The sequence below is a fragment of the Lepidochelys kempii genome, chromosome 5, assembly GCF_965140265.1.
Source record: "Lepidochelys kempii isolate rLepKem1 chromosome 5, rLepKem1.hap2, whole genome shotgun sequence".
NCBI lineage: Eukaryota > Metazoa > Chordata > Testudines > Cheloniidae > Lepidochelys > Lepidochelys kempii.
The window spans coordinates 65,568,779-65,712,957 of NC_133260.1; the positions used below are offsets into that span (position 1 = coordinate 65,568,779).

Consider the following 144,179-nt stretch of genomic DNA (forward strand, 5'->3'; position numbering starts at 1 on the left):
ACATGATTTCATAGTTACTATGAGTGATTTTTAATGCAAAGGTTGGAAGTAACAATGATGGGTTGGATAAAATTATAGGAAAGTGTGGCATGGGTTTGAACATGTAACAATATGGTGAATGATTAGTAGAAATGTACAATGTGCACAAATTAGTGACGGGTGGAACAATATTTACTCATAAAGTCCACAAAGCAACATGGAATTCCCCAGATGGTATTTTTTAAAAACAAAAACAGATCACTTCTCCATTTTAAGCAGGTTTCGCAACTCATTGGCAGATGTACATGCATACAGAGGAGAAGGTGTGGTCAGCGACCATAACTTGTGCATCACTAAACTGATGATCAAGAGAATAAAGAGGTTAAAAGCCCATGCATCAACAGCACAAAACTGAAAGACCCAAACACAAAAAGTGAACCTGTCCTTGTGTTCAAGCTGAAAACTAGTGTTCTAATGGAGTCAATTGAAGAAAACCAAGAAACTGATACTCTGTGGAAAAATGGAGGTACTATCTAGAAAGTACAATGCAGTTCTAATAAAAAAAATCTAAAAGGGAACAATGAATTAGTGATGCTACTTGGGCAGTAGTGGAAAAGAAGTGTAAAGCAAACAACTCCTGAATGCTAAGACATGAAGAGGCAAGCAAGTGGCAAGAAGAATACAGAGCTCTAGATAGAGAGAAGCAGGAGTGTTTAAAAAAAAAGATAAAGGGCATATATTCATGGAAAAATCTCAAGAGGCTGAAGGTGATAGTCAAACAGGTAATCTTACGACCTTGAGTAAGACAACCAAACAGCTAACAGGAAGAGTTAGCAGTACTGGAGGCTGTATTAGAAAAGCAGCAAAACAAAAGAAGAGATGTGCAGAATATTGGCAGGCTGTCTTAAATAGACCAAGCCCAACCAAATGGCTAGAAATATGTGAGGATGAACAACAAGAGCTTGATATTGATTTAAAGATATTACAATGGAAGAAGTTAGAAAAACACAGCAGTAAACTCAAAAATGGGAAAGCAGCTGGACAGGATATTACTGGAGAGATGCTTAAAGCAAGTGATGAAACAGCCCTTAAGACTTATGTTTTTGGATAGAATATGTAATGAACAAAAGAACCCAGCCCAGTGAAAGAGATGTTTTATAGTAAAATTGCCAAAGAAGGGTGACCTTGCCAACTGTAATAAGATTTCACAGATTCTTTGACCAGAAGGGATTGTAGTGATCATCTAATCTGACTTCTGTCTAACATAGGCCAGGACCTTCCCCCAAAAATAATTCTTTTAAATCAAGATTGAATGTTTTTCTAAAATGGTTAGTGATGGAGAATCTGCCACAACATCTGAAAATTTTCTCAATGATTGATTACCCACTGTCCAAAATTTACCTCATTTCCAGTCTGGAAGTTGAAGCCAGACAAATTCAGTCATCGATTCATGTTATAGCTTTCTCAGCTAGACGAAAGAGCCCAGCATTAAATACCTATTCAACATGTAGGGACTTACAGCCTGTACTCAAGTCGCCATGTAACATTATCTTAGTTAAGCTCAATAGATTCAAGGAGCTCAATCACTATAAGGCACATTTTCTAATCCCTTAATCATTCTCATGGCACTTCTCTGGACCCTCTCCAATTTATCAATATCCTTCTTGAATTATAGACATCAGGACTGCACACAGTAGTCCAGCAGCAGTCACACCAGTCCCAAATATAAATAACTTCTCTATTCCTACGCAAAAGTCCCCTGTTTGTGCATCCCAGGACCACATTAGTCCTTTAGGCCACAACATTCCACTGGGAACTCATGTTCAACTGATTATCCACCAGGGCCCCCAAATCATTTTCAGGGTCATTGTTTCCCAGCATAGGCTCCCCCATCTTGTAAATATGGCCTATATTCTTTGTTCCTAGATGAATACATTTATATTTACCCATATTGAAATACATATTGTTTGCTCTCTCCCAGCTTACGAAGTCATCCAAATTGCTCTGTATCAATGACTTGACTTTTCATTATTTACCACTCTAATTTGTGTCATTTGCACACTTAATCAGTGATGAAGTTATGTTTTCTTCATAAATTAATGTCATTAATAAAAATATTTATTAGCATAGGGCCAAGAATAATCCCCAATATCCCCACTAGGAAAAAAAACCGACTCCATAATGATGCCCCATTTACAATTACATTTTGAGACCTATCAGTTAGCCAGGGTTTACTCCATTTAAATGTGCCATAGTAATTTTATATCTTTAGTGTTTTAATCAAAGTGTCATACAGTACCAAGTCAAATACCCTACAAATGTCTTATTGATGTACTAATCATATTTTGTATTTTTGTTTTACAGTTCCCATTAACTTTGGCCCAGAAAGTTAGGTCCAGTAGTTTCATTTGTAGTCCAAACGGGCATTTCACTAGAAGCTATACGGAGCACATATAGGTGGTGTAATTAATACAGCACACTCCATTCATAGTGCCTGGGCTAGTATTCCATCTAATTTTGTAAGTTATGATTTTGATGTTGACTCAAAAGCTTGGCAGTCATAGTCAACAGCTGGTCTGATTAAGGCTCTGTATAGCATTTGGCAATCTCTCTTCCCCCACCCAATTAGTCCAGAAAGACTTTTAAGCAGGTGAATCTTTCCTGTACATTTATTTTTAACATAATTCGTATGATCTTTCCAAAGTAATTTAGTATCAAATATTACCCCTGGGAAATTAGCCTTTTACCTGTACGTAGTTGTTTTCCATATGGATACAGTTTACCTTCCTTTGTAAGTTTCCTTTTTGTAAATATTAATCCTTTGTTTTTAGCAATGGAGAACTTGAAACCCCATGCATTTCCCCAGTCAGAGATTTCTTGTAATGCTTTGATTCTCTTTTCTGCCACCCCAATAGTCCTGCACCTAACCCACAGAGTACAATCACACGTGAATAGAATGACAACCAATGCTGGTGCTTATTTGTTTTGGGAGACTGTTTAATATTAAATAAGGCTGGGCTGATAAAAAAAAAGGGTATACCACAAGGAATTTTTAATATTGTATATAGTAGCATAACTTTCCCAACTCTGACCTGCATGGTCCTTTACTCAAAAATTCCCTAATCCAGTCAGACAGTCTTCCCCTTATCCCTAGTGCACCTGCTTTGTACAACAAGCCTTCCCTTGATAGCATGTCTTACACCTTTTCAATATCTAGAAAGCCAGCTGTCATGAAACCCTTGTGCCTCATACTTCTTTGTATTTGTTTCTAATTTAACAATGTGACCAATGGTGCAACTTCCTCTCCAAGAACCACTCTGCACCTTATCTATAATGTCATTATTTTCCAAGGAGGCAACCAATCTTTCATTTACCATTCTCTCCATAATTTTATCCAGACAGGACGTCTATTGGTTTATAGGCTTCCACTTTTGTGAATAATTTGCCTGGTTTTCATATTGGAATTACTATTTCAGTTTCTATTCTACTGGTATTGCTCCTCCTCCCCGTGTTACATAATTCCAAGATAATCCTCAAACTACTTTCAGAGAGATATTTAAATATTGTTACATATATCCTCTTTACCTTGGAAAGTATTTGTGTTGATATCAATAGCATCTTCATGTTTACCTCAACTACATAATAGATCATGACTCTCTTCAACAAATTGTCTTTTAATCTGGTGGAAAACTGCACTTTGATTTTCATCATTCACCCCTCAAAAGTTTCTGCTAAAACTTCTGCTTTCTTGTTATCAGAACTTCTAACCATGTTGCCAGTCCTAATAAGACCTAGAATGTGGCTACTCTTAGTCTGAATTTCATTTGTTTGTTTAATGTGCCTGCATATTTCTGATATTTGTATCTTTATTTACCCCGACAGTACTTCCTCCAACTTTGATTTTTAAAAAAATTTGTGCTATTGTCTTTCTTCTTTTATACTTCATTAGATCTTCACTATTCACTGTATTTTTTGCTCTTTTATAGGCTTGGTTCCTTTCTTTAACTGCCACTTTTCACTCCTCATTCCACCATGGAAGTGAGATTTTAGTTCTGAAGTACTTCAGTAACCTTAGGATACAACTACAGTAGCTGCTGCTATTAATAGCTTTATCACATTCTCTGTCATCACTCACACAATGAGTAATCACAAACACATTTTCTTGTAAATAACTCCCACTTAGGTTTCTTAAAATTCCAGGTGGGCATAGCAGGCTTTGCTCAGGGGCAGGCAGACCATAGCCAAACACTCTCCTCAAACCCTGAGGTGGCTCTTTGAGCAGCCCAGGGGCCTGGAAGGCAAGCCACAGTTCATTCCCCCGTTTGGCTCTCAGGAGGCTGGAGAAGAGGGAACAGATAGTGAGACCTCAGCTCTCGCTCTCCACTAGCTCCTGCCCCAGGGTTCAAGGGGAGAAAAGTGAGAGGTAGTTCATTCACTACTGGATACCACTTGAGATCAGACTCCCCTGGGCCACTTCCTATCTTCCCTGTTTCCCCTTCAGTTTGGGACATGGTCCCAGCCCTCTGTTTACATGATCTCAATAGTTCAGGGCTTCAGCTAAAGGTGTGGGGAGGTTTCCCAACTCACCTCAGAGTTTCCTTGTCCCTCTTTAGTCAGAGGGCTTCCAGCCAAGCCTTATTCATAGTCCTAGTCTTTTCCCTATAGATTGCTCTGCCTCCGCAGCTGAAGCCTGTCTGCTTTCTTGCAGCTAGTCTCTCCTACCAGAGCTTACTTTTAAGTAGGTGCTCCATGGGGAGCATGTCCAGTAGCTGCTAAGGGGTGGTGGTCTTCTTGTCCAAATAGTGTTTCTCTACTTCTTTTACCTTACTGAAGAGTCTGTAAACCCCATCACAGCAAGCAATTTTCCATTGCCTTAAAATAAGTTGCTAGCTACCAAAGGATTTGACTGAACTGATGGGCTTAATATATGGAGTGCTCTTAGAATTGACCCATGATGAGATAACCCAAAGCATAGGAGAAGCTAAAGTGTTAGCACATAGCAATTAATCAGCAGTGCTGTTGAAGGCTTGCTTTCTCTCCTCATTTACTAATTAAAGTTAAGGGAGGGACTCGACCTGAGAAAGTAACACTAGGGTTTCAGATATTCAAAACCAAGCCATATATCCTCTTCCCCTAAGGTGTAAAGTGCCAACGCTATGGGCACATAACAACTGGGTTTTTTTCTGTTTGATTTTTTTTTTTTTTTTTTGGCAAATAATTAAAATGTAAGAATTTCCCCCCATGCTGTAGATATTGCAACCATTTAAAATTCCTGATGGTGGTGCCCTATCCCACAAATTGAACAAGAGACTTTACAAATACTTCCAAATTTATTTCTCAGTTTTATTGTCCCTTCAAGTGTAACTTTGGATGCCAAACGAACACCATAAAAATGGAACATATTATTGTGGACACCAGCTGGATATTTTTTTAAATATTAAGTAATTTCAACAGGTACCAAGTTGCATTTTTGCAATACATTAAGTTCTATCTATTGTACAAAACAGTTTAGATTGGCTTTTGCAAGACTGAAAGGGTTTTTTTAAGTGATAAGGAGCCATAACAGGTAAAATCTCCACTGATTTTAATGAGGTTTTTCTTGAGCTAAGAGTGCAGAATTGTATGCTGTGAAGTACGAATTTATTTTCTGCTTTAGGGAAAGGAAGAACATTCTTTGTCCAAGACAGTGCTTACTTCACCAGAAAATACTATATGCCCCAAGAACTATTTCAAATGGTCTGTGCAGAATTTTAAGGTATCAGTTCGGAGAAATTATAGCCACAGATTTAAGCAAATTTTGGACAATTTTTGAGAGCCCCTAAAAACATATCTACAGATAGTATAGATTTTTATTTCATTAAGAAATCTTATGTCAAGAACCCATATATCAAAAATTACGGGACTTTGAAGTTCCAGATACCAAAAAAAAGTAGTTGTTTTTGGCAGATTTCACCTTTCTCAGGGAACAAAGCAGTTTAACAAAAAGCACGATACATCAAGCAGCTTTTACAAGCCACACAACTGTGTCAATTGTCATATGGTATGATTAGGGAGTTCTGGCTGTACCACTTCTAAATTGTGGATGATTTGATGAAATTGAATAATGAAATTACTGTCATGGAAAGCATATATGTATGTAGATCCACCATGCATTTGCAGGGTTGTCCTATTTCTGCCAGGCCATTGACAAGGGTGAGTGAACAGTACTTGTCAATCCTCTCTCCATTCAAAGTAAAACACCTGAGGACAATGGGTTCACTCTAGATGGGAGAAGACACTTCCTCCTCTTGTCTGAAGGAGATGGGAGGAGTAATGCGAAGTTACCTAGAGCAGAAGAAAAGAAGCAGGTGACCACAGCAGACTCTATAAAGAGACTCATAGGGAGGAACTGGGGAAGAGTGCCCTTTGCACCAGATTATGTAAGGGTAGTAGCAGGGTAGGAAAGGGGGTGGAGGACTTTACTTACCTGGCTGATGGAACACAGAGGGTTCCCCCAAGGACTCACAAGTGAAGGGTGAGTTAATGAGGAACTTTATGCTTAGGATGTTTTGTATAGCTTTGTGTGATCTGTAATTTCCTGTGCTTTACATGATTAAAACAACAGAGCATTAAGATGTTAGATGGGAAAAGTGCATGGGTGTTGATTGCTTCAGAACTACTGCATGCCTCAGAGAGCTAAACTGTAAACCAGAAGCCTCACACTTCTGGGATAGTGTTCTGGGAGAGGGATGTGTTTGTAGGGAATCTGAAGGGAGTGCTGAAGGGTCAGCACTGCGCCAAGTGGGGCTATGCAGTTTGACAACAAGCTCCAACACTCAGAGGGTGGGGATGCCAGAAAAAAGGTCTGTGCCATGAGTGTGTGCCGAGGGTCCCTGAGATTAGGAGCTTGAAATACCCTGGGGTCCAGAGCACAGCGGTTTGTGTTCCCTTCATAACAATCCTAGTGGGTTACCAGGAGGGGATGCTTACTAAGATCTGTGACATGTTAAAAAATGAAATTTCATGTTACATTTATCTAAAATGTTTGCTAGGTGACTTGTAGCACAGATAGCAAGAGTTAAGGTATTCCAAAGAGTTTACTATCTACATTTAGATACAACAAATGGGGAGACGGCAGATGGGAGTTACAGCAAGATATAAAAGAATGAATCAGCTCAAACAATGGATCATCCTTCCCCCCCCCCCCTCTCAAAAACACACAGAAAAGGAGGTCTTAGCAGGAAAGCTCCACTGCTTTTGGAGTGGTAACTTTACAGTCACCTCGAGAAGTGTGGAGCTGTAACTATGGAAGTGGGTCAGTGTAGAGAGGGCCTGGCCAAAGAAGCCAAGGTCAAAAGGAAAAGGACAGCTAAACCCGGGGGATCTCATGGAGTTTGGGTCTCCATGCTACTTCAGGCACTACTGCAGAACTGGAGGGCTGCTACTCATTCATCCTCTGTAGTGCATATGCACTGTCTCTGGCTGATCACATGACGTACTGGGAACTTACTGCAGTGCAACTGATGATTAAATATTCAACAAGCTATACACTTTTGAGAAGAAAGAGTCTTTGTGCATCTGCAGTACAACTCCTTCCTTCTCTGCCTGGGCAACTCATCCCATGGCAACTGAAGGTGCAGGTAGCTTCCTCAGAAGAGGAACATAAGGTGTGATCCACTTTCTCCTCTATGCTTCATAGAATCATAGACATGTAGACCTGGAAGGGACCTTGATAAGTTTATCTAGTGCAGCCACCTGCACTTTTATCCTTTAGTTATTGTTAATTCCTTGTATTGCCATGTCCCCAATGTGCTAAGCAGTATGCACATCCATAGTAAGCATCAGCTCATGCCCCAAAAGAGCTCACAGTTTAAATAAACAAGACAAACAGGAGGGAGAGAGGTAGCATTATCCCTATTTTACTGATGAGGAACTGAGGCACATTCAGTGACTTTCCCAAGTTCACACAGGCAGTCCATAGCCAAGCTGGGAATTGAACTTGAGTCGCAGCCCACAGCCTTAACCACAAGCACATCCCTGCCTCTCCCTTTTCTGCTCAGAATTGGTTTTGCTCCTTCACACACTATGTGCAAGGGAACATAGGGACCATATGGGATCACACTGATAATTATGCAAATCAAAAAGTTATGTAAACATTATCCTGTGGGCAAGTATTAGACCAAAAACACTCTCATCCCCCCAACAAAGACATTGGATGCTTGTGGCTAATAAATGGGGTGGAAGGTATCTTCTCCACATCCTGGTTGACAGGTTTCAGAGTGTAGCCGTGTTAGTCTGTACCAGCAAAAACTATGAGGAGTCCTTGTGGCACCTTAGAGACTAACAAATTTATTTGGGCATAAGCTTTCGTGGGCTAGAACCTACTTCATCAGATGTGTAGAGTGGAAAATACAGGAGCACATATAAGTACATGAAAAGGTGAGGTCAGTCTAACGAGACAATTCAATTGACAGCAGGATACCAAGGGAGGAAAAATAATATTTGAAGTGGTAATGAGAATGGCCCTTTTCAGACAGTTGACAAGAAGGTGTGAGTAACAGTAGGGGGAAATTAGTATTGGGGAAATTAGGTTTAGGTTTTGTAATGACCCAACCACTCCCAGTCTTCATACCTAATCTGATGGGGTCCAGTTTGCAAATTAATTCCAGTTCTGCAGTTTCACACTGGAGTCTGTTTTTGAAGGTTTTTTTTGTTGAAGAATTGCCACTTTTAGGTCTGTTATTGAGTGACCAGAGATCAAAGTGTTCTCCTACTGGTTTTTGAATGTTATGATTCCTGTCAGATTTGTGTCCATTTAGTCTTTCACATAGAGTCCCATTTGGCCAATGTACATGGCAGAGGGGCATTGCTGGCACATGATGGCATATATCACATTCCTGATTGCTGTGTTTATTTTATGTTAATAGAATAGTCCAACAGAAAACAGAGGGTCTCATGGTGGATCTTCTATCTTAGATTCCATTTCTGTGTCTTTAAGAGTTAGTCTAAAGCAAAGAATTACACTTTCCAGCTCTCTGAGCTACAGTCCTTAGTTGTGGATGCCTGGCTAGTCCCAGGTTACATGGTTACTCAGTGGCAGGTTAATAGGATCCATCTGCCAAACAAACCCTCTTATTTACCAACTAGTAGTGGTCTTTGATAAAGGCCCATAAGAAAGGGTAAGTGGGTTTCTTTCCCCAGGATCCAGCGCAGGGTGGCAGGGGCTGTTGACACAAAAGTGTTCCTCCTCTGAATCCCAAAGGGTCAGTGTACCCATCATAGTACCAAGACACAGAAAGTACACAAACGCACATAGTTTAGGTAGAAGGAGGAGATGTAATTCATTATTGGTACTTCAAAGTTAAGCAGCAGCTTTGAAGCCAGCAAATAACATCTCATATGCATTTACAAAAAAAAACAGCATTATATACCAGATTTAAAAATAGATTTATTTCACAGCAGTTAAACAATATTTAAATAGAATAATTTGCATGTAAAAATTTAACACTAAAAAATTGTTGTTTACTAAGACATGTACACCTTATTTTAAGTTTTCTACAGATACACATCCTATTATTTTAAAGGTTTATTCAAGGTTGCAAGGCCTCGGCTGGATGTACTTTCTTCTATCAATGTGTTTGTATAGTCTTTCGTTGTGCATTTGTATTCAACAAAAATAATTAAATCCCTTTTTTGGAAAATAATTAGTGCAGAAGCACTTAGGAGTAACCTCAAAATAATGAGCTAGCACACATCTAACAAGTAAAACATTTTAAGAAAACAGATTTCATTTTCAAAATTTCCAGAGTGTATATTATGAGAGATGAATCTTTCTAAAAAAATGTAACAAGAATATTTTGACATCATCCTTTTGGATATAGTCTGAATTCAAATACTAAGGCACCCAGTTGAACAAATGTTTATTAATTACAAGTTTGTTAGTTTTCCTATAATGAAAACTATTCTTAAATATATTTGTAGGAAAAAAGTAAAGATTACAAATTTAATCACAATCACAATTTAAACTTTTAACCTAACTTGTACAAAATAGATTTAGAAAACAGAAGTGCCTGTTTTTTTTATTTCTTCCTACTCAAGAAACTACAGTATAAATTTACATCAATCAAACCTTAAATGTTGTTTAGTAGCCCAAAACATTGGCGCATATTATTCCTACCATTTTAAAGTAAACATTGACAGCTCCCTTTAACACACCCATTTACTATTTTGTTGTCCTAAAGTCTGTCTTCTTAGGGTGTACCGTTGCCTTTATAGGCAGTAACAATTATTCACCTTTTTTTGGTATTCCAGTTCGGCTTTTTATGTCCTCTTTCTTGTGTTCTACTGATAATATTGCAATTTGCTTAACTCAATGAATTGTAAGACATTTCCTCTATTTACAGTAGTTTTGATTGGGATACATTGTTGAAATATAAAATTTCCTCAGTTTGAATTAATGTTACACAAAATATCCACCAATATTTAAAATCATTTAAAGCTGTTTAAGATCTAAATCAAGTTCAGATAATGCTGCACTTGCAAATGAAGCTCTCTGACAGCTTATCTTTCAGTAGCTGTGTATATTCTTGGTTTCTTTTAAAGTTCCTGGTTTTCTCATAACAGTTTTACATGTGCACAGCAGACGCCATTTCAGTATCCTTTTGCAAAGTCGCAGAGCTGTCTGGTGGCGGTTTATATAAGCAGAATGCAATGACAGTAAAAAGGATAGTGATGACTTTACAAGCTGCACCTTTATGTGAAGAAAAGTGAAATTGTTTATTGTTGAAGATCAATTTTCAATAAATGTAGTTAATGTTATTTGACAGCGCTTATGAAAGCTTTACATTCAACTTGATGGCATCTCTGTCTCTTATGCCATAACTTTTGAACATCTCATTTGATCAATTTCAAAATTAGCTAGATATCAATGACTACAAAACTATTGACTTGGGGGGGAAAATCAGACAACCAAAAGGTGGGGGACATCTGGAGATCCTGTCATCTGTTCAGCACAGCCCAAGCTTCAAGCACCTCTGCAACTGTCTACAGATCAAACACCTGGCCCACAGCACCCATTAATTCCTATAACAATACCTGTCTCATCACTGTTCATCCTCCCAATAGAATTTAATATGTTGAGACTTGAATGACTTATCTCCCAAACAAATAATAATGGGCGGTGAGGGAGCATACAGAGCCTCAGACACAGAGGAATGTAAGGGGAAATGCAGGGATGTAATGATCTCCTGATGAGTGCAATGAATTTGGCCTATGGAAGCTATAAATGTGTGACTCCATAGTTCATAAGAGTGCCACAAAGGTATAAAGCAAAGAACTAAACATATTTACTTCTAAGTTAAGTCTTATGTAAACTTGGCTCCATACTATGGTACCCTTGATGGCAGAAAGCATGCTAACCCACATAGCTAATCGAAAGACCCTTAAAAACAGCAGGAGTCTTTCCATTGACTTCCAGGAGCTTTGGATCAGGTCCCTCATCTGCCCTCTGGTCCTCGCTTGCTGTGAGAACTTTAATACTCATTGGAATTCTGTTCTCCTCCTCCACTCCAGATTGTTCAAGACAATAAAATCTTCCCTTCTTGCTTTAACTACAGTGCCCCAGATTATGTCCATTCATTGGTTTCCTGTCACCTGTTGCACTGTACTGAAACTCATTCTCATTTAAGATGTTCTGAATAATCTTCCTGAATACACATCCTCCTCTCAAGTACACTCTTCACAGGTCTTTTGACTTCCTGCTCACCATGTTTTCCAATTCTTAGCTTCATGTCCTCATTCATCAAGTGTCCTCTATTTCCTCCCTCAGTTCCCTCCTTAAAGGTGATGTGCAAAGGGAAAACTATTGCGTCAATGCTTTTTCTTTCCTCACTCCTCTTGATGTACAATGTAATCCAGATCGCAATCCAAATCATGAAGCAGAGAGCTTCAAATATTAGAACAATGGGGCACACAAAGTTGGCCAGCTATTCAGGAGAGAAAGTTGTCTAACTTATTTAGAGATCAAAACTAACTTTAACTGGCCCACTCTCCCATGATACCAGTACTGTCAAGTCAGGCTTTGTTTCTCAGCTTTATGTATAAAACAGGTTTTCTAAAAAGTGAACTTTAGAAGCAATGGCATCTGGTCAATTAGGAAAATAAGATTAATTTATATTAATCTTTGCAGACAATTTTTCTAAGAAAAAAAGTCCATATTTGACACACTGGGGGGGGGGGGGGGGGGAAGCACCTGAACAGGGAAATTATCCCAGAGGAATGAGGTTTGATCTGGAAAAGAGGACCAGCAACCTGAGTCTGTAGCAAAATAAAAGAAAATTTCTTGAAGATACTGTTTCAATGGTACCTCACACCACTCAGGTTAAAAAATATAGACAGACTGAATAGGGATAAATGTCGAAGAAATTGTGGTGAAAGAGGAGATTTTATGCATCTATGGAGGGCATGTCCATTCATTAGAGAGTCCTGGGATATAATCCGTAATCAAATATTAAATGTTGGATATTTATTACCAAATGATCTGTTAGTACTCCTCCTGCAGCTCTCTAGTGGGAATGGTCACACTAGAAGAAATGAAAAATTATTCTGTCATCTGTTGGTAGCTGGTTGGCTATTAGTACCATCTCATTGGAAAAGAAAAAAGGCCAAACCATAGAGGAATGGTTTTTAAAAATGGGAGGTGGAAGTCACTGAGACACACAGATTAACACACTAATCATATTCCCAGCAAAATAGACAGAGAACTGATAGATATTTAGATATTTGGTTACTTTTTATTCAATACTCAAAATTTATTCACCTGCCAAAAAAAACCACATACTTTTTTTTACTTAACATTTGATAGATATGCCTGATCTAAATGTCATAATGATGGTAATACCTTGTTAAATAGGAAGATCTGATGTTTAAAGAGACATTGTATAGACAAGACTTAGCTGATGTAATGATGGTTTTGTTTCTGTCATTTATAGGGCAAGGATTTGTAAACTTGATAAAACTTCCTAAATAAAATCAATAGCTTAAAAAGAAAATGCTTGAAAGGTATTAAGGTTGGTGGGGAGGGTTTGGTTTTTTGTTTTTGTTTCTTTAATTTTCAAATATTGGTAGTTAAACTTAAACACCTAAATAGGTAGCCTCATTGCCAAAGGGGATGGTCACCTGCAGCTATCATTGAAGTCAAAAGGTATCTGAGTACCTTTAAAAAAATCAGATGAAAAGCTTTTAATTGAGAGGTGAAATGACTTTTAGTCAGAATCTTCAAAGGTCTATTTTTGTTCTTCTTTGGAACTCTCATTCAACTGCAATGCCAAACTAATACTGGGGAGAAAATATATGTATTTGTTAAAAGTTTAATTATAACTACAGGGTGAGAAAATGCCAATATTTATCTGATGCCTCTAAAAATCTTCCAGCTAAACTAGGGAAGTCAGCAAGAGGAAACCCCCTCCTGCCCCAAAAAAATGGGGGAAGGTGGAGGGCAACCACACAAATCCTACTATATTTCAGGCTCTTGTTCATCCATAAGGAAGCTATAAAGGGCACAAACCACCTAAGAAAAAAACTCCATTTCAGGTTACCTTTAAAAACCTAACTCTTCAAACAATCCCTCCTCATTTATTTTAATTGTCAAGAATCCCCACGAACTTCCTACCAAATTGTTGTCCTGTGTCTTGCCTGGTTTTTGACTGTCATGTCTTATGTAAATAGTAGTTCCTTCAGAAAATGAAACTTGTCTTATCTATTTGCAAAGTGCTGAGTACTATGTAAACTTATTACATAGTCTTATTAGACTAATTTTCTTACTCAGTTGTCACCTGGCAGTGAAATTCAAAATAGCTATGCCTTTTGCTATTAAAGATTTTAACACTCATTTGTGTAATGTACATATCAAATATGCAGTCACTTACTTATACCAATCAGCATGTAGGCCATTTTTGAGTTGTCATAGACCCAGCAGGCTCCTTTAATGTCACATTTATTAACATCCCACAGAGTGCAACTACTGTCTATTGCCACACCAAACAAAATTGGTCCAGGAATAGTGCCTAGAAGAGATAAGTGTACAAAGAGTCTTAACTGAATCAGCAGAATTCATAGAGTAAGATGGTGGGTCAAGTTGATAATTGAAGCATCAAGTGTGGTGTAGCTAAATTATAGAACCAGACATTCAAATCTCATCAGCTTGTTTTAGCCCTTTGGTCTTCTGAGATAGAGGACCATGCAACTTGCTGTACATTCTTGCAAAGAACACCTTAAAAACTAAGGTGCCATCTGCTCCGTGTGACTGCTAAAGATACTACAGTACTTTTTATAAGAACTGGAGTTTGTCCTAGTGTCCTTGATCAATATTTACTCTTTCCCATTGCAATATTGTGTGCTCATTTGTTGTCCCCTCCCACCCAAGAGGCGGCTATACGTTAGGGATCCAATATGTACAGATTTTAAGCCCTTTGAGGTATTTCATTCATTATGTAAATTAGTATTTTAATTAAACAATCAATCCTGACAGTGCTCATGTAGAAACATAAGCTATCCCCTTTCACATGATAGACGTGGACAGGGTTTTTGGAAACAGATTTTCCTAAGTGACAACAAACAGTACAATATATAACGGAACACTGTATCACACATGTACTCTCAATCACTCCAGTTCCAAATGATCTGGTGTATTGATCTTAAGAAATGTAGCTCAGTAAACAGTTACCTGGTGGGGGGGGAGGGAACCCCAATTCCTTGATGCTATTTTTACTAGCCATCTCCATTCTATCACATCTTTTCACTCCCCTATTCTCTGAGAATCACAGGGTTTTTGTTTTTGTTTTTTTTTTGGGGGGGGGGGGAATTCCTTGGCAACAGTCTATTAGAAGTTATTAAAGATAATAACTGTCTGTTGGGGGCGGGGAGAAAAGTTAGCTGAGCTTGGCTGGAGCAGTTGTTGTGTCGGTTAAATTCTTATTTCATCTTATTCTAGGTAGCATTTCACATTTAGCTAGAGCTGGTAGCAGGAGCAATGTTATTTGGGAGGTGTTTTGGGAGGGGCTGGTCTAGTCAGGACATCTTTTTGGGATCAGAATGATGAAGGACCTGGATCCTAGGAGACATTGGGGGTGGCAGCCAGATGATGAAGCTTGCTCGAGTAGCCAATTTTTCTCCCCAAAATCTTTTTTTTTTTTTTTAGGACTCAAAAAGGAGTTGTGGATGGAACAGCCTATTCCCTCATTATTTTATCCATCAATTAGAACTAGTTTCCAACACACCAGTTTTGGTTCATTAACTCCCACTCCCACACTGTCTTATTTACCAGACATGATTTTAACACAGTCCTTGAATTATATTAGGTCTTTTTGTTTGCATTAATTTAGTTTTTCCATCTCCCTTTTGCAACTTTTCCCATCAACATTAATTTGAAAGGCTGTGACACTTTATGAACTTTCACTTACTTTTTACAGCTGAGTTTATAATTAAAGTAAATTTGTAGACTCAGTTATTACAACAGTCCCTGAGTACAACATCACATGGAAAGAGGCTATGCCTCCATGTCTCATGCCGGGTAGAGCGCCCCTCATCTTATCTCTCCTACCTCCAGTGTTGATGAGGTAAATGGGTTGGGACATTGACTTCCTGCCAGGGTCCTCATGCAAGCCTGGAGTATAGGGGAGCAATGCGCTCATACCCACCCTCAGGTTTGTAGAACTTGCTAGTACTTGGAGAGGTTCTTTGCTGTGTAATAGTTTGTAAAAGTTGCGTCTTCCACATTTAACCATACTCTGGCATGTCTCACTGTTTCTGCATTGACATCAATTACCCCCAAAAAATAATTTAATAAAGAAAATAGAAAGTCAGCAAAGACTATTTAAAAGGGGTTTGTAAATGAATGACTAAATTATGCAAATTATCTATCTGCCAGACTTCTAAAACATACATACATGCCCTTTAGAAATAAGGACACAAAACACTGCAGCAGGTTTCATATATTCTTTACCGTTTTACTTGTAACTTCTAAGGTGCTGCCATTTTCATCAGTGTTAAATTATGTAACAAACATGGCTAAAGGAACTCAATATCATCAAGTTAAGTGTTACAGAGTCACCAAATTTTTGACTGGTGGAGTCTTAAAATCCCTGAAAATTTTCAAAGAATGGAGTTGCATTTTTTTGGGGAGGAGTGGGGTTGCTTTTGTTAACAGGATGCAAGTTTAAATACTCTTCTTCTGCAGCTGGGATTCATTTCCTTTGGCATACCCGTTTAGCCTCTTTGCACAACTATTTATAGAGAAGACAGCATTAATGCTAAAAATGAGTAAAGTACCACATTTGAATTCCTATGATGAATTCTAAGCTATTTTGAGATTGAGTTTGGCCTGATCTTTCAGACAGAGAGACTGCAACAAATTCATTCATACATATGTTCTTTAAAATTAGTCAATCTGAGTATTTGAAAAGGAAGTCTCCCAATTAGACATTTTATGCTGGGACAGGTATTTAAGCAACAGATAATAGTCATACCTACTAATCGTAGAAACACTGACTGCACTCCCAGAGCAAATGAACGCTGTTTGTCTGGCACACACCTGCAAACAAAATTGCAGTTTAAGGGCTTTATCAAACATAAATTTACCTTAAACTGATGTTTTTCATCTTGGGGTTTTTTTTTTTTTTTTTTTTTTTTGGTAAGTTACACTTGGACTTTTGAAAAAGTCAGTCATTGACATTATCTATTAATACTTTTGGTCTATATCTGGACTCTAAACAACCTAAAAACTTTAAATAGAATTTACTTGACAGAAGAGACAAAAATCAACTTGCATAATATATCATTATGCATTATATACTATACTAGTTTTCTGCAATAAAGTACAGAGAGCTTTGGCAGGAGAAATCATCATAGTCCTTTTCTCAATGTGTTTACACAAGATAATCAAAGCAAGGGGTTCAGCTCAAGATCACACACATTACTTTTGTCCTGGTTAACCATTATGAAGTGGAGATGCGGCAGGGGACTATGCTTAAGTACATAGTATAGGGCAGCGTTTCCCAAACTTGGGATGCCGCTTGTTCAGGGAAAGCCCCTGGCTCGCCGGGCCGGTTTGTTTACCTGCCATGGCCACAGGTTCAGCCAATTGCGGCTCCCACTGGCTGCGGTTCGCTGCTCCAGGCCAATGGGGGCGGTGGGAATCGGCAGCTGGTACATCCCTTGGCCCGTGCTGCTTCCCACAGCCCCCATTGACCTGGAGCGGCAAACCGCGGCCAGTGGGAGCCACGATCGGCTGAACCTGCAGACGCGGCAGGTAAACAAACTGGCCCACCCCACCAGGGGCTTTCCCTGAACGAGCGGTGTCCCAAGTTTGGGAAACACTGGTATAGGGTTTTTTTTTAATGCTTAAATGTATAATCAGTAGATATTGCACTTATTTGTAGATTTTTGTCTTGCATCAGCATATTGCATTACATAAGGTAACACAAAAAGCAGCAGCAAGCATAATAAATAAACCATTTTAATTGAACCTTACTGCTAACAGTCCAGCATCCCAGTAAAATCTATATCACTGACGACTGAAAGGGACAGGCTTTGAGCAATCTCAAGTAATTTTTGAGAAGTATGATGCTACAAACACCAAATATTGCTTTCCCCTTATTCTCCCCAATCCAAACACAGCTGCCCTTTCTCTGCCTCCAGACTAACACAATCAAATTGTCAATGCAACTTCCATGTGGACTCACACTGGAGCATCAAGAACAGATGGTCAATGCAATGAAGCATGATAATACAGTGCAGTGTGTTTAAACCACTATCTCAGCTTTACAATAGTACTTTTTCTGGTATAAAAAGTTATTCTATAAGTAGGTGTGCTTTTAAAGTAACTTGTGAGCTTTAAATAGTAAAAATGTGAATGCACTGTTTCTAAATTTGGGCATGAGGCTTTAAAAGTTGTATAACGGGGATGCAATTATCATGCTCTGAATGTTATGACTTTTAGTAACATCCATATTGTAGCTCTGCATGGGTGAACAGCTGCTTTAACGAGATATTAATGAAGTCTCATTTCAATGGGAAGGTAAGCCCCACACATTTATAGGACTACATATTAATTTGGAATCTAGTGGGTCTCTAGCACAGTGTGTTCAGGATCAAAGACCATCTGAGTTTCAGAGACTGGCAAGACAACCGAGTTGTGGTTAACATGCACGTACCTGTCTTAGAATTTTATACTGCCACTCATCATCACAGAATTAGAGCACCTTCCACATAAAAATCAATAGCAACACAAAGTCCTCAGAGGATTTCTAGGAGTCTTTAGCATATCTCCCTTTATGGGATCAGGAGTCTGTTTGGGGTAGGGTAGGAAGACTGTGTGTATGGCAGGGATTTGGGAACAAGAAGGATGTTCAAATTCTGAGTGTCACTTATGGTGGAAGACTTTCTCAAAAGAGGAAGTCTTTGAAATGTGGGCCCAGTTTAGTTCAGAATCATACACTCCATCACCTTGTAGCTGGTGCTCAAGAGGGAAATTGGCCTATAACTAGAAGGGTCATCCACAGATTTTCCAGGCTTTAGGAGTGTTTCTCTCCACAAGCAGCGAATTTTACCAGTCTCCAGGATGTTGGTGAAATTTTGCATCAGTCAATTCCATGCCACTGAACCCAGCTTACATAGGAACTTGTGGTAGATGTCCTCTTTTTCCCACTGCTTTTCCCAGTTTCATGGCTGCAATGGCTGGATCAATCTCCTTCTTGTGAATAATCCAGACCACTGGGACAATGAAGCACATGTGAACACCTGCTAGAGTTGATGCCGGACTTGTCTGTAATACTGTTTATCCACTGGCTGTTCTGATGTCCACAAAAGTTTAGCAGCAATGGCATTGACTTTCAACTGCGACCTAGTGGCATGTGTGGGATTTGCAGCCCCCAGATGTCTCAACAGATTCCAGGCATGTTTGTTTGAGCCACAGTTTCCGTCTTGCTACATCCAGTGATACCAGGAGAGATTTTACAATTTCTGGGTCCCTACACACGTCATATTTTCAGAAGAGATCTTGGATCTCTAAAGTCCAGAAAGGAGTGTACAAAAGTGATTCTCAACCTTTTTGATACCAGGGAACAGCTTGCTAAACTATATCAGGGTGATCTCAGGGACCAGCACCAGTCCATGGACCAGTTGCTGAGAAACACCGGTGTACAATGAGTTGTCCATGGGAGTTGTTCTTCTTTGCAGGGGTGATTAGGTGCACAGTAAAATGGTCAAAAGTCTTCAGCATTGTGGGAATGTATCCTCTTTAGAAATGAACATCAGGTCAGGGCAGTATCCTCTGCCCCATCTTGCAGAGTGGAAAGTGACATACCGTTTCGCATCAAAAAGGTGGAGCATATCATTTGCCAATGCCCAGTGTGTCAGTTCTTCGTCTGCAACATTTTCTGCATAGATCCTATGCAGTTGGCAGAGCTGATGTATATATGTTAAGAACAGTAAGCTTGTCAATGTACACAGAGATTCCAGTTGTTTCATTGTACTCTGTAGGAGGTAGGACCAAATATTAATTGATCTCTTGCTTTATGTAGATTGCCAGCCCATATTTTGGGTGGTAATTGCTGGCTATAAGTTTATAGCTCTTGATGTTATAGCAATGGTCTTTTTCTTCATTTGCAATATGGGTCTCCTGGAGGGAGAGGATGTTGGTGCTGTTCGTCTTCAGCACTTTCTCCAGGAAGCCGCACATAGACTGTGAAAGGCCTTCAACATTCAATGGGCAGATCTCTACCCTAGAGCAATCTGCCTAGTACATTGGCCCTGAACGGGTAGGTGTATTTTGTTGGTCTTTCGATGGGGAAGTTGACAATCAACATTTGGTCACCAGTTTGATGACATAATAGGGTGGACAGCATGAATATCATCATCTTCCACTCCATCTTATCAATGAAGTATGTTGGCAACTCTTCAAAGTGGTTGATGCTTGGGTCTGGTATTTGAGTTATGCAATCTGGGTTGATTAGCTGGCTCAATGAGAAATATGTGAGAACTATGAGAAATAGTTCTGCTGGCTACAATTCTGCCATGCTGATTGAAGAGAATGAGGCTCATTTTGCTTCCTTTGCTTCAGTGGTGAAGTTCGGTACAGTTTGTGTGCTAGCAGAGGGACTCAGTGTCTTTTGTACTACTGGTACTCTAACTTCACTGGCAGTAGTTCGCCTGTGAAGCATACTATTTTTCTTGGTCAGTTTGGGAAGGAGGAGGAGAGGCCAAAGCATTGATGATAAAAGTCAACAGGTGATTTGTACTATTGTACCAACTCATCAGCACCTTGGCCTTGTATTTGGGTTACTTGTTCTAAGGAGATTTGAAAACTTAGGGAGTTCAGAAGTCTTTGGGGGAAAATCAATTTTGATTGCTCTCTATCCTGATAGGAAAAAAGGAAAGCAGGAAGGCTTTGATCTCTGCCTGGAAGAGGTGGTGATCAGCTCAGGAGAGAGGTATGCTGGTGATATCTCCAATATGCAGTCCTAGCTGGAAGACAGGATTCAACATACATACCATATATGGTTACATATATAGGTCAGAGACTACCTGAAAGAATCTGATGGGTTCTGTATAGGTCATGAGATCAAAGTACTACTGTATCATTGAGATTGTCCATGTGAACATTGAGATAATTGAAGACAAGTAATCTGGGGATTCCAATACCATACTGGGCCGCATATCTGAGAGTTCATCCAGGAAGTTGATGAGGTTTTCACCTGGAGGTCTGTAAACCAATATAATTCCTAAATTCCTTTTGCATCCTCACAGACCACATGAATGCACTTTTTGTTTCTGGTATGAAATGTCTTCACTATCGGAGGCTGGAGGGGAACAGGATTTACTCCACTTTCTCTTATCTGGTGCATTCTGGATACTGTCTTGGCTTGTAACGTACAGATGGGAAGATTAGCTGTGTTCAGATAGGGTTGGACGCGGCACTGAACCATGTCTCAGTGAGGCAGGAAAAGCCAGGTGCTTCATCAAAAATGAGATTATGGATGGTGTAAGGATAAACAGACTTTAGCTTTCCTCTCATATTGATGGAGTGTGATCTGCCCTTTAAAAAGGAACCTTGTGCTACAAGTAGTGCCACCAAGTGGAAAGGAAGCTATTTCTATTTTTATAAGAGAAAAGGTGTTGTGAAAAAGTAGAGAATCTACAGATGACAGTAATCTCTTCATCTAATGTTCAAAGGGCTTAACCTGCTTAAAACTGGTTATACACTACACGGTGATTATTAGAGTCTAGGGAGCAGCAGACGGAGGTGCAAAGCACTCCTTTATATATTTTGATTATAGAGCTGATCCTGTATAAAAAGAATAAAAACGACTTAAAATCTTTATTTTGCAAGTTGTCAGAATAGTTACATTCCTTGCCACTGGGAGCAACAACGTAGGTGACAGGTTTCAGAGTAACAGCTGTGTTAGTCTGTATTTGCAGAAAGAAAAGGAGGACTTGTGGCACCTTAGAGACTAACCAATTTATTTGAGCATAAGCTTTCGTGATCTACAGCTCACTTCATCGGATGCATGTAGGTGAGATATCTTTTACTGGATCAACTTCTGTTGGTAGAAGGTACAATCTTTTGAGCTACACAGAGCTCTTCTTCAGGTCTGGAGAAGAAAGCATGCTATGCTATGTTTATACTCTGCTGTGGAGCCAGGAATATGTTGTTGAAAAGTATGAAAACCAAATACCTGAGGATGGCCACAGTAGTTGGAGTAACAGCCATAAAAGTGAAAACAACAGCAAAAAAGAAAAAGCCCAGGAATACAGGCAAGAACGTGCATCGTGTTTGGCATTTCCCAGCCAGAGCCTCAAAAGGGACCTCTTCTGCGTCAAGTAATTTTTTTGGCATCCCAATACAGGAACAGTTTTGGTAAATCTACAAATAATGCACACAGCAAACAGTGTTATTTCAAAATATGTAAAATTGTAAATTATAGTAATTGATAGAGATTAAGTTGTGATCAGACATCCCACATTAACACATATTACTTATTTCAAGGACAGTGCATGACCTAGTGAACCCTTAATTTATTTTGTGATATTTTCAGCCATACTATCCTGGTTATTCCACCTACTTTTGAAATAACTATGCTCACTTACATTCCTCCAACTGTAAAGACTAACTCTCTCTCCACTTATTACTTTGCTTTCCTCCTGGGCTGGCAAGCTACCAAAAGAGGTCTCCTATTACCCGAACAGGAGTTACAAAATATCCCAAACAGAGTTCAGGGGTATTTAGACATTAAACCTTTTTTGCCAGACTAATTATTAGATTAGATTAAATTTAAATTTCCCCTTTTATTATTAATTAGGCATTACTTCATTTTGCACTAAATATAAGCTCAAGGAGAGACTAAGTAAACTGAGAACACTTGATTTATACACAAACTCCAGTTTAAAAAAAAAACATGAAAAGTTGAATATTCTGCTGGTGTCCCTCAATTTATCAGTGGATAGTTTCAAGCACTTTACAGAAAAAAGTAAAGCTGAGAATAAACAACCCAAAATGGAAGAGTCCTGTACTCCCATAAATATACCTTCTTGTTACAAGTTATTCAAAATTCTGAAAGTATGAATGCTTTTTTGTCTGGACACTTTTCATGTGCTAGTCCTAATTTCTAAATAACCTTAACAGTTGCCTTAACAAACCCTTATTCCTAAATTACAATTGTCTGGTTATAACCTGGAAGGTTTCCCACATATACACACTTTATCCAGCAAGATTCTCAAAGAGCCACTTGATCTGTCAGCATTGGCTGATTTAGTATTAATATTTTCAATAAAATTCCTGATCAAACCTCTCCTCTTCCACTAATTAATTATATCCGTATAATTCCCAAGGGTACATTAGAGAAGAAGGATGGCCTTTTATGGTTAAGGCACTGCACTGGGACTCAGAATATCTGGGTTCACTTCCCAGCTCTGCCAAAAACTTCCCCCAATTTGTATTTTCTATTTGGACTGTAAGTCAAAAACAGTCTCTTATCTGCTTATATAGTGCAATGGGGTACTAAGCTCAGTTGGCACCTCCAGGCCATATTTTAAAGATAATGATAGTATCACATATGGCACTTGAAGGATAGCATTATTGCAATAAAAAGAACGAGGAGTACTTGTGGCACCTTAGAGACTAACAAATTTATTTGAGCATAAGCTTTCGTGGGCTAAAACCCACTTCATCGGATACATGCAGTGGAAAATACAGTAGGAAGAGATATATATCACAGAGAACATGAAAAAATGGGTGTTGCCATACACACTATAACGAGAGTGATCAATTAAGGTGAGCTATTATCAGCAGGAGAAAAAAACCTTTCGTAGTGATAAGCAGTGGTTACCTTCTTCTCCAGTGTTGTGCCTGTTCAGCTTTTGTCCTGTTTCAACTTAATCTAAATATCTTGTCTTTGTTCAAGTACAATACTCACTAAATTACTTTCATATTTCTCAGTCTCTACTTCCATATTCTCCACTCATTAGCAACAGAAGGGACTAGAAACTGTAGAATGCTCTTTCTAATTCTTCAGAAGAATGTTGGTAAATTCCTATTCTCCCTATTCTTCAGAAGAATGTTGGTAAATTCCAGTGCGGTCAACTATGAATTATACTTTATATAGCACTATTATTGGGCATAGTGCATGACTTAAATGAAGGAAGGCAAAGCCTCTGAAAAACTTGCAATCTAAATACACAGAGTGTTTGTGTAGGGGAGGGGTGAATAGTGAGGGAAAGGTAGGATACAGAAGCAAAGGTAGTGGGCGTGTGTGTTTGGCACACACTATTTTTAAGACCTTTTCCCCCACTTCCTTTTCATACTTTGTGGAGAGAGGAGGGTGCGGTGAATGGTGTTTGTTTAAAATATGTTTGTTACAAATACAAGCTAAACTGAAGGATCTGAGGGAAGCAGGTGAATTAGTGATGCCCTTGGCATAGAAATGGGTGGAGCTATTAGGAGATACAGATATGGCTTCTTGGCTCACAAGCTGCATTTGCTCCAGCATAAGTTTCAGTAGCCTATAGATGGAAGAAGTAGTTGACAGAATGTGAAAATTATAATAAAATACACTGTGCTAACTGCATAACTCTAAAACACAGAAAACATGTAATGTAAAAAGAATTGTACACTCTTCTTTTGGAACAAAATGGAGAACAGATATAGAAAAGAAAAGAGAATTTGTACTTTATGAAGATGAGATGGGATCCAGCCTTGTCATCACCATGGTCTTCCAGCCTCAAGGCCTGTCACTTACTCTGGCCCAAAGAGCAGTTTGAATTAACCTTTCCAGGCAGACATGTCCAACAAGTGCTTCATCTGTCATATAAACTTTAATCAAAACATGACATTCTTTTCCCTCATGACAGTTCTTGTCTACTTGCTTTATACCAGAGTAAAAAATAACTTGAATGTATGCCCTCCAGTAAAAACACTCGCACAGCTTTCCAATATTAGCTAGAATGAGTATGACTAGTACAATATCAAATGAAAAGCTGGAAGGCTTCCTTACTACAAAAGTTATCACTGCATTAGCCAGCCTTTTCACTACCACTAGAGCAGCTTCATCATTGTTAGTCCTAGTGTACATATGGTACTGGTGAGTAGGGCTAGATGACTGGCAGTATCACAATAGCATCCTTTGCCTATGGTAGCACACACCATTTGCAGGAAGAGGTACAAGATTTCAACCTTCCTTCCCACCCCTTTGCAAAAAACAAAACAATAAAAACAGATGAAGGAAATGTGTCCCAGCACTGCCTACATAAGAAGAATTAGAGACATCCCACACTGCTACTTTGGTGATACTATGACCAACTGTTTTGTTCATGTCTGACGGCACTCCAACTCAGGCATAAACCCCTGAAAAGAGAGTCAAATAACCTTGAACTGGTGTCAAAGAGGTAATATGATTAACTTTCATGTGGACTCAATTAACTCACTCACTTTGAAGTCGGCTAACTATCCACATCAACCTTCCTGCTTTGGTAAGCACATTCTAATGTTTAATGAAGTAACGGGAGAATGAAATGTAATTAACAGTAAACTATCAGAGGCTTTTATAATCAAGTGAACAAATGGAGTGATTTTTAGTTCTATTTTATTTTAATAGAGCCTCCAGATTTTTCTTCAAAATCTTTCTTTAAAAAAAAGATTAACATTCCTTCAACCAGGAATAGCCATAACCTCACGTAGATCCCTGTGTATAATGAGGTTATATGGCTGTGCAAATTCCTCTCTAATTTACCTTTTTACCCAGATTCTACATGGTCTCTCTGGGGTAGGTAAATCCATGAAAGAGGCTGTCATAAATATAAAGGGAAGGGTAAACACCTTTAAAATCCCTCCTGGTCAGAGGAAACCCTTTCACCTTTAAAGGGTTAAGAAGCTAGGATAACCTCGCTGGCACCTGATCAAAATGACCAATAAGGAGACAAGATACTTTCAAAGTTGGAGGTGGGGAGAAACAAAGGCTCTGTCTGTGTGATGCTTTTACCAGGAACAGAACAGGAATGGAGTCTTAGAACTTAGTAAGTAATCTAGCTAGCTATGCGTTAGAGTCTGTTTTGTTTAAATGGCTGATAAAATAGTTGTGCTGAATGGAATGTACATTCCTGTTTGTGTCTTTTTGTAACTTAAGGTTTTGCCTAGAAGGATTCTCTGTTTTGAATCTGATTACCCTGTAAGGTATTTACCATCCTGATTTTACAGAGGTGATTCTTTTACTTTTTCTTCTATTAAAATTCTTCTTTTAAGAACCTGATTGCTTTTTCCTTGTTTTTAAGATCCAAGGGTTTGGGTCTGTGTTCACCTATGCAAACTGGTGAGGATTTTTATCAAGCCTTTCCCAGGAAAGGGGGTGTAAGGGTTTGGGGAGGATTTTGGGGGGAAAGATGTTTCCAAGCAGGCTCTTTCCCGGTTATATATCTGTTTGTTGCTGCCACCACCAAGCATCTAAGTCCAAGGGGAAAAGGAAAATAGTTTGTACCTTGGGGAAGTTTTAACCAAGCTGGTAAAAATAAGTTTAGGAGGTTTTCACGCAGGTCCCCACATCTGTACCCTAGAGTTCATAGTGGGAAAGGAACCTTGACAGAGGCCATCTTCTTGCCATCTTCTAGCTTACCTTGACTGGTTGCTATTCTGCCTGCCTTCTCCCACTGTGCACTTTTCAGCATTTTCCACAGCAAGGGAATCTAAGAGTTTACTGTGCTGAGGGGACACGGCAAGGTGATGATACTTCTCAATTCAGGACAGCATGGACAAGAATGACCCGGTTCAGATTTAGGGGCAGAAGGGCACTGTTTTGGGGAGATCAGGAGGAAGCAACTACCACCTAGAGTTGATAAACCAAACATGACCAGGTTTCCATATGTATTGGTCTTAAAAGTTCCACACAACAGCTTCCTTCCTTCTCTTGCGGTGCAGTTCTTATACTTCCACGTGGTTAAGTGTAGCTGCCATCTCCTGCAGGCATCCTTTTGGTACAGAAGGAACTGAAGCACTGTATTCTCCCCATTGCCCAAGCTGCATGAATTTCGTGAAAGAAATTCAGCAAAGCAGGACTTAACTCTCAAAACCAGAACTGCTTTGGAGCAAGAGCAGCATGCCCCAGCACAACTCTCTCTCCCCTAAAATTCACCTTCTCTGGCTGTAACCATAGCATTATAATTGACTCTGAATTCTTCTCTACTTGCATGTCTATAAACCTGCTCAGAACCACTTCTGCAACACTGCCTATTAAAGGAAACAACTTCAATGCCACGTCTGCTGAAATCCCAAGTCCCTTCCTCTCATCTCATTGGAGTTGGTATGGCAATCCCCATTTTTTCACGTTCTCTGTATGGTGTGTGTGTATATATATATATATTTTTTTTTCTACTGCATGCATCTGATGAAATGGGTCTTAGTCCATGAAAGCTTATGCCCAAATAAATTTGTTAGTCTCTAAGGTGCCACAAGTACTCCTTAGTCTGTATCAGCAAAAAAGAACAACACAGCTACCCCTCTGAAACCTGTCATCTCACCTTGACATTTGATTCATTCTCTAGGGGGTACCAAAATAATCACTCTTAAGACTCCACCACAAGCAAAATGTTTTTGCCCCCACCTTCCCAGACTGCGCTGGCACCCTTGCACAGAAAGCCAGCAGCTTTTGGAATTATTTTGATCCTAACAAATCTGCATGAACTGATGATGCATTTGGGGCCTTATTGTATAAAAATGGATAAGGATCCATTCATTAATTTAACACTGACTGAAGTGCTGCTTTTTTAGCCCACCATTTGAGTCCTATCATCATCTGAGCCCCAAATAAAGGAGTTTAGATAATTTTAGAAAGATTAATCCATCCTGTTCAAAGTTCGAAAATTTACTTTATTGGAATATATTACAGGGATGAAGTTTATTAAAACAGCAATAATTTATATTAAGGTATATGAGTCAATATCATGTAATCCTGTGCCGGAATTCATCTCTCAGTGATAGGTTTCAGAGTAGCAGCCATGTTAGTCTGTATTCGCAAAAAGTAAAGGAGGACTTGTGGCACCTTAGAGACTAACCAATTTATTTCTCTCATTTAGAGCCTGATTCAGAGACAAAACAAAATTATCTGACAAAATGTCAGCAAAGAAAATTCAAAATAATTTCTAGATACATAAGTAAATCCCAAAATCCAGGTGTGCATTTAAAGCCACTGGCTGTTTTGGACAGTAAAAATTAACAGTAGTAGCCCTTTCTGTTTAGTCCACTTATCGTTTTACAGAATGAGTACAATGCTAGAATTGTCACAGAGAACTACATTTGCAACAAAACACTGCAGACATGTAACAACTACGAGACACTAGACCCCTCATTCCACTGACATTAATATTCACTTATAGGTTCAAAGGGGCGTTTTTGTTTGGGTTTGGTTTTCTTTTTTTTTTTTAGTTCACAGTTATGTATTATAAAGCTAATGCTGATTCACTGTTTTGTTGTAATGGAAACAATTCTCTTACATTTTAATAATAATTGAAAATGGCATACAAATTTTGCTAAGAAACCAAGATACAGGATAAACTGTGCATTTATTTCCTGTTAAAGACATCACATAAAAAAATACCTTTTTCCTTTTTTGAACAGTAAAAGATGTACATCCTGCAAAACAGGGAGAAAAATACTGGACTTCATCTCTGCCACAAACTGGGTAATAAAAGGAGCGTAAGCAGTTGCAGTTAGCATTACATGGTGCAGTCAAGTTCCTTAACTTGCCTGTTCTGTAAGGTAAAGATTAAACAGGCAATGAGTAAACAATAGATTTCATTAACTCAGTTTAAGAATAATTTACAATAGGGAATAGAGAAACATGAGTCAGTAATGGAATGCTCATATGTTCACTAATCTACAGTTCTACACAAACATACATTACTACCATTATAAAGTTCAAACTAATAACAAATGTAAAGATCACACTTCTCTTTGAAAATTTTATACTTATTGTAATACCTAAAATTGCTATACTGAAATATTATGGGGAAAATTCTAGTCTGTATACTCAGTGCATCTGACAGCACTTTGTCTAGTGATTTTTATTACATACTCTGTATATTCAGTTTTCCTAGGTGTTTTTGTGGATCATTAACACAGCTACAGATAAGAGAAAAAACACATTTTAAAGATAAGTGGAAATGATATTGTATAATGAGCCATGTTAACTACTTTTATTGATCAAGTATTGATTTTATTCCTTTAACTCAATCTGACTCATGAGCCATCTCTCAGATATCTGCTGTTTTATTAGTCCCTTAGCCAGATGACATCTGGCTTCTTCAAATATCAAGAAGGCTACATGTGCTAACTACATAGTGACAAGATAACACCTAAGTCATGTCCCAGAGTAGCTTTGTAGCTCTGGGAATTGGTAACATAGATAACTGAGTTCTTTAACTCCTGTGTACTACAGCTGCATATCCTAGGTTTAGTCCTCTCACTTCCAGAGTGGCAAAGGTACTATAGATCTATAGCTGAAGTAACCATGCACAGCCTTATAACATTAAAATGTTAAGTTATATGAGAAGTAAATTAAAGACTTTCCCACAATGCACGAGGATGGAACAGGATGACAATGATTTTGAATTTCCTGATGGAAACAGCGCATTACACAACTTTTGCATCATAAGTTGTTTCAAAGCTAGTTCTACTGAAACTAGGGAATGCTGCAATTTTAGCAGTTTAAAAATCAAGCTATATTGTAAAGTGAGTGGTAGTATGTTAGTGTCCAAACTATCACTTAAACATCCTCCAATTTCAATTGGGAGAAATTTGGGTCAGTTTATAAACTTCTATTTTTATTATGTGCTCCTTTAAAGATATAAATTAATATCTTTAAAAGGGCAATTCACTTCTGCCAGTGACAGTTCAGTTAGCTGTAAAATGAAATTATTATGCACAACATTCAAAGTGCATGTGGAATGCTACATCAAAGTTACAAATCTAGAAGCATTCAGTCATTTTTACTGAGTGGTAAAATGCCTTTATTCTTTATTCATAGATTCATAGACCCTAAGGTCAGAAGGGACCATTATGATCATCTAGTCTGACCTTCTGCACAACGCAGGCCACAGAATCTCACCCACCCACTCCTGTGAAAAACCTCACCTACGTCTGATCTGTTGAAGTCCACAAATCGTGGTTTAAAGACGTCAAGGAGCGGAGAATCCTCCAGCAAGAGACCTGTGCCCCATGCTACAGAGGGAGGCGAAAAACCTCCAGGGCCTCTTCCAATCTGCCCTGGAGGAAAATTCCTTCCTGACCCCAAATATGGCGATCAGCTAAACCCTGAGCATATGGGCAAGATTCGCCAGCCAGATACTACAGAAAATTCTTTCCTGGGTAACTCAGATCTCAGAATCTTCTGCAGACATCTTACATTTTTCAAAAATATATTGAAAACTGAGTTTGCAATGCTTCTATCAAAGAGCAAATCCAGACACACAGAGAAAAGGCTATTGTGTTTATTTGGTGCACATGGACTGTAATGCAACTGAAGCAAGTGGGGGAAGCTTTCACAGCTGCTCCACGACTTTTCCAGGGAAGCTTGACTGGTGGAACCAGCTGATACACCCTCACAATCCTCATAGGGAATATGACCGGTTTCAGAGAGTAACAGCCGTGTTAAGACTGTATTCGCAAAAAGCAAAGGAGTACTTGTGGCACCTTAGAGACTAACCAATTTATTTGAGCATAAGCTTTCATGAGCTGTAGCTCAAATGAGCTACAGCTCATGAAAGCTTATGCTCAAATAAATTGGTTAGTCTCTAAGGTGCCACAAGTACTCCTTTACTTTTTTCATAGGGAATATGTAGTTTTTTGCAAAACAGAGACTGGCATTCAGCGTGCCAGCAGAACGGCAGTGATTTCACTGCATTCCTGCTCTTCAACTGCTCAAGGAGGTGAAGGGAATGTTGGTGGGAGAGGTTTTGCGCCTTAGATATTATCATAATAGATTCAAGAATGTACAGTGTATTACTTCCATCCATGTTCTCAAGTGAACCATTCTGACACTTCAACTGTTCAAAATCACCACTATTGCTAATTAAGTTTTCTTGGTGAGAATCAGAGCACAAAATGATACCAGCACCATATCAAGGATTGTTTCTTTGTGTCTGAACTCAAAAGTTTTACAATAAATGATTTTCAACATTAATAGGTGTAGAAAGGTTGGTACTATGCTGATACAAAGGAAAAGAGCATAAAAGTATCTTATCTTCTACAAAGATGTAGTGTTCATCATGATGGCTGCCTTCAAAATTTCCAAACAAAACAATAAACACCCACCTACTTCCCAACTTCATGGGACTATATTCAGTTTCATCTCAAGCATCAGTCAAACCACTCTTGTAAAGAGAGATTCTCAAAGAAATGAGTCATCAGTTCAGTACCTAGGAATTTAGCCACACCACATTCAAAGTGGGAGTCAGTCATGTGATTAAATTCCCACAAGCTCATAGAATCTCTACCAGTTACCATGTCTACAGATTTAGCTGTGCATTGTTCTAAAGTTTCCTGAAGAACCTATGGAGAAGTGCTATTTTATTAAATCCCCTTTTCTTTCCCAGTCATTTTGTACGTCAAGCCCTCTGAGAGGTAACACGATGGACAAGATAAAAATGAACTGTTGCCAATGGATGCCAGAAATGAGTGTAGTTGAAATGGTGCTGATAAGTTTAGCTGTGAGGGTTGAGACAGACAAGAAGTCTTTGACATCATTGCAACAACTAGGCGGGATTCAACCATGGTTGCAGAAATTATGCTGAAGAGAGCATGGATTTTTATAGACCTACTGCTAATCATGATCACCAATGGTTCAGCTGCATCTGTTGGTTCCACCTGTTCACTATCTTAGTGAAAAGATACTGCAGAGTTATGGATACAAAAGATTTTGCAGTTCAGTTCTGTTTCACATGTTCAGTTTTCAACGAAATTCTCTTTTCCTTTCGGGATAGAGTTTTGCATGTATAATCTCTTCCCATAGTTAAGTGTGCACTTTCCAAATCCAGGTTTCCTATGTTAGATGTTCAAAATGTTAAAACTTCTGTACAAATTTTCCTTGAGGGTGGCTTCACTTTAGATCTTAGCAAAACCAGCAAAATGCCTTGTTTGAAGAAAAAGTTTAAAGTTAGCTCACTGGAGCAATTTTCTTTACTTTAAACCTATGTGAATATAAAAAGATTTAATAATGAATATTCAAAAGAACTATTAACTTCAAATCTACTGTAAATTGATGCAGCACTAAGATTATATAATTAGGAATCGAAAGCTCAGAAAATGAGTTAGAATTTTTAAAACAGCCTTGCAGTGGACAGGACACTAGTCTGGGGCTTGGGAGAGCTAGCTTCAATTCCCTGCTCCTTCACAGACTTCCTGTGTGATCTTGGACAAGTCTTTCTCTGCCTCAGTTTCCCATCTGTAAAATGGAGATAGTAGTACTTCCCTACCTAACAGGATGCTGAGGAGTAAAGATTGTGGGGCACTCAGACACTATGGTGATATGTGCAAGGAAGCAGGTTTTGTGAAATTTAAGGTTGTTTAACCTTAAACCCTAAAAGTCACTTCATGACTTTTAAGCCAGTGATTTTCAATGCAGTAAGATGGACTTAGGTGTCCAACTCTTTTGAATTTCAGTAGCAAGTGGGCAACAACTCCCTTCAGCTCCTTTGAAAATCCTAGCCCATGGCCTTACATGTGTGACTTTAAATTTGCATTATTGTGTTTTTGCATTTAACCATGTATGACATACCAATGTTTTGCTCTTATTCTCACATTTTTCTTTAGTAGTTTGTGGGCAGTCACCATTTCATGGTGTGTGTGTGTATGTGTGTCTTGTTTTATGTTTTAATTTATTTTAAAAAAGTAAGAATATTTCACTAGACTACGGTATCCTGAAAGTATCTAATTTATTCAGTTATGAATCTAGTATTGTTTCTACTTTGAAACAGCCTACCTCTCAAACTCCATGTTTTGTGTCATTTTCCTATTATATGTGTGAGAGAGTTTTGACTTTAATTCATGAATACTAATACAGATAGATTCATAGATGCCAAGGCCAGAAGGGACCATTGCAATCATCACGTCTGACCTCATGTATACCACAGGCCAAAGAACTGCCCCAAAATAATTCATATAAAATGAACTCCATCTGATAATTCACATAAAGTGAATGAGGCATATCTGTCCTAGGTTAATGTATCTCAATTTCTCGGTTTCCAGCTTATGCTACAATTTCTGATGTTCTTCACTGTCCACTTTTTGCAGTTGCATGACATTGTTACTGGGCAGTCCTCAGCACATAAGAGGTGGCTAAATCTGATATTTAAGATCCCTGCTCTCCCAGACCATTTAGGACACAAATACCTCTTTCATGCACGTTGTAGGAGCGCATGGGTTCACTTGTGTGTACTTGGTTTAGAGCCACTGGGGGCCAAAAAAGAGTTCAATTTATGGCAGCAAGAGCAAAAGACAGAAAAGTTAGAACTGCACTTTCTAATCAAAATAAAGGTCCTATTTTTGTCACCATATTGTTCTGACAACATATTAAGTCCTTTTCTAAAATTAAAGAATGAGGACTGGGAGTGGAATATTGAGAAGTCATTTACCCAGTTGCACTGCATATCACTCATGTTTATGCTTATCTTTAAATGGAAGCTAGAATCCCTAGGTACCAGAGCATGGAATTTATTTTCCACAACACCATCTGGCTCTTTGGCAGACCCTCAAACAATTGGAGTTGCCTCTAGCTCTGTCACTGCATGATAGAATAACTGGCTGCTGTTGAGTTGTCTGAGTTTCAGGATAGCTGATATTTTCTTTTTTCATTCTGCTCGATTCACAGCAATGTGTGTCCTTTTATCTGTTTATGAAATAGGAGTAATTTAAATCTCTTCGGAGACACTGTGTGACAGAAATGAGTGTTTTTACTACCACTTGAGCTTTCTGTGAAAGCCTGCAAATTTAAAAGGTCCCTTTGCTGGTACTGTCTTTAATCAAATAGGATTTTTTTGGCTAATCAGCAGTACCATATGCAGATTGCCACAAACATTTGTATAAGCTGTTTCTTCCTACAGCAGGTCCTCAACTTCTCTCTTAAAACATGTATCAATTCCAAATATTTTAAAAACTAGCAAAAAAACTGTAAAGAGTACTTATGTTCAAAGAAGCATTTCAAACCAAAAAATCTTTTATCATAATTAAACTGTAGCATCAAACATTGAATATCTGAATGTTGACAAGTGCAAAATAATGCACACTGGAAAACATAATCCCAACAGTACATACAAAATGATGAGTTATAAATTAGCTGTTACTCAAGAAAGAGATCTTGGAGTCATCATGGATGGTTTCTCTGAAATCATCTGCCCAATGTGCAGTGGCAGTCAAAAAAACTAATGGAATGTTAGGAATCATTAGGAAAGGGATAGATAATAAGATAGTAAATATCATACTGCTACTATACAAATCCACGATACATCCACAGCTGCAATACTGTATGAAGTTCTAGTCATCCCATCCCAAAAAAGATAATTTAGAATTGGGAGAAGGACAGAGATGGCCAACAAAAATGATGAGGGGTATGGAACAGCTTCCATCTGAGGCGAGATTTAAAATACTGGCACTGTTCAACTTAGAAAAGAGATGACTAAGGTGGGGGAGATATGATAGAGGTCTATAAATTCATGAATGGTGTGGTGAAAGTGAATAAGGAAGTGTTATTTACTCCTTCACATAAGAATGAGGGGTCACCCAATGAAATTAATAGGCAACAATTTTAAAACAAAGTATTTATTTGCACAATATACATGCAACATGGGGAACTCATTGCTAGGGGATGTTGTGAAGGCCAAAATTATAACTGGGTTCACAAAATAAAATGGATAAGTTCATGGAGGACAGATCCATCAACGGCTATTAGCCAATATGGTCAAGGATATAACCAGTGCTCTGAATGTCCCTAAATCTCAATGCCAGAAGTTGGGACAGGACAACAGGAGATGGATCACTCAATAATTGCCCTGTTCTGTTCGTTCCGTCTGAAGCATTTGGCACCAGCCACTATCAGAAGACAGGATACTGGGCCTGGACCATTGGTCTGACGCAGTATGGCCATTCTTATGTTCTCATCTCCTATTTGTGCCTTTGAAAATCTCTCATTAAATGGATAGCATTTTAAAAAATCTGCATTTTTAAAAGGGCTTTCTGAATAGAAAATTAAAATAATAATACTAAAACTATTCTTTTAAAGTATCATACATTATATGTTTGTAAAGACCAACAGAGTTAGAATATAAAGTTAGAAGGCTATTGAAACACCGAGTAATTTTCAAGTATAACAATGTAAGCTGTAACTTTTGTCTCCCTTATCCTAGGTTAGAATTTATTAAACTTGTTCACATTCAAATGTATCAATGACAAGATGGATAAAGTAGATATCACCAACGATGGTCATTTTGAGGTGTTTTGCTTTGCACCAAAGTAGTTCGGCATACTAGGACACACCACTTGCTTTCTCTTCACTGCATGCAGCCACCTGCACATACTAGTGTGTGTGTGTGTGTGTGTGTGTGTATACACACACACACACTGGTGTTCTGGAATGAAACAAAATTTCTTATACATTAAGGGCAAGCTGATTATCCTTATAGAAGGGCCGCATGGAGACTGGATGTCAAATGGAAATGCTGAAGTTGCTCAAGAAGTCAAAATCCATTAACAGAAAGAGACCAGAATCCTTATAGATTCAAGCATAGAATCAGACTAATTGGAAGTTTCAAAAACAGCTAATATAGTCCAGTAGATAGGACACTTGAGTTGGACTCCATTTAGACAAGTCACTCCACCTCTGTTCCACCCTTCCCCCACATTCAGAGTCAGTCTGATCTACTCAGTATGAAAGTTTTTTGGGTCAGGAGCTGTCACTTCCTATTGTGTTTGTAGCATAATGGGGCCCCATCCAAGCTGCAGTATCTAAGCACTACTGTGATAATAAGGAACAAAAATTCTTTACCTATTTGTGAACACACTCCCCAACCACAATTAAAAAGTGTTCTAAAATACTGCTATCACTATCTACCTGTGTAGATTTACTTACCCACTGGAATTTAAAACAACTCCTATAAGTACACTCTCTGGAACCCGTTGTTCTGAAAGTAAGGTTAAAATATAACTTTATGTATTTTTTAGTATTTAACACTGTTCTGACTGATCCTTTTTCCTCCATATTTTTTTTCAGAAGAAGCCACATTAAGACTAGAATTCTATCCCATGTAGGTCAGATTTTTGTCTAATTTGGATAGAAAAAAGGTAGCTCTCATTTGATTTGAATACAATTTAGCATTGTAGTACCTGGATTTTTTATTGACCATATTACAGGACAGTATCCAGTAGAGGATATGCAAGAATAAAAGAGGGGAAGAATAATTCAAGAGGAGCATCTGACCCAAGAGACCATGTTTCACTGATGCACCCATCCCAAAGTAACGAAAAACAGTTGATAAAATTAGAAGCAAAATGTTAAGCTGCACAGGAGGTATGGACACTTCAGAAAAATGAAAGAATTCCTAAATCAGGGCCAGGAAGGCTGAATCAAGCTCTGTCTCCAGAAAGCAGTTCAGACAACTAAGGGAGCTACACAGAAGGAGTGACACCATCTACATAGCCCCTATGAGCAAGACTCCCTGCCAGGGTTAACAGAGTTGGGCTAGTAGGGCTTGTGCTAGTACTCTAAAAATAGCTGTGAAGACAGCACTTTTAAGTTGGTTCAGGCTGATGCTCAGGCTCTGAAACTAAGGAAGGGGGGATGGACTTTGGAGCCCAAGCTCCAGCCCAAACCACAAGTTCAAAGTGCTGTCTACACACATATTTTTAGAGCACTAACATGAGCCATGTTACCCCAAGTCTGTCAACCCAGGTTGGAAGGCTTGCTCCTGTGGCTGTGTAGATATACCCCAAGTAAGCAAAAACACCCTTGTCTAGATTTCAGCAACTAGGGTTATCCTGCTGCCTGGCCAAAAAGGCAAGACCGATGCAGCTCATGTTCTCTATCCAGGAAGGCCATGGCCCTTTGCATGACTGGCATATATGATTGACATGATGGTACCTGGTCTCAAATGAGGCCTACCTCACACCACCTAAAGCAAGATCAATTTACCAGTTAAGTTGCTGGGCTCAAAATGCCTTTCAGCTAAGAAGCAGGTATGCATGCAAAGGTAAAACTACAGGGCTAAGTTTCTCTCTACTCTGAGAGCTGAAGCCTCCCAGTCTTTTAAGAAAGAATGGTACACAACAGAACTGGAGGCCCACTGGTTGCAGACCATTTGCTGCCAAAGCAGCAAAGCTAAGACTTCAACCTCCGTGCCATCCTTCAATGTGCTTCAATAAAAGAGCAGGGGATAGGACTCTCTTATCAAGAAAGAAACCTGCATAAATTAATCAACCTCTAACAGAAATTGAAGAGGGTTGAGGGAAAACATTCTCCAAAGAAACACAGACATCTAACCTAAGGAACCACACCAGCTGCCCACATCTGCAAGAGACAGAGAAATAATAGCTGAGCATAGTCAGCCTGCCAGACCCTTTTATAGGACATATAACATCACAAGAACTTTCCTGTTTTCATCTACTGCTAGCAGGACTTAACTATGGAGAGGATTCTCAACTTTCTCGAAGTATGTTTTTCATACATTAAAGAAAATTAAACAAGACAATTTGAAAAGTGTATTTATGCACTGTAAAACAGTTTACTCATTTTGAACATTGTTACCAAGCCCAAGAGTACATTAAACTATATTTACCTGTTATATGTTTCAGAGACACCTGCGAATGGTTCATTCCCACATTTAGAAAACACAAACACCGTGTTTAATATTAGAGCCACTGAGCAAGTACCTAATATGAACTTGATTATGTTTTTGCAATCCAGTTTGTACTTGGAAACCAAGATGCCACTTATGATTTGACCTAGTGCTGCTCCTGGAATTAATACAAGCCCTAGAGTAAAATGAGACACCATCAATTACACAAAAATGCAAGACATAATCAAAATTTAGGGTGTATCCTGATTTTTTGTCATTTCCAAACTATATTACTGGAATTTCAAAAGGCATGAATGAACTTTTATAACAGTTCTCACAAAAAATAACGTAAATGATTCTCTTTAGATTTAGATGCATGCATCTGTGACCTCACATTATTTAGCTGTTGTTTCAAACTTCTTATTGCCAAAGGCACAGCCCAATCTTAGATTGTGTGGTAGACACATTAGATTAATATAGCACTCCTTTTAGGGCACCCTTCAGTCAGCTGGGAACCTTCCTCCACACAGTCTACTGCTACTTTAAGCACAAGATTTTCCATAATGAATTCCAATGATGTGCAGATATTGGGCTTTTTTGGTCCTCCAAACCCCTTGTCAGACAATCTCCCTATCTCATTTTCTGAGCAATTTCTGGGGTTAAAAATAAACCCAGAAGAAATAAAGGGATGAGACCTTCCAGGAAGGCAAAGAAGCAGTAGAAGTAAGTACCTGCAGCAGTCATAGCTAAACTGGGATAAGTGGAATCACAGCAACAACTGAAATAGCAACTCCTGCAGGGAATTCCTTCACTGTCATCAAAGAACCAATAGATTGAAAGGTTCCAAGGGCAGTAATTGTGGTGTGGGGTAGCTCACTGATAACCAAGAGGGTCCAATTCCCCTTTGCTCAGCCCATGATGCCAGCCACCATCACACGCTTGTTAAATTTTCAAACAAGCACCTTTGTTCTTTCTCCCATTCTGCCCCCTCTTGTTTTATAAGAGCTTCCCATCAACATCTGCAAAACTCTCTTATTAACCGCCTTAAAACTCTGCTTTCCCAGAATACCCACAAAATCTTAACAATTAGGCAGTGGACTCAGCACACCAGAAGCCTAATGGTCTTTTTCAACCACACTGCTTTTCAGATTGCTCCATGCAATTGAATATCTGATTTCAATTAATTTATTGCATGGTATTTTAACTTTTATTCTTCTCAACATGTTCATTCATTGTTATTTTCCATCCCTTTCTAATCTGTATACCCAAGTTCTTCTATATTGTTTCAGTCCTCCCACTTTGATATCATCATTTCATTAAGATGCTGTTTACTCCCTTTTCTAGGCCATTAATAAACATACTGGTATTAAAGACCAAATTTAACACAGATCATTGTGGTGGCATAAAATAAGCCCAACACCAATTCCACTTCTCTTTTCTATCACAAAAAAATTCTACATCCCACAACTGCTGGCAGCACAGAAGATGAGAGTCCCATGGAAGGAGAGAGCCAATAACAGGAGTCAGGGAGCAGCCAGGCCAGGGGTCAAGGGCAATTGGATCAGGAACAAAGTGGTAGTCATTGCAAACAAAATTCCCAATTGCCTTTTCTTCCCCTCTACCCTAAAATAACTTTGAAGTTAAGCAGACTTCAAGTGACATTCAGACTATATCTAAATTTCCTATGGATTAACACTTTAGCTGAGTCTATCCTAAGAAAACCATAAACGGTATTCACCAGAGGTAGCAAAGGTGGAAACTGTCATGTCAACAGGACTCGAGACATTTTTATTAATATATTGTCTGTTGAATTAAGTGAGATAGAATATATGGGGCCAAAGAATCAAAGGTGTTAATATAACCCAGTCACTGTTCAACATAAGTTTTAAACAAGGTTCAGAGTTTTGTATATGGAGACTTCAGCCTACTTAGTATGGAGGGGCATGGATCAGCGTTCACATCGCACTCCCTGTCAGTACCCGGCACAGGCCAGGGAAGCTAATGATCTAACCAGTTGACCAAATTTGGTGATAAATCCTGGTCACATGCCAACTGAGGCCTTTAGAAAGAAAAAAAAACCTTTTCTGATAGTGACTTAGATGGTATTAAAGATTTTTAGAGAAAAGAGATACAGTTAATTGAGATGGGCTGGAACTGTTGTTCTTGCTCATGTTGTTAAAGTCTGGTCCCAGTTCCTAGATGACAAAATAAGACAAACACACACAAAAAAGGAGAGAACAGAATAATAAAGATAGAAAATCTAATTGCCTTTCACTTGCAACCTCACAGCTGGAAAAACACAGGCAAGGCACACAGTCTTATCAGCTACTCTAAGACCTGTCAAACTTGTACCAGCATCAAGCTGTTAGGTTATTGCTTTTAGCTGCCTCTTTCTGGTCACAGGCTTGCAGCAGTGTGGCCAAATATGCAGTCTTGGCCAGGTAAGCCAGATTCTAATTAGACAGAAGTAAAAAGGAGAGAGATTGGAAAGAGAAGAAATATGGTAGAGAAGGAAAAAGTATACATTTGTGGAGAGGTGGGACAGAAAGTCTCACATCCCAGGTGGTATTTAGAATTCAGCCACAGCTGGTGGAGGTAGCAGTGTCATCTGACTCCCTCCCTCCAGCCTGATCTGCTCAGGACATCATTCAGCATTAGGATGAAGATGGTCTAGGGTCGCTGGAGATGGTGGGGGTGGCAACTATGCTGGTGAAGCTCAGGCCAGTGGCCAATTTTTCTTCCCAAAATCTTCCTTGAAGGAGCCAGAAATGGAGTGGTGGTTAACAATTCCCCCATTATTTTGGACACCAGTTAATTTCCAACATACCAATTTTGATTCACTGATTCCTGGTTCCATACTTTCCTTGTTCATCAAGCATGATCTTAATACAGTACTTGAGGATCAGCCTCACTTTTTGTTTTGACTAATTCAGTCTGTCTCTGTTTTGCACCATTTCCCATCAACATTTGTTGTTACAGGTTATTGTGACATTTATGAATTTACACTTTTTTTTTTACAATTGAGCTCTCAATTAGGGTAAATTTGTAGGCCAAATTATTACAACACTGTCTATCCCTACAATGAGTGATAAAAATGCCTGGAGTTCTGTTGATGCTACAGCTTCTTCTAGCAGAGGTGCACCACTAGTGAATCACAGGTGATAGTTTTCCTAGTGTAGGCAAGGCCACTGAGTGGAATGGTGTGGGAAAGAGTCCACTGCTGCTCTGAAGTTCACATTTTGTAATAAAAAGACCAATTTTTGCTAAAAATATTTATGTATTAAAGGTTACAGAAACTCTACAATTGCAAGTACATACCAATCCCAAATTAATTTCTCTCCTCTACCAGCTAATTAACATAGGCAGTACAATATATATATAGCACAAGATATTTTTATTTAAAGAGTTTAAAAAATTGAAACACCCTTTACCTCCTAGTGTAGCTGAGTAACTGGATGACTGTCCAAACTGATTTTCTATAAATTTTGGCAGAAATGTGGCAAAGCCAGTGGCAACTAAAGCTTCTGTAGAAGCAGCTACTATTAAACACATCAACACAGGATTCTTCAGCAGTATCTAGGAGGGAAAAGCTTATTTAGTATTCTGTACATTACTTCATTATAATATTACTTTTACTGAATTTATTTAATACAAATAGAAACTACAGTGTGTTTAAAAATAACGTTTTAAATGTGTGCTGATACCCAAGATTTTTAAACCAAAGGATTGCAAGCCCTGAAATTCTGAATATGATTTTCTACTCTTCCACAACTGAAATAGATTTATCAGAAATTAGCCTCAAAGGATTATTTTTCTCCAGTGCACATGTATTGTCCATTCTAGTTTTAGATGTTTGAGAGATACGTTTTCCATCTATTAGACTGTGCTAAAGCCTCCCAAAGAAAGAGATCATATTGTCAGGAGAGCTAAATAACAAGAGAAAGCAAAGACAAACACACACAAAAAGGGAGAGAACAGAATATTTTGCATCCTCTTATTTCTAACTATATTCTCTTGTGGGGGGAGGGAGGAAGTTTGGGGCCAAAAGTTAATGAGTGATTAGGGAGAAGCAAGGAGACAGGCTATGTCTACACTGCACTTTTGTTATTAAAACTTTTGTTGGTCAGGGTGTGAAAAAACAAACACACCTAACCGACAAAAGTTTTAACAAAAAGTATCAGTGTGAACAGCGCTTTGTTGGTGGGAGACATTCTCCCACCAACAAAGCTACCACCGCAATTGCAGGTGGTTTTATTTTGTTGGCAAGAGAACTCTGGCATATAGAGGATGCCATCCAGGAAGAAATTCTCTGGCTGGAAACTGATTGTCCTCCTATTTTGTCTGCCACTGCTATGAACAGCTGGGAGTATTTACAGAAGTGCCTGGGTCTGTTGAGGTAGAACAGTATAGTTCTTCTGACATCCAAGGTATGCAAGTGTTCTTCCTCCCTGCTTATATGAAGCTTCAGATGGAATATGGGCAAATAAATTGGGTGGTTTATATGCTAATATTAAACCACCTTTAGGACGAACTTTGGATGAAGACACAGGTAAATCTTTTCCTTAAAAAAGATTGTATATGGAGGCTCCAGCATTAAGGCATGCAGGTCCCCTACTCTTTGGCCAAGGTAATGACCACCAAAAATGCCACCTTCATTGACAGGTGCAGTAGAGAGCAGGTAGCCAACAGTTCAAATGGGGAATTCATAGTCTCGACAATAGAGTGAGGAGTGGAAAATCAGTGTTGACAGGACTATGCTGGGGCTATAAGTATGATTCTGGCCTAGTCCTTTCTCATCTTTAGTAATAACCTGTGAATGAGCAGGATTGATGACAAACTGTACATGAGTCTGCCTGACCACAGCCATTAAAAAGGCAATTGTCACAGAATTGTGACCCCATAGATAGCATAATTGCTGACAGTTTCTGTTAGACTTTTTCATAAATATGTCTACTTGGGGAAACCGCCACAACTGGAAGATGTATCTGGCCACATCTGGTTGAACAGACCACACATGGTGACTCATAAACAAACAATCAGCTCAGGGGGTCTGCTAGGTTGTTTTGTACATCCAGCCGATAAAATGCTTCTAGATCTATTGAGCTGGCAATACAGAGCTCCCAACATTGCCTCTTGACAGAGTGAAGAAGAGTGGGCTACCCCTGCTTGCTGAGTTATAACACTGCTGCCATGTTGTGTGTAAGGACTAATAGACTGCTTCCCCTGATCTGCAATAGAAATACTTGGCACACCAGTCTGGCAACTTTCAGTTCTCTGACACTAATGTGTAAAGCTAAGTCTTCTGAGGTCAGTACAGAAATCATATTTGTTTTTATTTTTTGAAATCTCTCTGATGGAGGAATGCTCTTGCTGCTACTGAGTCCAGGAGAACTCTGACGAACTCTGTAGACTGAGATGGAATCAGAGTTGACTTTTTAAAATTGATCCTCAAACCCAGGGATGAAACTAAATGAATCATTTTCTTTGCTGTGACTACGCTTGTGTTCATGAATTCCCGTGCGCATCTATGTAACGGTAAATGTAGAATCCTTGGCTGAGTAGATGGGCTGGTACTACTGATAGACACTTTGTGAATATGCTCAGTGTCAATAAAATTCCAGCACTCTCAATTGGTAATGACTCTCCAGAGCCAGAAAATGTATGTGCTTTCTGTGGTGGGGGGTATATTGACACATCAAACTAAGCATCCTGTAAGTTGAGGGTAATGAATCAATCCATGGGATCTACAGCAGGAATGACAAGAAACAAAAGTTACCATATGGAATTTGGCACATTGAATGTATTAACTGAGATTCCTGAGATCTAGTCAGGCCTAATATTTGGGGCAGAGGTCGAAGCCAGAGGTAAGGTCCGGACTGGGCCAAGGGTAGCACTGGAGTCAAGATCTGGGGACAGGCCAAGGTCAGAACAAACATCAGAGTCTGTAGACAAGCCAGAATCAGTACTATAGCTGGAGTCAAGGTGTAAGCCAGGGATCAAAAATGGATAGTCAGAATCCAGGGACAAACCAAGTCAGTTCTGTAGACACGGTCCAGATACAAGGAGGTTCGAAACCAAGGTCCAGGTCAAAGCCAGGCTCCAGGGAAGGTCAGAAAGCAGAGGCAAGGCTAAAGAGAGTCAGTAACAGCTCTTCAGCAAGGTCAGAGTAGAGCATGGACTAGACTGGAACAGGGCTCAGGCAAGGCTAGGGCAGGAACAGGATCAAGAGCAGGCTGGGAATCTCGAGAGTCTGATACAGTGCAAGGTAGCAGGAGGATTCCTGGCCAGGTAGTGCTGTTGCATAGATTGATCTGCAGCTCTAGTAGGGTTGGGGATATACCTGAGCCTGGGGGTCATCTGACCCCGTCTCGGCTTAGGGATAGGTTGCTGCCTCATGCCTGAGGGCTAAGTCACTGCAGGCTCTGTTGGAAGGGTAAGTCAGTGAAACTGAATTGTTCCTGCATGCCTGAGCGGTTACTCACCTCAGGTCTGTTGGAGGGGCAGCTGAGCGAGCAGCCCTGGTTTGGCTGCAGGTTTGCCTCACAGCAGGGGTAGCCCAAAGATCTTTTGATGGCTGCAACATCCCTTCATTAATAGGTAGTTCAACCCTGCTTTGGGATGTTGGTTTTAGGATATCAAACAATTTATACACTTTCTCCTGAATAGTCTCCAAAGGAACTTTTGGTGTTTTTGCAATATGCTTCAATAATTCTTGTCAGGGTTTAAATCATCAGCTGAAAATTGTGGATCATGAAATAGTTTAATCAAGCAAGGGAGAAAGACCAAGTGATAAATTGGGAAGACTCTCTTGATGAGCAGATATTTCACGATTGCTTACAATTTGTTGTTCCTTCATTTCTTAAACATGAAAAGGAGAATGATAAAACCATGAGAATTTGCCACAGGTGACTTATGTATAGATCCCGAATAGTGTGGGACAACATTTCATGAAAACTGTGATCCATGAAGGCCAATAAGACCACAGTTGCAGACCATTTGGGAAAGGGACATTTGGCCAATATGGAGGAAACCAAAGAGCATTGTGAGAATTAGCATCCTCAGATCTATTAAGAGGTCCTTCCCCGTATGCCTCCTTAGATTATTTTCTTTCCATCAATAGGATTTGGGGGTTTTTTTGCAGAGAACTCCTATCAGTCTGAAAAGGAGTCAAAGTTTTTGGATGAAAAAGTTTCTAACAACGAAGGCACAACAGAAGATTGAAGGACCTGCATGGGACTCATATCCTTAATTGTATTTGTATGTTGGTTCAAAGAAATTTGCATTACAAGTATCCTTGCATCTTTTCATGGAGGGAATCTGTCTGGCACCAAAATTGGGGAAACCTTCAGGAAAGATGACTCAGGTTCTGGAGTGATGCTGATGTCTGGTGAAGGCACAAAAGAATCTTTTGGAGCTCAAATTTAATTGTAAAAGTTCCCATCGCTGAGGATGCTGTAGTTATGCTTTGAAGCTTGTCCTGTGGTTGAAACTGTCAGTGCAGGCTTTGATAAAAGCCATTGGTACCAACAAAGGAGTCACTGATGAAGACCATCCTGAGCGCTCCAGTACTGAGAGGAACAGCTTTTCTAAAGCTGGTTCTAAAAATAAATAAAGTAGATGATCTTCCCTAAAGATCTCCTTGCCGAAGACATAGAGACGGTGTCTGAACTGGCCTTCTGTTATAGTGTGGCACCACCTGCCCAAGTCCTGCTTTTTTCTCTCACTGGCTGCAAGGGCTCCTCAGAAGAGCTCCTCTGCACTCCTGAGTCCTGGTCCCAGAGACAGGGCTCAGTACCAGGAAAAGGACAGAGTCAGAGCCACAAGCTTTCAGGTGTCACTCACCAACAGAAGGTAATTCAGAAGGTAATTCAACAGAAGGTAACTCACCAGTAAAACGTATTACCTCACCCACCCTGTCTCTCTAATATCCTGGGACCAACAAAGCTACAACAACTCTGCATGAAGTCAGAGCCACTCAGTCCTCAGGCAGCAAGGATTCCTGACTGCTTTGGTGGATTCTTCTGAGTTCCTTTTGTCTTCTTAACTGCTCCTGAATCAGATGTCACATCTCTGGTCATAGGAGTGCTGGCAGAATGAGTTATGAAAAAAGAAGCCTCTGTTATCAGGTCTGTGACCTGAGTCCAACATAGCCCTCATGGACCTTTCTATAAGAAAAAGAGTCAGTTCAGGCTGCTTCTTGAAGGACTTTCAAATTGCTCACTTAGCAATGATATATTCCTTACCCAGGCAGTAATGTTATGGCTGTGAGTCAGAAGAAAAATCCCCCTAGAGGAGGGACATGGCTTGAAACCCAGAAATATATGTTCTGATATAAACTGTGCTCTTCTCTCTTTCTATTTTTAATCTACTGCCTACAAGCTAAATAAAATAATAATCAAAACACTAACTCCTATTTATAAAAAAAAGAATCACCAACGATCAGTTTAATTACTAAGTAGCAAGGTTCCTACAGACTAACACTATGTTGTTCCAACTCACTGCCTATGGCAGTTCAAAGGAACTGAGTGGCGATTGGGGTCACTGTGCCCTTTATGACCTCAAATGGGGGGAAGCGGGGGGACATGTGGCAGAAGCAGGAGCATGCGCAATCCCTACTAGATACTGCTAGAGTCAAAATTCCAAACCGCTGTGCTGGGCACAATGGACACAATTAGTGGGAGCCACATGTGCAGTAACGCAAAGAACTCAAGTTCTTTCACTAAATGAATTTATTAAATGAACTTTTTAAGTGAAATGATAGCCCTTCTAAGGCATACCTTTTTTGTTAAAGAAAACACATCACTAAAGGCAACTAGACAACAGCATCTTCTATGGTATTTTTTTAAAAACCCAGCATTTCATCAAATAATGCAATATTGAGAGATGCTCTATGAAATTGTCTTTAAAAATTCATTTTTTAATTATAGAAGAAAAGGTGTCTAACTAGTTCCATTTCTTATTTAACTTCTTGGAACTCATTAACATGTTTCCTCTCCCAGGCTGCATTTCAATCAAGAATGAGATTGTAAAACATAGGTATTAGTCTCAGGAAGGAGAAATTACATATCTGATGTTGTTGTCTAATGATTTATTACATGTCCAATATTGTTGTCTAATCTGCAAGAGAATTACAGATTTGGGATTATGCTTGGCTCAAGGGCAGTGAGAACTCAGATAACATTATATTTTACAAGATTATTTAAATCTCACTCTTACCACACACTATCATTGCTCTAGTCCATCAGTTCCTATCCTGAGCAAAAGGGGGAAAGCATTAAAAAAATTGTAAAGCTGTATCCACACCTCTGCACTGAAAGTGGATGGGAGAGTGTAAATCCATTACACCATTCATCCTCAGAGAACAAGTTATTAATAGTTGTATGTTTCCAAAAACAGACTAGTTGCAGACTTCACTCTTGAGGACAAAAGATTCAGGTATGAGTCTCTAATGTGGTCAAGAATTAGCCAAAGGTCAGTTAAATGCAAAGATTCCTCATGGTGCAGTAGTAACAGGAGTGAACAGTAAAATGCTCTTTTGGCAACTCCAAAGCATAGTACATCCAAAATACGTATGTTGTATCTAGAGAGAGATCCCATAATTTAAGGTATATAGGTTGCTGTACATCTGTAACAGAAAGGTCAAACCTGGATTCATGCCTAATGTATGATGGAAGAGTAATGCTTTGAAAAAGTATAGTCAGTCTAACCTTAGAAGTCACATCACGTTAAAATTAGTCTCCTGAAGTAACCAGAGATATACAGGGATGGTTCATATAAGCCTGACTACTGACAGAAAAAAAAAAACTATTTCAGCTCTTTTAACGCACTTTAGATAAAAAAGCCTACAAAGGCAGTTTGCTATCTGTATGGGTTGTGAAAGTCTTTCCATGATTTATCACCAGACATCCAAATCTCCCATGAGAAGGAGGAATGTCATAGTTCATTCAAGCTCTGTTGTAGCGAATATCTGAAGTTTGATTTTCTTTTCAACTGTTGACTGCCTCTCCTTCCCGACAAATTATTTTGACTGGAAGAAAGTTTTCAGAGTGAGGTTTTCTAAACATGACTCGAAGATTCCAGTCTCCTCCAAGAGTAAACCAGATACTTTGATTACATGGCTCAGTGACAGACTCGGAAGCTCATTCAAGACTCCATGTTTTGAAGGAGTGGAAGTGCCCTGAACACCACTTGACTGTGGTTAAAATTATACTCTATGTACAAATAGAAGATCACTATGTAACATGTATACTTTTGCCACCATCTAGTATCTATTCCTATAGTCTTGTCCCAAAACAGTACTGGAATTATTTCCCATGCAAGCCTCTGTGTAAAAGGAAGTGAGTTTTCTACATTTCTATGAAGCTGTTAGCTCATTTGTGAGTAGGTCAAAGTATCTCAAAATTATGTAAACTAACATGCAAAGAACAGCTAAAAGTCTTGCATTGACTTTATTGTTTACCTTACCAAAAGAGCCACTGGAAAATCTTTAAAATTTTTCCCAATATTCCTGTCTTCAACAAATGCCTCACTTCCATCATGATGAGTTTCAGAAATTTTTTCAGATTGTACTTTTGCTGTACCTACAGAAGAATAAGTTTATTTTACACAATGAAAATAATGAGTAACTTAGCGCTTGTAACAAATTTATCTTTAATTAAAGTGCAGTATTACAACAAATGCTCCATTTCCCAAAAGAGGAGACATCATGCAGACTTTGCTAGACACTGCAACAATGCACAGTGAAAAAGCAGATCAATAATGCATTCCTATGGAAAGTAGAGCTCTGCTGAGAGCAAAAACACAGCAAAAACGTCAACAGCAAGCATGAGAGTTGTTGGTGTTCTCAGGCCCAGCAAAAGAAATTTCAGACTCATTGAACCCCGTCCTGCCCATTTTACCCCATCTATATCTCCTTTCTGCCCCCATACTTATAACTCACCTCTTCCTTCTCTCCTTTTTTCTGTCATTCCCCACACAGACAGAATGTTTTTTTAAAAATATTTTGGGAAGAGCCTATCCTCTTTGTAATACTAGCTGTACTAACAGAAAAGGTTTTATAAGGTCTATAAGCCTGTCCTAGGATACTTGGATCCATGCCTCACTGCTCCACCCATAGAGCAAGGCAGGAGGTTGAATCTGAATCAAAGGCTACAATGCAAGACTGAGTCAGTAGGAACTGTTGGGTGTTCAGCACTCAAAGTCAGGTCATTTATTTAAACACCTAACTATGGACTAACTACGGACTTGGGAGCCTAATGTGAGTCATATTTTCTTTTTAAAACTTTAGCCATCACATCTCTTACTTCCCCTGCCCTCAGCCTATTTCAACGAGACCCTCAATCCTCCCCCCAGTCCTATTTCCCATTAAACCTTTCAAAAACCCTCCCATGGTCAATTGTCTTCCTCCTACCCAACAAGCCTTCTAGGATTTCACTGCTTACCTGTTACACAAGGCTTAATTAATACCCTAACTACAAGGCATTATGCCTGTTTTACAAATGGTACACTGAAAGTACAGAACAATTAAATTATTTGCTCAATGTCACTATGACAGGGCAGAGCAGCCCTGCACTGGTACCGCAGGAGTTAACCCTTCCTTCCTAGCAGAGACAGCCACGCCCCTGAGGCTCTGCTGGGCATGCTCCACCTGGAGAACAGGTATAAAAGCCTGCAGAGCTACTCAGTTGGGGCTGACCACCAGAGGGGAAGGAGGCATTCTGCCAGCTCCTGAGGAGGGCTAGCCTGTGCTCTAGGATCCAGAGGCCAGCCAAGCTGGGATGCACCTTGGTGCCCAGATGGAGTACGTTACAGGAGGTGAACTGACCAGAGGACCCACCCTGAATTGGAGAACCTGGAGGTTATGGTAGGAAGTGACCCAGGGGAACTTTAGAGGAAAATGGTGTTTGAGTTGCACAGAGGCTTGCTGTGTTTTGGGCAGATCCCCACCAAGATGGTGGCAAGGAGAACTTGCCACTACCAGGGACCTGGGTTGGAACCTGGTGAAGAGAGTGGGACTGGGTCCCCCTACTACCTCCCCTAAAAACACACCATTGGAATCATAAGGATTCTGGCCATGCTACACTGTCAGAAAGGGGTGATTATATGGATGTTGGCCATTGGGCCACACTTCCCTGACACTTGGGGCAAGTGTCTCCAGCTGCACTACCCCACTTGTGAGGGGGGAGCTGTATGGACCCTGACCATTGGGCTGCACTGCTCCAATGCTGGGAGAGATTTATATGGACCCTGGCCATTGGGCCTCACTGCCCTGACACTTGGGGCAAGTTACATGGACTCTGGTGGCTAGGCCACACTACCCTGCCTGCGGAGAGGCTGGGGGAGTTGTATGTACTCTGGCCATTGGGCCACACTGCTCCAATGCTGGGAGTGAGTTATATGGACTTGAGCTGTTAGGGCACACTACCCTGACCAAGGGGTGATTGTGTGGAGGGGGGCCATGAGACCGCATCGGGCCACCCACAGAGAGGCGAGCATGTGCATTTGGGCATGGCAAGGTTCTGACACTCCACCCCACCCCTGCCACAAAGGGGCGGTGCAGTGCCAGGTCTGCCACTGTCACACAGTAAGCCAAGTGAGTAGCACAGAATCTCAGAGTGCCCATTCCCACTCCACTGATCTAGCCACAAGCCCAATCTCCCTCCTAAGAGTTGATTGATAATTAATACTTACCTGGTAAGTGCTTTGGAAAACATGAAAAAGGTACTATCAGAAGCCATGTTGCAAAACAGCACAAGAGAAATGCTATCCACCAAGCCCCAAGCCACCGTGGGTCATCTGAATCAATCTCTGTGCTAGAAAAGATATTTGGAAAACGCAGATTTAATAATGACACAAACATCTTACTAGTCACACAGAATATTGCCCCAAATTATTGTGGCTTTAAAAGCTATACACTCAGTTTATCCCATGGCATTAGGAGAGAGCCTCCAAGTACTAGGTGTTTCCTCATTCTTTTCTAGACCTATTAAATTCACTTTTACTTTTTGTATAACAAAGTACTCAGCATATTATAAATATAATCAAGTCAAAATGGAGACCCTTGAACCAGAATGTACTGGACTGACTAATAAGGGAGTAATGAAAAAATCAGGTCTTTGTAAGGTGCAATGTCATCACCACATCACTGATCACTAAATATATGTTAATTATGTCAAAACAATTATGAATGTCTTTACCATCAGTGGATTTTTACACAAGGCAAATGTGAATTAGATACTAGTCCCATCATGTTGAAGTTGCAGAACTGAAGTCAAAGTCAGGAAAATGCAAAAGCAAACTGCAACCATAACTCAGATAAATCAGGATTGTAGGAATTGCTATATTGGATCAGTTCAATGATCATCTAGTCCTGTATCCTACTGCATTTCAGTAACAGATTCTTCAAAGAAATCCCCCCTGAAATGAAAAATTATGCAATGACATGCCCGTGGGAGAGGTTTCTTCCTAATCCCAAGAAGTTAGTTGTTTATGTCCTAAATCATTGAGGAATGATAACCCATATAGATTTTTTATTGTATCTAATATTACTGTGGAAATCCTGCAACATAACCCCTGAAATGAAAAGATCCCATTCCTCATATTACCACTAAAGTCAGTCTCTGGACAGAAACTGTTCATTTGCTGAGAAGGCAGGTTTGGGCTTATTTTAAGGTTGATAAACAAAAGAAGTAGTAACCACCATCTCCAAAAGATGGAACTAAACTCATGCTCCTGATAATGGAGTAACTTTTCCTTGCAGAAAAGGTTAGCGTTTAGGTCTCTTTTCTTGGAAGTTCTCAGGGAAGACTAGATTATTGCCTAACAGGTCAGAGGGTTTCTCAAAAAAGTCCACAAAAACAACCTTTATGTTCTCTGGAAGAGCTATTGTACGGAGTGAAGCTGAGCTATTTCCCTCCTCATGGCAAAATTCATAACCCTCAATAAAGCCATAAGAAGTACCCAAATATTTTAGTAGATTACCATTGGGAACAAGGGATCAATAAAAATAGCACTCTGTTGGTTGAACAGAAGAAAACAAGAACACCCTCTTGCCTTGTTTGAAGAGGGACATCAATATAGATATTAAGCAGCTGCCCTCCCAATACATAGCCAAGGGCAGGACCCAGCAGTGACATGGCATAGCCAATTCCTAAAGGGAAATAAAAAGATGAAATGTTTTTCATTTCATGTCTCAGCAGAACATACAGTTCTAAAATGTAAGGTTAAAGAATAAATTAAGCCTGTTTCAGGTAACAGTAACGGTTCATATACACAATAAAATACAAAAGACTCCGTGGCATTTGCAGGGGAAGGAAAATTACATTTATACTTTCAGTGTAATGATTTATGCAAGATTTTTAGAAACCAAAATATACATTTGTTAATTATATTAATTAATTTAACATGATCTCTTACAGCTATTAGTCACAAGACAAGGTGGGTGAAGTAATAGGTTTTTATTGGATCAACTTCTGGGTATTTGAGTGGCCCATTCCATGATGCAATCTACTTCTCTATAGTGTCCTTGTCTGGTAAAGGTGGTTTTAAGTGTGTTAAGGTGTATATCCCAGACTTTCTCCTCAGAGCATATTCTATGCTTGAGTGTAGATAAAAAATGTTTGGGGTGGTTATTAGATCAATGAAGGCAGGTGTGGTGACCTGTGGGATAATTGTATATGATGGTCAGTAGGGTTCACTGTTGAAGCTGATTTTGGTGTCCAGGAAGTTGATGCTAGTGTGGGAGTATTCTAGAGAAAGTTTGTTGAATGGATGGTGGTGGTTGAAGTTGGTGGAAATCTATGGGAGATTTTAAACAGTCTGTCCAGAGGATAAAAAAATCATTGATATATCTCAGGTACAGGACTGGTTTCATGGTGCACTTATCCAGAAACTCTTCTTGAAGCTCATCATTGAAGAGGTTGGCATATTGGGGAGCCATCCTGCACCTATGGCTATTCCCATGGTTTGGGTAAAGTGTGTTAGTGAATGTAAAACTGTTAAGGGTGAGGATGAAATGTATGAGTTTGGTAATGTGTTTGAGGTAGATATCTGAGGGTTGTCCATTGTCTTGTAAATATTTGAGCCAGGCAGCTATGCCATCATTGTGAGACATGCTGGTGTAAAGGGAAGTGGCATCCATGCTGGCGAGGATGGTGTTCTGAGGGAGGCTGTCAATATTGCAGTTTGTGGAGGAAGACAGTTGTGTCCTGGAGGAAACTGGCCCTTGTGTGATGAGTAGTTTGAGGATAGTTTCTATGAGTCCCAATATTCTTTCAGTAAGAGTGTCGTGGCCAGATAGGATGGGTCTGCCTGGGTTCCCTTGTTTGTGCATGCTGGGAAACATATAGAAGGTCCCTGGGTTGGGTCGTGGGAGATGAGTTGGTATAGTTTCTCTTCGAGTAGTTTGGGGAAGAAGTGGATATCCTTAAATTCCTGGGTAAATTGTGATGTTGGAGTCATCTTTCTGTTCACAGTTGGTGGTATGGAAGAGTAGTCTTTTGGCCTCATTAATGTAGTCATCATGGTTGAGGACTACAATGAGACCCCCACTGTAACTTAGGGCTTGGCTACACTTGCACGTTATACCGCACTAAAGCCGCCCAGAGCGCTCTACCTCACTCCCAGTCCACACTGGCAAGGCACATAGAGCGCTCTCTCCCTGGCTAGAGCGCTGCTGGTACTCCACCTCTCCGAGAGGGATAACATTTGCTGCATATTGGGTGAGACGCTGCAGCGTCACTGTGAATGAGGAGTTACATTACAGCGCTCTGACCTCTGGAAACTTCCCTTAATCCCCTTAAATCAAGTGGCCTCTCTTCTCATTGCTGTGAAATCCTCAGAAATGAGGAAGTGCCTTTCCAAAGGTCTGTTTCATAGAATATCAGGGTTGGAAGGGACCTCAGGAGGTCATCTAGTCAACCCCCTGCTCAAAGCAAGACCGATCCACATTTAAATCACTGGGCTGTTTATCTGGTCCCAGAAAAAAGTTACTGTTTGCTTTGAGTGAGAGAGTCAGGGGGAGGAAGGGGTCTGAACTTACAAGACAGCATGCTGATGCACACTCAGCACCCCAAAAATCCACTCTCCCCCCCCACATACACACAACACGCTCCATCCCACCCACTCCCCATTTGAAAAGCATGTTGCAGCCACTTGAACACTGGGATAGCTGCCCATAATGCACTGCTCCCAATGCAGCTGCAAGTGCTGCAAATGTGGCCACGCCACTGCACAGTCAGCTGTCAGTGTGGACAGATTGCAGCACTTTCCCTACTGCGCTGTACAAAGGCTGGTTTAACCCAAAGCGCTCCACATCTGTAAGCCTAGTCATACCCTTACTAACTTTCTCTTTTTGTTCTATGACTGCAGAGGTGTTAATGGGCCATCCTACCTTGAATTGTCCCTTACAATATGTGCTAGCTATCTATGCTAAACAATCTGTTATACCTTGCATTTTGCTGTGATGCTCCAAGTACCTTTTCTAGACCTGAAGAAGAGCTCTGTGTGCCTCAAAAGTTTCTCACCAACAGAAGCTGATCCAGTAAAAGATATTTCTTCTTCCACCTTGTCTCTAAAATCCTGGGACCGATACAGCTACAAATACACTGCATGCACCTATTAAAGGCTTTCTTCTTCCTCAAAAGAGTTTCAAATCTGTAAAAGTAGGTTTGCCTTTACACAATACCAGATTTATATTACCGCATGCATTTTTGCCTACAAAGATTTGTGTTATATGGAATAGAAAGCTTGCATCCCAACTGTGAAAGAATTACACAGCAAATAGCTAAGTGTTTGAATTATATGGCCACTTCTCTCTGTGTTTCAAAGCACTTGAACCTTGCCATGCTAGGTAGCATGTCTATTTTTAGCCTTAAACATAAATGTGTTAAAGTAAATTCCAATCTGTTGGAGTGCTTAAATTAAGAGAACATGTAGCCTGGAAATTCTAAATAAAAGCATTATAGAACTAAATCAAAAGTACTCTTTAAAACTACCATGACCAGAAGTCAGGTGTCTGTGTTAGCAGCTCTGTCAGTAGTAATATCCCAAACATTTGAAGCAAAGTAAAGACTACAGCTCCCTGTTTCCTTTAGATCTGATTGATTCAAGAGCAATGGCACTGTATGTTTTCAACACATCTTGCAAAGTCATTGGAGGGGGAGGGGGCAGGGGCAGGGGTAACTAGTCTCAGTGAAGATGGCTCTTTTGTCCACCCAGAGAAGCAATACAGATGGTTCTCTTTCCCTGCAAAGCTAGAGAGGAGAAGAACAAGCAACAGGCTTCCTTGATTTTGCCTTAGGGCATGTCTATACCGTAAAGAGATGCTTTCTTAACTCAGGTTGGCTAACCCATGTTGGTCAACTTGATTAAAATAGCAGTGAAGACACAACAACTCTTGTTTTAACTTGTGTCAGCAGCTTGAGTTCATCCCTATATACTTCAACTTGGGCTGTTATGTCTCCAAGTTACTATGTCTTCACTGGTTTCAGAGTAAAAGCCGTGTTGGTCTGTATTCGCAAAAAGAAAAGGAGTACTTGTGGCACAAGTACTCCTTTTCTTTGTCTTCACTGCTATTTTACCCAAGTTAGCTAACCTGAGTTAACACACTTTTTCCTCTACTTGGTATAAGCATACCCTTAGTATTTTTAGGCCTAATAGCAACAATATCAGTATCATAGGCACAGGAGTACAGAGACAGACACTAACTTTCAACCAGATATTCATGACTGATTACACAGAAAGGACTTTTGCTAAAATCTGTATAATTTTTTCCATTTTGCTGCATTGGTGATCTGGCCCAGCTGTGCAACTTCCCTGTATGCTGAAATTTCTGGATTGAATTTGTTAGGGATAGGATTGGGTTTCTTAACTATTCAACACTGAGTATCCCCTTAGATTCCAAGGGTGAAATATTGGCCCTACTGAAGTCAGCTGCAAAACTTCCATTGACTTCAGTTGGGCCAGGATTTCTCCCCAATTTGGTAGGACCCTTAGGTCCAGGAGATTTAGGATAAAATTTTAAGGACCAATGATCATGAATGGGAACTCTCTCAACTCTGAGCATGTGGGGTGGGGAGTTTTACTCGCCTAATAACTGCTGGACTACATCCTAAAATGTCAGCGGAAATCAAGTTACTTTCCTTTTCATACTAGATTGAACTTTGGTTTTGCTGGTTTGGTATGCATTTAAAATGTGCAAATGGAAAGGAAAGAATGTAACTTAACTCTTAAAATAAATTTGGTAAATACCTAAAAAATCATGCTTGAGTGCCCTGCATTTTTTTGTGCTGAACAAAAGTTTAACTAAAAACAGGTGCCTTAATTCAAAAACAAACACAATGTAAAACATACTCTAAATCTGTCAGGAATAGCAAAAATATCCTGCAGGCATCCTGTAATAAATTAATGCATCCCTGTGTAGAGTAATAATTTATCAGCTCAAACATGGAACGATTAACCTAGTTACTAAGCCATTTGTTACATTTACCTTCTAGTTTTGTTGTGCTAAAATAGGCTGCTTTTTAAGATGACACTACTTTTTTTTCTTAAAGTCCAGATGTTAATCTGAAGTCTTCTAGACCCATGTCACCAACTCTTCACACACACTGTTGGCACTTTAGATTTGGTTTTAGAGCTAGCAATGAGATTTAACGAGCAGGTACATTTTGTTTTGATTTCAAAATAAACTACTCTAGAATATTTTTGCAACACTTTCCTGCCCTACAGAGATTTGTTAAATATTCTAGTGTGGGTCACATTTTTCCCCCCTTAATCACATGAGCAGCCCAATAGACTAACAGGTTTGACAAAAAATCTACAGGATTAGAGTACTCAATCATTCTATTGAATAATTATGTAATCATCATCAATTCTGAACAACTTTCACTTTAAAGTTCAAGGTACAGTACAAGTTTAATTGACTGATTAGTTTTGAGGAAATCAAGTAATTTTCAAAGGCTTGCCTAGAGCCAGTGGAATAAGGGTTATAGATTTAAGTATTCTGAATGGAAGTTTGGAGACAGAACTGAAACCTTAATTAAATCTAATTACAGAGTTACACGAACTGTCCTGTAGCAGATTATTAAGGGAACCTTGGGCAATTTTTCAACACAATTAATATACTGCTTTTTTAACCTGAGGGGAAAAATGATTGCTGAATGCACAGATAAAATATGGTGAATGAAAGAATTCTTTGGGCAAATGTGGAGGAAGGCTTGAGCCAGTGTGAAGTACAGAGAAAATGTGAGTTGCCTTGTCATAAAGTACAGTCTGGAGCAGAGGTAGTCTCTTGGTGTCTCCTCAGCAGCTTACTGTAATCAACACCCACAGAAGCACCCCTCACCATGGCACCACAACCCTAATCCCAGCATGATGCAGAGGAAAAATGTGTCTGGAGAGTGAGCCTACCCTGCATTCACCCTGAAGCAGCAGCTCCTGTTCCACAGGGCTGGCCCCAGATCCCTGCTCTGGGCATTGCAACCCTGTATATGGGGTAATAGCACCACTCAGGTTTGGTCCAACCCACCCCTCCAGCATGATGGAATGGTGGCTGGGCCAAATTGAGCAAGTGGCATTACGGCCTTGTGTACAGGTCGTAGCACCACGCAGGTTTCGCCTGGCCATTCCTTATTCATAACGGGGGGGGAGTCAAGCTAATCCTGAGTGGTGCTACAATTCAGTGCACCAGGTTGTAACACCCAGAGCAGGGAGCTGGGCCCAGCCCCGGGGGACAGGAGCCACTGCAGCGTGAGTGCAGGGCAGTCTCGCTCTCCGGTCTCCTTCCCTACCCAGGGCTTCGCTTCCACACTGGGCTGAGAAAAGTGCATGCTTGCTCCCTTGGTTTCCCATAGGTGCAGCTGAAACCACAAACCCATGCTAAAGCTGCCCTTTATCTGGAGAGAGACTAAAACCAGTAGGTGCATAAGAAATGCTATACAGAACACTAGACATGAGAGTTAAAAGGGAGGATGGTGAATACTGAAAGTGTGCATAAACAATCTTTGTTCTATGCCTGAAGTAAAGGCCTGCTCTGCCATAATCCCCATATAGAATGCTTCACCTGAACATAACATTCTACAATTGTTTATTCAGGTGAAGGATCCTTCCCACACTGACCAAATACTCACAGGGGAACATAATACAGCCATTAAACAGTACAGTAAGAAGTGGCTGCTGAATTAACAGTTTTAGCTCCTGACTTTTATTTGAGAGCAGATGCCAACTTTAGCTAAAGAGGGTTTAAACTTAAGCAGTTTAATACAATGTTAAAACCTCAGTTTCTCATCTCAAGTTGGTTACATATGAAAATAAAAGGAGTACTTGTGGCACCTTAGACTAACCAATTTATTTGAGCATAAGCTTTCATGAGCTACAGCTCACTTCATCGGATGCATACTGTGGAAAATACAAAAGATGTTTTTATATACACAAACCATGGGAAAAAAAGGGTGTTTATCACTACAAAAGGTTCTCTCTTCCCCCCACCCTACTCTCCTGCTGTTAATAGCCCAGCAGAAGCAGCTGTCCTATCTCAGGGCCTCTCCTCCTGCCCCTCCACCCCACAAACATGATATAGTTCTGTGGTGACCTAGAATCCTCTTTTCAACATCTCCGACTCAAGGAATATTTCCAACACACCTCTGACCAACATACTAATCCACAGACCTCCCTACCAACACTACAAAAAGGATTCTGGGTGGACTCCTCCTGAAGGTTGAAACAGACTGGACTTCTACATAGAGTGCTTCTGCCAACGTGCACAGGCTGAAATTGTGAAAAAGCAGCATCACTTGCCCCACAACCTCAGCTGTGCAGAACACAATGCCATCCACAGCCTCAGAAACAACACTGACATCCTAATCAAAAAGGCTGACAAAGGAGGTGCTTTTGTCATCATGAATAGGTTGGAATATGAACAAGAGGCTGCTAGGCAGCCCTCCAACACCACTTTCTACAAGCCATTACCCTCTGATCCCACTGAGAGTTACCAAAAAACTACAGCATTTGCTCAAACTCCCTGAAAAAGCACAAGAACAAATCCACACAGACACCCCTGGAACCCCAACCTGGGTTATTCTATCTGCTACCCAAGATCCATAAACCTGGGAAGCCTGGGCGCCCCATCATCTCTGGCATTGGCACCCTGACAGCAGGATTGTCTGGCTATGTAGACTCCCTCCTCAGGCCCTATGCTACCAGCACTCCCAGCTACCTTCAAGACACCACTGACTTCCTGAGGAAACTACAATCAATCGGTGATCTTCCTGATGACTATGGATGTAGAAGCCCTCTACACCAACATTCCACACAAAGATGGACTACAAGCCATCAAGAACACTATCCCCAATAATGTCATGGCTAACCTGGCGGCTGAACTTTGTGACTCTGTCTTTACCAATAACTATTTTACATTTGGGGACAATGTATACCTTCAAATCAGCAGCACTGCTATGGGTACCCGCATGGCCCCACAGTATGCCAACATTTTTATGGCTGACTTAGAACAACACTTCCTCAGGTCGTCCCCTAATGCCCCTACTCTACTTGCGCTATATTGATGACATCTTCATCATCTGGACCCATGGAAAAGAAGCCCTTGAGGAATTCCACCATGATTTCAACAATTTCCATCCCACCATCAACCTCAGCCTGGACCAGTCCACACAAGAGATCCACTTCCTGGACACTACAGTGCTAATAAACAATGGTCACATGAACACCACCCTATACCGGAAACCTACTGACTGCTATTCCTACCTACATGCCTCCAGCTTTCACCCTGACCACACCACACGATCCATCGTCTACAGCCAAGCTCTGCGATACAACCGCATTTGCTCCAACCCCTCAGACAGAGACAAACACCTACAAGATCTCTATCCAGCTTTCTTACGACTACAATACCCACCTGCTGAAGTGAAGAAACAGATTGACAGAGCCAGAAGAGTTCCCAGAAGTTACCTACTACAGGACAATAAAACAAATAAAGAAAATAAAATGCCACTAGCCTTCAGCCCCCAACTAAAACCCCTCCAACGCATTATGAGGGATCTACAACCTATCCTGAAGGATGACCCAACACTCTCTCAAATCTTGAGACAGGCCAGTCCTTGCCTACAGACAGCTCCCCAACCTGAAGCAAATACTCACCAGCAACCACATAACAGAACCACTAACCCAGGAACCTATCCTTGCAACAAAGCCCGTTGCCAACTGTGCCCACATATCTATTCAGGGGACACCATCACAGGGCCTAATAACATCAGCCACACTATCAGAGGCTCGTTCACCTGCACATCTACCAATGTGATATATGCCACCATGTGCCAACAATGCCCCTCTGCCATGAACATTGGGCAAACTGAACAGTCTCTACGTAAAAGAATAAATGGACACAAATCAGATGTCAAGAATTATAACATTCATAAACCAGTCAGAGAACACTTCCATCTCTCTGGTCACTCTATTTCTGATCTCAAAGTGACTATCCTTCAACAAAAACACACTTCGAAAACAGACTCCAACGAGAGACTGCTGAATTGGAATTAATTTGCAAATTGGATACAATTAACTTAGGCTTGAATAGAGACTGGGAGTGGTTGATTCATTATAAAACGTAACATTTTCCCTTGTTTATTCCCACCCCCCCCCCCCCCACACACACACTGTTCCTCAGACGTTCTTGTTAAACCCTGGATTTGTGCTGGAAATGGCCCACCTTGATTATCATACGCATTGTAAGAGTGATCACTTTAGATAAGCTATTACCAGCAGGAGAGTAGGGTGGGGGAGAGAACCTTTTGTAGTGATAAACACCCATTTTCATGGTTTGTGTGTGGAAAATACAGAAGATGTTTTTATACAGTATGCATCCGATGAAGTGAGCTACAGCTCACAAAAGCTCATGCTCAAATAAATCTGTTAGTCTCTAAGGTGCCACAAGTACTCCTTTTCTTTTTGCGAAGACAGACTAACACGGCTGTTACTCTGAAATATGAGAATAAGAGGTTGGGTGAAGTGTTCAAGATACTGTGGGGTTCGTCCTGACCCACCCTATTAAACACATAAAATAGCTATTCAGCAAATTTCCATCCTGCTGAAACAATAAGCATAGCCTTGTCTGTTTCCAAAACATCTACATGCCAACCATTACAGCAACCACTGCAGAAACGACTGCTATATAAAGTCATCAGCAAGCAAATCTGTTACTTCAACTCCTTAATGAGAAGTGTTGTGTTTACAACATTTATGATCACTTTCTACTAGCAGATTTTTTAAATTACAATATTTATAAAAACAGGTTTCAGAGTAACAGCCGTGTTATTTTCTTTTTGTGAATACAGACTGAGTACTTGTGGCACCTCAGACTGACTAATTTTTGTATTAGTCTCTAAGGTGCCACAAATACTCATTTTCTTTATAAATATCAAAGTATTCATTCAATCTCTTGCTACCAATTTAAATTTTAAAACAATATTACCTATGTAGAGAGAAGATTTGTATTTTGGGACACTATCATCAATGAAGGCGGTGCCCAAGGTGTACAGGGGAGTTCCTCCAACTCCCAGTAGCAGCTGTGCCAGGATGAAGACATAGAGGTAGTTGGAGAGTGAAGACTCTTTGGTATTGCAACTGAAGTTAGCAATGTTAGTTCCTGATAATTGACAGGTATCTAAAAAACACATTTATAGAGACATTAATAAAGTACAGTTGACTGACTCATCATATAGCTTGTTTATAAAGGTAAGGAAGCACCATGTATATAATGCATTCTGTAGTTAATAGCACAGGATTACTCTATTCCTAGCCTTCTCATTCCAGCTCTTTTACAATTTCCTGTGAGACCTCAGACATGTCACTGAGCGTCTCTGTGCCACAATATTCCCATATGAAAAATGAGGATATTTCCCTACCAGACAAGGGAAAGTGGGAAAATTGCTCATAAAAGTGGGCACCTTTTTAATTTTTGATTGCCCAAATACCCTGAATTAATCCTCTTGTTTAGAGGATGAGTTCTGCATGCAACAAGATATCAAACAGAATTCTCTGATACCATTGTAACTTGCAATGCTCCAAGTTAAAGAATATAGAGAAATGTATAATTTAAAATCGAGGTTATTGTTTAATCAGTGCTCCAACTGATATGGAGCAATACTGATAGGCACTAAAACGCCCTCCACTGCTTAACTAAGTCTTAGAAGATTGAGGAAAGGGGATAGAAGAAAAATATCTTTTTAAAAGATTCAACCACCTTCCTCTCCTGAAAAGAGGGAAAAAAAAATTAGGTTTGTAAGAAAGTGTTCCTATTTAATAGGTTACACCCTAGCAATCTCCCCCTGACAACAAATGTCATTGATTTAATTCCTAGAATGAGGAAACTACATTACTGGAATTTCTTTTTTACTCACACACACACAGCAGAAGGAATTGTGTTAATGCACAACTTTTTTCAGATACTTAAGTTAGTTATATGTAATAGATCACTTTTCCTTGCTTACATGCATTCTCCCCTTTTCATCCCCTCTGGGGTATTACTGATTTTCCACAGACATCAAACAGCCTTAATCTTATTTGACAGAACAGAACAAGAGTATGTGCAGTGTTCTTTGCAAATGTCTGTATATACACGTGCAATCCTGAAGAGGAAAAATCCCACTCATTTGACAGAATGGCTGTACTGGGTAATTCTCAGCTATTGTAAAAAATGTTTTAGAATGCTTACAGTAAAGTGATAAGTAGGTTATGTTTATCCACAGAATGCAAAACAAACATTCAGAATCATCCCTCCAGGAGCATGACTAAATAACAGTTTCTACAGTGGTGTTTTATAAATTAAGCCAAAGGGTACTTTTTGACCCTACCAATGCTAGCAAAGGAGCAATATAGCTGGCACAGTATTTCATTAACAAGCAAGCCATAAATTCAGCATCAGAAGAGAACAGAAATTATCTAGTGATCATTCAGAACCAAACATGAATTCTTGAAGAGTTGGCAGAAAAAGCTACTATGATGAAGGCTGTCATCCTTTTCCATTATAAACGCCTTTCTTTAAAAGAAAAAAAAAGTTTAAGATGCCATATAAATTCACTTCAGATTGAAACTTCATACACTAGTCTGGTCAATGAGCAGTATTTTCCTACTACTTTCCATTAAGTCAGGTGAGGCAATTTTTCAGTTTTTAGAGAATTTGTTACTAACAAACCTACACACACTTTGTACCCAATGCTACTTTTAATTTACACTGTAGAAGAGGGGCTGGAGCTCTTGGGGCATGGCAAGTTTCTGAGCAGAAACCCATGCAGAAGTTAACATTAATAAAAATGGTATGGGTATTACCATCCCTCTCTCCTTAGGGTAGAAGGTAGAGCGTGCAGCCATGGTGGAAGGATGTAGAGTACTCAATGGCAGTAAGGCTCTTAAGGAAGCTGCTGTAGGGGGAAGCTGCTGTAGAAAGTAAGGCAACCTCAGGGGCAGCTGGGAATAACTGGTCCTTCCCTCTTTGAAAGGACAAATCCTTGCACTTGGAGGGAAGAACTCAGCACCAATTCCTCTAAGGGCTTGTCTACTCTTACTGACCGACACATGGCAATCAATGCATTGGCAATCAATTTAGCGGGTCTAGTGAAGACCCGCTAAATCAACCGCAGGTCACTCTCCCATCAACTCCTGTACTCCACCTGAATGAGGAGCACCAGGGGAGTCAATAAGAGAGCATCTCCCGTCGACGTAGCATAGTGTGGACCCTGCGGTAAATAGATCTAAATACATCAACTTCAGCTACGTTATTCACGAAGCTGAAGTTGTGTAATTTAGATTGATCTCCCCCCATAGTGTAGACCAGGCCTCAGTGAGCCTCCATATTTTAAGTTATTGTAGTAGTTTTGAACAGGAGCAGAGCTTTAGAAACCTTTTTAGCCCTTTTAATTAACCCAAAATAACCCAGGTTTTTAGCAATAGATCTTGTGTTCTTTACCATGAAAAAAGATCTCTTGGCATTCTAAAAGATATTAGAAACAGCACATAAATACATTTCAATACTTTTCAAAGCCTTTTTTATGAAAGTGTATATAGTTTTTTCTATCTAAAGTCCAACTGACTTCTGGCTAACTTTAGACAAAATGAATACACACAATGTGTCAAACTTTATTCTATAGTACATGAAGTGTTTTTATGGCAGGATACATTGTAAAGATTTGACTTCTACAGTATGCATTAACAGCTCATAAGTACTGCAATATTCCTCATATGTGATGACCCAGAAAACATTTGTAGTTGTACATTAATGCTAGATAAACACAGCAAATAGGTAAAGTTTATCCGAGTTCTAGCGAATTGAAAGATAATCTGTCACTGTTCCTTCTAAGATGTGTGCGTGGGCACACAGATCCTAAACCCTGTACACACGTTGAAATACCATGTGCACAAAAAATTGCACAGAAGAAATTTTGGGGGCACACAGCCTGTCAAAAATTAGAGGGAACACTGATCTCAGTAGTATGCAAATTGAATTATTTTTTTATATATGAACAGCAGATCATGTTTGGCATTATTCAAGAGCAATAATCAAGAGTCCTTGACTAAGAGCAAGCTAATAATCTAGGAGACAGACTTAAGAGACACAAGATGTCCTCAAAGATAAAAAAAAAAAAAAAAAACCTACCTAAGATACTTACTTTAAAAAAAATCCTCCTTTCCCCACCTCCACCATCCATGTGTGAATGTCATGGAGAAGTAGGTTTTTATGGAAGACTAATGAAAAAAATGGGGCCTGAGACAAACTAGATCATTTCTCACACACACAGGCAAGATAGGAGAAAACCAAATAGACAGGAGTGGACAAAGGACACAAAGGGATGTTGGAAACTGGCATCGTTGTATATAGTTAACATCAAAGTAAATTAAACACGAAAGATGATACTAAAATCATTAAATTTAGATTTTTTTTGAAGGCACATTAAAGTGCACAATACATATAGCTGTGTACAAGAGATAAATGAAAGACACCAGATCATATGCAGTTCCCATTACATGTACATAAATTTTGGCCAAAAAAAATTAGAGCTTTTATTACACCATGAACTAGCATTAGGAAACAAGTTCTCCCCTTTCAAAGATTCACATGCCTAAAGTTCCTAGCACCAGAATAGTTCTATGTGAACAGGGCAAAGGAATGTACACCAGTCTGTTCTTTGCTTTCTTTACTTTTGGGAGAACTGTCTATCTAAATGTAATTTTCTGTCTTAAGTACATTGTTCTGTTTATCCATTACAGATGCTGTTTTGTGGTCAATTCTTTAAAGAACATCATAAGCTGTAAGAACAATTTCCATTTGAATACCCAGGATTCCAATAGCTTAAGCAATATATACATTTCACTACTTGGTAATGCACAATCATTGCCTTTAAATATATCCAATTAACTATTACAATCAAAATATTTAATCAATAAAATCTACATTGATATTTATTAAAACATTTACAAAAGGGGAGCCAAGATCCTGGGGTTCTTTAGGAAAATATTTTGGTTACTCTGCTTATATCAAAAACTGCATTTTTATTTGCAACCATCTGCCATACAATGACCCACTTTTTATTTATGGGATACTGCTAAAAAAATTTTAGTTTTGTGCCTAGCAGGTCCTGAAAATTCACCCAAATGAACATCAAGATGTTCACTGTAGTTATTTGGATTTAAATAAATTTACCCTCAAGTCACTTTTTTAATGGAACTATTTTACAGAATTTGCAGCTTTTTTAATATCTTAAGGCACATTAATCATTTGCATGGGTGACTAACTCCTACATTTATTTCACACAATCAGGCTTTCATAATATTTAGCAATGAGACACTAAATCTAATTACATTTTTACTAACATTTGGTTTTGTTTTCTTCCTTTTTGTAAAAAACAAGATTGTCAACATTGAAAGACCTAGAGAATGAAGCCCTCCCTTTCACACACAGCTTTGAGTAGGCAAAGCTAGTGCAAGCTCCTCCACAATGCTCAACAAATAGGCAATCATGAAACTAAGAGGGAGTTGATTCTCCTGCTTCTATGAATTTGTGGCTTTTCTAATGACACTACTGAGAAGTGGAGAGGAGGCAGAAAGCAAGGGAAGGGGTTTAAATCCATTTGGTGGTGGTTTTGTTTATGATTTTAAAACCTTACTAAACTGATTTCACATAGGCCTCTGAACAATCCAAAAATGAATTTTCACCCAGATCAGATTGGGAGGGACCATCAGGGGAGTTTACCTTCCTCTGAAGCACGGGACATGACATAAATGGGCCACTTGCTGGTTTAGACTAGAGTAAATGGTGGATGCTCTATAAATTTTGTCCCAAGTAATTCTGTTCCCTTATAATATGAAAGCTATACAATATTTAAGGCTATGGATAGATGTTCAACCAAGTACTATTCTAGGATTAGCATCCCTTTCACTATATACTTTTTTCTAGTGCTTAAGAGTAAAGCTCACATCTTTAAACCCATGACCTTCAGCTTCAAATGATTCCTTAGTAGGAAGCTGATGAAGCACAGTAGGACACAAGTCCATCAGCTGAGAGGATGAGTAGAGATCAGGAGATATTCAAACAGTGTGGGTGGCTTGAAGGTACTTAATGTAAACAAAATCAATAAGTATTTTGCCATTATATGACAAGGATTTAAGTTTTTTTCCATCTCCACCCTTGATAAGTAAAAATGCTGCAATCTAATGACACATGGTCTGTCATTGATTGTGAACTCAGTAGGAACATATCTCCTTCAGTTGGTTGGCTCTTCTGAACTTGCATGCTCCCAAGATGCTTTATCTTGACTAAAAACAGGAGTACTTTTGGCACCTTAGAGGCTAACCAATTTATTTGAGCATAAGCTTTCATGGGCTACAGCCCACTTCATCGGATGCATAGAATGGAACATATAGTAAGAAGATAGATATACATATAGAGAACATGAAAAGGTGGAAGTAGCCATACCAACTGTAGGAGGCTAATTAAGTTGAGCTATTATCAGCAGGAGAAAACTTTTGTAGTGATCGAGATGGCCCATTTAGACAGTTGACAAGAAGGTGTGAGGATACTTAACATGGGGAAATAGATTCAATATGTGTAATAGCCCAACCACTCCCAGTCTCTATTCAAACCAAGTTAATGGTATCTAGTTAGCATATTCAAGCTCAGCAGTTTCTCATTGGTCTAGGCTGAGGTTGATGGTGGGATGTCTCAGCCTAGACCAATCCACGCAAGCAGTCCATTTCCTGGACACTACTGTACTAATAAGCAACGGTCACATAAACACCACCCTACACCAGAAACCTACTGACTGCTATACCTACCTAGATTCATAGATATTTAGGTCTGACCTCCTGCACAACACAGGCCACAGAATTTCACCCACCACTCCTGCAAAAAACCTCACACCTATATCTGTGCTATTGAAGTCCTCAAATCTTAGTTTAAAGACTTCAAGGAGCAGAGAATCCTCCAGCAAGTGACCTGTGCCCCATCCTACAGAGGAAGGCAAAAAACCTCCAGGGCCTTTTCCAATCTGCCCTGGAAGAAAATTCCTTCCCAACCCCAAATATGGCGATCAGCTAAACCCTGAGTATATGGGCAAGATTCATCAGCCAGACAGTACAGAAAATTCTTTCCAGGGTAACTCGGATCCCACCCCATCTAATATTCCATCACAGGCCATCGGGCCTATTTACCATAAATATTTAATTACCAAAACCATGTTATCCCATCATATCATCTCCTCCATAAACTTATCGAGTTTAATCTTAAAGCCAGATAGATCTTTTGCCCCCACTGCTTCCCTTGGAAGGCTATTCCAAAACTTCACTCTTCTGATGGTTAGAAACCTTCGTCTAATTTCTAGTCTAAATTTCCTGGTGGCCGGTTTATATCCATTTGTTCTTGTGTCCACATTGGTACTGAGCTTAAATAATTCCTCTCCCTCTCCAGTATGTATCCCTCTGATATATTTATAGAGAGCAATCCTATCTCCCCTCAACCTTCTTTTAGTTAGGCTAAGCAAGCTGAGCTCCTTGAGTCTCCTTTCATAAGACAAGTTTTCCATTCCTCAGATCATCCTAGTAGCCCTTCTCTGTACCTGTTCCAGTTTGAATTCATACTACTTAAACATGGAGACCAGAACTGCACACAGTATTCCAGGTGAGGTCTCACCAGTGCCTTGTATAACAGTACTAAAACCTCCTTATCCCTACTAGAAATACCTCTCCTGATGCATTCCAAGACCGCATTAGCTTTTTTCACGACCATATCACATTAGCAGCTCAGAGTCCTCCTATGATCAACCAATACTCCAAGGTCCTTCTCCTCCTCCATTACTTCTAATTGATATGTCCCTAGCTTATAACTAAAATTCTTGTTGTTAATCCCTGAATGCATGACCTTACACTTTTCAATTAAATTTCATCCTATTACTATTACTCCAGTTTACAAGGTCATCCAGATCCTCCTGTAGGATATCCCTGTCCTTCTCTAAATTGGCAATACCTCCCAGCTTTGTATCATCTGCAAACTTTATTAGCACACTCCCACTTTTTGTGCCAAGGTTAGTAATAAAAAGATTGGTCCCAAAACCGATCCTTGAGGAACTCCACTGGTAACCTCCCTCCAGCCTGACAGTTCACCTTTCAGTAGGACCTGTTGTAGTCTCCCCTTTAACCAATTCCTTATCCACCTTTCAATTTTCCTATTGATTCCCATCTTATCCAATTTAACTAATTCCCCATGTGGCACGGTATCAAACACCTTACTGAAATCTAGGTAAATTAGATACACTGCATTTCCTTTGTCTAAAAAAATCTACTTTCTCAAAGGAGGAGATCAGGTTAGTTTGGCAAGATCTACCTTTTGTAAAACCATGTTGTATTTTGTCCCATTTACCATTGACCTCAATGTCCTTAACTACTTTCTCCTTCAAAATTTTTTCCAAGACCTTGCATACTACAGATGTCAAACTAACAGGCCTATAATTACCCAGATCACTTTTCCCCATTCTTAAAAATAGGAACTATGTTAGCAATTCTCCAATCATACAGTACAACCCCTGAGTTTACAGATTCATTAAAAATTCTTGCTAATGGGTTTGCAATTTCATGTGCCAGTTCCTTTAATATTCTTTGAAGATTATCTGGGCCCCCCGATTTAGTCCCAGTAAGCTGTCTGAGTTTTGCTTCTACCTCAAATACGGTAATGTCTACCTCCATATCCTCATTCCCATTTGTCATGCTACCATTATCCCCAAGATCCTCTTTAGTGTTATTAAAGACTGAGGCAAAGTATTTGTTTAGATATTGGGCCATGCCTAGATTATCCTTGACCTCCACTCCATCCTCAGTGTTTAGCAGTCCCACTTCTTCTTTCTATATGCCTCCAGCTTCCATCCAGGACACACCACATTATCCATTGTCTACAGCCAAGCTCTAAGACTGGTTCTCAAACCTTGTTCAGGGAAAGCCCCTAGCACACAGGACTGGTTTGTTTACCTGTCGCGTCCACAGGTTCGGTTGATTGCGGCTCCCACTGACCACGGTTGCCGCTCCAGGCCACCGGGGGCTGCAGAAATGGGGGCCAGCATGTCACTTGGCCCATGCCGCTTCCCACAGCCCCATTGGCCTGGAGCAGTGAGCTGCGGCCAGTGGGAGCTGCAATCGGCCGAATCTGGGGATGCGGCAGGTAAACAAACCGGGCGCACCAGGGGCTTTCCCTGAACAAGCGGTAGACCGGCTTTGAGAACCACTGATCTAAGATACAACTGACAATCCCTCAGACAGAGACAAACACCTACAAGATCTCCATCAAGCATTCTTACAACTACAGTACCCACCTGCTGAAGCGAAGAAACAGATTGACAGAAGAGTACCCAGAAGTCACAAACTACAAGACAGGCCCAACAAAGAAAATAACAGAATGCCACTAGCTGTCACCTTCAGCCCCCAACTAAAACCTCTCCAGCGCATCATCAAAAATCTACAACCTATCCTGAAAAATGATCCCTCGCTCTCACAGATCTTGGGAGACAGACCAGTCCTTGCTTATAGACAGCCCCCAACCTGAAGCAAATACTCTCCAGCAACCACACAACAAAAACACTAACCCAGGAACCTATCCTTGTAACAAAGCCCAATGCCAACTCTGTCCACATATTTATTCAAGTGACACCATCATAGGACCTAATCACATTAGTCATGCCATCAGGGGCTTGTTCACCTGCACATCTACCAATGTGATGTGTGTCAGCAATGCCCCTCTGCCACATATATTGGCCAAACCAGACAGTCTCTATACAAAAGAATAAATGGACACAAATCTGACATCAGGAATCATAACATTCAAAAACCAGTCAGAGAACACTTCAACCTCTCTGACCACTCAGTAACAGACTTTAAAGGTGGCAATTTTGCAACAGAAAAGCTTCAAAAACCGAATCCAACGAGAAACTGCTGAGCTTGAATTAATATACAAACTAGATACCATTAACTTGGGTCTGACTAGAGACTGGGAGTGGCTGGGTCATTACACATATTGAATCTATTTCCCCACGTTAAGTATCCTCACACCTTCTTGACAACTGTCTATAGGGGCCATCTTGATTATCACTACAAGTTTTTTTTCTCCTGCTGATAATAGCTCAACTTAATTAATTAGCCTCTTACAGTTGGTATGGCTACTTCCATCTTTTCATGTTGTGTGTGTTATATATAGTCTTACTATATATTCCATTCTATGCATCCGATGAAGTGGGCTGTAGCCCACTTAAGCTTATGCTCAAATAAATTTGCTAGTCTAAGGTGCCACAAGTACTCCTGTTCTTTTTGCAGATACAGACTAACACGACTGCTACTCTGAAATTTATCTTGACTGTTAGTCTCAGCGCTCCAGTTTTGTATCTTCAGAACCACAGGAGTAGACTATGTTGTAATTATATTATTTAGATATATTTAAGGTTATCAGCATTTCTAATAGGAGTCATTTTTCAGGAATTTGTGACTCAACCATCAAAGTTTCACTCAAATCACTGGCAAGGTCTGTACTAAAAATCTGCAAGAGGGTATGTGTGCTGGAAGTGCTTGTATATTTATGCAGTCAGGAATGTCACATGGCACTCCTTATCAGTAAATCATTGAGTTAACACACACACACACACACACACACACACCTTGAACAGTTAATGAGTACATCTTATAGATTGTATTCTGAAGAGAGATTTTAAAAATTGAGACTAAACCAAGATAATTAATTTTAAGTAATTTTTTATATAAAACACTGAATCAGAAAGTTGAAATTATTCCTCCTCCTCAGTCCCATCTTATTTTATTTGATAGATTGGTTAGGTTTTTGTTACATATCTGTGAATTTATTTTGAAAGGCATTTATAATGTAGAGCACAGAAATGTGAAGACTCACAGCCATAGAAAAGATACACCACTCCAAAGTATCCCAGCTGTAAACTGGGATAGCCAACATAGTATCTGAGGTAAGAAAAGGTGAGGGGCAAGAGGAGTTCATTCTCTTCCCCTTCAGTTCTTGGTGTCCTTGTTGAGTCTTCTAAAAAGGTAATCAACTGACAGTTTTGGAAGTAGTTTTTTGGATTAAGATATTTGTCCACTAGAAAGAGATCTGAGAAATTTGACTTAAGCCACATACTATATTAATAGTAATTAAATACTATTTTAAATTGACAATCCTGAAGATGGGTAACTTAGTTCATTTGAAGTTATACTCTTTGATTCAACATGCACATATTTAATAACAAAGAAAAGAGAAGCTATCCTAGAATTTCCTAGTTTCAATTACAGGAATTCTAAAGTACTTATATTGCCCCCATCAGTGTCTGAATGTCTCAATTTTTTTAAGTTTAGCTATTGTCACAACACTCCTGTGAAGTACGGAAGCATCATTGTCCATTTTACAGATGGAGAATTAATGCACAGAGAGGTTAAGTGACTTGTCCATGGTTACAGAGGAAATCTGTGGCAGAGCTGGAACCTGACCCCTCATCTCCCATGGTCCTAGCTAGTACCCTCACCACTGAACTCCTCTAGCACACTAAGTGCACACATAATAAATTGGGAAGATTGCATCAGTGATTATTTTTAAACTGACCAGAACAGACCATTAAATTCATTATCTAAAATGCCAATATTTTAAATTTCTCAGATGACAAGGGAGACATCTGACAAAGTTTTAGAAGGATATTTAATCCTCTGTTTAAATTTGTGTATATTAACATTGCAATGTTGTCATTAATCAGGGAATGACATGATGCAAACCATGGGAATCTATTTAACTGTAAAATGAAACTGCTTACAATAAGATGACAGGCCACTAGAGGGAGCTTAAAGTAGCAGCCATGTTAGTCTGTATCCACAAAAAGAAAAGGAGTACTTAATTTGTTAGTCTCTAAGGTGCCACAAGTACTCCTTTTTGGTTTTTTTAGAGGGAGCTCCTAACTTAATCTATCAATACTTGTAACATTGTTTCAGGTACTTCAGCTCTACCACCCCATCCCACTGCCCCTCCTCTTTTTTTATGCTTCAGACCCAGGTAACTTAAACCAGCAATTCCAATGAATAAGTGATTATCCTAGATCATTTTAAAGCTTGTGTTTGAAAACTTCTAGACAAGGTCACAGATTCTGGATTTTATCTAGAAATTCCTTTCTTGTGCCTTTTGTACAAGCTGAAATTTATAATTTTAGTTTCGCTTTAAATTAAGAACTTGTTTTAATCCATTTCCATATACAATATGTAGGTATGAAGGATAGAATATCCAATGGATCACAAGGCAAGGAGCACTCAAACTTCAGATTACCTCAGATTTGATATTAGACAGTCTGCAAATTTAGCAACAGGAATTTTAGAGCGGGTATTGGATGCTGGTTTTAGCTACTTTTCTAAATAGATTGTTTCCTGATTTGATTAAGAAAATCACCACTCTATCCCATAGCCATAAAAATATACTATGTATATTACTATGACATGCTGCCACTTGCAATATTACAAAAGTTTCACATACTTTACTGTATACATGTATTTTTAGATATGTACTCATTCACAAGTTAGCAGATGATGCCATAACATAAGTGCCTGACTGAAAATTGTTGGAATGAGATTTTAGGAGTTGGTCCTTGTTAGCAAGTCTCTATGGGAATTTGAGATTAAGAAATGCATCCAAACAAAATTCTCATTCCAAATACTTCAGAGGTGGGCAACAAACGTTCAAGTTTATCTGGGCAATTACATGGGACTATTATTAAATTCAAGTTATGTTCCCACACATGAGAATTTACAATGTTTCTGAATTGACACCTGATTCAACTTACGACAATTAGTTTTGACTTTACAATGCTCGGTCCCACAATGGAGTGGATTGCAGTTCCGAGTTATGACGTTTTGATTCACAATACAAATTTCAGGAACCAATTGTGTCATAAGTCCAAAGACTGCCTTTAAAGCAAATTATGTTTGTGGCCATGGCCATTATTATTCGCTACTTAAAATTAACGCCCTGCACTATCATCAAGATCAGAATTTGAACTGATCATCAATTTTTTGATTCCGCTGGCCTCAAGGAGTTGGGAGAATCCCAGAAGTGATATCAGCCCACCTGAGAGCATGTTTTGTTGCTACTATGGTATCCCTAATTTAGAGTAGGTAAAGACAATTTCCAATTCATGAAAGGGAGTTTGTTCCTAATTTTGGCTGGAAGATAGCAATAAAACATAAGCTTATAGCAAGAGAAAGGAATGCTTGTAATGGAAGTCTGGTAATGTGATCCTGTATCAGATTGGGGACTAAAGAGTTTAAATGAATCCTATTTACCTGCCCTCTAAAATTCCAGAAGAACTTCAGGTGATGTAATTTTCTTAGGGTAAGTCTACACTACGGAATAAGGTCGAATTTATAGAAGTCGGGTTTTTTAGAAATCGGTTTTATATATTCGAGTGTGTGTCCCCACAGAAAATGCTCTAAGTGCATTAACTCAGCGGAGTGCTTCCACAGTACCGAGGCTCGAGTAGACTTCCGGAGCGTTGAACTGTCCGTTGCACTGTGGGTAGCTATCCCACAGTTCCCGCAGTCTCCACTGCCCATTGGAATTCTGGGTTGAGATCCCAATGCCTGATGGGGCTAAAACATTGTTGCGGGTGGTTCTGGGTACATATCATCAGGCCCCCGTTCCCTCCCTCCCTCTGTGAAAGCAAGGGCAGACAATCATTTCGCGCCTTTTTTCCTGAGTTACCTGTGCAGACGCCATACCACTGCAAGCATGGAGCCCGCTCAGGTAACCGTCACCCTATGTCTCCTGGGTGCTGGCAGAAGCGGTACGGCTTTGCTGCACAGTAGCAGCAACCCATTGCCTTCTGGCAGCAGACGGTGCAATACGATTGGTAGTCGTCCTCGTCGTGTCCGAGGTGCTCCTGGCCACGTCGGCTGGGAGCGCCTGGGCAGACATGGGCGCAGGGACTAAATTTGGAGTGACTTGACCAGGTCATTCTCTTTAGTCCTGCAGTCAGTCCTATTGAACCGTCTTATGGTGAGCGGGCAGGCGATACGGACTGCTAGCAGTCGTACTGTACCATCTTCTGCCAGGCAGGCAAGAGATGAGGATTGCTAGTAGTCGTATTGTACCATCTTCTGCCAAGCAGCCATGAGATGTGGATGGCATGCAGTCCTTCTGCACCGTCTGCTGCCAGCCAAAGATGTAAAAGATACAGGGAGTGGGTCAAAACAAGAAAGAGACCAGATTTGTTTTGTACTCATTTGCCTCCTCCCCTGTCTAGGGGACTCATTCCTCTAGGTCACACTGCAGTCACTCACAGAGAAGGTGCAGCGAGGTAAATCTAGCCATGTATCAATCAGAGGCCAGGCTAACCTCCTTGTTCCAATAACAACGATAACTTAGGTGCACCATTTCTTATTGGAACCCTCCGTGAAGTCCTGCCTGAAATACTCCTTGATGTAAAGACACCCCCTTTGTTGATTTTAGCTCCCTGAAGCCAACCCTGAAAGCAGTGTCGTCAGTTGCCCCTCCCTCTGTCAGAGCAATGGCAGACAATCGTTCTGTGCCTTTTTTCTGTGCGGACGCCATACCAAGGCAAGCATGGAGGCTGCTCAGCTCACTTTGGCAATTAGGAGCACATTAAACACCACACACATTATCCAGCAGTATATGCAGCACCAGAACCTGGCAAAGTGATACTGGGCGAGGAGGTGACGTCAGTGCGGTCACGTGAGTGATCAGGACAGGGACACAGATTTCTCTGAAAGCATGGGCCCTGCCAATGCATGCATCATGGTGCTAATGGGGCAGGTTCATGCTGTGGAACGCCGATTCTGGGCTCGGGAAACAAGCACAGACTGGTGGGACCACATAGTGTTGCAGGTCTGGGACGATTCCCAGTGGCTGCGAAACTTTTGCATGCGTAAGGGCACTTTCATGGAACTTTGACTTGCTTTCCCCTGCCCTGAGGCACATGAATACCAAGGTGAGAGCAGCCCTCACAGTTGAGAAGTGAGTGGCGATAGCCCTGTGGAAGCTTGCACATCTACTGTGGGGGCTGCTGTGATGCAAGTAGCCCATGCAATCAAAGATGTGGGTAGTGACCCTGGGAAATGTGCAGGTCATAGTGGATGGCTTTGCTGCAATGGGATTCCCTAACTGTGGTGGGGCTATAGACGGAACCCATATCCCTATCTTGGCACTGGAGCACCAAGCCGCTGAGTACATAAACCGCAAGGGGTACTTTTCGATAGTGCTGCAAGCTCTGGTGGATCACAAGGGACGTTTCACCAACATCAACGTGGGATAGCCGGGAAAGGTGCATGATGCTTGCATCTTCAGGAACTCTGGTCTGTTTCAAAAGCTGCAGGAAGGGACTTTATTCCCAGACCAGAAAATAACTGATGGGGATGTTGAAATGCCTATATGTATCCTTGGGGACCCAGCCTACCCCTTAATGCCATGGCTCATGAAGCCATACACAGGCAGCCTGGACAGTAGTCAGGAGCTGTTCAACTACAGGCTGAGCAAGTGCAGAATGGTGGTAGAATGTGCATTTGGACATTTAAAGGCACACTGGCACAGTTTACTGACTCGCTTAGACCTCAGCGAAACCAGTATTCCCACTGTTATTACTGCTTGCTGTGTGCTCCACAATATCTGTGAGAGTAAGGGGGAGATGTTTATGGCAGGGTGGGAGGTTGAGGCAAATCGCCTGGCTGCTGGTTACGCGCAGCCAGACACCAGGGTGGTTAGAAGAGCACAGGAGGGCGCAGTACACATCAGAAGCTTTGAAAACCAGTTTCATGACTGGCCAGGCTATGGTGTGAAAGTTCTGTTTGTTTCTCCTTGATGAAACCACCCGCCCCTCCTCCCTTCAATCATCGCTTGCAGAGGCAATAAAGTCATTGTTGCTTCACATTCATGCATTCTTTATTCATTCATCTCACAAATAGGGGGATGACTACCAAGGTAGCCCAGGAGGGGTGGTGGAGGAGGGAAGGAAAATGCCACACAGCACTTTAAAAGTTTACAACTTTAAAATTTATTGAATGACAGCCTTCTTTTTTTGGGGCAATCCTCTGTGGTGGAGTGGCTGGTTGGCCGGAGGCCCCCTCACTGCGTTCTTGGGCGTCTGGAGGCTATGGAACTTGGGGAGGAGGGTGGTTGGTTACAGAGGGGCAGCAGTGGCAGTCTGTGCTCCAGCTGCCTTTGCTGCAGCTCAACCATACACTGGAGCATACTGGTTTGGTCCTGCAGCAGCCTCAGCATTGAATCCTGCCTCCTCTCATCACGCTGCCACCACATTTGAGATTCAGCCCGCCACTTACTCTCTTCAGCCTGCCACCTCTCCTCCCGGTCATTTTGTGCTTTCCTGCACTCTGACATTATTTGCCTCCACGCATTCATCTGTGCTCTGTCTGTGGGAGGACAGCATGAGCTCGGAGAACATTTCATTGCGAGTGTTTTTTTTTCTTTCTAAGCTTCACTAGCCTCTGGGAAGGAGAAGATCCTGTGATCCTTGAAACACATGCAGCTGGTGGAGGAAAAAAGGGACAGCGGTATTTAAAAAGACACATTTTATAAAACAGTGGCTACACTCTTTCAGGGTAAACCTTGCTGTTAACATTACATACATAGCACATGTGCTTTCGTTACAAGGTCGCATTTTGCCTCCTCCCACCGCGTGACTACCCCCTCAACCTTCCCCCCTCCCTGTGGCTAACAGCAGGGAACATTTCTGTTTAGCCACAGGCAAACAGCCCAGCAGGAATGGGCTCCTCTGCGTGTCCCCTGAAGAAAAGCACTCTTTCAACCAGGTGACCATGAATTATCTCTCACTCTCCTGAGGATAACACAGAGAGATAAAGAATGGATGTTGTCTGAATGCCAGCAAACATACACTGCAATGCTTTGTTCTACAATGATTCCCGAGTACGTGTTACTGGCCTGGAGTGGTAAAGTGTCCTACCATGAAGGACGCAATAAGGCTGCCCTCCCCAGAAACCTTTTGCAAAGGCTTTAGGACTACATCTAGGAGAACTGCAAATGCCAGGGCAAAGTAATCCTTTCACATACATGGTTTAAAAGCAAGCATAGTATTTTAAAAGGTACACTCACCAGAGGTCCCTTCTCCGCCTGCTGGGTCCAGGAGGCAGCCTTGGGTGGGTTCGGGGGGTACTGGCTCCAGGTCTAGGGTGAGAAACAGTTCCTGGCTGTCGGGAAAACCGGTTTCTCCGCTTGCTTGCTGTGAGCTATCATCTTCTTCGTCCCCAAAACCTGCTTCCATATTGCCTCCATCTCCATTGAAGGAGTCAAACAACACGGCTGGAGTAGTGGTGGCTGAACCTCCTAAAATGGCATGCAGCTCATCATAGAAGCAGCATGTTTGGGGCTCTGACCCAGAGCAGCTGTTCGCCTCTCTGGTTTTCTGGTACGCTTGCCTCAGCTCCTTCAGTTTCACGCGGCACTGCTTCGGGTCCCTGTTATGGCCTCTGTCCTTCATGCCCTGGGAGATTTTCACAAAGGTTTTGGCATTTCGAAAACTGGAACAGAGTTCTGATAGCATGGATTCCTCTCCCCAAACAGCGATCAGATCCCGTACCTCCCGTTCGGTCCATGCTGGAGCTCTTTTGCGATTCTGGGACTCCATCATGGTCACCTGTGCTGATGAGCTCTGCATGGTCACCTGCAGCTTGCCACGCTGGCCAAACAGGAAATGAGATTCAAAAGTTCACGGTTCTTTTCCTGTCTACCTGGCCAGTGCATCTGAGTTGAGAGTGCTGTCCAGAGTGGTCACAATGGAGCACTCTGGGATAGCTCCCGGAGGCCAATACCATCGAATTGTGTCCACAGTACCCCAAATTCGAGACGGCAACGTCGATTTAAGCGCTAATCCACTTGTCAGGGGTGGAGTAAGGAAATCGATTTTAAGAGCCCTTTAAGTCGAAATAAAGGGCTTCATTGTGTGGACGGGTGCAGGTTTACATCAATTTAACGCTGCTAAATTCGACCTAACGTCCTAGTGTAGACCAGGGCTTAGTGTTAGAGGTAGGGAGGAAAGAGGCCTAGTTGACCATAGGGATACTTTATATTAGGAGTTTGTCAGCATTTGATTATTTACATAAAATGGTGAATTATGTCAAATTCAGAAGTTGGGAGGCACCAAGAGACTGGTATGATATGTTCATGGTGGCAAATTTCAGATTGGGGCAAAATAGCCTTGGAGGGGGAAAAACATGCATCCAAAATATGAAATCCCCACAGTTATTTAGCATGACTTGGAAAGAACAGAAAATTTATTTGATTTTTTTTTGTTTCAGATATCCGCCTCCTCCTGTGCTGCAGCAGGTAGACTAGGCTAGGTAGACTAGGCTATTTGTCTAGACAAATGGTCAGAAGAATTTGTGGTTTAGGTTTCATAATCTAATTTAAGTTGACACCTTTTGCAGAACATGGGAGACAGTGTGTGTGTGTGTGTGTGTTGGGGGGGATGTCACATTTTTGGAATCTTCAGGCATCAGCCATGGGGATTTGCTCAGAGGATGAATAATACACTGGTGGGAGGGAAGGGGGAGAGATTTCCCAGAATATTCCTTGTTGGCCTAACTTTGCTCCCACTAAAGCCAATAGTATTAAAATCAATGGAAAAATGCCTAACAAATTAAGTCAATGCTAAATGCTTCTGGCAATCTCACCCTGTATGTACTACACAATAATTTGCATTTCTACTGCATCTTCCACTTTACCAACATGAATTAACCTTTATAGTACACCTATGAGATACTGTGGTTAATAGCTCTCTTTTGCAAGGCAAAAGAACCATGGCTGGAGAAATTAAGGGCTTTCTCTTCCAAGGTATTCTGACGACCAGCTGCTCCATTCTCTTCATTTGGAGTTGCCAGTACTCGTTTTGTGGGGGTAAGGGAAAATAGAGACCCAAATGATGTGCACAAGATCAGTGAAAGACTGGGACCAAACTGGAAATAGAGTCCAAATCTTCCAACTCTTGTGCTTTAAACATTAGATGACCACGTTTCCTGTTACTAAGCCCAAAATAACCTCTTCCAAGGTGTTACAGCAGGGATCGGCAACTTTTGGCACACACAGCCTATAAGGGAAATCTGCTGGCAGGCCAGGATGGTTTGTTTACCTACAGCGTCCACAACTTCGGCCAACTGCAGCTCCCACTGGCTGCGGTTCGCCATTCCAGGCCAATGGGGGCTGCAGGAAGCAGTGAGGGCTGAGGGATGTGCTGGCGGCCACTTCCCACGGCCCCCATTGGGCTCCAGGCCAGTGGGAGCTATGATCGGCTGAACCTGCAGACACTGCAGGTAAACAAACCATCCCGGCCCACCAGTGGATTTCCCTGAGGGGCCACGTCCCAAAGGTTGCTAATCCCTGTGTTATAGGATTCCAGTCATTAAAAATACCATTTGTAAGGTTCATATTTGAACAGCCTGTGAGACCACTGTGAACATGTACTCTTCCTTCTTCCCTCCCCATGTCCTTTGCTTTTTCCAGAATTCTTAAGAATAAGAAGCTTCACTTTTAATAAGAACTGACAGTTGGAGAAAGGAATGAGAGTTAAGACTCTATTTGGATCTCTCACACTCAATTCTATTTTCAAATGCAGTGAAATTTTATATGTAGTCTCGTTTACACAAGTAGCTTTTTAGCTACTAGATACGCACCATATTATACTACATTTTAGTAACCTCAGCTTTACAAGGTTTTACATAAGAATACTATTTTCTCATGAGAATACTGGGTCAGACCAATGGTCCATCTAGCCCAGTATCCTCTCTTCTAATGGTGGCCACTGCCAGATGCTTCTGAGGGAGTGAACAAAACAGGGCAATTACTTAGTGATCCACCCCCTGTTTAGTCTTAGTTTCCAGCAGTCAGAGGCTTAGGTCCATCAGTGGCTATTAGCCAAGATGCAACCCCAAGCGCGATGTTCCTATCTTCCATGAACTTATCTAATTCTTTTTTTTTAACCCAATTATAGTTTTGGCCTTCACAACATCCCCTGGCAACAAGTTGCACAGGTTGACTGTTGTGTGAAGAAATACTACTTGTTTTAAACCTGCTGCCTATTAATTTCATTGGGTGACCCTTAGTTCTTGTGTTATGTGAAGCAGTAAATAACACTTCCCTATTCCATTTCTCCACACCATTCATAATTTTATAGACCTCTATCATAACCCTATTTAGTCATCTCTTTTCCAAGCTGAACAGTCCCAGTCTTTTTAATCTCTCCTCAGATGGAAGCTGTTCCATACCCTTATCATTTTTGTTGCCCTCCTCTGCTTTTACCAGTTCCAATATATATTTTTGAGATGAGGCGACCAGAACGGCAAGCAGTATTCAAGGAGTGGGCACAAAATGGATTTATACAGTGGCATTATGATATTTACTGTCGTATTATCAATCCTTTTCCTAATGGTTCCCAAATTGTTAGCTTTTTTGACTGACATTGAACATTAACCAGATGCTTTAAGAGAACTATACACGACTCCAAGATCTGTTTCTTGAGTAACTGGAGCTATTTTTGACCCCATCATTTTGTATATACAGTTGGAATGTTTTCCAATATGCATTACTTTGCATTTATCAACACTGAATTTTGCCATTTTGTTACCCAGTTTTGTGAAAAGAAAAGGAGTACTTGTGGCACCTTAGAGACTAACCAATTTATTTGAGCATGAGCTTTCGTGAGCTACAGCTCACTTCATCAGATGCATACCGTGGAAACTGCAGCAGACTTTATATATACACAGAGAATATGAAACAATACCTCCTCCCACCCCACTGTCCTGCTGGTAATAGCTTATCTAAAGTGATCATCAAGTGGGCCATTTCCAGCACAAATCCAGGTTTTCTCACCCTCCATCCCCCCACACAAATTCACTCTCCTGCTGGTGATAGCCCATCCAAAGTGACAACTCTTTACACAATGTGCATGATAATCAAGTCTGGCTATTTCCTGCACAAATCCAGGTTCTCACATCCCCCCACCCCCATACACACAAACTCACTCTCCTGCTGGTAATAGCTCATCCAAACTGACCACTCTCCAAGTTTAAATCCAAGTTAAACCAGAACATCTGGGGGGGCAGGGTAGGAAAAAACAAGAGGAAACAGGCTACCTTGCATAATGACTTAGCCACTCCCAGTCTCTATTTAAGCCTAAATTAATAGTATCCAATTTGCAAATGAATTCCAATTCAGCAGTTTCTCGCTGGAGTCTGGATTTGAAGGTTTTTTGTTTTAAGATAGCGACCTTCATGTCTGATTGCATAACCAGAGAGATTGAAGTGTTCTCCGACTGGTTTATGAATGTTATTCTTGACATCTGATTTGTGTCCATTTATTCTTTTACGTAGAGACTGTCCAGTTTGACCAATGTACATGGCAGAGGGGCATTGCTGGCACATGATGGCATATCACATTGGTGGATGTGCAGGTGAACGAGCCTCTGATAGTGTGGCTGATGTTATTAGGCCCTGTGATGGTGTCCCCTGAATAGATATGTGGGCACAGTTGGCAACATCCTTGCAACAAAGCCCAAGTTCCTGGGTTAGTGGTTCTGTTGTGTGGTATGTGGTTGTTGGCGAGTATTTGCTTCAGGTTGCGAGGCTGTCTGTAGGCAAGGACTGGCCTGTCTCCCAAGATTTGTGAGTGTGTTGGGTCATCCTTTAGGATATCCTATCCTTTAGGATAGGATACTATGGATGTAGAAGCCCTCTACACCAACATTCCACACAAAGATGGACTACAAGCCGTCAAGAACACTATCCCCGATAATGTCACAGCTAACCTGGTGGCTGAACTTTGTGACTTTGTCCTTACCCATAACTATTTCACATTTGGGGACAATGTATACCTTCAGATCAGTGGCACTGCTATGGGTACCCGCATGGCCCCACAGTATGCCAACATTTTTATGGCTGATTTAGAACAACGCTTCCTTAGCTCTCGTCCCCTAACGCCCCTACTCTACTTGCGCTATATTGATGACATCTTCATCATCTGGACCCATGGAAAAGAAGCCCTTGAGGAATTCCACCATGATTTCAACAATTTCCATCCCACCACCAACCTCAGCCTGGTCCAGTCCACACAAGAGATCCACTTCCTGGACACTACAGTGCTAATAAACAATGGTCACATAAACACCACCCTATACCGGAAACCTACTGACCGCTATTCCTACCTGCATGCCTCCAGCTTTCACCCTGACCACACCACACGATCCATCGTCTACAGCCAAGCTCTGCGATACAACCGCATTTGCTCCAACCCCTCAGACAGAGACAAACACCTACAAGATCTGTCAAGCTTTCTTACAACTACAATACCCACCTGCAGAAGTAAAGAAACAGATTGATAGAGCCAGAAGAGTTCCTAGAAGTTACCTACTACAGGACAGGCCTAACAAAGAAAATAACAGAATGCCACTAGCCGTCACCTTCAGCCCCCAACTAAAACCCCTCCAACGCATTATTAAGGATCTACAACCTATCCTAAAGGATGACCCAACACTCTCACAAATCTTGGGAGACAGGCCAGTCCTTGCCTTCAGACAGCCCCGCAACCTGAAGCAAATACTCACCAACAACCACATACCACACAACAGAACCACTAACCCAGGAACTTATCCTTGCAACAAAGCCCGTTGCCAACTGTGCCCACATATCTATTCAGGGGGACACCATCACAGGGCCCAATAACATCAGCCACACTATCAGAGGCTCGTTCACCTGCACATCCACCAATGTGATATGCCATCATGTGCCAGCAATGCCCCTCTGCCATGTACATTGGTCAAACTGGACAGTCTCTACGTAAAAGAATAAATGGACACAAATCAGATGTCAAGAATTATAACATTCATAAACCAGTCGGAGAACACTTCAATCTCTCTGGTTATGCAATCACAGACATGAAGGTCGCTATCTTAAAACAAAAAACCTTCAAATCCAGACTCCAGCGAGAAACTGCTGAATTGGAATTCATTTGCAAATTGGATACTATTAATTTAGGCTTAAATAGAGACTGGGAGTGGCTAAGTCATTATGCAAGGTAGCCTGTTTCCTCTTGTTTTTTCCTACCCCCCCCCCCCAGATGTAGGGTAGGAAATTCTAGTTTCTAGTTGTTAGTGTATGTTGTGGTCTGGATTGGACTAAGAATATGAGTAAGAATGGATATTGCCTGTTTAAGGATGAGATGTGTCAGATATAACATCTTATGTGGGTGTTTAGATACAGAGATTCTTTCTGCTTGGTTGCAAAGCTAACAAATGTTAAAGTATATCGTATCAGATAGTAGGTTATATGCTTAGTTTTTGTCTGATCATCTTTAATGCTCCCTTAGTTTTTGCACTGCCATCTCCATTGTTTAGTCTTCACTTTTCCTATGCCTGTTTCTCAGGAAAGGTTTCAGAGGAACAGCCGTGTTAGTCTGTATTCGCAAAAAGAAAAGGAGTACTTGTGGCACCTTAGAGACTAACCAATTTATTTGAGCATGAGCTTTCGTGAGCTACAGCTCACTTCATCAGATGTTTACCGTGGAAACTGCAGCAGACTTTATATACACACAGAAATCATGAAACAATACCTCCTCCCACCCCACTGTCCTGCTGGTAATAGCTTATCTAAAGTGATCAACAGGTGGGCCATTTCCAGCACAAATCCAGGTTTTCTCACCCTCCACCCCCCCACACAAATTCACTCTCCTGCTGGTGCTAGCCCATCCAAAGTGACAACTCTTTACACTTTTGATTATGTAAAGAGTTGTCACTTTGGATGGGCTAGCACCAGCAGGAGAGTGAATTTGTGTGGGGGGGTGGAGGGTGAGAAAACCTGGATTTGTGCTGGAAATGGCCCACCTGTTGATCACTTTAGATAAGCTATTACCAGCAGGACAGTGGGGTGGGAGGAGGTATTGTTTCATGATTTCTGTGTGTATATAAAGTCTGCTGCAGTTTCCACGGTAAACATCTGATGAAGTGAGCTGTAGCTCACGAAAGCTCATGCTCAAATAAATTGGTTAGTCTCTAAGGTGCCACAAGTACTCCTTTTCTTTTCTCAGGAAAGTTAGTCACAGAAATCAGTAGCTCTGGAAGAAACAGATTTCACTCAGGTCACTTAAGGGTTTTTAAAAGGTCTCCTTTTTTAAAAAAATGACTTTTTTAAAGGGATCCCTCTTCAGTTAGTATATTCTATAAGAAAATGGGAGACTAGAGTCAGCAGATCTACTTTTGAAATAATTTTGAAGCTAATCACTGAGTATGTACACGCACATTTTTATCTGCAGAACGTGTGTGACTTCTAAACAAAACTCTTAATAATTTGGACTTTGTATTTACTTCTCAGAACTAGAAAACCCACAAAAGGATTACTATTTTTAGCTAACATCTAATTAAAATTTTGCATAAGGCTGCATACAGCTGCATACTCTAACTTTAATGCTTGCCTGACTACATATCCTCATTAATCTTAGTGTGAAATGAAACACTGAGCAGGTGAAAAGTTTTCTTGGAGATGGAGTAACCTCCAAACACACACACACCACTTCAAAACTAATTATATTTCTTCACTCTCTGAAAGCCCAACAGAACTGGGAAAGTACCAGGGAAAGTTGTTCATTAACAGTTTGATTTGGCATGTTCACACCCCTCTCTTGTATGAGGCTTCACATGACTGCATCCTTCACAGCTAGGGCCACACAATTCCTGCCTCTGTCAGATCTGGTCAATTCAATAAATCAAAAATAGATTTACAAAACACCTGCATGCACTGCAGGAGCTGGAATGGTTCAAGGTTCCAGAGAATGAGCGCTTCTTTTCTTATCTCCCCACAACAAGTAAAGAATTTGGGCAGGACGTTCTGGGATGGGGAAAAGAGTTATTTGACAACTATTGCAGTATAACAAGGAAATTGACCTTAAGAAGGAAGAGAGTGGGGATAGAGGTTAAAAGGGTCAATTGTTCTCTCAGAATCTGGTGTAGCAGCTTCCTCTCCTGAACCCCATAATAGGCTCACTTTTAAAAATATCCCTTTTACTGGCTTATTAGAATATTTCTCTCATTATGTAGTTTTACAATAAACTGGAGTTAAAGTTCAAAAGCAGCATTCATTGACTTCAAATAATTGACCAAATTACCTCACCCCTACCATCACTAAGAATACTGAAAGCTGGCATGTAGTGAAAACCATTCAAATACATTCCCACAGCGACCAATGTTCACAAAAGCTGTCAAACAGAGCTCATGGAACACAAAGTTTAGCTGCCATGGGGAAGCTTATGATTAGTAAAGGCCATCCCCTAGAGAGAACAGGTACCTTTAACTGCAAGTACTAACTCATGTAGTACAGAGAACATACTTTACTGTAATGGAATAAGAGCCCCTTGGGTTAAAATAACTCACCACAATGGGTGTGGGAACTGATTCAGTAAAAAACTAAGGTCCTAACCTCATCCTCCAAATCCAGGGATAGTGCAAATACAATTCACTACCCAAAAACTTCATTAAGATAGAGTTAAAGTTGACAATCGGTGCTTTGTATCCTTTCAGAATCTCAAATGTACCTCTATTTAGTTTGCTGAAAACCAAAAAATTGAGCTAAGGTAATGTCACTCTACATCCCCAGAAAACCTTAACTCCGCCTTCTCTGAGTGAAGCCCAGAGCCCATAAGAGACATCTGTACCCTCAAGAAATTAGAGGGAAGTGTGAAAATTGTACAAGAGTCCCTACACACATCCACTAGTCTTAGGCCTTGTCTTTACTAGGATAAAAGGTAGAACTGACATCACCCATAGCAAACAGGATTTAGCTATGCACAACCTACACACAACCACTTTATCTACACCAGACTGGCCAAAGAGTTGCTAGATCCTAACACCTATTCACAACCATGTCCTAAGAATTTCCCCTAGAGTGTCACCTTCCGTTAGCCCCAACTTAGCCTTGGGTGGCATTGCGATGCAATAGAACTCACCAGGGCAGTGTTTCTGCCCAGCAGATAGAGGGTGCATAGCACTGTGTGGATGCTGGTGGAGAGAAGTTCTGAAGGGCACTGAGATTTTGCAAGTGTTTGAAGAGGATGAAACTTGTGTTGTCCCATCTTCCTGACATACCTAGTGGAATGTCTGGTTGCTATTTCCAGAGGCTTTCTAGCAGGCCTAAAACTCCACAGGCATTTTGAAAAGCCTTTCATACTTCTGGAGCCAAGAAGGCTCCTGTGATCATCTACTTGGAGCTCCTGCATGCCAAAGGCCAGCAAGATCTCTAATTCTTTTATTGAACGCTTCATCCCTCATCAGATGACATTGCAAGCACTAGCATCTTGCTGCAGCTAACCCCATGATCATTGTAGCTTCTCCTGATACAGTGAGGGTCAAAAGGCATGTATGAAGCAGAAGCATGGTGTTGAATTTTGCTAGTCACACCCCAGAAGATGGTAGAGTTTGTTATTGATAAACCAAGTTTGATTTTTGCACTAGTGCTTACTGTTAATTGCAGCGGGGGAGGTGCACCATTTAAGGGTAAATGCATTTGACATTTTGGAAGGGTACAAAGCACAGTCAGCAAATTTTAACTCTATTAATGGAGTTTGGTATAGTGAATGGCCCTTTTTTTTGTTTTTATTTTTTAGGATATGGGGGTAGTGATAGTGGAGCATGATTGAGGGAATATTCCTGTGAAGACCCTACTGCCACTCCATTATGACCTTTGCCCTCCTCCTGACCCCTTGATAACTCCAGTAGGGCTGCAGCAGCCGTGGGGAAGAGGTAAAGTGATAACAGAAGTACTCCTCACAGTCAGCTTAAGGCACCAAGGAGTAGGACAGGGAAACCCTAGACTCCCTACTCCATTTTAGGAAAGGGCTCTACAGAGGAGGATCACAGAGGTGTTCATTGCCTCATTCATCAGTGGGTGTTCTCACCCAAATCTACTGTAATCCTGTTGTGGCACCCCAATTTTCAGGACAAAGTCCCAATATAGATGGATTTTAGATCACTTTTAAAAGTTAAAAGCAGTTCCTTGGTGGTACACATCTGAGATCCTGTGACTCTACCAATGGCCCTGATATGGCATAGAAATTTGAGACAATTCAAGTATTCAGATGCATTGTTGAGCCCCTTGAAATACTGTTCCTTAAACAAAAAGCTCTGCCCTTGGGGAAAAAACTTCCAGATGGAGCTCCTTTGCATTTGCTTCAGGGCAGAGGCTAAAGGCAGAGAGTAATGTGCACAACAGACCCTCAAAAGTCTACCAAGGGTGTGATATGAACTCACAATCAGTATGGATACAGCACATTTCCCTGAGCTACTCAGACACTCTTACTTCCCACAAAGCATTAGCAGATCACTGTCTGTAGCACATCAGTCAGGCTCTATACTAACATTTTGGTTATTGCTCCAGTGCTAGTTAGAGTTCAAACCCAATCAAGTGTTATCAGTTTGGGCAAAGCAGTGCAATAAATTTGATCCTCCTGTTATGGGAGGATGTTAAATCAGAAAATTTTACTCAGGTCTTTCTACTGGTGTGTTATATCTCAGGAGCCCCTTTGCTAAATGACTAAAATTGCACCACTGAACTTACCCCAGCCTCCCATGTGAAAAAGCAATTTTCAAGATCATACATGTATTTGAACTGATTTTAGAGCACCAAGAAAAACTGGATGCTAAAACAAACTTATTTCAACCCTAACTATGGTGATACTACCAACCCCCTGTGTAAGGGGCACTTTGTCTCCTAATTTCTGAACCATCTCTGAAGGATATTTTAACTGCAGTCCCGGAAGGAGTAATATGGTTTGTAATATGAAGCTGTTGGTTTTGTTCAGACACTATTCTCACAAGCATAAATACTTCTTGATTTAGTTTTCTGGGTAAATCACTAAGAAACATGTCGTCTAAATTGAGTAAGTATACAAGCATGATAAAGCCATTTGCAATGTAGGCCCTCCTGCAGAACCATTGGACTAGATTTCCCAACAATAAACCCCACATTTCATTGTGCAACTTACTTTCATCCCTGGACTCCCAATTTCCCCAAACTCATATGCTATGTCACCTCAGGAGGGAATTCAATAGTGTGTTCAAAACTAGTAGGGTTGTGAAAGGAAAGTAATTGGTTAAGGAACACTTTTCATGTGCCCCACTCAGGGCTATAATAATGAAAGCAAGATCTTAACCTCAATAGGCCCCTCACAGCCAACGCAATGTATTTTGATGCTGCACTACTCAGAGTGAGACAAATTTTCACAGGTGAGATATCATGACTCTCTGTAGGGTTTGTAGATGATTGAGGCCTGAAGGTTGCTTTGCCAGACAGAGGGGAAGAATAGTGGCATTAGAATGGGCATAGATTATCTGTGCTCCGGCACAGACTTCTTGTATAGCCTGGGACAAGTTTTCTTTTCTGGCCCAGATCTACACAGGGACTTAGGCTTTGCAATGTTGAGCACCTATAAAATCACAGGAATACCACTGTGATCCACAAAGCCTGAGTTAAGCACCTAGGCTCCCTATAGAATGAATGGGGAGAAACAGGTGCCTAGGAAAGTGATTCACAAAAGTCAACACGGTAGGTGGGGGCTAACGAATGAAAATACTAATGACAGGGGTGTGTCTTCAGCCTACCCCTCTCACAGAGATAGGAGCCTATGTCCGCCTGCAAGAACGCACCTACCTCTGCTTAGCAATGAGAACTCATCTTCTGGAGTTAGGTGGCTTAGGTAGAAAGGTGTTTCTTACAGGAATGAGGGCTTGTCTACACTTAAAACACTAAAGCGGCACAGCTGCACCTCTGTAGCACTTCAGTGTAGAAACTAAATATGCTGATAGGAGGGATTTTCCCCATCAGTGTTGATAATCCACCTCCCCAAGAGGCAACAGTGAGGTTGACAGAAGAATTCTTTCATGGACCTAGTAGCGTCTGCACTGGAGATTAGGTCAGCATGGCTACATCTCACAGGGGTATTGATTTTTCACACTCTTGAAAGATGTAACTATGCTGAAGTAAATTCCCAATGCAGACCAGGCCTGAAATTAGGCTCCTGCCTTGCTCCACACAAAACAGCTAGAGGAAAACTAACTGGTATAGCTGCCACCTTACAATACTTAGCCTGGTGGTTAGCATGCATACTTGGGATGTGGAAGACATTAGGTTCAATTCCCCTAGCTGCAAAGGGAAGAATTTGAACAATGACCTCCCATTTCTCAGGAGCATGCTCTAACCACCGAGTTATGATATAGTCTGATACAGAGTTCCTGAAATCATCCAATGAGTATTAAATATTCATAGTTAGAGAGAGACTGACTCTATAGCCCAGTGGTTTAGAGACTTAGGGTCCAGTCCCCCCTGCTCCAATCCACTCTTCTGCTAGTTATCCACAGAGGAACAGCTTCAATAGGAGAGACTGAGGGAGCATCATATTGGACTATCCCATAGCGCAGTGAACACTACCTCCTCCTCCAGACTGATTTTGAATAGGATCTGCTCCAGTAGGCAACCTCTGAGCATGCCTATCTAATTGGTCTTACCTGAGACTTAGGCAGACTAACGCCTATCTTCCCCTGGTTCATGAAAACATCCAGGGGCTTAGGCTGGAAATGATATCTAGAGGCAGTAGTGCACTTGCCCAGAGGCAAAAACTTAAGCACAGCAGCTACCTTTATCCTGAAAATGTAAGTGTTCAGTGAATCTAGGTGCTTATGTAACCCTCACACCCCCTGGGTGTGGTGTTCTGTCCCATCGATTGTGGGTGGGAGGAGAAAGAGATGCTTATACATTGAGCTCCAGAGATTCCAGGTTGGATGATGACCAGGGTCTGTTGGTGTTACACTTAAAGGATTCAGCAAGAGTTTGGTAGATAGCAGTGGAGCCAAAACTGTAACTTAGGCACTTAATTCTGGGTTTGAAGTACCTAAATACCTTTGCTGATCTGGGTGTCTCTCTTCCCTTCCTCCACTAGCAAATTGAGAAAGTGATGCAAAATCACTGGGAGATAAAGTCTGCTTAATTTTATCACCATGGTATGTATTGGCAACAAAGGATAATATCCTGGGGTACATTAACAGGAGAGTTGTATTTGCAGAATAGAAGGTAACTGTTCTACTCTATTCGGCCCTGGGAGCCCCACATTTCTATGACAGCATCTAAGTGTTTGTGCTTGTAGTCCGCACAAGTCCATTAAAACCCAAAGTGCAGTTATAACCACTCTGCAACTGTAAGGGTAAATGTAAATAGGCCTAGAGCACAATAAGCAATATTCTTTGTATAGATATGCATACATGAAGAATACTTAAAGTTAATGCAAATTAATTAATCCATTTTCTTTTTATATCACACTGATGTGCTCTGGGTAGTATGTGAATTACACATGCAAAAAAAAAAAAAAAGCTACAGTAAGAAATCATTACAGTTGCAAAGTCAAACATTCAAACGTTAGGAAATGCGAGACCAGTTTTAGTTTAGCATAATACATATGCAAAAGGGAGCCAGTCTTTAATTACACGATCACCACGGGAGCCCCGCTTCATTCAGTGCACAGGCTCACCCTGCTCTAGGGATAAATCAGACTCGTGTAATAACAGTGACTATTGGCTCAATGACCACTACCACATTTGTTGCAGAAGTTGGAAGGTCTTCAGTGACTAGGCAGGGGAGTATAGGAAAAAAAAATAAATAAATAGTCTCATGAGTAGGGCAGATAAATGCACCTCTGGAGAACAGATCATCCATTCCCCATTTTCAAGTTAAGCGACTATTATGATACTCTACAGTTTCATTTGAAGACATGCTGAGCTGCACCCGAAGTCAATGGAAGCTGTGATTTGAACATATAAAGTGCTATATAATGCTAGCCATTTCAAATTGGGCACTGTGAGAATTAGTTAATATTTCTGCTTTTAAGCTCAAGCCTCACTTCCCTATCTGTATAATAGAGGTAATACCCCCTCATGTCACAAGGATGTTACAAAACTTAGTTTGTACTACAGGGAGGAGCCCAAAAAAACCCATGAAGAAGTTAATATTGTAGTCAGAGCAGGGTTTGAATAGTGTGCTGTAAATTAGGCATAGAACCAAATAGTGAACCAGGAGAAAACAAGGAGTGAACACCATTCACTCCATATACTGAAAAGTTGTGGGGGGGGGGTTGGTTTTTTTGGGGGCGGGGGGCACGCACAGGGGAAGGAGAAGAACCACCCCAGTGTCATCATTGTGTATACCTTATGAAAAAGCCTTTAAAAGCACAAGGTGACTGAATTAGGTTGCCCAAGCAAGCATATATTAGCATTTTCCAACTTTGTGTTTTACTTTTCAGCCTTAATATTCTTTAGATGTATTTTGTGTGTGTGGGTGATTTGGTATGTGTTTTTAAAAAAGGAGCAAACAAATTCCATCATGGTGGTATACTGACACTCACATGGTTCACTGGCAGCATAGGAACCTTTTGTATCTACTACACAAACCTTTGCCACTTAAGGTAATAAAGCAAGTTAGCACAATAGTAGCTTTGCTGTAGGCCAGAAGGGGGATGAAACACTTTGCCACATGATTTCACAGCTATTTTCTGACCAAGGAATGGTGACACTCAGGAATCTTGGGGTCCATTCTAGGCTATGGCTGACAGCACGTTCTAGTGGGCAACACTAACCATTCCACATTTCACAGGGGCCCTTTCTACCACATCTCATCCCAGCTGTCACTGGGCTCTCTCTCCTTCCCCACCCACCCCCAGCTCCTCCTTATAGTACAATTCCCCTCACCTTCCCAAACCAGTTTCCTGGAAGTGAATGCCTGGCTGCGAGGATAACATTGCCAGGAAGAGTTTCAGCTTCCTTGACTATGGGATGCTGTTCCAGGAAGAAGGACTGCTAAACAGAGATTGGGTCCACCTAGCGAGGAAGGGGAAGAGCATATTTGGCTTAGGACTAGTTAACCTAGTGAGGAGGGCTTTAAGCTAGGTTCGACGTGGGCAGGTGACCAAAATCCACAGGTAAGTCAAAAACATTGAGAGCTGGGAAAAGGGTCAGAGGGAAAGCACAGGCTGTTATAGCAGAAATAAGGAAGAGACAAGACAGAAAGGGGGGGGGGAGAAAAGAGTGTGAAGAAAATCAAATTAGTATCTTAGATGTCTGTATACTAATGCAAGAAGAATGGGGAATAAGCAGGAAGAACTCAAAAATCTAGTAAATAAACACAACTATGACATAGTTGACATCACAGAGACTTGGTTGGATAATACGCATGACTGGAATATTTGGACAGAAGGATAGAGCTTGCTCAGGACGGACAGGCAGGGGAAAAAAGGGACTGAGGTTGAGAGGATAAAAGGGGTAAAAGAGAGTGATGTCATCATCATAGGGGTCTACTACAGATCACTTAACCAGGAAGAAGAGGTGGATGAGGCTTTTTTTAAACAACTAACAAAACCATCCAAAGCACAGGTCTTGGTGGTGATGCAGAAACTTCAACTACCCAGACATCTGTTGGGAAAACAACAGCAGGGCACAGATTATCCAACAAGTTCTTGGAATGTATTTGAGACAATTTATTTCAGAGGGTGGAAAAAGCTACTGCGGGGGGGAAGCTGTTCTCAATTGGATTTTGACAAATAGGGAGGAACCAACTGAGAATTTGAAAGTGATAATGAAATGGTAGAGTTCATGATTCTAAGGAATGGTAGGAAGTCCAACTGTCATCAGGACAGCAAAAAGTACATCCTTGGAGCAATGTCAAAGCCTTTGAACAGCAAGAGGATCTTAGTGTGTTAGGTGTGCCTCCACTATGCACACATAATACCCAGAAAGCTCCCCTTATGCAAGTTATCCCTGTATTATACAAAGTTTTCTTCCTTGGAGTGATGTCCTTTCTTTCAAGTAGTATTTCTTCTTGTCACAAACCAATAGCCTGGAGCATTCTCAAAGTCTTGTATGCATTCCCATTATCCCCTTTTCTGCATTGAACACTGAGGCAAGGCTTAACAGGTTTATTCTTCTGTGCATCCCATCTGACTCCCAACTTCAAGAGCAAGTTTTTTCAGGCAAATATGGACTAACAAAAACTTGAAAATTTGTCACAGTAACTACAACAACAGTATCACATTTGAATGAGTCATTTTTGTTAGTCTTCTGCATTGGACCATCTGTGTTAAGCTGGTTTGGCAGTGTACAAAGTAGAAGATTTAACTTGCCTGTAAAACTTGGATCCAGGTGTTGCTGTATGAAGTTTTACACTGACAGGTGATGGAAGCAAGTATCTGCCCCCATTTTAGTCCATTTTACAATGCAACCTTAACTACTGTGTGTTATCAGGTGCCCCCATTGTAAGGTCATTATAGATGTATACATGGTTATGACAGTGACATTCAAGTATTATGGAAGAGGTGGAAACTACTTCAGTGTGTCCTCTGTTCCTCCCAGCCCCCGTACCCTATTTGTTCTATTCCAAGTTGGACACTTGAGTAAATCTGACAAATTGCTGGAAAAAAATTGCTGCTGTGTATCTATAGCAGCAAAACAAATTGTACTCCTACTTTTCAGCAAGTCAGATCTGACTGAGTGATTTCTGAAGCACTTCTAAAAATTCAGTTTTTCAGATGCTTTATCTTCCCACCCTGCCCTCCTTGTTCACACCCCTATATTTCTAAAAGCAGCATGATCTAGTGAGCTCAAGGGGCAATTAATATTCTAGTCCAAACTTTGCCACTGCCTTGCTCTTTGGCCTTGGCAATCTACACAATTTATCTCAGATTCTTAGCAAAGATATTTAAGGATTAGTCAGTGTCTCTACCATGCTCTGAAAAATGTGAAGTGATCAATATTGTAACACAAGCCATTCCATTGGGAGATGCTCCTACTGAAACATTACTAATCCTCCTGGAATCAAACTGCTTTTAGCTAATAATTTTGGTTTTAGAGAACTCATTTAATATGCACACTTTAAGGCAACAGACTATTTATCCATACTTGATGTGATGTTGCACTCCATATTTTTTATAAAAGTATGTTTATGAGTGTGGCTATGATGTAACTGGATTATACTTTATGCAAAAGGTCTCCTGTAAGGGTATCATTACAAAGATTATAATCTACTGAGGTCATCCTATTTGTATGAATGTATCATTCTTGTATCTGAAACTAGGAATATGAAATATAAGAGGTCCTACTGTATTTATGCAAAGTGTGGGTCGTTAATGGTGGTTTGGAATCTGGATGGCTCCCATTAACTAGGACACTTGGTTGTAAATGGCTCTGTTTACTTGTAAGACTTCCTGTATAGGTGCGTGCACCAGAGAGTGGGTAATGAAGTCTCACAGGATATGTGATCATGTCACCTGAACTGGAATCCATCTTTCACCTGGTGCTTTTCCATTTAAAATGAGGGATGGGAACCCAGAGAGAGATAAAGAGATTTCTGCCTTAGACCAAAGCTAATAAAGGGGGTGGAACTGAATAAAGGGGGCTATAGTCATGAGAAATCCCCTAGTTAGCACCTGAGCTGGAACTAACAAGAACTGTACCAGGGAAAAGGATTAGGCCCAGACTAAAAGGGAGTCTAGTCTGTGAAAAAGAAGTTTATTGGAAGATCTGAGGGTGAGATTTACCTGTATTCAGTTTCTTAATATAGTAGGCTTAGATGTTAATGTTTTTGCTTTAGTTCACGTGTTGACTTACTTTGTTCTGTCTAGTACTTGGAACCACTAAAATCCTACTTTTTATTCTTAATAAGATCACTTTTGTTTATTAATGAACCCAGAGTAAGTGATTAGTACCTGGAGGAAGTAAACAGCTGTGTATCTCTCTCTATCAGTGTTATAGAGGGCAAACAATTTATGAGTTTACCCTGTATAAACTTTATAGAGGGTATAACATTTATTTGGGGTTTAGATCCTATTGGGAGCTGGGTGCTGGAGACAGGAGCACTTGTTAAGTGGTTTTCAGTTAAGTCTGCAGCTTTGCTGAGGGGTGGTGGTTCAGACCCTGGGTTGGTGTTGCAGCAGGCTTGTGTGTCTGGCTCAACAAGGCAGGGTTCTAGAAGCCCAAACTGGCAGAGAAAATGAGCTCGGAGGTAGTCTCAACACACCAGCTGACAGTCCCAAGGGGGTCTCTATGACTGAATTTATCACACTTGACCTATGTATGGTTTATGAAATACTGTAATAAAAGCTAAGATAGCCCTGAAAGATCCAACAGTTTGACAGACAGTTGTATTCATGCCCATACACTGATGTGTAGTTTGTAAGTATTCAAAAGTATAGTGGTTAGAAGGGGTATATGCAGGAATTTAAATATGGCCCCTCCCCAAGGAAGGAGGTCACTGCCCCCCTACCCTCCCCAGCAGGAGGCTACCCTTCCCTGCCTCTGTGACCCCAGCACCAGAGAAGTTCTATACCCCCCATGATTATTAGGGAGCATGCCCCTACTTACCCCCCACACACACACAGGTTAGCCTTGTGCTTCATACTGAAGAGCACCAAGTTAAATGCTGCCACAGAGCTGAATATGCACTTTGAGAGTTCTCAGCCCTGTGTACTCCAAGAAAGAAGAAGTTCTGTTTCCTCTTTGTACAAACCACATTTCTAATCAACATTTTAGAGGAACTTAAGTAATTAACACCCTTTAAAAGTTTCATTAAGAATGTTCACTCAACCCAGTAATCATTTAAATACAAATATAAACAAACTACTACTATACAGTGACTTCATAAAAGTATGGTTCTACTTAGTTTCTTTTCAAAGTCTAGCCCCTTTTCTCAAATATGGATGTTCTTATTGAATCAGTGACCACATTTCCAGATATGGTGTATTTATGAACACGAAAGTAACTCACTTTCTTTACACTATTCTGTAGGAAGTTTCTTTTTTCAAAAGAAGTGATTTTGGCAGTATTCTTAAGCAAAACCCAGATGTAAAGATGGTCACTTTTGAGCAAAATGTCAACTATGAACATAAAGACCTTCACATCTTTCAGAGGAAAGTTCCACAGCTCTGGGCCAGAAAGCACTTTTAATAGCCATTCCATTTTTTCCAGTGGAACATAGCTATTACAAGAGATCATATGAACTCAAATCTGACCAGCTTGGACAAAATAGAGATTTACTGCTTTTACGCCTGTGATCTCTGTAGTGCTAACAAAACAATGAGGGAAGGTGCTAGATTCTATTCCTTGCGTTTTAAAGATCTGTTTACCAAGTGGAGAGGCAGTATCTAAGAGAGGTTTAGCAAGAGAACTGGATTCCATTCCCTGCTCTGATGTTTAGCAAGTCATTTCTCCCATATCTTCTGTCTTTTCTAATTAGATGGTAAACACTTTGGAGCAGGAACTCTTAGTATGCATTTGTATTGTATTATAATATCTTGTATGGTTGTGCCCCCTCAGCCCCATCTCAGTTGGAGTCCTCCAGAATCTACTGTAATAAATTTTAGTTGTAGTTTTGCAACCCCAATTAAGGCAATGGAATTACACACCCATCTCTAGGGGTATAATTTGGCTCATAGACCAATGAAGGAGAGAAAGCCTAGCCCAACTTTGACACCATATAGTTTCCAAAACCAGAAATTAGAATGAACATTAGTATACCTATTTCTTAGTACAGATATCAAAGGCTAGTAAGGAACTGGAGTCATATGTTCATCCCCTTTGATTAGGGCAGGATTGCTCTTCCATTAGCCCAGTGTTTCTCCTTACCAGTTTTTGGTGATATCTTGCTGAGACATGATCACAGCATTTTCTGGCAAGTTCATGTCTAACTGATTTCACTCAATGCTTTAACATCTCTCCTACTTCCCTTTTCTATTTTAGTTTCAGATGGTATCCAAACACTTTTATATATTACCTAAATTATTTACACATCACTATCACATTTAGTTTCTTGGCTTTAAGTGTTGGATTTCTTGAGTAAACGTGTATACAATACTTTGTTTTTAAAATCACACTTCTTTAGAATCCCTCCAATTTATCAATTTGGGTTTGTTTGAATCAATGTTTACTAAAAACATGAATGGAACAAAGAAGAGGCTTAAGTAGAATCCTAAACAAGATGTAAGCACTGTGGCAGTCAGTCAACTCAAAGCAGGTCTTGTATATGTTGTTTCAACCCAGATTCTATTCTAACCTCAGATGCTGAAGGTGCATTGAGAAAAGATAGTTTCCTGAGCAAACAAGCTATGAGCACTGGCTTGCATGTGAAATTAGAATCACTCTTAATATCAGCCCAAATCCTCAATCAAGGGGTGGATGATTGTATTGGCTTAAAGAAATCTTTCCCCCCTCCCTTTATAAGAAAAGTATTTTATATATGTGCACTTCAAAACCTGGTGATCTTATAACATATCTGCTGTCTATATTACAATGAATATTTAGCAGTAGTATGGATATACAAGTTGATTTCAGTACTCTATAGTAAAAATTCCAAATGTTAAATATTTGTTTTATTAATAACTGAGTTATTAGAAACCGAAACATTGAATTTTTGTCCTTGAAACAAAGAGGCCATCAAGACATCAACAGCTCTGGTGCACACAAGTCAAAGCATGCATAGGAGAAAAAAGGTTTAGAAAGATGGAAAACAATTTTTCAAGAAAAAAAAAATAAATACCACATTCCTACTACCTTTCTCCCTTCCAAAACATCAATAGGAGACTGTACAAGTCAGCATTAAGTATGCACAGACTAATGATTAACAACTATTTCTGGGGGCTGATCTACCCACAGAGGTAGTTGATGTGTGGCTTCAGGGTCCTCACATACTAGGTTCTCTACCTTTGAGTATGGCACACCAAACACAGAGGCAGGTTACTAGAAATGTAGCATGGAAAAAAAAAGTCAAAGGAGAGGTACTGTGCTTACATTTTTGGCAACAAGATCTTCTAAATACAAGTTTAAAAATAGGTCTACAATTTCATGCTAATGTGCAATAGCCTCCAGTCTGACCCATGAATCATGATGAATGTCACCATCAGTGAAAGTTTTTCAACAACTTTGCATAGCCACACTTTAATGTTAATCTCACTGTTATGTTTACCTTAGTACTTTGCTTTCCTGAGTCAAATCATTTAGAGTGAAGACATGCCAGCACATGTCCCTACAAAAATCTCACTCAAAGCCAATAGGTGATGGGGGCACTGTGGAGGAAGCATGGTCAGCCCCGAAGGCAAGAAGCACCATTTGTTCCTACACATAACATTTTTGCCTGATGTGTTTAAACTGTCTTTCCAGAGTACTGGGCAAATGATGGGGGACTTCAGCCCTTTGCTACTAACTGGGAGGGGTGGAGGGTAGAGAGTTAAGGACACATGCACCAGGAAATAGAAATACAGAATTTGCAAAACGTTTGCTTAGCCTGAATTAAGGAATTCATAGCCTGTGTACAGCATCTGCAGCCATTTCACCTTGCAATATAGGACATGCTAGACAACAGCACAGAATTGTAAATGGTAACTATTTAGTATAGACTTTAAGTGAAAAAACTAGGCCTACAGCATATTTTAAAGGAATCAACAGTATAGTCCAGCAAGCCCGCTAGACTCCACTACAAAGTAATAAGAATTGAAGGAAGCGGGAATTCAGCCATGAAGGTTTTCTTGCCACTTCACAGTGCTAGGTATTCCGACACTGAAAGTGTCATGTGCATCTCCAGCAAGCACTGAGAAAGCATCAAGTGTAGAATCTTGATTTAATGAGGTGACAGAAGTGTATCACATATACACAGAATAGGAACTTCAACACTGATGGACACTTTGAAAGAAGTTTCCCAGCATTACCTGCTAGAAGCAAAGAGCAGGGTTGAAGGGATAAAGTCACACAGAGAAGGTCAATACCACCTCCAGAGCAGTAGTGTCAAAGCCAGAGCCAATTACAAATCCACACATGCATGCATGCACACAAAATAGTTTGTCTTCTCCCTCCTCAATGTTGTAAGGACAACCCATCCCAGGTCAATGTCCAATACTTCGTTAGAAGCCCTATTAACATAGCACCTGGCCATGGTCCAGGACCCTGTTGTGCTATGTGCTGTAAAGACACAGAACAGAGACAGTCCTGCCCCAGAGAGACTGCAATTTAAGTACTCCCAAACAGGCTGAATAAGCGTTGCATATCTGGCACATAAATATCTTGCAATGCCAGCTACAAAAGTGCCATGTGAACGCCTCTTCTCCTTTCTGGAGACATTGTAAATAAGTGGGCAGCATTATCTCCCATAAATGTAAACAAACTTGTTTCTCTTTGCAATTGGCTGAAGAAGAAGTAGGACTGAGCTGACTTATAGGCTCAAGTTTTGCATTGTTTTGCTTCTGAGTGCAGTTATGTAACAAAAAACCCACATACACCACCTACATATTGTGAAAATACAACTTACAAAAAGAGATTGTACTATAGTACGTGTCAGAGGTGACCTGAAAAATATTTGCAGTGTAAGAGTGATAGTATCTGTAATCAAAAATATCAAGTGAGCGGTGTACACTTTGTATTGTGTTGAAACTGAAATCCCTACATTTGAAAATGTAGAACATCCAAAAATATTTAATACATTTCAATTTGTATTCTATTGTTTAACAGTGCAATTAATTGTTATTAACTCAAAAAACCCCAATCACTTGAGTTATCTGTGATCAACAGCCCTTCTAAAAACAGAAAATTGAGACAAGGTAGCAGTTAGTGAAATTTAACATCAAGATGGGACCTTAATGAAGAAGGCACCACCAGCAATTTAACAGTGCCTAGTACTTTGCAGCACATAAAGGCAGCATTGATCTACACCAGTTGGGAGCCCAAGAGTCTGCCCAAAGCCCTTAATAAGCCACACACACACAGAGATGGGTACAACTGGAAGCACACCCAAAACCCCAGTAAGCAATACTATGTGGATACAAAACAAAAAAAGGGAACATATCCCACATCTTCCTCTGCCCTTGATACACTTTCATATACAAATACATAGGGATCTATTTAGACACAACTCTGTGCATATTCAGTTACCCTATTCATTTTGTTAGAAAAATACCAAAATTACTGAAGTATGAGCTTACCTTCAAGTTTAGATCCATATTGGTATATTCCACCAGCAAAGTGTGGAAAGGCAAACACAAGTGATCCCAATCCTATCATAAATGATGAAAAGGCAAGCCATCTTGGTTTGTGCCCTCTTTCTCCAAAGAAAGATACAAACAGTGACAATACACAAAAAGCAATGTCATAGCTTGCAGAGATGACACCAGTGAGGGAACTGCTCAGCTCAAAACGCTTTTCAATTGTGGAAATACTAACATTTACTAGGCCATTCACCACAATACCTATAAAAAAAAAAAACACAACAATTAGACAAACCAAGTAAGTATTATTTTCTGGAAAAACTACAATGCAATCTTACCACTGGATCATGTGCAAGTTCAAACTCAGTCTTGCCATTCAATCACCACAACTAGCATAAAAGGACTGGAGAAGGGCTCACCCTGTGAACTGTAATATCAAACCTACAACATATGAATTAAGTGTAGGAGTACTGGGGGGGGGGGGCGAAAGCAGGGAGAAGAGGCATTCCAGTATTCAATGCCACTATGACAGACTTGCATGACAAGTTGTTTTTTTTCACTTAGGGGAACACACACACACACACACACACACACAGTAGAGGCCTTAATGACCTAAAGGAATGAGCAAATATCAAGCTGGTTTTCTGCTTGTCATTTTTTTGGTGTATGTATAGCACTTCAAACATCTACTTACGTCCCTGAGCACCCATATGAAGTAGGTAAGCCTTTTTATATTTTAAAAATGGGAAACTGGCTCACAAGAGTTAAATAAATATCTCTATACCACAAAAGCAAAGTAGGTCAGTAATGGATTACGGGAAAAAAAAAAAGTTAAATATTCTTATTGTAATTGGTCATTGATTTAGTTATCAGTGTTCAATTCACAGACTAAAATGACAAGCAAATTCATTACAATTCAATTTGTAGATTAACTTCCTTTATAAGATAATAATTTAATACTAAATGCAATTTCTGGCTAGATAATTGTCAGCGGTTTATTACAAAAGGAGAAACAGTTGCTTTAGCAGAGATGGAACTGCTGATCCAGACACTATACTGTGGGCAACTCCCAGGTCTTACTCAAAGAATTCTTAGCAGCCAAGTAAATATTAGCTAAAGAACAGTGTTTCAGCTACTTGCATTTCTACAGTATGTGAAGGCTAGTCCATAGTGTGGTCCACAGTAGGTACTGCACCAAAGAACTAGGATGTTAGTTAGCAAGTCATTAATCTTTGACTTACTTTCCTAAAGCTAGGTCACTACTATTTTACCTTTTTACTAGGACTGTCAATCAGGTAACTCAAAAAAAATCAATCTCAATTAATTGCTCTGTTAAATAGCATACCAATTGAAAATTTGTTACTGTCAAGGTTCCTCCCCCACTCTGAACTCTAGGGTACAGATGTGGGGACCTGCATAAAAAACCTCCTAAGCCTATCTTTACCAGCTTAGGTCAAAACTTCCCCAAGGTACAAAATATTCCACCCTTTGTCCTTGGATTGGCCGCTACCAAACTAATACTGGTTACTGGGGAAGAGCTGTTTGGACGCGTCTTTCCCCCAAAAACTTCCCAAAACCTTGCACCCCACTTCCTGGACAAGGTTTGGTAAAAAGCCTCACCAATTTGCCTAGGTGACTACAGACCCAGACCCTTGGATCTTAAGAACAATGAACAATCCTCCCAACACTTGCACCCCCCCTTTCCTGGGAAATGTTGGATAAAAAGCCTCACCAATTTGCCTAGGTGACTACAGACCCAGACCCTTGGATCTTAAGAACAATGAACAATCCTCCCAACACTTGCACCCCCCCTTTCCTGGGAAATGTTGGATAAAAAGCCTCACCAATTTGCATAGGTGACCACAGACCCAAACCCTTGGATCTGAGAACAATGAAAAAGCATTCAGTTTTCTTACAAGAAGACTTTTAATAGAAATAGGAGTAAATAGAAGTAAAGAAATCCCCTCTGTAAAATCAGGATGGTAGATACCTTACAGGGTAATTAGATTCAAAACATAGAGAACCCCTCTAGGCAAAACCTTAAGTTACAAAAAAGACACACAGACAGAAATAGTTATTCTATTCAGCACAGTTCTTTTCTCAGCCATTTAAAGAAATCATAATCTAACATGTACCTAGCTAGCTTACTTACTAAAAGTTCTAAGACTCCATTCCTGGTCTATCCCCAGCAAAGACAGAATATAGACAGACACACAGACCCTTTGTTTCTCTCCCTCCTCCCAGCTTTTGAAAGTATCTTGTCTCCTCATTGGTCATTTTGGTCAGGTGCCAGCAAGGTTACCTTTAGCTTCTTAACCCTTTACAGGTGAGAGGAGCTTTCCCCTGACCAGGAGGGATTTCAAAGGGGTTTACCCTTCCCTTTATATTTATGACAGTTACATTTTTGTATGTTTTCTACATTTTCAAATATATCGATTTCAATTACAACACAGAATACAGTGTATAGTGCTCACTTTATTTCTTATTAAAAATATTTGCACTGTGAAAATGATAATAGTATTTTTCAATTCACCTCATACAAGTTGTCATAAATATAAAGGGAAGGGTAAACCCCTTTAAAATCCCTCCTGGCCAGAGGAAAAATCCTCACCTGTAAAGGGTTAAGAAGCTAAAGGCAACCTCGCTGGCACCTGACCAAAATGACCAATGAGGAGACAAGATACTTTCAAAAGCTGGGAGGAGGGAGAGAAACAAAGGGTCTGTGTCTGTATGCTGCTTTTGCCGGGGATAGAACAGGCATGGAGTCTTAGAACTTTTAGTAAGTAACCTAGCTAGGTATGTGTTAGATTAGGATTTCTTTAAATGGCTGAGAAGAACTGTGCTGAATAGAATGACTATTCCTGTCTGTGTACCTTTTTTGTAACTTAAGGTTTTGCCTAGAGGGATTCTCTATGTTTTGAATAATTACCCTGTAAGGTATCTACCATCCTGATTTTACAGAGGTGATTCCTTTACTTTATTAAAAAAAAAAGTCTTCTTGTAAGAAAACTGAATGCTTTTTCATTGTTCTCAGATCCAAGGGTTTGGGTCTGTGGTCACCTATGCAAATTGGTGAGGATTTTTACCAAACCTTTCCCAGGAAGTGGGGTGCAAGGGTTGGGAGGATTTTGGGGGGAAAGAAGTGTCCAAATTACGTTTCCCAGTAAACCCAGATAAAGTTCGGTGGTGGCAGTGGAAATCCAGGGTCAAAGGATAAAATTAATTTGTACTTGGAGAAGTTTTAACCTAAGCTGGTAAAAGTAAGCTTAGGAGGTTTTCATGCAGGTCCCCACATCTGTATCCTAGTACTGTACTGTAGTACAGTCAGTCATGAGTGTGCAACTTACAAATGTAGTTTTGTTACATAACTGCACTCAAAAACAATGCAAAAAACTTGAGCCTACAAGTCCACTCAGTCCAACTTCTTGTTCAGCCAATCGCTCAAAAACAAGTTTGTCTACATTTGCAGAAGATAATGCTGCCTGCTTCTTGTTTACAATGTCACATGAAAGTGAGAACAGGAATTTGCATGGCACTGTTGTAGCTGGTGTTGCAAGGTATTTGCATGCAAGATGCACTAAAGATTCATATATCCCTTGATGCTTCAACCACCATTCCAGAGGACATGTGTCCATGCTGATGATGGGTTCCGTTCAATAACTATCCAAAGTACTGTAGACTGACATGTTCATTTTCATCTGAGTCAGATGCCACGAGCTAAAAGTTGGTGTGTGGGGGGGGGTTCTGTAATTTCAGCATCAGGGGGCTGCTCTTTTAAGACTTCTGAAAGCATGCTGCATACCTCATCCCTGTCAGATTTTGGAAGGCACTTCAGATTCTTAAATCTTGGTTTGAGTGCTGTAGCATCTTTAGAAATTTCAAGTTAGTGTACATTTTCATTGTCAAATCTGCAGTGAAAGTGTTCTTAAAAAGAGGACGTGCTGGGTCATCATCTGAGACTACTAGAACACAGAATATATGGCAGAATGTGGGTAAAACAGAGCAGGAAACAGAATTCTCCCCCAAGGAGTTCAGTCACAAATTTAATTAACACATTTTTTAATGAACATCATCAGCATGGAAGCATGTCTTCTGGAATGGTGGCTGAAGCAGGAAGGGGCATATGAATGTTTAGCATATCTGGCACATAAATGCCTTGCAATGCCAGCTACAAGAGTGCCTGTTCTCACTTTCTGGTGACATAAATAAGAAGCAGGCAGCATTATCTCCCATAAATGTAAACAAACTTGTTTCTCTTAGCGATTGACTGAACGGACTTGTAGACTCTAAAGTTTTAGACTGTTTTATTTTTGAATGCAGGGTTTTTTGTACCTAATTCTACATTTGTAAGGTCAACTTTCATGATAAAGAGATTGCTCTACAGTATTGTATTTGGTGAATTGAAAAATAGCTCTTGTTTTTTAGTGCAAATATTTGTAATCAAAAATATAAAGTGAGCATTGTACACTTTGTATTCTGTGTTGTAACTGAAATCAATATTTGAATTGTAGAAAACATCCAAAAATGTTTAAACTGAGCAATTTTTTTTTAAATCATGCAACAGCCATTTTACCCATTCATATAGCATAGTGGCCAAAGATTCCACCCCCCCACTGCTAAGGGTTTTAGATGTGCATTGGTATCATGTCACTGTCTGCTTGAACCTTTACAATTGGTATGTGGCTTTGACAATTTTTATGACCAACTATAGTTTAATAAAAATATTATCTTGAAATTTAATCACTCATCCAAGTACCTCAAAACAATTTACAAACAAACAATGCAGTATAATATTTTTATTAAGTTATGTCTGGTCACAAAGCTTGTCAAAGCCACACACGGATTGGCTGTATCTATTTTATCCTTCTCAGCTTACTCCTGGTGTCAATAATAGTCCTACCCAAAGTGTGAAAATAGCCATTCCTCCATTTATCCAGGGAAAGAAGTGACTCAGAAGTGGCAGCCATTTATTTGGCAACAATAATGAAGACATTGTTGTCACATTCTGTCACTCAACTTGAAAAGCTATTACTAGTTCCTCCCACAGTTGTGAACTGCAGCATCTCTTGTTATAATTTATGGTGACTCAGACATGCATCCTAGGATGCAATTATGCACTTTTATATTGATCAAAGGGCACATAAATTAACTATATACAATACATAAATGACTATACTATAGAAATATAGGCCTCATCTGAACTTGGAAGATAGCGGGTAAAAAAAAAAAGTCAGTTTTTCCAGACAGCTCCACTTGAAATGTAGGAGAATCTATCAATTGCAATATCATCTTTTTAAGGCCAGCTATTTGACTACAAAATTTTCATAAGTTGGAGTCCTAAGTGTGCCCAACGTTGCCTTCAGTTAAAACAGTGATACATATGCACACCAGTTGTTTACAATTTGCTATTTATTTTTGGTTTCATTCTGCATGTAAAAATGTTATATGCTTAGATGAGATGAAAGTTGAGAATTACTGTATCTAGAAGAAGGTTTAGAGCAGCAATGCTCATCACTAATTAGTCACAAGTTCCATAAAAGATATAAAACTATGTTGGATAATTAGGCAGATACTTTAGTATTGGGGGGAAGGGGGACATTTCTACAATGTATTACCTTCTCTGATGTTTCTGAAATTTGAAAACTAAAATACTTAACTGTAACTACATTAAAGTAATTGTTCCCATAGGAGAATGGGGCAAGGTAGTTACAGTAGTTTGGACTGCATTAACTCAGCATCTACATATTCCTAATGTATGAGGGAGTATTTGTAAAATGCAAGATTATATTTCCTGGCTCTGATACTTTTTAGTATTCTTGGAAGTGTGGGCCATTCCTGCCTGAACACACACACACAACCTAAATTTCAAGATATACCCTTTATCTAGATTAGTCTTCTCTTCCTTCCCTTTCTACCCTCATCCAATTTCAAAAAGGACATCACGAGCTTCCTGCTTTTGATATGTCATTAACAGCTGAAGGTAGAAGGAGACCTATTCTAATTAAGACATTTAGCATCCCACTACTGTAAAAAAAGGGAATCATTCAAAATGCTGGCTGTAAGTCTCATTGAGATACTGTATTTGATTATGCATATTTATTTATTTGATTTACTATGACAGTCACTGTAGTACCTAAGCATTTCACAGGTATTAATGGCTGTATCCTCACAATACCCATGTAAAGATAGGAGAAATGTTATCCTTATTTTACATATGGGGGCCCAAGCCACTTAATTTTGTCTGCACAAAGGAAGTTTTCTAAAGAGAGTTTCCATTTGTATTAGCTACATTGGGATTCCTCGTGTAAACAAGGTTTCATATTGCAGAAATTCAGTCATTTACTTGTGCAGTCAAATCAAATGGACACAAGATTAATGAACTACTGAAAACACAGAAACCTTATCTACATCAGTATTCCCAACCTGCAATATTGGCAAATTTAGGAGGTTCTCTTAATGGAACCATAGCTTGCAAGATAAAGGCCCAATCATGCAGTCAGATCGGTGTAGGCAAAAACAGAGGTCCAGGTGGGTGGAAGTGTGCAGAGCTGATACCAGGATCCAGACCTTAATGAATTACCAAAGGTGGTCTGTTGCAAAGCCAGAAAACTTCTGAGTCCTAATCCTGTAACGAAGGCACTGGACTACCTCAGGCCCCAATGAGCAACACACTTAAATATGTGCTTAATTTTAAGTATGTACTAAATTATTTGATGGTGACCTCAGTTCACAGATACAAGTTTAATATGTAATTAGAAATTGTTGAAGTGTTCCTCCCTGATATTCTGTATTTACATTTTTATTTTCTGATGTTCAGCAAAATGTATCCATTGCCAATTTTTATTTGAAAGACCCATTATCAACTTAAGTTTGGCCTGATTTAGGAAGTTTTGAGCCTTTGAACAGATAATTTTTCTACTCATTACAATTCAAATGGAAGACATTTTATGCATACCTTTGCAGTGTTTCAAAATAAATAAAAACAAACCATAATAGCATTATGAAACTGACTAGAAACACATGCCACTGAATTCATACTCCAAGATGAGAAATGTGAGTAAACAAATACCATAGTGATATATTTAGAAAGACTTTAAAATCTAGTGTAAAGCGTATGTACTAAAACCACCTTACCCATTACTGTATTTGTGAACATTGACTAGTCTTCTTTCAAATCCAAAGTTTATTTTGAGCAGTGGGGGCTAGATTCATAGCGGGCATTAAGGCAACTTTCAGGTGCCATGCTGCCAAGTGACATTCACAATCACCAAGTTCAGCACCTAAGCTCCCTATACAGTGCATAGAGTTGGACACCTAAAAAGGGAATTCACTGAAGCCAGCACACTGAGGGGGGTGCTCCTGAAGCTAGCAAGTAGGAAATGTTGAGAAGACGAAGTTAAGTGCCCAAGTCCAGGAGAAGAGACACCTCCCTCTGCTCAGGATTCATCCAGAAACCCTCTCTTAGAGTTAGGACCACTGTGCTTAAATGCCTTTTTACCCAGTAGCTAAAGCACTCACTGAAGATGTGGGAGTCTTTTGGAATACGTTTCTTTTGACTGCTTTTGTTGAAGCTGTTCCACTTTGTATAAAATAATTGTTAATTCATTGGACCACAAAGAGTCTATATAGCCCAGTATTTAGGGCACTCACCTGGGATATGAAAGACCTGAGTTCAAGTCCCTATTCCACATTATGAAGAGCATAGATTTTAACCCAGGCCTTTCATATACCCCATGACAGTGGTTTTCAACCTTCCCCCCCCACCCCCATTTGCAGACCCCTAAAAAATTCTGAGTGGAAGTGCAGACCCCTTTGGAAATCTTAGGAATTGTCTGTGGTCCCCAAGGCGTCTGCAGACCACAGGTGGAAAACTACTGCCCTATGAATGCTCTAATCCAGTGGCGCTCAACCTTTCCAGACAACTGTATCCCTTTCAGGAAGTTGATTTGTCTTGCATAACCAAGTTTCACCGCACTTAAAAACTACTTGCTTACAAAATCAGACGTAAAAATATATCAAGTGTTACCGCACACTATTACTGAAAAATTGCTTACTTTCTCACGGGGCATGAGTCCCACGGTTGAGAAACACTGCTTTGGTATATAGAGCAGTATAAACTTATTGTCTGTATGAAATTTTAGTTGGTACTGACTTGGCTAGTGCTTTTCACGTAGCCTGTTATAAAACTAGGCAAATATCTAGATGAGTTACTGGTTTCAGAGTAACAGCCGTGTTAGTCTGTATTCGCAAAAAGAAAAGGAGTACTTGTGGCACCTTAGAGACTAACCAATTTATTTGAGCATAAGCTTTCGTGAGCTACAGCTCACTTCATCGGATGCATACTGTGGAAAGTGTAGAAGATCTTTTTATACACACAAAGCATGAAAAAATACCTCCCCCCCACCCCACTCTCCTGCTGGTAATAGCTTATCTAAAGTGATCACTCTCCTTACAATGTATATGATAATCAAGTTGGGCCATTTCCATCATATACATTGTAAGGAGAGTGATCACTTTAGATAAGCTATTACCAGCAGGAGAGTGGGGTGGGGGGGAGGTATTTTTTCATGCTTTGTGTGTATAAAAAGATCTTCTACACTTTCCACAGTATGCATCCGATGAAGTGAGCTGTAGCTCACGAAAGCTTATGCTCAAATAAATTGGTTAGTCTCTAAGGTGCCACAAGTACTCCTTTTCTTTTTTAGATGAGTTACTGTATCTCCTGGAAGACCTCTGTGTACCAGTTGAAAACCACTGCTCAAACCACTGAAATATTGGGCAAGAGGCTGGGGCCCCCTCCTGCTTTCTTTTTGGTGGATGGGGGAGGGTGCAATCTGGTAAGCATGCAAATGAAGTCAAGGGGGCTTTCTTCAGGCAGCCCTCTGGCAAGGCTCTTTGCAGGATCAAGGCTAAATTATCATTAATGCCACAGATGTGTTTTAAGAAAAATGTAATACTAACTGAAAGTACATGTCCCAGCCCAAAGATCAAATGTTATGCAGAAGTAAGGGTGGCATGGTATGGTATTGCCAACCTTACTTATGCACTGCTGCTGGCGGCAAAGAATTGCAGAAGCGTGGCCAGTGCCCACAAGATGTATAGCATGCAGAGCCCAATTTCCTGACCATCCCGCCTCAGCCCTCCTTCCCCAATTGGGAAGAGGCTGATACCACCCCCGAAGGTGATCCTTGATCTCCAGAACTGTACTGTGAATATTACAAGTAAAGCTTGTATGTTGCAAGTTTTTCAGCTATTGTTTTGTTTTATGATTTAGGCCTAGAACTCAGTGATTAATGTTACACTTGACTCAAGCACCAGGAAAAAGTGTTTCACTAGAATCCATGACTCCTAGAAAAAAACCTGTTAAGTTATCCTGACTATGGTCCCAACCCTGCAGAAGTTTACACATATGCTTAACTTCAATACATAAAGGTAAGTACGTGCTTAACAGTTTCCAGGATCAGGGCCTGTATGTAGTCATAACTGCACACCCACTGATGCACCAGTCTCTCAGGTTTGACTGCTGGAGGTTTTCAGTACCAAGCCATTGTTAAAACAACAAATACAAGTGGCTAAAAATATATTTTAAGTTTGTAGATAGGTTAATTTAGCTGATGAAAAACAGTGGACTTGCTTGGAACACCAACTCATGTTTATTATTTTGTTAACATTTGATTTGTTTGTAAAGTCATATAAAGTAAGAGTTGTAGCTCTTATTTGCCATATTTAAAAAAAAAAAGGGAAGCATTTCCCCTATATTATAAGTAGTAGTGAAGTGGTACAGGAAAGGGTATGAAACCTATTGATCAGAGAGGCACTCAGGGATTCAGACAAGTTTAAGAGCAAGTAAAAAAAAAAAAAAAAGTGGGGGGGAGGGGTAGTGGGAAAGCACCTGAGAGTCTGGCATTATCTAGGTCACTTTGGGTAGGAGCCTGAATATGCATAACATGGAGCCTGACGAAGTCACAAGATTGCCACATTTTACACTAACACCAACCCTGCTGGAGCTCACACCCCCGGTTCCTCTCTCATCCCAAGAGAGAAAGTCCCTTCCACAGCCTCCCCGGCCCATGATCCCATCCCACCCTTCTCCTCCACCTTCCCCGCAAGGGGCACGGTACGGCTGCCCTTTCCCCAGGGATCGCCCCCGACCCCCGCAGGCGAGGGTTACCTTGGAAGACGGCCAGCAGGCTGTAGGCGCTCAGGTAGCCCTCGGGGTTGTTGCACAGCTGCAGAGCCCTAGGAGTGAAGCTGCCCCACCCGCAGGGCCCCTCCTCACACACCGACGGGGGGCGGCCGGGGACCGGGCGGGAGCGGCTGGCGCTCGCCCTGGGGTGGAGACGGAGGTCGGGGCTGGAGGGCTCGAAAGCCGGGTTCACGATACCTTCCCGCGCCATGGCGCTGCCAGCCGCGCTCGGCCCCTAGCCCCGCTCCAGCCAGACGCAGCCTCACCCGGGACCGGCCCTTCTAAATGCTCGGGACAGGGGGCTGCTGCCTCCCGTTGGGCCGCCCCCGCGCAGCCCCGCCCTGCTTGCGACTGGGGAGCTGGCTCCGGCGGTTTCGAAGAGCGGAGGCGGCGACTGCTGCTGCCCGGCACCTGCCGCCTTTCCCAACACAGCCCTGGCTAAGGGGAGGCTGCGGCGTCTCTGCCTCCAAGAGCTGCCCCTGCCCCAGGGCGGGCCGTTCGCCGGCAGCCCTCTCGCCTTCCAAAGAAAACGTGTTAAAGCTGCCTTTTCTCGGTCTGCCCCCCCCCCCCCCCCCGCTGCACGGCGGCTTTTCGCCCTATCAAGGCATCATCACCCAAGGAACCTGCAAAATGACACCGCACCACCACTGGAAGCTTTTTGCAATTTCCATGGTTATGCCTCAATACCCAGTTCTCCTTTACGTTACTGGAGTCATGATTGTTTACGGTAATTAAGCATGTTAGGGTGCATGAAGTCAGGAAAAAACAGCCGGTGGAGATGGGACTAGCCTGAGCTCCCAGCTAGGATGACTGATTTAGGCTCCACAACCACTGAATCTCCAGGGGGTGTGGATGTGAGTGACTGGTTTTGTTGCAAAGAGCAATGAAATCGGACTTTAGGTAGATAGATAGAAACCTCATTGTATTTTAAAAAATCAAGTACCTGAAAGAATCCCCTGCTGCAAGTCTCTGGCTAGACCCAAAACTTTCAAAACACCAAATGCTACTGATGGAAAAAGCTAGAGGGTAGTTATTCCAGGTGCTGTCCTTCCTCACACCCAGAAAGTTAGATGGGATGAAACCCATCCTGAATCACTAATCTAATTTTTGACAAAAAACATTTTCCAAATGTTGTCTCTGAGAACAGTTTTTTCTGTGTTGACTCACAGACACTAGTTGTGTTGGGGATCTGATAGATGCTGGCATCTCATAAGCCTATAAATATATTCCTGACACAGAACAAGGAAGAGGTATTAAAACTTTTGTGGAGGCATGTTCAAGTGTGGGTGTTCATCAAGTGTTTAGTGGTAGTACCAGTTTGTTTACAAAGAACAGGAGTTAATCATCTTACCCCTCTGAACAAGAACATTTTGGAAGGAGTCCAGGGACTATTTAATATCACCAGCAGGTGCTCATCACAGGGCAGTACAAATTTGTCTTATGGGATCCTCCATCCCCTTTCATGAGTCCAAAACAGTTTAGACTCACAGGAAAGAAAAAAAATTGAGCCAGCAGGTGTTAGAAAAGGCCTTGGTTAAGTCTCAGGACATATGTCTGACTCCCCAACCAGGATTTCTTTCCCTTAAGCAAGCAGCCTGGCATTTCAAGTAGTCCTAGCAACTCAAGGGAGCACATAGCAAGAGGACAGACAATTTAAAATAGAGAAGGTTTGTGAAAATTCAAAGCAGTGAAAGAACAGAATTCTTTTTGCTTTAAAAGACAACCTAACTATTCTAGAGCAGTGGATTGTGAAACAGAAAGAAAATACTTTTTTAGAGCAAGGACTGTTTTTAGAAGTCAGATGGAACGTTGGAGTCAAACTGTTCCATAGCAGTTGAGAGTGACAGTTGGTGGATGATGTCACCATACCATTACCAGACCAAGGCAGAGTATGGTACTATGAAAGTAAATCCCTTTACCTTCCTCACACAGACTCAGCAAAACATCCCTCTGCATTTGTGCCTGTTTGTTAAATATCACTTAGGGCCTGATTCTGCTGCCCTTAGTCACTGAATAGTCCCTCTGATTTCAATTGGACTGACTGAAAGAAACCTAAGTTACTACTTGAGAGCTGGTTGACTATCGGATAGTATGGGGTGGAGTTAAGGAAGACAAGACAATTGCAGAGAAGCTACACCACTACTTTGTATTGGCCTTTAGCAAATAGGATTTTGGGGAAGACACCTACCCTTTTTAGATAAGATGAGATCCTGTCAGACTGAACAAATACACTTCTCAATACCACTCCCTCGTCCCTCTAGAGCCAAATGGAATACTGATCTCAATCTCACCCTAACCTGAAGCTGACTAAGCATTTTGCCCAATTTATTGTTAACACCATCTTCATCCTCTCTCCATTCCTGAAAAAATATTACTGGATTCCTGCAAGACACTTTTCAGGCAGGCTTTCAATTTCTGCTGGGTTTCAGATGTCAACATTCCTCTACGTATTTATCTCCTATACTTTGGCACTATGATAAAATCACTCCTCTGTGGATAGAGATGTTCTATGTAATATTTATCTCTACTGCAGTACATTTCTCTACATCATTTTCAGTTTCTGGATTGAGATATGCATACGCCCATTCCAAATTATCTTTCAAAGCCAGTTTTAACAGTGCTACCTCTTTTAAAAAGAATCCTCCTTTGTTACTGCTCTTCTCACAGTGAATGGAAATATTGGATCACTATAATGTTTACAATAGAAAAAGCTACACCAGCTAGAAACGATACCCTGAATTTATTCTATTTTACCTGGAATCTCATACCAAATATTACACAGCTACTGCTGCCTCTTCCAGATTTAGCTCCTTACCTTGCAAAGGGAACTGGATGTCTACACTCACATGCGTGTAGAGTCCCATTGGTTTCAATGGAACTCCTCATGGGAGAAGAGATTGGCCTGCCTGGATTGCTTTGCAGTACTGGCAACTTAGTGATATTACCTCACCCACCTTGTCTCTCTTATCCGGGGACCAGCAGGGCGACAACAGCATCACATACAACTTAGTAACATGTCAGTCATGCCTTCTCTTGATTCCCATATTCTTCCACTTATCCTGTCACAATTATTCTCTTCCTTTTCTATTTCCCTTCTTTTCCTCCACTTAGTTCTTCATGTCAGTTTTGTTTGTTTTGTTTTTGTTTGTTTTGTTTTATTACTTATATTTTGGATTGTTTAACATTTTTGGTAAATCTTTTAATTATTTATGTATTTTCAAATTTTTCATGGAGGAAACACAACAAAGCTTGTAAAACTGACTTACTGTTGTGTTTTGAGTAATAAGTTTCTTGTGGATAGTTTTCCAGGAATTGTACGCAGGAATGAATTGTTGCTTGTTTTCTCAAACGTTTTTCCTGGGTTTTAGAATATAAAAAATGTTAATTTACGTTTTTAAAAACCCATGAAGCTCATTTAGCTGAAAATTTAGGTGAGTTTATTGTGTTCACATTTATTTTATATTTTATACTTAATGGGTAGAATGTTGTCAGAATGGTTTGTGTACTTTTCATATAAATGGATGCTGTCTGTAGTTAATATAGAATGCTACACCTGTGTATCTAAGACTAGAAAAAAATCTATTATTTGAGAAATAGTATGTGATTGTGTAATTAAAAACTGTCAGTCAAACTGCACTAAGGCAAAGACTGGAGGACAGGTATCTTCTGCCTCACCTTTTTAGGCCCTGCTGGGGCCCAGATGGATCTTGTGGCAGCAGAGGATCAACAGGTATGACAGCCCCAGACATGCCTCCTCCCTTCTCCATCCTTCCCACCTCAGAATAATCCCTGCACCAGGTACACAGAGCTGGCTGCATGTCTAGTGTAGAGGCCTCGTGTACCCGTGCTATTCACCAGTGAGGTGAGGGCCTTACACTTCCCTACAACCTAATTGTGCTAGCTATGCTGATCCGAAGCAGCAGTGCTGAATCTGGTTCTGTATGCACAGTGGGATAGAAGTTACGTTTTTTCAACAGTTAACCATAGTGATGTAATTATTTTTAGTTTATCCTTCTATTTCAAGATAGTAGTGTTGAATACTCTCTTCTTTCTCTTTATGTGCTCTTCCCGTCTGTGTAGGAAATATAGGTTTCTCTTTAAAATAGCATACTTCCTGCTACCACAACATTTACTTGTTTGTTTTTTATGTGTGAAATTTAGTACTTACAAAATGAAAAATGAAGTCTTGCATTTATTCACAGAACAGGTACAGCATGAGTAGCAGGTGTACAAGCTTCTTCACAAGTGTGCCTCAACTCTGACCTTGAGCACAGTCCCGCTTTTGTGGGTGAGTATCTATCTCCATGCCATTCAGCTTTTAGCTTCTCAGCCAAGTCTGCCAGTATTTCCATTTATGTAAAGTTTGGTGGTCTTTTCTGTGATCTATATACCAGTTCATTGCTAACTAGACAGAACCAAATTCATTTAACATAGTCCTTGATTTTTCATTTATAGAAAAAGTTCAACAGCATATTTGTCTTTGAGATTGTGAATCTATTAAACAAGTCTGTAGAGAAGAGCTAATTACCTTCACTTCTTGCTGAAGGTGATAGTTACTATATTGTAGATCGGGGTAGGCAATCTATGGCACGCGTGCCAAAGGCAGCACACAAGCTGATTTTCAGTGGCACTTTTACTGCCTGGGTCCTGGCCACCGGTCCGGGGGGCTCTGCATTTTAATTTAATTTTAAATGAAGCTTCTTAAACATTTTTAAAACCTTATTTACTTTACATACAACAATAGTTTAGTTATATACTATAGACTTATAGAAAGAGACCTTCTAAAAACATTAAAATGTATTACTGGCACATGAAACCTTAAATTAGAGTGAATAAGTGAAGACTTGGCACACCACTTCTGAAAGGTTGCCGACCCCTGTTGTAGATATACACTCACTGTCTTCACTCGAGGTAGGCAGTATTTATTATTTTGTTTATTTCTTTCTGTTCATAGTCTGACCAAACAGTAACTGATGGGTGAGGGCAATAGTAATTTGTTTCACCTGCAGATACATGACATCTAGTGGTTGACTGTGAAACAGCTGTAGAATTCTTACACTATGGAGCACTCTAATCCTCATTAGACAGAAGCACAGACCTAAGAATGTGGCTATTTTATAACTGCTACCTTCAGAATTACAGGACCTATGAATAGGTTTCTCTTAATTTACAGACCTGGGCCTTGCAAAGCAGAGCATTGGCTTGGTGAGTTTGGAAAAAAAATAATTTCAAAATAGAAACAATCCATTCAACTGAAGCCACGTCTATACTATAAATGCTATAGCAGCACAGCTACAGCTCTGTACTTTCTACAGCAACAGAAGGGATTTTTCCATTGCTGTAGATAATCCACCTCTCCAAGCGGTGGTAGTGAGATCCATGGAAGCATGCTTCCATCAACCTAGCTGTGTCTACACCAGCGGTTAGGTCCGCTTAACTATGTCATTCAGGATCGTGAATTTTTCACACTCCTGAATGACACAGCTAGGTTGATGTAAATGTTAAGTGTAGACCAAATCTAAGAATGGAAAGATTATATGGTGATTTCTGTACCAATCCTGCAAGTTACCTGACTTCTTATTTCCTTGCAACCCCTTAGCATGCTCAAGGATATTCTGGATAGTTACATATACTCACATTTATAGCCGTCATATGTTGAATGTTTAGTTGTACATGGAAATTTATTCAGATAAAATTGAAAAAACTGAATATATTGCTGGGTTTCTTTGAGAAGATATATCATTTGACCAGTTCTAACTGCAACTTCATTCCCATATTAGATGTTGTTCACTCAATATGTTCAGGCTTTTAGAGTTAATTTGTTGCCCTATAACTAACTAATAAGATGAAATTCACAGTGGTTCTTATTTTTCATCATGGGGAGGGATAGCTCAGTGGTTTGAACATTGGCCTGCTAAACCCAGGGTAGTGAGTTCAATCCTTGAGGGGGCCATTTAGGGATCTGGGGTAAAAATTGGGGATTGATCCTGCTTTGAGCAGAGGGTTGGACTAGATGACCTCCTGAGGTCCCTTCCAACCCTGATATTTTATGATTCTATGAATCACTGTGGGAGTAACTGGGGGTTTTGAGGGATTTTCCAGCTTTCCTAATATATGCAAATCTAGTATTTGTGTAAGTGATGTAGGTCTGACGTTCACTAACTGTTACTCTCCCTGTCCAAAAAAATCATTTCTTCCCACTAAATAACTTTTGCTTTTGCTGAGTCATGATGCTGCATTATATGAAACAAAATGAGTTAGAAACTGTTTGTATGGGAGAATTTTGGCTTCCAGAAGCCAGCCAAAGACAGAGAAAACCATATGCACTACAGCTATCAACATTGCTTAAACTGGTGTAGCTGAACCTGTGTTAGCAACAATGGGAATTTTTTGGAAGAATCCTTAGTGTTTAAGCAATTGTTTATAAGGTAGGTAAAGAAACAGATTGTTTTTAACCTGAGAGTCTACCTTTAATAAGAAACTATGAAGAAAATTATCCTAGCAGGAGACCTAGAATGTATGACTTTATATCACTCTTACTTAATACATAGTATCACAAAATAAAGGGCTTGAGATATGAGAAAGTTGCATGGGCATTTCATATTTTTTGAATGATTGACTTTGCAACATTAATAATGTTTTTTAACAGGGGGGTGATTATGTAGTTTCATTTATGCTTTGTATTTGTGTTGTTTAGATTCTTGTTTTGCACTAGAAGGGAAGGACTTCTGCTTTGGTTAGGAGGCCAAAGCACTGGGATTATCCTGTTAACCTAAGGAAGATGCCTCCAATGTGGAAACAAAGGCCCTGATGCACAAGAAATGAGTCAAAGCTGATGGCCTTCTATAGAGGAGACTGCATCCATATTTTTCACACAGTGAAGTTAAGATATTACAGATCTGAATAATATCAATATTACAAAAAAATTTCTATGTGGCAAAACTTCATGTCATTATAAGAGATGCTAGATACATGTGTCCAAACTCTGCTAATGACTTCTACAGGCTTACTATTTGGCTCTGTCAGATGGGGACAGATTTTGGCTCTGTCACCTGGCCCTTAAAGAACGTTGGGGCTCAACTTGAACGTTGGGGCTCAACTGCTACACTTAGCTCACCACGGCCATGTGGAGAAAATAAGCAAAGTCAAATGATAGGTCATGTGACTTAATCAGGCCTTCTGCAGGGAATAAGAGCAGCATGTGTGTAAGATGTTGTCACAGGGTAGCTCAGAAAAGCAGTGGTGTGTAGTGAACGTGAGGTCCAGAAGATAACAATAAGACTATGTAGGAACTGTAACTGTTGTGCTTGACTCCTGAGTATGTGACCCTGGCCTGCACTGCATGAAATGCAAGGTGACTGGGACTGAGAGTTTGCACTTGAGGGGACCCTGGCTATTGTCTCTAGGACTCAGAGAATTGGGTGGGACTTGTGGAAAATGATGTTATTATGTTTTGCACTGAGAGGGTAAGAGTAGCCCTGGGAGGCACCTCATAGGAGGAATAAAATATATTTTTTTTTCTCCTGGAAATGTGAGGGGAGACTATGTGACAGGATAATTGGTCCTTGTGGATACACTGAACCCAGGTCTCCTGGATCAGAGCAGGTGAATCCAATCCAGCCAATTAAAGATCTGCTAATGGGCAGTTGAGGGAGGGGCTGACATAGACTGTGTCATGGGGAGTGAAAAATACAGAGGAGTGGTGTTAACTCCTGTGGTGGGTCTCTGGAGTAAGGGACCAGGGGCTCAGGGAAGCAGCCCTGGGGCTATTGCTTCAAGAAGGGAGCAGAGCTGACTGAGACTAGGAGCTGTGGTGCCAGAGACTCTGAGAGGGGTGGCCCAGAAACCTGAGGCTAAAGAATGAGTTAAGACTGTTTTGCTGTTTGTATGCTTACCTCAGTCAAGGAAACAAACCTCCTTGTAAAGACTGGGCATGGCATCACATGCTTTGTAGCTGGGGAGAAGTCTCACATGGTGCTAGGTGTTGCACAGACTCAACTATTTCTGTGTGAAGGCACGCAGCTACGCACCAAACAAGGAGGAGCCAAAGACTGATCAGAGTCTAGGGGAAGACTTTTGTCCTAGCCCTCTGAACAAGGGTGTATTTAAGCCTAAATGAATAGGTTTTCCATAGTATTAGGTCCCTAGACTGGAGAAATATCAAATCAATTCCAGCCAGAGTATATTTTCCTATGGAAAATTAGTAGCCCTTCTGAGGGAAAGTTTGAAAAGGAACTAAACAGAATGGAAAGCATTCTAAATAAGTGGAAGAATCTTTGAAAGGGATCCAAGATATACAACAGCTCATAAAATGGGCAAACTGACTTGTCACTAATGGGATGCAAGAAATGTGAAGGTCAGTTTAAATCCCACAGGTAAATCTTCTGCTTTGCAAAGACAACATGACTGCTGAGGAAATTACTAGCAAATGTTCCAGGGTTATTTTATGCTTCCTTGCTGAGAGCTCATGAATTTGGCAGCTGACATTAAGTGACAATTTCAAAAATGTTTATACAGTTCAACTTCAACTGCCCTTTGGAATAATGTGGCAACACAAGTTTTCCATAGAACATTCATCCAACTTTTTGAAGGCATCAGAAAAATTTAAATCAAATTCTGCAGCATATAGATGTGTCTGGGAAGTAAATCCACTTCTGGTAAGAGTCATGAATCTGAAAGTGTACAGTTATATTTACCTAAGATTTAAGCATACTGTGCTCCCAGAGCGGGGTTGAAATGAGACAATCCAAATATGCAAAAACAAGAGGGTGACGGGGGCTACCTAGGTTCTTGGGTACAAATACAAATCGTAATCCTCACTTTAAATAAGGCAGAACTAAGTACCATTGAAGGAACTTATTTAAAAAGACAGGGAATTAAAACAAAGCTTAGAACATAGGGTGAAATCCTGGCCCTACTGATATTAATGGCAGTTCTGCAACTGACATTACTGAGCCAGGATTTCCACTCTTAATCCAATCATCTTTGAGCACAATGACTCTGAGCTCAGATAGTTCCATGCTTTTCAATAGAACTATCTAGGTTAGGCCTCAGTGGTCTGGCTCAAAAGGAATATCACCAATAGTATACATCTGAAAAGCAATAACAGACAGAGATATATAGATGACTATAGAGAGTAGATTAGGGAAACAGATTACAATAGAGCCAGTTGGAAATATTTTGAAGCTTTTTCATCCAAAAAATCCAGCATGTCAAAACCAAAACTTTTTGGAAATCTATTTGTTTTAATGGTTCAGGATGGAATTTCTTGTCAAACCCAAGGAGAGAGGGGCCCATACCAAAGTAGTTAAGGCCTAGGATGTGGGAGATGCAGCTTCAAGTCCCTCTTCCTGATTTAGAACAGAGATTGGAACCTGGGTCTCCCACCTTCAAGGTGAGAGGCTATTCTGAAATATGTTGCTTTCTCTTATTTTCATGAAAAATTTTGAAAGGTTCTAGTTTTGTTCTGATGTGGATTGATAACAAATATCAAAACTGCAATTTTTTTGCAATCTGGAATTCTTGCTTTCCTCCCAGACCTAATTACAACATTAGTCAAGACACTTCTAGTCCACATCAAGAATGTACAAATTCTTGCATTTAAAAAGTATTCCATATATGTGGAGTATAAACCTGTTAAATATATATATATAGTTTTGAAACATTGTCACCACTTTCCCATAAGATGTAAATAAAGAAATAAATGCTGACAAACTTACCAAATGCAAATAAGAACTGAAGCATCTATAATGAACTGCAAGTATAGATAGATTCTTTTTAAAGGAGTTGAAATCATAATGTTGAGTTCTGAGATTAGAAAACCCTACTTATTTTGGATTGGAGACAAGGGAGTCTCGAGCAAGCTTTGTATTATAAACTAGTCAAGAGGACTGGAAAATAAGGACAGCTCTGAAAGATGAGAAGGAAGTGATGTATTAATGAACAGATTATAGGAGTAGGTGGGTGAGGTTCTGTGGCCTGCAGTGTGCAGGTGCTCAAACTAGATGATCATGATGACCCCTCTGGCCTTAAAGCCTATGAGACTTAAAAATCACCATTTAAAATGTCTAAACAAAGAATAAGGTAAATGCCAAAGTTCTGGAATGTATTAATTTTTCAGAAATTAAAGTGTTTTGTGGTTCAAAAATAATAGCTAATGGCCTTGAATTTGGCTCAGTTTCACATAAAAAAAATCACAGTTTTGATATTTTGTTCTGTTCCAATGTGGAACAAAACCCAAACCTTCAAAAAAAATTTCATGATAAAGCAGAGACGCACAACCTTTCAGCCCAGAATAGCCAATAGCTCAGTGATTAGGTCACTCACATGGGATATGGGGAATTTAGACTACTATATTAAATCCATGGAATTGTTATACAATTACTTAGTAAGACATTGGTCATCAAATTCTGAGAGGTGCTGAGCACCCACACTTCACATTGATGCCAATGTAAATTGCAGATGCTCAGAATCTCCTGGGATCAGGCCTTTAATTTGAAAGCAAAGCAGATAGTGATGAAGCAGAATTGTCAGGTGACTTTGTCTAATCTGTCTAAAGCTTCAACTACAAGTGACATTTTTAAAAGGTAATAAAATGTTGGCATTATTCCTTGATGCACATCAAGGACAGAATTTAAATCCTATATCCAACCAATACAAATATCTGCAGCAAAAAGTGCATTTTCATTTGCAAAGTTCTGTAAGCCAACTGTCATAATCTAACATAGCGCCAGCAGTATTATGAATGACAAGAGTTTAAAAAAATCATGTGATTGGGTCAAATCAGAAAGTTTTTGATCTCTTCTCTGCTTTTTGAATTTCCCGTGTGTGGGGAGTTCCAAAATTAGAACACAGATCAAAACCCATACCTTCCAACCTCTTGTGACACAAAATATACATAAAGTGCTCCCTAATGGCGCAGAGGTCTCTCACCTTCTCCCAAAATGCCAATATCTTCCTGTCTCACTGACCACATCAGTTATCTATGAACCATGCTAGTAGCCCCATGTTAACTCTGCACCCCAGCCCCACATCAATTAATCTTGTGCACTTCAGCTCCATATCAACACTGAACATTAAGCCAAGCATCAGTTCCGCACACCTCTGCTCCTCTTGCAGCTGCGGAGGTCCTTCATCCTTCTCCTAGGATTGTGGGGTGCAAGTTCAGGGCCTCCTCACCCCAGTCTACCAGGCCTGGTGAGGTAGGACTCCAGGAATTCTTCACCATGCACTCTTTCATACTTAGCAGGAGGGGGCAATTCTAGTGGGGGTTCTCTTCTCCTCCTTCCTTGACCTGGTGTTACATAGATAGAGGGGAGGAGCTGACCCATTTTTCAATGGAGGAATGCTCTAAGCTGATGGGCTCTTTTTGCTTCCACCGCTCTGTGAAAATGACATGGGATACTCCCTCTCCCTTACCCAAAAACCTCCTTCCTTTCTTGAGGGGAGAAAGAGAACTCTGCCCACTACCTGCTACAAATGTGAGTGGCTGTTCTTCCCCAAGTGACAGGAAAATGGGGAAGGCAGCCAATCACAGTAGATTTCTCTGGAGCAGGTCTGAACTTTGTGAAGGCCTGGGATTCTCCATGATGGTAGGAGGGGCCAAAATCCTATTACTGGAGAGTGTTCACAACAACTGCACCAGCAGCAGCAAATGAATTTTTGGGAACCATTTTGGAGTGAAACTGACCAAATACACAGGTTTCAGAGTAGCAGCAGTGTTAGTCTGTATCCGCAAAAAGAAAAGGAGTGCTTGTGGCACCTTAGAGACTAACCAATTTATTTGAGCATAAGCTTTCATGAGCTCACGAAAGCTTATGCTCAAATAAATTTGTTAGTCTCTAAGATGCCACAAGTACTCCTTTTTCTTTTTGACCAAATAGAGCTATCTTTGATTCTCAAGCTGTTGTAGCCTCAGCACTGGGGTTAGAGTAATTCTTAGTCCAGCTAGCTGTGGTCCCTAAAGAAGCACATCAGCTGATAATTACCAAGGGGAGCTCCATTCCACTTCCATATTCCCTTTAACTTCCCTGATGCATCTTCTATGCTGATGGAAGGGAGAAAGTATGTGTGTGGATGGGTGGGGTGGGAGTGGTTTGTGTAGGAGCTAGCTCTACCACCTTTAAGCCACTTGAGAAATCCCCTCTGCTGGGGATTTCATCTGCTATTGCACTGCAGCGTAAAGGGAATGGAAATAGGGATGAGACTATGACCAAGAAAATATATTCCTGAGAATCTGTTCAAGTTCTAAAATGCTTAATCTCCCACTGCTCAAGCAAGTAGTCCCACTCAATGAGTAAATGTCAGTCAGTATAAGGGTTGCAGAAAAGAAAATAATTCTCAAAATAGTTTAATTTTGAACAAATTAATAGTTTAAAATCTTTTGCATGTTGAATTTGAAGCCATTTAAAACTTAAATATTTACCTATTCATATTTAACTCCTTCCCACGAGAGAGAGGAAAAACAAAGGAATAGGCCTATTTCAGATCCCATCTAAATCTATGGCACAACTCCCATTCACTTCAATGGGAGTTGGACTGGCCCAGTATTTTTGTGTTACTGTTTAGCTTCAATCTGTTTAAACATTAGGTGTCTTGCAATTTTTTCAAGAACATCACAAAGCCATTTCATTAACAAAATGCAAGCATATATCACAAGACAATCTATTTCCGTGCAATACATCACATTTCTGATATATCAAAAATTATATGAGAATCTGAAAAGAGGGCTGTTCTGCTGTTTTGTCCATGAAAATATTTCAAAAAATAACAAAATTAAAATTTAGATAAATGTTGGCACTAAGAGCACAAATGTCAGGATATATAAAATAACAGGAAATCTCTAATGAGCAATTTTGTCTTATTAGAAACGTGCTTTTTAAAAACTGGGCCTCTATGGTCTTTTTCTAGCTGTCTTTCTTAGTAACACAGCACCTGTTGTGAACATTGCTGTGCACTGGAGATGGGAGAGCCACAACAGAAATATAGTTGGCAAGAATAAAGGAAGAAAGTGAAACTGACTGATTTACTACTGTATTTTGACAGAGTGCAGGGGCACTATGTTGCCCCCATTACACAAGGGCTAACTGCAGCTTCCTTTGTTCTTCCTAATATACAAGGGATCAGGGGAAGGGCTGTAAGAAAGGTTTGGTGGGAAAAGGAAAATGCTGTGGGAAGGCAGGGCTTCCTACTCAAACTCCGAGTGTTAGGGTGAGCCTCTAATTTAAAAAGTCTGTTTTATTCCTTTTGATTCTATATAACCTTGGTTTATGTTTATAAAGATTCTATCAACACAGACTGGACAGTGTGTTGCTGTGTTTTGTTTCTGCACCTGCTTACAAGACTCCATTTGATTATCTACTTGAAGGCAGATGGACTAAATCAAATGAGGTTACAAAAAATCATTAATAAACTGTTTTTCAAAACAATATACTTGTCTCAACTGATGTATTCTTTCTTACTTATTGAAATAAGTGACAAGAAGTTTTTCTTTAAAAAAGTTAGCAATTAAATTCAGGCAAAATAGATAACCAGAAGATCTATTTGGATTAAACTATGTTCCTCTTATTTTTAGGTGGCCCAGTAAAAGCAGGTGAGAAAGAATGCAGTGCTTTCACATCTTACTCTGCATTCTTTTTTTCTTTTTTTTTATACAGGCAAACTCAAATTGAAATCAAGGACTGCAGAATTAGGCCATATAAGGTGCAATCATAGAATCATAGAATATCAGGGTTGGAAGGGACCTCAGGAGGTCATCTAGTCCAACCCCCTGCTCAAAGCAGGACCTAATCCCCAACTAAATCATCCCAGCCAGGGCTTTGTCAAGCCAAGCCTGACCTTAAAAGCCTCTAAGGAAGGAGATTCCACCATCTCTCTAGGTAACCCATTCCAGTGCTTCACCACCCTCCTAGTGAAATAGTTTTTTCCTAATATCCAACCTAAACCTCCCCCATTGCAACTTGAGACCATTACTCATTGTTCTATCATATGGTTCCACTGAGAACAGTCTAGATCCATCCTCTCTCGAACCCTCTTTCAGGTAGTTGAAAGCAGCTATCAAATCCCCCCTCATTCTTTTCTTCTGCAGACTAAATAATCCCAGTTCCCTCAGCCTCTCCTCATAAGTCATGTGCTCCAGCCCCCTAATCATTTTTGTTGCCCGCCTCTGGACTCTTTCCAATTTTTCCACATCCTTCTTGTAGTGTGGGGCCCAAAACTGGACACAGTACTCCAGATAAGGCCTCACCAATGCTGAATAGAGGGGACTGATCATGTCCCTCGATCTGCTGGCAATGCTCCTACTTATACAGTCCAAAATGCCGTTAGCCTTCTTGGCAACAAGGGCACACTCTTGACTTATATCCAGTTTGTCATCCACTTTAACCCCTAGGTCCTCTTCTGCAGAACTGCTGCCTAGCCATTCAGTCCCTAGTTTGTAGCAGCGCATGGGATTCTTCTTTCCTAAATGCTGGACTCTGCATTTGTCCTTGTTAAACAGTGGCCAGCACCAGGTGCCCCAGAGGGAATGAACAGAACAGGTAATCATCAAGTGATCCAGCTTCTGGCAAACAGAGGCTAGGGAAACCATCCCTGTCCATCATAGATAATAGCCATTGATGGACCTATCCTCCATGAACTTATCTAGTTCTTTTTTGAACCCTGGTATTGTCTTGGCCTTCTCAACATCCTCTGGCAAGGCGTTCCACAGGTTGACTGTGCGTTGTGTGAAAAAATACTTCCTTTTGTTTGTTTTAAACCTACTGCCTATTAATTTTATTTGGTGACCTGTAGTTCTTGTGTTATGAAAATGAGTAAATAACACTTCCTTATTTACCTTCTCCACACCAGTAATGATTTTATAGACCTCTATCATATCCGCCCTTAGTCATCTTTTTTTCTAAGCTGAAAAGTCCCAGTCTTATTAATCTCTCCTCATATGACAGCTGTTCATATCCTTAATCATTTTGTTGCCCTATTCTGAACCTTTTCCAATATATCATTTTTGAGGTGGGGCAACCACATCTGCGCACAGTATTCAAAATGTGGACGTACCATGGATTTATATAGAGGCAATATGATATTTTCTGTCTTCTTATCTATCCCTTAATGATTTCCAACATTCTGTTTGCTTTTTTGACTGCCACTGCACAATGAGTGGATGTTTTCAGAGAACTATCCACAATGACTCCAAGATCTTTCCTGAGTGGTAACAGCTAATTTAGACCCCATTATTTTATATGTATAGTTGGGATTATGTTTTCCATTGTGCATTACTATGCATTTATCAACATTAAATTTCATCTTCTATTTTGTTGCCCAGTCACCCAGTTTTGAGAGATCCTTTTGTAGCTCTTTGCAGTCTGCCTGGGACTTAACTATATTGAGTAGTTTTGTATCATCTGCAGATTTTGCCTCCTCACTGTTTACCCCTTTTTCCAGATCATTTTGGAGCAGCCACACCCCAGATCATCAGCAGTGCTATGAAAGCTGGTCTTGTCTCCAGAGCCCAGATTGGCAGGGAGATAAGCAAACAAGAGAAACTGCTTTGTACACCACCACAGATCTCTGTTTGGCTGAGAGATGTCAGAAAATCCAGCGCCCAACTTCCTATTACAAGCTCTCCTGGGAAGAAGGGATGGTATGGGCAGCAAGAGAGGATGTGTTGCAGTGGTGACATAGCAGGCCAAGAGTGCGCACTTGGGTTTGGGACACAGGCCCAGAAAAAAGCATAGGCATGTGGACCCATTCAGCCCACACCACACTGTACATGAAGATCAGTCAGAGCCCAAAGGAAGTTGTCATGGTCCTGTACCAGATATGGACTGGCTTCGGAGTTTGCTTATATACATCAGATGTGTTCATTGTAAGATCATTTAATGCTCTGCCAGGTATAGCTGAGGTAAGCCCCCTGGCGGGCCACAGGACAAAGGTTCCCGATCCCTGGTTTAGCATGTTATTAATGAAGGAGGCCCATGTTTGATGAGTAATGCTGAGGAGGCACTCCTTGTTGGCTGGTCAAAATAACTGTTGCTGATAAAGCTGCGTGTTTGTTACTGATAATGGCGTAGGGATGATTTCTGGGTGAATTCCTTCCTCCCCAAAGGCAGTAGGAGTGATCTCCACCTCAAGGTAAGGGTTGGAGTTTGGAAACCTCTATGAACAATTTCTGCTTAACCACTTTGTCAATGCAGCACACGTAGTTCAGTAGTATAAATAGTGAATTTATGAATATTGTTCTATTTGTAAATTGTAGCTCTGCTTCTCAGTCATCAGAAGTAAAATATTAAGTCCTTAGTAACAGAAGATGGATTTTTTTAACTTATTTCCCACTGCTGGCAATATTATATAAGAGGCTATGCTGCATATCTCCAGAAAAATCAATTCATATAGGAAGCTCTTTTGGAAAGGGAAGTGTCAGATTAAACTCCTTCAAGGAGATGATTATCAGGAAAGAAACACTTCTGCTCCTTTCCTGACACTGTCTTTTTCTGGTAGATTTCCTGCTTAGGGGCACCATGTCCCAATTACAGTTTCAGAAGACATTGTGCCTTGGGAAATAACAATGTTTCCCAGATTTCTCTGGAGTATAGGCAGTGTAATGTCCTCGGTTTGGTATTGGACACAGGCAGAATACACAGAGACATAACCAAGGAGGTTTCAATAGCCCTCTACTGGAGCTATTTTAGAATACATTGCATGGACCACACCCAGATGCAGCCAACTGTACTTCCTGGTATAGGCCTCTATCATGTCTCTTGAAAGCATAGTCCATAGGCTCCCTGGAATGACTGCTGCATTCCCACTTTCTAGGTAGGCACTATCTTGCTCCCTTGTGTGCTTAGCAAGCTGCACTGGTAGATAAGGAAAAGGAGGGGCAATGGTCTCACTCTTTATCCATCATTCCATGCCCTTGTAGCAGAAGCTGTGGACTAGGGGACACAAGGATGGCCATTTTGTCAGGGTGCAGGTGTGCTGTGCGGGGAGGCTCATTGCATCCTTTTCTTCACTATTATACCACTCACTTCTCAATCCCCTGGTAGGTCCAGACAGAATCTTGGTCTTAGTCAGTTTTCAGATATGATGGTGGCAACTTCTCTCTTAAGAGCTGCATTGGGAAATGACTACAATTTTCTGTAAAGCAGAGCAACAGCAGCCACCTAAAGACAAATTTCTTCAAAGTTTTACACAATGCCATAACTTTTACTTTCTAAACATCGAAGTTCATGTGTCTGGTTGTTTATCTATGCTCTTTTAGTAACTCTTCAGAAACTCTGAAATGTGCTATTTTTATTTTCATAGTAATGTAATTCTAATAGTGTTTATAAGTTTCAGTGTTAAAAAATTTTGTTATAGAAAATATCATGGGTTTTTTAAATAAAAATGGCATTTTTACTGGTACTGTAAAATATAAATTCAGTTTCCCTAACATGAAATTTTCAACAACTATCTCTCATATTATATTTTTTGAAGATAGAATATTTATTCTAGATTTTTTTGAATTTTTTTAAACCAAGCAGCAAACTGTGAAGCATTTACTACTGTTTCTCCCATTATTCTGGATTTGGCTCACATTAAATCCTCTAGAGCCCAAGCAAGTCACTTGCTCCTCCTCCTCAATTCCACAGCTGCTCTTAGAGATATCTTCTGGTTTATGTTGGCTTTAAACTACAGGTAATGCTGTATATCTCTGCTCCAATTTACCCAATGCTACTTCACAGGAACCTACTTGGATAGCAGCCAGAAACAGAGCTAGTAAATATCAAAAATTCAATACCACTGTTTGGACTACTGTTTTATAACTAAGTTACTAATGATTGGTAACCACTTAAAATAATTATTTTAAGATTTAAAGGTAATGAACCAGATACTCTGCTGACATAAACCAGCATAGTTCAATCAAGGCATAATATTTACATCAGTTGCTTATCTGTCCCATGGTGTTCTAAAAACATAGATAAATAAGTCAAACTCCTCAATTCACAAGGCTGGAATTTTTTTTTTTAAAGTGCGTTTATTGTGACATCTGTTTTCTTAATGATACACAAACTACGTAATACATCAACTGAGTTCTTAAAGGGGTGCTTAAAACCTACAAGAAACTGCTTATTATATGACGTTACTGTGAATATATTAAATTGGCCTATAAACTTTATTTGACCCTTAATTTAATTTAACAAGTAAAATAAAGTGCAGCAGTTTAATGTAATCATTTCCATGTGGTCTACCACATACTTTCTTTTCTTTTCTTTATTTATTTTAAGTAAACATATTGCTGACAAAAGATTCCAGTGACAACTCCAAAGAACGGGATTCTGTATCCATAGAAAAAATACAATAGAGGTAGAATCAGTAAAAGCTAGCCGCCAATATGCCTCAACCCTGACTTCAAAAGAACACTTCTGTAGGTGAGAAGGCAAATTAGTTGCCATGACTGCTCAGTCCTTAGCCTCTCCTTTGAGATGATTAACTAGTGCCAGCTGTGACCATTGATGTACATGGTTGTACTGAGACATCAACTCCTTCACATAGGCTGTTAACCTGAGGTAGAGCTGAACCATTGGCACAGAGGTGGAACTCTGTTTCCCGTTACCTGTCTATCATCTGTAATATCATACAAGTTCAGAAGAAAAAATAACTCGATTCTTCATGCAAATAACTAGAGAAACCTTACTTTCTATCCTGACATTTGGTAAAGTTGTTGGTTTCCACTCATAAACTCTTACAGTGGAAACTGGGTGGGGAAAGATGAAAATAGAATGTAACATCAACAGCAGTGTAGGCACTGAAAAAACATTCACACATTTCACAATCTGAACTCTTCCATCTAGCTGCTACTTCCTTTTAAAGAGTCTTTTATTAAAATAAAAAGTGAAAAATATTAATGTTCTGCTAATTAATGATTCATCAAGGAAGTTTTCTTGACATCACAAACTGCTCGGTTTTGGTTGCGAGGAGGATTATCTCTGAAGCAATTCAATCCACTGTAAAATAAAGTTATTCCCAAGTAAAAACAAGCATTAAAGGCCGAAACAGGTTGCATCTTAAACCACATTTTATCTTCAGAATTTAAAAACAATATTCTGTTCCTGCATTTCAACCAAAATCACACTTCTTGTCTTCCTTCCTAAACCATCTCTTCTCTCTCCATTTCTGGTTACTGATAACTCCACCATCCACCCAGTCATTCAGGTCTGTGACCAGAGGGTCATCTTTGTTTCTTCCTTCCTCTTTGACAAACATAGCTGGGGAATTTCCAAATCCATTCAGTTCTTCTTCTTCTTCCAAGATGAGTCTGAATTCCTCTAACCCTACAACTCAAACTTTCAGTCAGGCCTTTATTCCCATTACAATTATTGTAACCGCCTCCTGGCCCCACTGACCTCTAGTACTTACCAAATGCTCTCACCGGGATCACCTTACTTACCTATCAGTCTCACCACATCACCCTTCTTTTAATCTCTCCACTGGTTCCCTCTTCTCTATCCCATCACGTTCCAGCTCTTTATTTTGCTTTCATCTTTGCCCCCCCACACATGTATTTGTCCTTGTCTCTTATCAAGTCACTCCGCAGCCATCTGTCAATGACCCCAGTCTCACTGAGCCATATTTTAATCAACATACACATTTTATTAAGTATACATGGTGCTTTTCTTCGATAAAAATATAAAGTTCCATGTATCCTCAATATATTTTGTACATTTCAACATAAAAGGAGTAACATACACTTCTAGCTAATTTGTTTGTATTTTTTAAACTTTGTTCACTTTTAAAAGATTGCTGATATTTTCTTTGTATGGCCCAGCAGGTCTCAAACCTTAGCCTTCAGAGCTGCTACCCAGCATCAGTTGTAACCAGCTTGTGCACTCCTACCCATGACCTGCTGTGGACACAGACCATTGGGAAATCCCTCCTCAAGAGGTCTGACAGAAAGCAGCCTCCTGGCTCATGATTGGCTCCCTACCCTATAAAAACCCAAGGGGCATTCCAGAAATTCTCAAGGCAACGGTGTGAATCTCCTATAACTACCATAACCATTCCTGCTCTTGACTTCCTGGCTTTGACCTTGGCTTAATCTGGACTTCACCTTCTGATCCAGACTCTGACCCTTGGTATCAGCCTTGACCTGGAACCTGACTAGAAACTCCTCTGCTACTCCCAGCCTCAGGTTTGACCCTGCTCTGACCTTTGGTTCTGATGGCCCTTATCAAGATCCTGCTAGCGTTCCTACAAAACATCATTTAAATCAAGCTAAATTTGGAAATGTTAACTATGTGATTAGTAAATAAATGAATATTTTGGCCAATAGAATAGTTTTACACAATGTTAGAATTAAAAATCAGTAATACGTAATCTGTTACATCCATGCTCTGTTAGTACATTTCTGCTCTCCTACTCGTAGTATTGGTTTGTGTTTATCTTATGCAACTAGAGAACAGTTTGTGATGGGAAAAGAAGAGTGCCCCACAGATATCATTGCAGTATAATTTCCCCTTTGCCATTCCATGTCTTGAAGCATAAACAGGGTCACTTCTTACAAAGCCCACCAATATTGGCATTTCAGGATATGAACTTTGCAAAGATATTTTTGCTGTTGATGAAACCAGCAAAGAAAGTTGTCATATTTGATGATTCATGGAAAAAATGAAACTTTTTTTTTCAGTTTTACTGTCCAGTTTTTGATAAATGAGCCAGCGTTAGAGGTACAAATGAATCATTAGGTACAAAAATATCGTTTTGCTTTGAAAAAATATAGAGAATGCCCTGTTCTAGAAGATTTGTTAGACATCAACCAGAGAAGAGAACACTTAAATAAGAAATAGCAATGCTGGAATAGTGGTGATCACTGCTGTAGAGCTGGACTTCCAAAGTAAAGGTTTTATTTGTGCTTAAGAAGATTATGTGCTAAAAGATAATAGCCAATGGCTCTGCAACCACATCAGCCAACTCCCTCAGCACCCTTGGATGCATTAGATCTGGACCCATGGACTTGTGCACCCAATCCCTAAGTCCCTTTGAATCATTCCCCTATAATATCCAGTCCCTGACACTGGCTGCTCACAGAAAACCCAGAACATCTGTCCCTAAAGGAGGAATACACACCAGTTTACTAGTTTTACCTTAAATCATTTGTCCTGTAAAATCACACAGCACTGGTGAGCATTTAGAATAAAAGAAAAACAGGTTTATTTAAGAAAGAATAGAGAGTTCTCTAGAAATAAGAGAGAATGATGAAAACAAGTGGTTACAATACAAAACCATAAAATGCAAACCTGGGTCTTATCTTTCCAATCTAATAAAGTGAGTTTTCTTCAGAAAGTTGAGCCTGTTGCAGACCTGGCTGGCTTCATATGAACCAAGATCCAATTTTTCTTGAGAACCTCCCTGCTCCCCAAGATGTCTCAGTGAAAGGGTTCAGAGTGCCTTTTCCAAGTCTCTGTTATACTGAAACAATCTTTTGTCTTTATTCATAGGTAGGGCAAACCTCTGTTTGTTGTAATATTCCTTTTTTACCTCCAAGTGGCTTCCGTTGTTTGCAGTTGTCTCTGACGTTTTTCCACTGAAAGCCTTGACATGGAGTAAGGCTAGATGATTGAGCCTGGTGTTGGTTAACCATCCTGTATGACTGGGCCATCAGCAAGACATATTAGCCCCTCGTGAATGACTTTACTCCAAGTCCATAAAGCATATGTTCAATATAAATACAATATTCCTTAAATATTACCCATACATAATCTCACAATGATTATGAGTCTTAATAAGTTATGAGCTTTCTGTAGACACCTTACATGTTACCATGTATGGATAAATATTCTTCAAGATGTGTTTGGTATAGTGAGTTTGTCAGGTCTGAGGTGAGAGGTTTTTTTACAGAGAACAGGGGAGCCTTTGCCAGGGATCTTCAGTGTCACAGTCACTCCTCTTGTTTAATGTACACAGGAATCTGTTAGCGTTAATGAGACCTGGTGGTATTGTCTTTATTAGGCTGATGACATTCTGCTCTATATCTCTGGCTCATCTGATCTGTGTCTCTCTGGGATTAGGGCTTGGATGATGGTTAGCTGGTGGAGGTCCAATCCAAACAAGATGGAGATAAATATGATAGGCTGAGGCAACCACCAGTAGAGAAGTCAGAGAATTCATCACCCTCTTTGATTGTGGTTCATGTCAAGTACTAAGCTACATCTGTATATGCAGATAGCAGCCATGGACGGGGTTGCTTTTTCCCATGTGCACTTGGTGAAAAGGGTGCGTTTTCTTTTCAAATCAATCTTGTTGCAGTTATCAGTGCCACCATTGCCTGGAGAATTAGCTATATGTGTGCACATTACATGGAACTTTCAGAAACTTGAATTACATGCAGAATGTGGCTGCCATTTCACTAATTGAGATTTCTCACTGACAACATATTTCATCAGGTTTCCATGGTCTGCATTAGTTGGGTTTCGAGTTTCAGGTGAAATTTAAGGTATGGCTACTGATCTATGAAGTCCTACTGTAAAACTTTAAATAAACTGTCTCTTTCACTATATAGAACTACTTAAGTTGCAGTCACTGGAAGTGCCCATCGTGATTGTCCCTGGATTGAGAGAGGATTAGCAGCAGGCCTTCTTCTGTGAAGGGCCTCATCGGGGCTTGAAAAAGGTTGGTACATGCTCATAGTCTATACCGTACTCTGAGGCTGCTCTGAAGCTGTAAAGAAAACCAAAAAATGTAAATCAAGGGTGTAACTAATGCAGGGAATGTGAATTTGAAAAGAGCTCAATGGTGATAATTTAAATGTCAGTATTAACTATTTTTCTCCTCAAGTGAGAAAGGAGAGGGTCACAGATCAGCACAATTTACTGTGAGTGATGTCCCACGCAGTTGCCTCAAGTGGATGGTATTTGGGAGATGTCACCACTCTTTTTCCCCTCCTATCAAGAAAGAGTGAGCCCAGAAAAGCCCACAAGTATGCTCAAGAAAGACCCACTGAAAAGGAATCAAGCTCAGGGAGCCCAAGAGATCTCAGAGCTGTACAATCATATTTTGAACATCTACACAATCTACTGTGAAAGGTATCTTGTTTTGGTAACTGACATGAGCAAAGTTAATTTTATGGGCAGAGCTTGAAAGAGTATCACCACCTGATCCTTTTCTGAATTAAACCAGGGCCTCAGTACTGAAACTGACTATTCCACCTCCCCCTGGTCCATCAGACCTCCAATTTGTTCACCTTCTCAGAATGCAGTGAGGCTATTTATTTGCATGGTCATTAGGAGAGGGATTCTCAAAGAGAGATGATGGTTGGATGAGAAATGTTGCTGTTTTGTAAGGGGGTTTGGAGGGAAAGATTTCATTAAATGGGGTGTGACTTTCTACTTTAATCCTTTTGATTTTAAATTTTGAGGTATGGATTGGCAGTGTCTAATTTAAGTGTTTTTTTTTAAAAGATGATTTTAGAAAAAAGAAAATATTTTTATGTGAATAGCAACTTTTTGCCTGAGATAATTCATGAAATTACACAGCTTTTCCAAGCAGTGGAATTACGCAAGCTGGGGAGGTCATACGTCTACTTCTATGAAAAATAGAGACATAAAAAAAGTTGGAAAGAATGAAAGTCCCTCAGTGTCTGCCCCTGCAACGAAATGAAATTGTTTGTGTTGGACTCCTCTGTGTGATTCTAGCAGATGATCTCTGCTTTGTGAGCTAGAAGAAGGTGGATCCCACTCCAAACTGCTTGCACAAGAATCCTTTCAGACTCTGGAGTTCTGTGAACCCAGTGCATGAGAAAAAAATCTTTATAATTAAACATTAATTCAATTTTAATCTTAAAATACTGTTAGAACTTAAGTGCTTGATCTTATTCCCATTTAATTCAATGGGATCTTGTTCCCATTTAATTCAATTTTGCTACAGCTGTTCAAAAATAATTATTTTCCCCACAACAATTTTCAAGTTTTTGGTCAAAATATATCAATGAAAAAATGAAAATTTCCAGCAAAAGCAGGCACTTTTCTTGAAAAAAATGTGTTTAGTCAAAAACTCCTTTTTCTATCAAAAAACAGCTTCAACGGAAATTTTTTGACCAGTCCTGATTTTTGCCATTGTCTTTAATGGGAGAAGGATCAGATCCCATTAAATTCCCCCTCTTTTTTTCTTGAATGCTAGTAATGTGGAGTCTGTGTGGCTTTTGTTTAAATAATCTTTAAATATTGCAAATGAACTGTGTATTGATTTGGTCATGTGTTTCATTAATCTTTCATGATATGGCTGCAGTACTAGTGAATTAATAATGTTGACAAAAGCTCTGTCACATATACTTCATAGCAACCATATTCCTTATTAGCTAGCAAGAATGTTTGTCACAGCGGCTGGTGGCTTCAAACTGCTTGATCTTTGAAACAAGAATCCTATGTGGGGAATAGTGAGACATGAGAGGGATAAGAGATGCATCTTATGTGCTGGGTACACATTTGAATATAGACAATGACTGTAAGAAAGCAAAGTTAGAATGATGGAAAAGAATGTAGTTGTAAAATTTCTGGAAATCTTTTTTGCTGAAATGCCATTATAGATCATCATTCCCATGAGAGTGAAGTGATTGACTTTATATAGTCTTATTGTCAGTGGTAATGGAATAAATGTCAGCCTCTCTGCTGAAAGGTATCTTTTGTCTCACAGGATTCACAAGAATGCTGTTGCTGTGGCATCCTTCCTGAATTGTCAGTGAATTGCTGAATTACTTTGCTGCTGAGTTTTTGAAACTATAACACACTTAGGGGTGAGAAACGGAGGATGTCCCAGGTCAGGGCCACTGCACCTATAAGCTCCCTTTCTGGCCCAACAAGGGAATGCACTTTTAGGGTTCTCACACCTCAGCCATCAACTCTTTTGGGTGGTGGCCCACATCTCTCTCCCTTCTGACCAGGGTTTTTCAAGGCTGCACAGTTCCCTGCCTACACGGAGTTCCCCAGCAAGGCTATCTGCAAAAGGAGACCTGCTTTGCTTTCTCCCCAGAGGCTAGAAACAGCTTAATTGCCGACAGTTAGCAGTTACCACACAACCCATTCTAAGCAAGCACATTTATTCTTAAGGTGAAAGCATTACAGAGAAAATAATTTAAAAACAATAAAAGAATTTGAACGCATACTAATAAGCTTACCAAAAATCACCCCCAACACCAACAAAGGCTCCGGCATGTGATCAGTCCCTCAAATCCCACCAAGGGGACCAGAGTAACCTTTTGTGGGTCCAGCGCCAAACATAATTGTGGGCTCTGATGGGGAACGAACATGGTCCTTGGATCCCACCTCCAACCCTGCCCGCTGTGGTGGGGTGATCACATGTCCTCCAGTCGCAGGGCCATGGCAGGAGTTGACAGGTGCTCCAACCCAGGGCTGTAGCTGGGGCACAGTGCTTCTCTGGCTCCGGGGCCATGGTGGGGAGACGAAGCTCCTACAGCTCCAGGGCCATGGTGGGCTTTCTGCTGCATGCCACAGAGCCAAAGAAGATATCTGCCCCCCATCCTGGCCATGGAGCCAGAGACATTAGGGTCCCCTTCCCAGTGCAGGCCTGGCACGATAGCACCATTGGTGCCCTAATAAATCCAGTACTGCCCACCAAGGGGCTTTTCTGTGGTTACAAGTTCATTATAGCTGTTAGCTCAGAACAAGCACACCCATGAATCATTCAGTCTTTCCTTTATACAGTTTGGGCCTTTGAACTTCTCCACATGTAATAGGTGATCAGCAGACAGAGGTCCCCTCCTCAGGGTGAAGTTTCAAAAGGCTGAGTTCTTGCATAACCAGAGGTAGTATGTTTGAGATTTCTTGGGAACCCCCTTTGAATTTTGTCCCAGAAGTTCATTCTTGTCTCGCACTGTGTGTAAAATAGTCCTTGGAAGCTTGTTACACTCCTCAGGGCTTACATTGGCCATGTCTCCTCCTAGACAAGCTAAATAAAATCCTGCAATAATATATAACTTTTTCATTGTTAATACAGTGGACTCCACAGCTCTTTAAACTTAATGCAATAAGATCTCCTTGCCATATCTCTCACAGAAGGGACATTCACTAAATATCAAAAAAGAAATAAAAGACTTTTATCCCCCATGGATACTCCACTATGTTCTAATGGAACAGTGATAACTGCTACTATTATCAAAACAACGCTGCTGGCATTCGGATGCACAAAATGTTACCTCTCTTCTATGGGGCTCAAACGCTGACTCTGCTAACAAGGGGCTCACACAAGCCCTTTCCATCTGTGGTTTCTAGAGAAATTTATAGCTGCCTACCCATCTGAAATGCAGAAGAGGTGTTGAAGTAATACCACTTTCTGCCTTCCCTCAGTGTAAATCCCCCCCTTCATCCCCCTTCTCCTTGGTGGAGAGAGATCAAGTGAATGCAGAGAAGTGTAAGTTCACCTCCATATGCCAGAATGAATTAATCCAACCCCAAGGATCAATAGTGTAGTGTTTGTAATCATCATGTGTTAACCATGACATGTTTATATGTTCAGTATGTAATTGTTTCTGGTTTATGTTACTCTGCTGATTGTCTTTTTCCTAAAATAAAGGTGGGAAGATGGGTAGAGGAAATATCTTTATGACAGAGTGAGCTTTCAAACCATTGATCATTTTTAGCGTCATTAAATGTTTAGAAATCATTTCAGTGGGGTGTTATGCTCTTGTAACAGTTTCTTCAATATTTGCCCAGACAATACTTGGATTTTTCTCTTTTGAAAGACATGAATGGGAGCACTGTTTTAAAAAAAAACAAAAACCAGCACTTTCATATAGGCAAATCTACTTAGAAAAATTTATATATCTTCTTGGACTTTTTCATTTTATTCTGTGATAGGTGAGACCAACAGGGATGCAATTTTTACTTTTTGTTCTACACAATGAATCATATATATATATATACACACACACTGAAATTTCACAACGTATCTATATATATATCTATTTAGATAGATAAAGATATGTTGTGAAAATTCAGTGAGCACTTCAGCAATGGTTTTATCTGCTCTTTGAAAGTTCTCATTGTCTCATATGCATCTACATTTTGATAGCTGCAAGAGAGACGTAGATTCCCAGCAAATTCCAGTGTAATAAATCATACAGCTAGGAGAGGTGGTGGGTGTATTCTGGGAGTCTGTTTCTCTGAAGTGAATAGTAAAGGTTACAATGTTTATATGCAGAAATGGAACACCATTCTTTCAGATCCTGATTAAATATTTCAGAGCCAGATAAAGGTTAGCTACAAAGCATTTTAGACTTTTCCCAGATAGCACTTAAATTATTTTTCTAATCCAGACCACAAAGAAATCTATATGCAAATAATCTTCCATTTAGATCAATGTCTACATTAAAACTGCCTGTTCTACTTGGGTATCTAGCTAAACTATTCAAATAAATAAACTCTATAAGATCTAGCAGAAGAGTTTTTATGCACATAGGTCCCAATCCAACTCCTACTGACTTCAGTAAGACCTAATAAGACTGCAACTTTTGGGGTGTGTCATGTTTGTTTACAGGCTTCTGGTATAACTCTGTTTATTTCTCTCTCAAAAAAAATATTTTAACACACTGAGCAATCTTTGACATCACAGTCACAAGACTACTGAGTATAATGAATATCTGGAAAAGGAAACAGAGTGCACTAAAATAACCTCCAGCAGTGAAGTGTAGCTGTTCCTGAACCACAGAACAATTATATAAAGACAGACAATAAGGATAGTCATATAAATAACAGGCACAAAAAAGGAACAAAGCAATGCAATTTCCAAACACATTACTTTAACTAAAACAATATCATACAAATTTAGCTCAAGTTAGGGTTTCCAATGAGGAAGTAGAAAAAGAAGAAGCAGAGCTTAAGAATGGTTTCAGTAACTAAGAAGACTCTATGTGTCACAGGTAGAACTGTTGTGGAAGATTTCAACAAAACATTTTTGGTCAGAAAAATACCAGTTTGTCAAAATGGACATTTTTTCAGATTCAATGAAAACATTTTTTCAGGCTCATGATGGAACTTCTGGAGGGAGGGCAGGGCCAGCTCCAGCGTTTCTGTTGCCCCAAGCGGAAAAAAAAAACAAAAAAAACCACCCTTGCCGAAACACAGAGGTGGAGTGATGGGGCGGCCGCCGAATTCCCGCCCCTGCCGAGGGTGGATTGCCACCCTAGAGCCCGACCTCCTGCCGCCCCTTTGCATTTTCCGCCCCAGGCACCTGCTTGGTTCGCTGGTGGCTGGAGCTGGCCCTGAGGTAGGGAGCAGGGAAAGAGAGAGACACACACACCTGCCCCCCTCCCCAAAATAGGTAATAGCCCGCTGGTTAAGACAGTTTGCTTAACTCTGAGCAGGAACTTGAAGCTGGGCCCCAGCATCCCAGATGAAACCCAAGAGCCTGGTGGTTAGGGAAGTTTGGGGGTGGAGGTGCTCTCAATGTCTCCTGTTGGAGCTGTTCCATTTCACATAAATAATTAAATGTTCAGTGGGCCAAAAAGAGACTGATTCTACAGCCCAGGGGTTAGGGCTTTGCCTGGGATGTATGAGATGCAGGCACAAAAAGGCCAGAACAGTGGTGAATCTCTCACTGAGACTAAAATACTCCATCTCTAACATGTCCAAAGCTCTCCTTAAAAGGCCCAGCATTATATTATTTATATCAGTGGCTCTCAACCTTTCCAGGCTACTGTACCCTTTCAGGAGTCTGATTTCTCTTGCTTATCCCCCTAGTTTCACCTCACTTAAAAACTACTTGCTTATACAATCAGACATAAAAATACAAAAGTGTCACTGCACACTGTTGCTGGAAAATTGCTTACTTTTTTATTTGTTACCATATAATTACAAATCAATTGGAATATAAGTATTGTACTTACATTTCAGTGTATGGTATATACAACAGTATAAACAAGTCGTCTGTATGAAATTTTAGTTTGTACTGACTTCGCTAGTACTTTTATGTAGCCTGTTGTAAAACAAGCAAATATATAGATGAGTTGATGTACCCACTGGAAGACCTTTGCATACCCCCAGGGATACACGTACATCTGTTTGAGAACTACTGATTTATATAGTGTTGCAGGTGTATTTTATGGGCAAAAATGAAACATCAATGTCCCTTCCTTGAGGCACTTACAGTTTAAAACTAGATCAAAACCTGACAACAGATATGGAGAGTGTAAGTCTGCAGTAAACTAGGGGAGACATAATTCTTGGAGGTGTAGTTATCTACAATGGGCAGGATGCAGAAGCTGAGTGCATTGTGGATTTCAAGTTAGTTACTTTGTTTTGTGTATTTAGAACGTAGTAAGGAATAGGCTATATTACGACAGAATAGGGAGGCCTGCCAGCAGTGGATAATTTTGAATCTACCTCTCACGTAAGTATGTGGCTGCCATTATCATAGTGTTGGAGCAGCTCACAATTTTTAATGCCTCTGTCCTCCCAATACCCCTATGAGGTAAGGAAATGCTATTATTCCCATTTTACAGTGTGTGTGTGTATATATGTACAGCACCTAGCACAATGAGTCCCTGATATCAATTGGGGGATGTTAGGCACTACTGTAATAAAAATAATGAATAAAAAAGACAGTAAACAACTCAGAGGTGGACCCCCTCAGAATCAGCCTTTAAGACTCTTGTCATCTGAAACTTTTTGCGAATACAGACTAACATGGCTGCTACTCTGAAACCTGTCATTTGGCATAAGCAAAGTTGACAGGCCAGAGCCAGATATGTTCATTAATGAATCATCCTGATCAGAGTCATATTGAATGCAACCTCCTCCCATCCCCTCACACTCCAGTTCTGTACATAGTCCACATCAGATAAAGAATAGGGTAGTTCACAGTTCCAGAACAGAGGTATTCTATCTTCCTTGAAATTTCACAGCCTCTATAGTGGTGGTGTCGGTCTCCTAAGAACATAGGAATAGCCATACCAGATCAGACCAGTCTCTGAAGGTATCCAGTACCAGATGCTTCAGAGGAAGGTATAAAGCCCCCACAATGGACAATTTTGAAAGACCATGCCTATAGGGGAAATGTTATCTTAACCCCAGGCAGCTAGGGGTTGGTTATGGTTTTCCTGCTCAGGAAAAGCCTGTTTCCAGTATAAGATAAGGTCACAATATTTCACCTCAAACCATGGGCTTAGCCCAGGCAGGATTAAAATTTGTGATTTCTTGGAAAAATAAACTCTCTTCTTTCATGTAGCCATTAGGTTATTATATTCTTTGTTGCACACATCAGATACTGGTCTCTTCCAGTATGGCAGTTCCTATGTTCCCATACTATAATTATTTTATATTTTTTTTCTGAGAATTTGTAGCACTCCCCCTATGCTGACTAGTGAGGCAACAACTATATATAAAATAAAAGTAGGTAATGTTTAAAAAAACACAACACTTCAAGTCCACCTGTGACTTTACCAGTGTGTCCTGGACTTCAGAGCAAGAACTTGCTTTGTTTTACGTCTTCACATGTGTCCTACCTGTATATAGTAAATTCAGGTTCATATTTCTGTGCCTTATTAAATTTCACAGTCCCATGAAAAGAGAAATCATAGAAGTTAGTGATGGAAAAGACCTACTAGATCATACCGTCCAATTGATTACTTTTGTTCTCTTGATGGTACATGTCTTTCCCTCTCCATCCTGACTTTATCATCAGGAGTATTCATGTGTTATTGGAAACACGAATCTGCTAGACTTTCTGGGTTTTGATTTTTTTTCTGCAAGTTCCATTGTTCTTGCTACACAATCATTTTACATTTTCAAGTTTTAAAAAAAGAAGGTGAGCTACAATTTTACATGCAACTTGTAGATATATTTTCAGTACATTATTATTACACAGGGAGTCATTGATGAACATATCGTAGATGGTATGGGATATATAGGACATGCAGCCCATACTTCAATAAAACATATATTGCTACTGTTTTCATTAGGACAAATCTACCCTGTCCTCCTATTGCAAGAGGACCCTCTGTTCACATGAAGTGCTGTGGTTCTGCTTCATAAAGGGGATGGGAGGTGTTAAAAGAAGCATAATGCTTCTGTGGATGAGAGGTCCTTGTACAACGGCATGCAACGCTGGGGAGCAGTGCTGGACAGGAAATCTGCCACCGTGCAGATCTTTTTATCCTTCTTCCTCCATAGTGCCTAGGTACTAGAGCAATGGTAGCTACTCCAGCCATTAGGCATTCCCCACAGAATTTCGTCATGCCCTGCCAAGATACTGAGGCTGAGTTCTGAGCAGATGATTTGAGGTTTAAATGCTAAACACAGAAAAAGGCAAAAGTCAGACACCAGTTTCTGCAGCATAGGAAATCGATTTTAAAATTACTGAACACAGGACAATATATGTTTCCTGTTGCACAGTCGTATGTTCACAGGCGCAGAAACCTGATTGGAAAATTGCTTATTGACATTTTCAGGCATATAATCAACTGTTTAGACCACATTTACAATGTGCAAATCAGTGACCAAAAAGATCTGAAATATTATTTTAATTAGCTGTTGTGGATTGCATGTACTTTCAGGCCACAATTTCATGCCATGGCATTTGTCTTTCTTTACAGAAAATGGTAATGAACAGGAACAATGGTTCTCACATTTACAGAATGGTGGATGGAATTACAGGGTGGGGAAGGGTTGTGCCCCCCATATCTACACACAAAGGAAACCCAGCACATGCAGATATCCCCTCTTCTTCACAGAATTGTCAGGCGTAGAGTACAGCTGTCTCTGCAGCATCACCCCCCATCTAATCTTGGGCCTCACAGAAACTTCTCCTTTGGTCTAGGGATCTGCAGGGAGGAGTGGGTGGGAACAGTGAACCAGAAGAGGAGTAAGGGATCAGGACGTTTCAGTTGGAAGAGACAGAGGAAGAGAAAGACCTGGGTGTTTTTGTTGATCACAGGATGACTATGAGATGCCAATGTGATGCGGCCGTGAAAAAGACTACTGCTGTCCTAGCATTCATCAGGCGAGGTATTTCCAGTAGAGACAGGGAAGTGTTAGTAGTATTAGATAAGGCACTGGTGAGACCTCACCTGGAATACTGTGTGCAATTCTGATCTCCCATGTTTAAGAAAGATGGATTCAAACTGGAACAGGTGCAGAGAAGGGCTACTAAATGATCTGAGAAATGGAAAATGTGCCTTATGAGAAGAGACTGTTTAGTCTAACCAAAAGAAGACCTGAGGGGAGGTATGATAACTCTCAAAAAATACATCAGAGGGATAAATACCAGAGAGGGAGAAGAGTTATTTAAGTTAAGCACCAATGTGGACACAAGAACAAACGGATATAATCTGGCCATCAACAAGTTTAGGCTTGAAAGGTGAAGGTTTCTAACCACCAGAGGAATGAAGTTCTGGAACAGCCTTACAAGAGAAGCAGTGGGAGCAAAAAACCTAACTGGCTTGATAGACTAAGCTTGATAATTTTATGGAGGAGATGATATGATAACACTGCTTACAATGGCTTGAAGCCGATCTGTGACTGCTAGCATTCACAGATCTCCAATGGCCAGTGATAGGACACTAGATAGGGAGAGCTCCGAGTTACTGCAGAGAATTCTTTCCTGGGTGACTGGCTGGTGGGTCTTGCTCACATGATCAGAGTCTAACTAATCACCATATTTGGGGTCAGGAATGAATTTTCCCCCTGGTCATATTGGCAGAGACCCTGAGGGTTTTTCACATTCCTCTACAGCATGGGGCCCAGGTCACTTGCAGGTTTTAATTAGTGTAAATGGTGGATTTTCTGTAACTTGGAGTCTTTAAATCATGATTTGAGGACTTAAGTAACTCCGCCAGAGGTTAGGGGTCTATTACAGGAGCGGGTAGGTGAGGTTCTGTGGCCTGCAATGTGCAGGAGGTCAGACTAGATCAGCATGATGGTCCCTTCTGGCCTTAAAGTCTATGAGGAAGATGCATATTATCCCCATCTCTCCATCCAGCAGAGCTTACAAAGCTTCCTTTTAAAGGTAATATTGCTTAGGGCAGTATTACCTTTCTGACAAACTAACCACATCTGTGGTAGGGATACCTCTTTAAAGGGAGATCCCGGGGGCAGTTGTAGCAACAGGAGAACCTGGCAGTGCAACAGCACCGAAGCTGAACAGTCAGGGCAAGAGGTTTTGGGAGCACAGATTCAGCAGGGAGGGACAAACCTGAATGCAGTCAGGTCTGACTTCCTGCTGCTCCCCAGGAGGATCCCTTGGGTTGAGGAATGGTTCCTGCAGCCTGTTCTGTGGATGGGCAAATCGTTTCCCTGCAGACACAGTCATTGGAATAAAATTCCGCAAGGTTCCCTGAGTTATTCTGCACCTGACGCTCTCTTGTGGGTTTTATTGTGAGGATGAGAGAGCCCATCCCAGAATTAGGGCCTTGGTAACATTTCTGTATTCTTCAGTATCTAAGCTTCCTTTTAAAGGAAAGGTGCATTTGATGTGATACTGTATATATGAGGTATAATGACATCAAAATCACTAAAATATATGAAAAATAACCACCTTAAATACAATGAAAAATATGAGGAAGCTACCAATTTGATAGTCTGATGATGTAGTTGGAGAACTGTGAAAACTAACTCAGCTTTTGAATGCCTGAGAAAGAGAGGAAAATTTCAAAAGCTAATGTAAGGTAAATTTTATGATTCTTTAGAAATGTATCCTGGTTCATCTAATGGTTGCAGTCAGCGAGATGACACAGGTAAAACTGAGACAAGCAGACTAACACACAAAAAGATAGTTTCAGAATATCACCCTTTCCCCCCCAGGTCATCGGGGTATGTGCCTGGAGCACTTGAACTTCAATCTGATATCAAGATTGTTTACAATATTTGACATTGAAAAATTACTCCCAATGTCACTTTGCCAACCTTTCTACTATCCTAATGATTAAACAATATATTTCCATAATGTTATGTTTGCTTTTAATTTATACATGTTGGATTCAATATGTTGTTCAGTCTGGCTTCAGTAAATTGAATGAACTGCTATACATGTGTCCAATTTTAATTTGATTGACTATTGCAGATTGTTGATTTAGTCACTTGTGCATGTTTTTTTCCTCTTGCTATCTGAGTATTT

The 144,179-nt window shown here is 40.4% G+C and overlaps 1 protein-coding gene across 3 annotated transcripts; it reads right to left on the reverse strand.

Moving 5' to 3' along the window:
• Positions 1–9,394: 9,394 nt before the first annotated feature.
• SLCO4C1 (solute carrier organic anion transporter family member 4C1) lies at positions 9,395–110,618 on the reverse strand. Of its 3 annotated transcripts, none has more exons than XM_073344596.1 (13): positions 110,073–110,618; positions 99,899–100,162; positions 60,794–60,985; positions 51,367–51,463; positions 50,005–50,126; positions 47,779–47,894; positions 40,746–40,890; positions 37,315–37,510; positions 28,092–28,245; positions 21,690–21,877; positions 16,482–16,546; positions 13,884–14,021; positions 9,395–10,708 (listed from the first exon to the last, which is right to left on the reverse strand). In XM_073344596.1, the coding sequence occupies exons 1-13, from the start codon at positions 110,296–110,298 to the stop codon at positions 10,584–10,586; spliced, it is 2,028 nt and encodes a 675-aa protein (XP_073200697.1). In that variant the 5' UTR covers positions 110,299–110,618; the 3' UTR covers positions 9,395–10,583. The 3 variants fall into 3 exon arrangements, with proteins under 3 accessions (XP_073200697.1, XP_073200699.1, XP_073200698.1); XM_073344598.1 differs by having other exon boundaries at positions 110,286–110,617; XM_073344597.1 differs by lacking the exon at positions 60,794–60,985.
• Between the last annotated feature and the right edge of the window lie 33,561 nt (positions 110,619–144,179).

What these genes read in the sequence shown, in the direction of transcription:
- SLCO4C1 (XM_073344596.1), bottom strand. Translation starts at nt 110,298, where the DNA reads ATGGCGCGGGAAGGTATCGTGAACCCGGCTTTCGAGCCCTCCAGCCCC. An exon ending in CCTGCTGGCCGTCTTCCAAG is followed by an intron (nt 100,163 to 110,072) that starts GTAACCCTCGCC and finishes TTTTTTTTATAG; the next exon opens with GTATTGTGGTGAATGGCCTA. An exon ending in CAAATCTTCTCTCTACATAG is followed by an intron (nt 51,464 to 60,793) that starts GTAATATTGTTT and finishes ATTTCCCTTTAG; the next exon opens with GAATTGGCTATGCCATGTCA.